At 43.2% G+C, this 129,955-nt stretch overlaps 8 protein-coding genes across 8 annotated transcripts; 2 read left to right on the top strand and 6 right to left on the bottom strand.

Annotated features, from left to right (window-relative positions):
- Positions 1–351: 351 nt before the first annotated feature.
- On the bottom strand, positions 352–3,437 carry LOC128716260 (putative lysozyme-like protein). The gene is made up of 4 exons (XM_053811181.1): positions 3,414–3,437; positions 2,581–2,783; positions 1,189–1,349; positions 352–1,100 (listed from the first exon to the last, which is right to left on the bottom strand). Exons 1-4 carry the CDS (start codon positions 3,435–3,437, stop codon positions 352–354), a joined length of 1,137 nt encoding a protein of 378 aa, XP_053667156.1.
- Positions 3,438–3,822: 385 nt separating this feature from the next.
- On the bottom strand, positions 3,823–36,301 carry LOC128715598 (uncharacterized). Its single transcript, XM_053810506.1, has 15 exons — positions 36,184–36,301; positions 36,059–36,105; positions 15,385–15,744; positions 15,168–15,310; positions 14,918–15,092; positions 14,506–14,840; positions 12,589–12,618; positions 12,007–12,099; positions 11,786–11,918; positions 11,624–11,711; positions 10,345–10,407; positions 8,595–8,675; positions 6,698–6,796; positions 6,009–6,356; positions 3,823–5,213 (listed from the first exon to the last, which is right to left on the bottom strand). Exons 1-15 carry the CDS (start codon positions 36,299–36,301, stop codon positions 3,823–3,825), a joined length of 3,504 nt encoding a protein of 1,167 aa, XP_053666481.1.
- Positions 36,302–40,634: 4,333 nt separating this feature from the next.
- LOC128712055 (uncharacterized) lies at positions 40,635–50,319 on the bottom strand. Its single transcript, XM_053806949.1, has 9 exons — positions 50,262–50,319; positions 49,020–49,183; positions 46,921–47,110; positions 46,679–46,782; positions 46,444–46,607; positions 45,861–46,003; positions 44,496–45,399; positions 41,008–44,419; positions 40,635–40,940 (listed from the first exon to the last, which is right to left on the bottom strand). The coding sequence occupies exons 1-9, from the start codon at positions 50,317–50,319 to the stop codon at positions 40,635–40,637; spliced, it is 5,445 nt and encodes a 1,814-aa protein (XP_053662924.1).
- A 1,796-nt stretch (positions 50,320–52,115) lies between these two features.
- On the top strand, positions 52,116–55,052 carry LOC128711796 (inhibitor of nuclear factor kappa-B kinase subunit beta). Its single transcript, XM_053806683.1, has 6 exons — positions 52,116–52,236; positions 52,323–52,720; positions 52,781–53,875; positions 53,948–54,300; positions 54,525–54,941; positions 55,010–55,052. The coding sequence occupies exons 1-6, from the start codon at positions 52,116–52,118 to the stop codon at positions 55,050–55,052; spliced, it is 2,427 nt and encodes an 808-aa protein (XP_053662658.1).
- Positions 55,053–55,385: 333 nt separating this feature from the next.
- LOC128714470 (transmembrane protein 242) lies at positions 55,386–56,203 on the bottom strand. Its single transcript, XM_053809343.1, has 5 exons — positions 56,130–56,203; positions 56,085–56,097; positions 55,957–56,041; positions 55,626–55,864; positions 55,386–55,559 (listed from the first exon to the last, which is right to left on the bottom strand). The coding sequence occupies exons 1-5, from the start codon at positions 56,201–56,203 to the stop codon at positions 55,386–55,388; spliced, it is 585 nt and encodes a 194-aa protein (XP_053665318.1).
- An 8,235-nt stretch (positions 56,204–64,438) lies between these two features.
- On the top strand, positions 64,439–99,311 carry LOC128716042 (protein vestigial). The gene is made up of 7 exons (XM_053810965.1): positions 64,439–64,534; positions 76,326–76,602; positions 77,631–77,948; positions 92,645–92,733; positions 92,814–92,992; positions 93,136–93,209; positions 99,262–99,311. Exons 1-7 carry the CDS (start codon positions 64,439–64,441, stop codon positions 99,309–99,311), a joined length of 1,083 nt encoding a protein of 360 aa, XP_053666940.1.
- On the bottom strand, positions 69,325–71,502 carry LOC128716040 (uncharacterized). The gene has a single exon (XM_053810964.1). It carries the CDS (start codon positions 71,500–71,502, stop codon positions 69,325–69,327), a length of 2,178 nt encoding a protein of 725 aa, XP_053666939.1.
- Positions 99,312–103,206: 3,895 nt separating the features above from the next.
- On the bottom strand, positions 103,207–104,745 carry LOC128716266 (uncharacterized). Its single transcript, XM_053811187.1, has 2 exons — positions 104,667–104,745; positions 103,207–104,585 (listed from the first exon to the last, which is right to left on the bottom strand). The coding sequence occupies exons 1-2, from the start codon at positions 104,743–104,745 to the stop codon at positions 103,207–103,209; spliced, it is 1,458 nt and encodes a 485-aa protein (XP_053667162.1).
- Positions 104,746–129,955: the final 25,210 nt, after the last annotated feature.

Here is a 129,955-nt window from a genome sequence, read left to right on the forward strand (position 1 = left end):
TGTTCGGTTTGGCGTTGAATATAAATAATAAATACATAAACTAAATCACATTGTCAATAACTATCTACACAGCAAATGTACATCGCCAACAAATGACGAGACGCCGAGAGGATTCAATATTGGCGGAAAATTCTTTTGCGCTCCCTTAACATCACGCTATATCCCGGTATTGAAAGTTTGTCTTTTCCTAGAGCTTATTATGTGTACTAGTGCCTCTACCCAAAGAGACCTAGTGAAAATGATACAACAAACTATCCACAAAAACTATCATATTTTCCCGAAGGAAATAAAAAACAGTACCCACAATTGCAACTGCGCTTGTGTGTGAGTTATGTGCTTAAGAAGGGAAAATCATTCTTCGCGCGTTTGGCGCAGTGCATTGCGATCGGTTTCAGTCAGCGAACCATTGCTGCTGCCCTCGCTACCATGTCCCGAGGTGGAAGACATGCTCATTCCATTCGTGTCTCCATCAGCACCGTCATCGTTTTGGCGCAGCTGGGTTTGATGGTGATGGTGGTTGTGATCGGAACTTATCGACAATTGGAGGGAAGTAGCAGAAGCAGGACCCAAACGACCTGCTGGGCCAACATCGCTCGGCCTGGTATCATCTTCAGCCGCACCGGAAGAATTAAGCGACGTTGTACTTTCGCTAATCTTGGTCGACGTAACGCGACGGACCATCACCAGCGGGCTGCTGCGGCCACTGCTAATGCCACCACCCACTCCTAAAACGGTGGTACTACCTATCAGACCCCCAACACCACCACCTCCAACGCCGCCGCCGCCGCCACCCCCACCGAGAAGGTGAACCGATTGGTCTATGCTTGAACAACTGCTGTTCTTTACATAGATCACTTGCTTGTGAAGCTGATGCTGCTGCTGCTGTTGCTTTCGTTGGTTATGCCCCGAAGCGGACGATACCGATGAGGTGGAGGAGGAGTGGTACTGGTACTGGTGTTGGTGATGATGGTGGTGATGATGAAGCTGGTGGAACTTGTTCGAAAAGCTTACCATTTCCGATGTGAGCGAATTAAGCGCCTTCTCGACCGTGGGCTTGTGGCGATCCCGATCCGACATCGGAGAGGAATGGCCTGAGAATGCTAAAAACATGAGAAAAAACGATCGTTAATGCTACCTGATAAGCAAAGTTAAGGGCCAGCTGCTTAGCAACACGTCTCACACACTTACTTCCAATATCACCGCTCGAGCTCGAATCCGTAAAGCTGGGCGTTCCTTCAGTCCACGTTGGGGTCGACCCTTCGACCGACGCTAGGGCCCCCCGCGAGCCGTAATTGCTATTGGATGATGATTCGACTGCTAAATGACTTTCTAATCTTATTTCTGATATACTGTTTGTCGCACGTTGGTTGTGTACATTGACGGATACATCATTCCGTTGTGCAGGTTTGAGGCGAGTGTTTTAGTAGCGCATTCAAATGAAATGTGCAGGGGATGATTTTTGGTATGAACACATCCCACGAGTGGTGGAAGTAGCGATAGAAAATAAGTTCAATGGTGGGCGCATGTGATGGTGTGGTGGACATCATCATCATCATTGTCCGGTTTGTTGCAGCAAGCACATTCCACAATAGTCCAACGGGAATAGAGAGCGTGCACAGATTCGAACATTTTTCGGTTTTTGGTGATTTCAGGAGTACATTGTTGCAGGCACGGGAAGTAGAAGCATCATTCGGAATGATGAAGTAATGCAGGCAAAACATAGACGAGAACCGAGACGAATATAGAAAGAGAGAAAACAAAGAAAGAATAAATAAACAATAAATTAATTTTCACTATCAAAAACATTTTTTATAACAAAACAAGAGAAAAAGAAATGATTTTAAACCAGAGCACCCGGATATAAGGATATGTGGGCGAGAAGAAAGATGAGGCGCGATCGCAAATAAATCGACATACAATTCATCCCAAAGTAATTTTGGTTTTGTAATTCTACAAACGAACGCACCGGTCAGATATGAAGAGATAAATCAAAACAAAGGCATGACACGCAGCGAAAAGGGTTAGTTTCAATTGATTAGTAACAGTAAACATAAATGTAGATAAAACAATAACGAATAAAAGTACATGCCTTGCAAATACAATATTCTCATGCAGATAAAACAATGTTTGGATGTGAGTAGGAATACTTTTTTCCCCTATTTTTACTGAATAGAACCGAAAATTCCAAGCCATGCTATACGATTTAGTTTTTGGTTCACATTTCAAATGATTTAACGTCTGTGAAAAGACACTGCAATTAAACAATTCGTACCCCTCCAAGCCTACACATAACTCCGAAGGGATAATAGAAAAGGAAGAAAACCCATAACACAAATGCACACGGTTACGAAAGGATTACGAGAATTTTGAGAGTGCATCGAGCTAAGACGGGGGGAGACACTCTATACGACAAGATAACAAAAGGAAACGTTGGATAGAAAGCACAAATTATCGTCGGTAGAAGGAGACGTCCACCATAAAACATAAACACACACAGAAGAAGGAAACCGGAAGTGGAGGGAGAGACCAAACGGACATTCCCACACCCTTTGCTTAAAAAGCCATACGACGGGGACATACCTTATTGAGTCTTCTTTGTAGTTATCACTGCGACAGGAAGTGCTCCGCCTATCGACGGAACCGTCACCGCCGCCGATACCGTCGCCCCCGTGGCCACCGTTGCCGTGACCGTTGCCTCCGATGCCACTGGCGCCGGCACTCCCAATTCCGCTGCTGCTGCCCGTTTTATCATCCGACGAGTGTCGATGGCTACTGCTACCGTGCTCGGAGATGTCGTCAAAAGCGGGAGGAGGAGTGGAAGAACAGGAAGGAGATGTGCCTAGCCAGATACGAGATACGAAGCGTCTAAGTTTGGTATTGTTTTTTTTCGTTTGTTTTTCAATTTCAATTTGCTTTAAATAGTCATAGAAAGCTTAAGTTGGTTTGCCACGTTTGTCAAACTAAACAACAAACAAAATGAAATCTTCTTAAAAACTACGAACGGAAAAAATAAAAAACTGAAGTAGCAGTGAGAATCGTTCTTATCCTGCTGCCTTACAACGACTTCATCAAAAATATGTACAGATCAATTATTGGGAGTTTAACGGCCTTCGAGACGTTTAATGGCGGATTAGAAGAGTCAAATGCAACAGATTTATTTTTCGACCCAAACAGAATTATAATGTAGTAGTAGTTGATAGTTCAGTGTATCACTTTCTTTACTTCAATATATTGATTATAAAATAAGGAACCCTAATACATCCTGAAAAAACGCCTCGAATTTAGTTACAGATAATCAAAAGATATAAAAGGGGAGAACAATATTTATTCAAAAAGATTAACTAGCTTATATCTAATGCACCCAATTAAAAATTCACTCGAAGGTTAAGTTTAATGTGAAAAAATAAATATACTGAGCCCGAAAGAATACGAAACATAGTATACGAAACAAAATTACTAAGATACTACAAGGAGAATAACAAAACACACGAAAATAACCAAAAGCTCAAGCGGATCATGTTGACGTAAGAGTCTCGGCAGTTTATCGTCCTTATATTTGGGAAATAAAGTTAACCTCAACCGAAAAAATACCAGCGAACCGAAACTAAAATCACAACCAAGCTGATAAGCAACATACGTTCGGAAAAGCTTGAAATTCAAGAGAGAAGAGAAAGATCAAGAGAGACAGACAGAGAGCGAGCGAAAGTGGGGAAATTTGGAGCATGTTTGAAATGACGGTTGAAAACGATCAAGCGAATCTACAGAACAGAAGTGGGAACATGGGCAGGATCGGATATAGTGGACCACTGAGGGTCGTCGAGTTTAAACGAACTCTCCTTCCAGACTGAACTGCTCTAGATAGCTTTCCAGGTTGTGGTTTTCGTCCAAGGGTAATCCGATCCGTCGAATAATGGACACTTTTTCCTCCTGTCGCAGAAACCGAACGTGATTGTTAGTCGTAGCTTCCATGTCGTAGTTTCCGATACCATCCACCAACCCGTTGACTAAAGTAAGGTGGTGCGTTTTAGGTTTTAAACGTGAAAGGAAGCTTTCATTACGGCAAGGACCAACTGTACGTTCAGTCGTTAGTGTTGGTTTGCTTGCTACGTTCACGCTCTCCTGGCGGGTGAATCTAATAGACGGTATTCGGTTAAGGCGCTCCTCGTTTTGACGTATTTCAGCTTCGATTTCTTGAATCTTTCTATGAATTTCATCCTGCTCTATGCGGGATGTTGCAGGATGACGTTTTTCTTGCGTAATCGAGCTTGTTAGGTTTACTTTTGATGCACCGGATTCATGTAGTTTTTGTGTTTTATATTTAGCAACGGGGTCGGTTCTGTGCATAATGTCACCATTTGGTTGATGCATTCGCTTGATTGTTCGTGGTTTTCTTTCCAACGTTGATTCGGGCGAGGTATTAAAAATTTCTCGCCGTGCTTTCACTACATTTTTTAAGTTTGCTAACACTAACTGGTCATTTTCGTGTGCGGTAAGATCGTTGTCCTGTTCCAATCGTTCGGCCATAGATACAAATGCCGAACAGTTATGATCTTGTACTGTAACCAATCGATTATTGTTATTTTCATCTTCAAGAAGCGTCTCTTTGATTATTGGTATTGTTAATGGCAGCGTTCTTGTAGTACGACGCACCAATGGAAAGCCAACTACAGGTTCTTTGGATGTGCAGTGACTAGGAACTCTGGAGTACATAGATTCCGACCTTACAACTGTCGTTGCCGCTGTTCGTTCAAAGTTTCTGATCATTTGTTGCACCGAGGAACCGCTTCGAATCGACAGCCGTTCGAAAGCTTTCGTCGCGTCCTTCACATTAGATGGTGCTATTGAACTGGCCGCCGGTTGCTTTCGCTTAACAGCAATAACCTTGGGCACCAATGGTGGGACAGAAACTTCCTGATCGTCAACATGCTGCGTATTGTCCGATGTTTGTACTTCATTTGCAAGTTCATCCGACAGAATGTCCCCGTTTTCCGACACGCGGAAATCATTGCTGCTCAGCCAACTGAGCACTTTGTTAGGCGATGGTAGCAGCTGTAACTCTCCTGCTTCTTGCTCCTGCAGCGGATCGAGTGCCGTCGATCGAACCGAACGGGGCTGAGTTGAACCATCCTTGGTATCCTTGTTCCGCTCGGATGCTCCTGAGATTGGGCCTCGACTGCCACCACCACCACGTGGAGACGAGCGTTGCCTCTTACCTGCACGGATTGTGTTCGATTGTTTGTCAGAAGCACGGTGTAATATCGCTAACGAGCACATATGCTCACGATTTAGACGGAGACCAACGAGAACAGATCAATTTCACCATAATTCCGAATACTTATAAAACTCAAGTGACGTAGAAGAGGGAAAGTATACATAATGATTTGGATAAATTAACCTATTTAAGGTTTTTATATTCCATGTTGCTTCTCGTTCGCCTCCTTCTAGTGAGATAAGTTAACTGCTTTTTACGGAAGCTCTTTTTTCGTACTTTGCTACATGAACCAATTCAAAAGAGGCAATGGAAAACAAATGCACTATCTTCAACGAATTAATGGTTATAATGCTATGAACGATAAAGAAATTCATCAACATAAACAAGTAAAGGATAGAAGTAGAAAATAAAACACTTAAAACGTTTCATTGCGAAATCAATCAGAATCATGTACTGAATCGAAACACACGATAGAAGCAAAATAAATGGATTGTCAACAGTCAAGAAGATCGGTAAATTGATTTACATGCGAATGTAGGTGGAAATTGTTAAAGTTTAAATTGCAATATTTGTAACAACATTTATGAGTACTTTCCATTAAAGAAAAAAAAATGATTGCAGAGGTATATCACAACAACAAAATGGTAATCAAAATAACCATGTACTATAATACAACCAGGGAGAAGTTCATACCAACAATCTACGACATAATGGCACACGCAACAAAACGACAACGGAAAAGAACTGAAGACAAAATGAGCAACATTCACACACAACACACTCTTCCGGCACACACCTGCACTAGACCGTCCCCGGTGGCCACTGGACTGACTGGGTAGCGAACCGGATGTACCACCGGGCCGGCCCGACCCTGCACCGCTCGTCTTGTGGAATTTGGGCGAACCGCGTGGTGGAACCGGTGGCGGAACGCTTTGCTTTACAACAGTCGTTTTCTTTTTGAGCGGTGGCATATTAGTCGGTGTGACGGATGCACTTCCACCGCCCGGTGCTCTGTTCGAGCCGGTAGCAAGACCACCACCGCCAACCGTTTTACCATTGCCGCCAACACCGCCCGCACCGGCACTGCTACTGGACGTGGTCGTGATAGTTGTCGCGGTATGCACACTCGAGGAAGTATCTACATCTGCGCGAGTGCCAGCGAGATTGGACAACCCAAAACACAACACATTTAAAACGATCGTTAAGCAGAAGTTAGTGATTTTAATCCAAGCCGCAGAAAAAGGGAAAACAGACAAACAGAGAAAATAGTGTTATATTAGCACAGCGATTAGGTTTGTAATGGCAAAACAGTAGTAATATTATAAATTGTACATTAGGTAACTGTTAGGATTAGGCGACAAATAAATCGTAATATTATTATTATTTTTATCAAGCGACTCGCAGCTCCACTTTCTAGAAGGAGTTTAGTTGAGCAGCGAGAAAGGATAAATATTATTAAACGATTTATTAGTACATGTCAGTTACCTGATTTGGGAGTCCCCGTAGTCTGTTGATTGAAATGCGTTTGTGTGGGGTTGAACTGCTGATTTTGGTGATGATGCTGATGGGAGCTTCCGGCTACGGCTGTACATTCGTGGTGTCCACAGGAGAAGAACAAACAAATAGCACAATTAATTATCTACAATAAACAAAACGCTCTGCTAAAGGGGCACTACAAGGGACTTTGGCACTACTTTTCAGTGCAGTACTTATATTGGAAGAACGCTCCTCGCGAAACGTCCATAGAGAGTGTACCGAATATATTAAGAATATAAGATTTAAAAAAACAGATGACAGTATCATTAGAAGAGAAAGGAAACAAAAGACGATAGTACAGAGTACACGGACATGATAGTAGATAGTAAACCGTGACATATCGATACACTGAGAAATGAGTGTGTGAGAGTAGGTAAAGAGCCGGACAGAACATTTAACATTACCGGGACGGCGAAGCGTCCAAGAATAAGAGAAGAACATACGGGAATATAGATTCGGGACAGAGATTCGAATGTGAAAAGATAGTTTTGCACGAAGACATTGAGCACGGGAAATAGAACGATAGGTGGCGCATAATGTAAAACACGGTGAAACGAGTAGCGTATTTAAGTTAGCGAATTCCTGCATTTCGGTCATGCGTTAAAATTTCAAACCATTAAACAAATAAACCAAACTGCTTAATCGCTTTTTACTATGCGACAGGGACGCAGGCGCTAGGCTTATGCTCTTCTGTACTTAATGGAAGGGATATTAGTAAATGCTTCGATTTGATCAGCAATGAAAGGTTAGGCGTTTTGATGAGGGAAAAGATAATGGACTAAAAAGTAGCTATGGTGAGGGGTGATACAGTGGTTTACATGTCTGAATAGGCATTTCAACATAGTACACTTCTTTAATCCCAAGATTCATTGCAACACTAAAAATTTTCAATATTTTATTTAAGATAATAAATGCGGCTCTCAGTTACCTGAATGACGTGCTTATTGCAAACGGAAAAGTCTCAAATAAATCTTCGTCAAACGTAATGTAAAAGACATTAACTAGTCTAACTAGAATTTTGATGATATAGTTAATAATTTCTGAACAAATGAAGACAGGTGTAATCAATATATAACACAAAATTCAAAGAAAAAATCAAAATCTAAAAACAAAGTTATGTGCTTCAGACATCAGAGATTTCCAAACGAAAGTAATGGGTCTGGTTAGAATAGCAATGAGTTCAGCTAGCAGCCAAAGCAATTCTTAATATCACTTAAAAGCTTTCGTTAAATTTGAATTATAAAAGACAAATGCAAAGCCAAACAGGTATCGTAATACCGATTTCACATTTGCGTTGGGCTAGGTCCCTTAATTTTTTTGGAAGCAGCAGTGAATCTTGAGGAAGTGACGGAGAAATGAGGAACGTTGACATTTTATTTTGACCACCAACAATGTAGTCATAGGTCAGAGATTAGCACAGGTCCCGGGGAAACACAGGGCAAACATACACAGGGAAAACGGTGTCGAACACAATGTTCATAACACGAATAAGAAAAATACACAGTAAATGATTAGGTTTCTGAATCTTTTCATAAACGAAACACACAAGAAGGGAACACGCAAGGTTTACGCGGAGTTTACAGCAAACTGGACGATAAATAACGAAGTATCGACAACATGGACGGATACTAATGAACGATTGCTACAAACCAAACTAGGATAGGAGGTTAAATGGAAAATAAATGCATTAAAATGGCAAACAAAATCACAACTTTAAACTATACTATAAAGCAAAATAAAATGTAGTATAACATAAAAAGGGAGGAAAACGGATAACCCAGAAAAATCCCTTCTAAAACGTTATGGTAAAACTTAAAAGTAAATTCAAACAAAGGTAAACACTTACGTTGACTATCTGTTTCTTCATTTTTTGCTCTCTGTGCGGCTTTCGATAAACTTTTTCTCTTGGATGGTGAATGTTTTAGCGCTTTACATATGGAAGGGTTGAATGTTTTTCCATTGTATATTTTTAAGAATGTAATTTGTTTTCATTTTTTAATCGTTTCAATTTGAGCCCAAAATAGAACCGATAAAAAGCGCAACAAACAGAGCCGAACGTTGATTCGATTTTGGATGGAGAAGTAGTAGAAGATGGCGTAGGGTAGTGGTGATGGTGGTCGAAAGGTGGTTGGTAGTTGCCACGATCACGTATTGGATTGAAGGTGGTTGTAGTGGTGGTTGAGGTTGAGAAGAACACACGGATTCGATTGAGATTGGAGGTAAAAAAACCAAAAAGAAAAAAAGTAGAAAGAAAAAGAGAAAAAACAATATGATCAAATAATTGTTAATCTTCGATACAATATGCTTAGATTAGGAGCCACGCTTCTTCGTCTCTTCTGCTGGCAGTGGTAATAATGGTTGAGACTGAGTTAAGTAACGGTAGCACTAAAGTAAGTTTAGCAGCAGTTATATAATCCCAAAGCAACACAAACAAATTCACTCCTGAGCTATTGTCAAAATCATTTCAAACAATATTTATTGCCAAGAAAACTATAATTGTTGATAATGTAAGAAAGACCACTAGGGGGAGGATATACTTCATGGTACAAAACAATAGGAATTAAAAACATGAAAGCTGTACATATCTAGAAATGATTTGGGTAAGAAGAATGTGTAATTTTCATATGGTGTGCACAAACTACAGCAAAAAGGGTATGAAAATTTATTTATAGATGCATCTTCTAAATGATTGCAACGCAAGATATAAAAAATCGCTGCTACTCAACGAAGAGTTGCTAACGAAAACAAGAGCGAATATATAAAAAAACAATAAAAGTGAATGGTTTTGCAAGGGTAACAAAGGAACTGGAAAAGGTATTTATCAAAGAGCTAAAGCTAATGACTTTTTGCTTGTTTTATTAATGAAACACATTAAGCGATAGAACCAGCCAATTTAATTGATCCATATGATTTATGAGTAAAACGATAATTGCAAGAAAAAGTTGGCCGGTTTGTTATAGAAGTCTTGTTGAAAATTACCTAAGTTAGCAAGCATACTATATCAATTTAAGTAAGTTTTATTTACGTAATGCCACAGCCAGGTAGCATAGCAAAGATTGGTTTAGTAAGTGTTTCCACAAAAAAAAATTAGTAAAATTATTCAGTTTAGACTAGCCTAAACTGCCTCGACGCAAAAAATGAGAGAAACAATACAAAAAAGCATCAGAAACACACACAAACACATCAAATTTGCAAACAGCGATATAAAGAAATATTGTAGAAATTGGTTAAGTATAACGAAACGTGTACTTTCACATTCCCATTCACATTCATTCCTGTTGGTTCGAACACTACCGGAAAACATTAGCTAATTTGAAGAAAGGATATATTAGAAGTAACATTCCCAAGGAAATGAAAATAAGAGAAAGAAAGAAACAAGAAAAGCTTTACAGATTTAAGGTAGAGCAAACACAGTAACATTGCAAAGTCAAAAAAAACGAGAATATATAGTCAGTATAGCTGACCGTTTTCCTTGAACTACGGAAGCAAAAGAGCATAGCGATCGAAAGAAACTCGGTTACAGGAATAGCGGAAAGTTCAGTACAAAAACAAATATTAAACACGTAACAAACAACAGGAGAATGATGTTAGATTACCTATGTAGCTGGTGACCAACGTGCGAAATTTTCTATGATTGCCCTTGATCTCGGGCAGATCCACTGGTGTGTTTATATTTTGCGTTAATAGTATTGAAGGTTGATTTGTTGGCAAGATATTATTGTTTGAGATTTTTTTTAAGATTCATTTAACACAAGTCGTGATCAGTTTCAGAAATTTGCGGTTGGTTTGGTGTTGTTACACGCCATAGGCCGTTGATTTGTACAGTTACCAATAACGTAGTGTGTCAGTATTTTCGGATTTTGGTAATTTGTTGGAACAATTTTTGCGTTGTGTGAAATTTCATGTTTTGCATTACATAATATGTAAGAAAAGAGAGAAAGAGAGATAAGAGAACAAGAAGCAAGAAGAGAAATATAGATCAGAGATTTGATATACCTCATCGCAGTGATAACGTAGGCAATAACGATAAAATAATGCATTTTTTTTCTCTGTTACTTCTGAACCGGAGTATTGGGTGTGTTTGTGTGAGTGCGTGTAGGTGTGCGATTCTGTATTTAGTTTCGTTAGTAACCGCTCCACAGTACAGAGGATGGCAACATATAGGAAATACCCGCAAACCACAACCTAAACCCTTCAACAGAGAATAAATAACGACAGATTTTCTCTACCTTTCCAGACGGTGCGGTATAAATTAACGACAGACGGTTTTACATATCTAAATATTAAATGAATGAGAGTTCGAATACAAGAAACGTAGACACGCAAAAAACACAATTAACATTGAACCAGGAAAAAGAGCGTTAGCATTGTACAGGCTAATTCAGCTAATGATTTCACTTTCTGTTGAAGAACGATGACAGGATTAAAAAGTTACCAATGATGGTCGGTAATTATGTTACATTCCATACTGCAGCCGCTCTACTGAGGTACAGGTGGTTTAAAAAGTTTTAAAATTAGATGGACATTCACAGAAGATAAAAAAAAACTATTAGATTGCCAAATGCAGAATGTAGTTTTGGTTGCTGCTTTTCGAAAGAGGAGTAGGGATTAGTAAATGTTGTATAGTTCCTTTTTCGGAACACTGTATATGCTACAACGTTAACAAAATAACCACATTAGCGTATTATCAGGCGCATGGAATGTTTGGAAATGTGTTTTTTTTTCGTTTTTGTTGTTGTTGGTTGGTTTGGGCATAAAAAGAGCACAGCAGTTTTCTCTTCTTCAGTTGAATGATATCAATTCTTTTAGCACCTAATAGAAACATGTATTCGTATTGCCTTTCGATACGGATCGATAATGGAAGGTGTTACTTACGCGAGGGAATTTTCTTAAATACAGTTTTGGCCATGAATTCCTGAAAGCGTTGCGCATAGAAGGAAGGCCGATGCACCGACACGGTATCCTGAAATGAAAAGTAAACCAAAAACAAAATTTTAAATTGTGATTCAACTCGCCTAATCCCGCTATAATACTTACACCATCGTGAATAATACTTTTCCACGTGTGCTCAAGCTTTTTCCTTAACCTATACGACTGCAAAATATCGATGATACCGATGAAAAGTAATAGTCGTTCGCCTTTTTCACTGCGTGCAGGGATTCCTCCGGGACTGTAAGGGAGCAAAACAGAAACAAAAACAATGGTTCACAGTTAATCATACCTGTCTGATGGATGAAATGATAGCATTGAATACTCACGGGACATCATCCTCTTCATCGATAGGTTCGCTTTCAGCTTGAATACTTTCCATTGCTGTCGAATGCGCAACAAGCCTTTGCCGGTTGATAGACCTGTGGGATCCATGAAGGTGATGTGGAACGCTATATTAGTAAACTTTATTGACATTTGGAACGTTTCAACCAAACCCACGTTGTGGATATGTGAAACATATGCGATGAAATACGTTAAATAAAAATTTCTCTACACTTCCGGCTGTTTGATACAGCTTTGAAACTTTAGTTGAAACACTTTACACGATTCCGTTGTTCCTGTATTTATCAACACTGGTGTACTCGGGATGCCTAGGTAAACTGTACTCCGTTATGAATTTTATTCCAACATACTGTTAATGTAGCGAAATTATATTATCTTTAATGGAAGATAGTTCCGATTCCAACCCCTTTTTTGTACCAAACAAATAAAAAAAAACACCAGGCGTCTCCATTAGATTTTACATCCGGGCACGAAAAATGTACGAAATGGAATTGATACGGAAAATGTGAATGATTAACTCTAACACTAAACGTTTACTGTCCACACATCGAGACGGGTCATCATACCTAATTAGCATCTTTCCGTAGGTTGTGTGCCTGTGTACCGATAAAAAAATCCATTATACCGTCAGGAAGATGGAAATTGGGAGAAGAATAAAAACGAACAAGGTGCACCCGTCAGTAAGTTTTCTCTTTACGTTAATATTTGCATCTTTTTTACAATCTAACCGACCATTGTGATACAAACACTGTCCCAGATTCGTGCTACATCTAACAGAAAAGTTTAATTGAAACAGCTAGTATAACAATCGCTCTATGGACGAAAAGAATGGGAATGAATCGGCAAAGTAATGTAATTTTATTTTTTTGTTCAAGATGCATTCGAATTGACTTCTGTGTATCTGAAGAACATAAGGACAATCCCTTGAAATGGACATACAAGTAACGAAATTAAGACGCACAAACAAAGGCAGTAACGATGGAGGCAGGGCATACAAGGGTTTGTTCATAAATAAACGATAGGTTTATACATTGGAGTCGATCATAATGAAAAAAAAGGTTTGGGAAATTAAACAAAGCCAAACAGGCGACAGAAATGGACATGGCACATGGGGTATTAGATGCGATGCAAATATCCTGGGAAATCAAGACATCAAGTGCAGGTGGTTGTTTGGTAGATTGCTTGTAAGTGTAGTATGCACAGTGTTTTGCGAAGAATTCCCCTCTTTCTTTTTTTCGTAGAAAACATTATAATACCAGTTCTATAACTCAAGGGTCATCACTTTTACTGTATGCTATTGTGAAATGATGTGACGCCATTCTCCCCTCACCCCATAATGTACACATTTCGTCTTTAGCATTCATCAGACGAGCGCGTCCCAAGGTTCAATTATAAGTGTAAATTTAAATATCAAGTCTTATATTGACCAACTGCTTTCCAACTTTCACAATTTTTCCATGGAAAATCAACACTTAAACAAAAAGAAAAATTTATAAATGGATCAGCAAATAGAGGCGGTTAATTAAATAACTAACATTTTGAGGGGTTTCAACACTCCCTTTTGCTATTCCTGATAATCGGTAACATTTTAAATAAAAGAGCCCTTACTTCTCAACATGTTCTCCTAATAGTTTGCATGTTTTGAAGTAGATTTGGGAAGCTGGGCTAATTATTTGTGTTCATCGATCACGGTATCGTAGTATTCCTGTTATGTGTTCCTTTGGAAGTGTAGGTGCAAAAAATTCTACTATTCTATACACTTATGGCAAAATATATTTGACTATTTAATAAACACAAGTTTAATAAAACATGATATACATCAAAATCAAGAGTTTGTATAGCTATTAAATATTCGCTTTCTTAAATCGTATCCGCGTTGTATTGTATTACAAAAAATGAAAATAACAATATTTGAAGCCGAATGTTCAGCTTCAAATATCGTTTCTTTTCTTGGGTTTTTAACACAGTAAACACATGGGAACTTGGAATAAAATTAAATTGCACTTATAACAGTCAAATCATGTCAATAGCTAGTATTAACGCGATAAAAAAGAATAACCAAATAAAAATAAATATCTTTAATGAACTTTACTAATTATTACTTTACTTTACTTTAAGATTAGCTGAAGAAAATAGAAAAACTTTCAAATATTGGAAATTTTCTATATTCATTCAACATTATCCTAAAGGCTTCTGTATTGTAACGAAAAATCACTGTATGCAAAATAGATAATGCTTTTTAATAAATCACCGCCAGCAAACTTGTCGAAAAGCTATGCAATTTTAAAATGTAGTTAATTTGTACAAAAAACTATCTGAATAGCAGTGCAAAAACCGAAACCAAATCATAGCGACATCAGCTGGTAGCGAAACCATAATACAGCCACACGCTAAATTTTCGCGACAAACCATATCTGCTCTTTCGCAAGCAAATATACATGCACATATATAGGTTTCTAGGGTGGCCAGTTACACAGTCTTACCTGCTCCTGTTTAGGGCTGTCGTTCGCTGTTCCTCCCGCTCCTGTACCATGTACTGGTCCGCTTCTGGTGCGTCTTCGTAGTCCGATTCACCTTCAGATCGTGCCTTAGCCGCCGCTTCCTGTTTCTCCTTTACCGCTAGATCTAGATTGTGGATGCCGACGAGCAGCGAGTAATCCATAATTTTAAAAGACTCTAGCACCCGACAATCTCGCTGGATCGTTTTGATCAGCGCACTGTAAGTTTCCGCCTCAAGAAACAGTCCGTTTGGGTGATGCTCCATAAAGTCTAGATCCTTGTACGTGGGTGACGATTTCGATCGCTCCGCTTTGTTGGCCTGTAAAAAAGGAGTTTAAATTAAATGTAGCGCAATGATTCTTTGCCTACATTTCTATCGAGCAGTCAAAACACTACCTTTCGTTTGTACGTAGAACCCTTGAGATCGTATTTGAGGTGCATCTTCACGTAAGAGGGAAGCAAATTGTTCATAGCAACTAATCGAACGTTTTTACTATTGCACTGGTAGCAGTACAGACCGAAAAACTTCGGTAAAAGCGTGCGGGGATTTTGATTTAGATTCATATAGTACCTGAGAAGAAGAAAATAACAAAATATTAGATCATTTTGCGTGCATAGCGTTACATCTTTCGCTAATGATGCCTACCCTGGTAACAATTTTTGCAAAAATTCTCCCTCTTTGTGTTGCACAGTTTTAATGATAAACTCATCGTCATCCGTTAAATAGAAGATCGAACCAGAAGCACCCGGATTCGACAGTTCCCGCAACGGGGCTGAACACATAGACATCTGTAACGAAAAAAAAAAACATTAGTTTGACACAATGATTTGGAGCCGTTCCAAATGGCGGACGGGAAACTTACCATAAAATCGTCCGGCTGAATGCCGAACAGGTCGCGAAAGTACCGAAACGCAATCGGAGCGTAGATTTTAAACTTAAACTCGCTGTAGTGGTGCGCGGGTGTCATACTGGAGCCTTCCGGTGGAAAGGATATCGTTTCCAGCTCCCAGAAGTCCATCATCAGCAGATCACGCCGTGGTTTCGATGCGAGGCTGCCAACCGTATGTTGTATACCGAGCTGAATCGAGCCCATAATTGTGGTGGTTTGGATTTTCTTGTACGTAATTTCGCCACCCTCACCAACTCTCCGATGGCCGATTTTGCGCTCCTTGTCCGACTTTGGCCGATGAGGCCGCGGGGCCAAAGACTGTTCACCCGACATCTGTGCATAGGAGAAAATGGGGAAAAAATCAGTATGACATAATTCAAGTGAGCATAATTTGTTTAAATCCGCAAAATAAAAAAAGGTTTTATGGTTAAACTTTCATGGGATTTCCCTAGTAATTATTAAATCTCAACCAAGCCAATCTTGTCGTTTCGATAACGATTTTGAGAATTATTATAGCTGTATGAGGAATCTCGTAAAACAAACGTTAAAATCGTTGCATATCAACTAGATAATTATGTTTTTTTAATTATCCACAAGGCCCTGTTCTTGATCCTCAACTACTGGGCGTCTCCTTGAGAAAAGTACACAGTAGTGTATAGCGACGCCCCCAAGAAGATGTATGCTTCTTTAAATTGCGTAATAAAATCACTTTTCTTGGATTATAAACAAAAGATATTATAGCACATATTTTTAAACACGAATACAAATCTTGAACTCTCTCTTTAATGGTATTATAATTTAAGCATATTTTAATTGCTTACCTACTATACAATGAGTAAGTTTACCACATGAGAAAATGCACCAAAAATAGAGTGTATGGGTTATTCTCTATATCTAAGTACCTCTGCGAACCTAGCGAGCCTATCCACAACATGTGTCGTCGCTTGCTAACAAAGTATGGCGACATCTGGCGCTTTTCAAACTGTCCTTGAAAGACCCCCAGAACCCTCTAAGCATGCATAACGAGCGTCTTACAATCGTTCCAATCGAGAAGAACGCAAAAGAAAGCACAGTGTTTAATGAATTTAAGGCAAACTGTGCAAACGAGACGACAATCTCGATCGTTAAACTTTTCCTTTTAGGGGGGCGCTCTCACGTTTTTCCTAACCAAATGCGCAACGCTTCCTGAACGCAAACGATGCCACCAGTGGGAAAGACTGTACAGGATTACCGTTTTTATCGTAAGCGAATCTTGCTGTTACACAAACTAATATCTACTCGAGGACAGTGGGAAACCGGGAAACCGGCAGTGATGCTTAATGATGCTGGCGATGGTATGCAATTGTAGATGTAGTAATACAATTATTCGGTACGTCCCCATCTATTCGTTGGTTTTTTTTTGTATTCAAAACGTTGGGATTAACACGCCAACAACAAGCAATCGTTTTAGGCAAACGTTTTTCCTTCTACAATTTACGAATGAAAGCGAAAGGTGACGCTTATGTAAAATTAGGTCTCATTTGGCAACCTGCTGGAGTGTAAAATGCTTCATTATCTTTCGTAACATTGCTGACATAGATTTGTACCAGTGTAGCTGACTCTAGAAATTCAAATGCATATTCACCTATCTAACTATAAGATACTTTCAATTGTTTGATCGATGCTACTTTAGCGAAAGATAAACGAATATTGAATCGTGAGCCAAGCATCTTGCAACCAACACACAGTATTGCACGTGAAATTGGCATGCGATAGGCTATCTTTTAATTTGAGCTTTTTTATGGCAATGAATTTAGATTCATCACGTTGTCTTTTTTTACATCAGTGTGTCCACTTTTTTCCAACACTCCCCGGCACCAATCACCATCATCACGACAACGACGACGCTAGCAGCGTACTGATAAGTTAGCTTCAATTCACTTTATCGAAATGCAGATTACGTTAATTGAGCTCGATCGAGAGCAGCAGCACGAGCGGAGCAGCGTTCGGATACACCGGAACGGGAGGAACGCTGGAAGAGCCCGGACCGGTCGGCCAACAAACAATTGTGCGTTATGAATAGGCAATTTATGCTGCAACTCTAGCTGCTACATAGCAACTGCTCTGCATCGGCCCTTTTCTTTGCTGGCTGTTGATGCTATTTAAGAAAACTGGAAGCTACCTATATCAATGCTCCGCTATCGCATGCGAAGTACGGGTATGTGTATGTGTGTACGTCTATGCATGACTGCGATGGTGTGGTAAATTTAAACATCAAAGCCACTGATGAATAATGCAAAGGAAGCAGCCGGTGTGCACACGTGCACGCGACTCGCCTACAATGTATGTCAGTATGTGAGACGACACGAGGATGCAATTTTTTGTTTGCAGGTTTCAGTACTGTTTGATGTTTCGATAGGCATAATTGCTGGACATTTATGTATACCAAACCTTTTCGAAAAAAATTGTAATAAAGGTTGCGTGACATTTTACTGCATAATTTATTTCATAATTTTTTTTTATTTATTTCATAATTTTATTGCATAATTTCTCTTAAATTTTTCCTCTATTTTTACATGATTTTTTATGGCATCATTTACCGCTAGTTCGTCAAATCAGGATACATCGGAAAAACAACCGATCGGATCGGTACGGATTTCCGACTACGAGCAAAATAAACTGCACATCGAATCAAAAGCCAACAAACACACCCACACAGACACATAGTAAAATCATGATGTTATGACTACTCTCGTACTAAGCTGCGATTATTTTATCGATATTACGTGTCCCGTATCGAACGAATCTTGCCAACAACTATTCTCCCCCGGGGCCTGTTCGAAAATCAGTTGATAAAACACGTCCATCCCGTTTGACAGTGGCATAATAATAGTTGGCTAACAGCCTACCATCGTCCTGCCGACTTTGCCACTGCTGCACTGCTAAAGCAAAGTAAACGAGTTTATGTCAGTTTCAGTGGTGCCCGTTAGTGGTCAGAGTACCACACTAAGCCCATAATGCCGTTCCATCATCTCATCCGCCCCCGGGATCCCGTGTGTAGTAGCGGAGAGCAAATAGCAAAACTGGCCGGAGCATCATAATCGATTCAACAATCCACTTCGCCATCGAATTGGGAATCAACAGGAGCAGCACGACACCCTGCAAGCTGTATCCCTATCCATCGGACCGTGTTCCGTACGTTTGTCTTCGTGGAGGGGGCAGGGCTGTGCGCATGCAAACAGATTCTGGTCCAGAAAAACGCAAAAGGTGTATGGCATAGAGGCTCCCGAAAAGCAAAAAAAAGCAACAACAACACCCCAGACCTAAATAAATATTGCATGACCATCGACTAGCAGCAGCATAAATGAAATTCGCCATCACCCAACCATGCGCCATGTGCGCCTTTCTGTCCGTTCAAAATAGCATAAACCAACAAGTGGTTTACAATGAGGCAAATGCTGAATGCACGTTGGGTTTTCGGCATTCGGTCTGGGTGCTCTGGTTGAAGATGAAATATTGCACCGGGCACAACTGTCGTCGGGTTCGAGTGTCCTCGGAGATTAAATTGAAAATTCATTTGGGTTAATTTCTAGTACACTTCAATGGATTCCCCATTATTGTCTTTACATTTCCTATCCGCTTGCGATGGGTTGAAGCGAGTAGGCGTACATAATTAATGTATTTTTGGCTCCCAACGGTATGGCAGCAATATTGAAAGGTGATGTGACGGTTTCCTTCTTATTTTGGTATAAAAATAATACCTACCGTTGCCCACATTCACAAAACAGTACAAATCTCAAACAGGCATCTGTATTTTCCAAGATGGATTGCCACCATAATTTCCCACGCAGTTTCGGGACAACAAAAAAAAACGATCCTCTTACAACTGCGGAACCAAAAATACAGCACAGAGAAATCGTCAGGTGTGCACAGGGGCCAGCAAGCAATCCCCTGTAAACAACCTTCAATGCCGGCAATCAACAACAGCAATCTTCTAATCTTCCCTTTATTTCGATGTGTATTGGACGTTTATAAAAGGGCGAGATTCGATGATGGAGGTTCAATGCACGTTGGGCAAATATTGAATGTGATGGTTGGCTCCAATTTGGTGTGAGTAGCTACGGCATACAATATGGGAAATACGTTAGTAGCACGTACCACATACCATCTTCAAACCACAGCGACAAGATACGATACGGTACAGCTGATAACAAAATTTTGTACGTTTCTGTATCGTTTGCCGACAAGAGGCAAAAAAGGTTCTTACACTTCTTGAGGATCGGAAACGAGGTTTATAGAAGGTGTTTTCTTTAAGGTACCAGGATTATGCACTTTTTCTATGCATGATTTTCATTTTTACGGTGTTTACGAGCTTATAGACGTTTCGGGATTCTGCCTGGGAATAGAATTAGCATGTGTAGCGATAGATTTGGAATTCTACTAAGCCTTCGCAGAACTTTGCAATTAGTGGAGAAAGTTTAGGACAGACTCAGCTTTCCTACGAGTAAGATTCAGAAAAGATAAATCTATCTTAGGACATTGTACTTCAAATTCTAGAAATCCTGAGTTTTTCTCCAGACAATACCCGAATGGTTCTAGAGAATATATATTTTAATAGCAAAACATAAAACAAACAAGATCTTCAAAATGAATATACCCCAATAGTTAAGGCGCATTGCATACTATAACAATTCTGTTGATAGGCGAGCAGCACCGGCATGATGGGTGCTTACCAAACAACAGATATTGGATTTATTTATTGGAAAGGGCACACATAACCATGGTCACGTTTGCTGTGACTAGTAAAAGCCGTTGAACCGGTGGTGACCTATCACAATAACCTCACATGAAAGTTTGACCATACCCCCGTAACGTTTGCTCTACGTCCAGTAACGTACAGATGATCAAGCGATGTACCGAACAAATAGTTTAAGACAGTAAACAATTACTGCCACGAGTGAACGTATATGATATTTTATGTGCACTGCGAAAATTTATCACCTTTTCGGCCATTTTTTTATACTTAAAGCAGTCATAAAAATATCACTCCTGCGAAGAAACACGCGCCGGTCACGTTTGCCATGCGTAACCTTGCGTAATAAGCAATGTCACACCTTGCCTTTCATACACCTTTATCCTCTAGGCATTACTTGAAACAGCAATTGGGTATAGTGGCTTCACATCTAACTACTAAACATGTTTCCTCTCTGCAAAAAGAAACACTACTTGACCAGAACCCATTTATTAGGCGATGTGCCGTAACGCGACAAGACTCGGGGTTAACTCCATACCGCAGCATAGGAGAACATAAATTTTATGCAACCTTCTCGGCTGTGTGTCTGTCTTTCAGCTATTTCACTTTCGAGCACTGATTTGAAAACCCTCGCATTGCAATGGATGGCATCAATTCCGGTCACGATCTTTCACATCCGCAAAAAAAGGGGGAAAACAAAACCGCTCTAAGTAAAGACGCTCCGCCGGCTGAATTTTGGAGCGCCATCGATAGAAAAGGAGACGAGAAAAAAAAAAACAAGAGAAAAAACAGTATCCGATCATGCACAGCGATTCCATAAAACGCCTCGCCATGTATATATTCGTCAGCAGCGGAATGAGGAATAAAATGGTAAATAAAATTGTGCATGCAATTGGAACCTGCCAAAAGGGACTGAAACGGGGTATATGTAATGAGCAAACAAAACTAAAAAAAAAAAACCTGCACACTCACTGCTTCTATTTGGATAAACATTTTACAACCAATGGTTTCGGGTCCCCCAACCCATCCACACCAAATGCGATTATGTCCATAAAACGCTGGGGATGATAAATATTTTTGGATCACAAAATACGGTAAATACGGCGAGAGACGTGCGAAGTGATGAGGGATGTTGTTGCCAACTGGCCTCGAGAGTGACTTGAACTGCTCATCGCCAATCGTCGGCTGCTGCCGGTTGTGCCGATGATATGGTAACGATCGTTACGTAGTGTAGCGTGATTATTGTTAAAATAGTAAGAGTTCATTATTTGCCAAACCCAGTTACGGGGCAGCGATTGAGGCGTTGAGGGTGACGATTGGAATCAACAAAAACAAATGCGATGAGAATTGAAGTGCTGCACATCGCGAGAAGTAGTTTCTTTTTTAATTATGCAAACGTGACGTCAACGTTTGCCCTGCATGACATGAACTTCTCACAAATGGACATTGAATGAAATAGTAATTGAAAATCACAAGATCCTTATTAAAATAATATTATTACAAACACACACCAAATATAGCAGCAAACAGTTGCGCTGAGTGTTTGAATTCCAGGCAGTCTTGCATCGTTGGAATTCCATCCCGCGCTGCTGCCAGCGCACACGGGCTTTCGCAAAACCAGCATTCATTAAATCTTTATCCACGTGCAGCAAGTATTTTTTCACATTGCAAATAAGCTTCCCTGCAAAAAGCTGATGCTCAGAGTCGCGAGCTACCTAAACATGGCAAAACACACGGGGAAGCGCACGAGGAAATGAGTTATTTATCTTTACCACCGGTTGATTGCATCTCGCCACCCTGATCCATTCCCGCGCTGTGATGCATCGATTAAAGGTGTGCAAACAGTACAAATCGTCTTCTGGTGCGAAGCACAGCGAGCGCACAAGCCACTGATTTCCTTGAAGATAATTTTATCAATTATTCATGAATAATCACACAACCGGGCGTATACCAGCTCCCAACTCCCAATGGGGGGGGGGGGGGAGGAGAATTAAAAAATCTCTCGACTGAGTACTCGATTGATTACAATTAGACGAAGCTGATGGAGTACAGGGTGCTGTATTTGGTGGACTAATCACTGTAGCCCGTAACTTTCTGGCTAATCGCTTATGAGCGTGGAGTTGGAAAGCTTCACGTCGTTATCCGAATGTAACGCCACATTGCTGGACGACAACTCAGCAGATGTCGGTTGGCGCGATAACAGCCGAATCCACCCCGGAATGTGGTGTTGTGGATGACTTTGGAAATACAGCTGATGACATTCAATCAACTCCTTCACAAACGTGCGGCTTGTATTGAGCAATTTCAACGGTAGGGGCGTCGAATGCAATTCTTCATTTGTTGGTCTGTCAATATGCGAGACATACGTGCACATTGGATGCATCCACATTGCAAGATGCCTCTCGCTTCACGGTGCGAAATGTTTTTGTTGGCACAACCTATGCGTTATTCGTCGTGTCCTCTACCGGCTGATTGAACAGTGTTCACAGCTAATGTATAGCTCAACCGGTGGAGGACACTTGATACGTACAGTGTGGAATGTATGTTTGCTGATCGTTATAACCTTATTTTAGATTTATTTAAGTTATACACTAAAATGCACACTTCATTCGTGCTGTTTTTTGCTCTATTCGAGGAGAGTATTAGAGGGTCTTCTGGATTACACTATGTCGATATATCAAGCTTATTATCTCAACATCTTTAGAGGTTTAATAATTTGTTTGAAAATCCACGAAAGCAAACCTCTTTATATTTGTCATTGATTGTCTGATAAAGAACATTGTTTGAAGTCGACCTTGCAGTTAGAATAGCAGCATTGGCGGAAAAATTGAATGTTTATCATATTATAGCAGATATACCTTGGACGCTATGAAAGTCTTCTTTTTTTTAAAGTAAATACACCTTCGTACCACACTGTCACCCCATATTGGCCACCTTCGGTAAACGCACCCGACCCAACCGGGAACACTGGTACGCTTCAGCGAAAAGGCAACACTACACACAGAGCATGACCATGGAGGTGATGATGACTGCCTTGGAGACAAGTGACAGACAAGCAGTTTGTGCGCGCTGTTCGTTGGGCCGACGGTATGCATAAACCATGCCAAGGTATGGCACCGATCCGAGTGTTGCGCCTTTACTACTTGCTGAGCTTGCCGGTGCGACAGCGCTCCGCACGGCATAACTTCCACTCCTCTCTACCATCCGACCCATCATAGATGCTTTAAATGGACAACGTTTGTGCAATAATCGTGACCCTCTCTCACGGTGTGTGTGTTGGGGTTTTTTTGCAATAAAAACTTGCGGGTGCGCATTTGGAGATTAGAGAATTGATAGATGTATGGAGAGAGACTTGTGGCTGAACATGTTCACATCAAGACATCTGCACTCATTACCAAAGGGACACTGAGATTCCGAGCACTAAACGGTGAACTATGCTCGCAGATTAGTTCACCACAAACACTAGGCGGCAGTATTTTATCAGTTCGGAAAGTACACACGTGGAATACTCACAAAGTCGAGCGCCAACATCAGCTCTCCTGCTAAATGCATGTTGTGTCCTTGATTACTGCAATTATCACACTTTAGAATTTCATTGGCTCATTGGCATATAGCATTTCACTGTTAAATTATTTAGTTCTGCAACTTTTTGGTGCCAGAAAATACACTTCCCAAATGTTAAGTTACCGACATCCAACGACCACCGAGCTACTGAATGACGGGAACGAATCAAGCTCCAAAATGTGAGGTCATCCTTTTATCGTGCATTATTGGCCTTGTTCAAACATGGACACACCAGCAGCGTGGCACCACTACCGCAGCAAATCAACAAGTAGCACGAGAACCCAACTCCCATCTGTCCCCGGGGCTTTATGAGGTGGGGACGAATCGTGAGCCGATTCTCCATCACAAATCTACGGACATTATATCTCACGCGCGTATGTTTGGCCAACCTGATAAGGGCAGCTCGTGACGTCGTGCCGTGTTGTTGTGCCAGCACGCAACACCGATTCCGCCGCTTTGGCCAACTTTCGTGCATCGCTTTCGTCTGAGTGTAGGTGGCGATATATGCGTCAGGAAGTGGTTCAGTCGCTCCCTCGTGCTAACACACCCAAAAAAAAAAAACGCTACATCTTATCGCAAGTAAGCGACAGTTGTACCAGGTGGTGCTAATTATGATGTCAATTATGGTGACAATTTATACACAAACACACACCCATCGCTTCGGTGTGCTGGGCAAGCGGCGATAGAACATACATCTCTCATGAAAAATGCCTCTGGATGTTACTCAGCAAAACAACTAGAACTCATTTGTGGTTGACCACATGATGCTATTACAGTTAACAAATTATAGCGTTGGTTGAGCGAGACAAAACCACCACGTCACTCCTTATTCGATCATACTACATAAAGGAAAAACCTAATGTGCTCTGGAAATTACTGCCCCAGTCGCTGGACTAGGCTGGTGCGCTCCGTTTAACCCAAAGACTAAACGCTCTGCCGCTATAAATAGTCAGTTTCAACTAATAAAACATTCACACAAGGTTCAGTTGGTATATTGCCACCATGTATTGAACATTCTCCATTTGATCGAACAATCGGCCGTTGTTTTAAAAATGGAAATCAGTTTCCTTTTTTGTTTTTGAAACCACAGAACAAAGCCGGCCACCACCAGCGCAAAAGGACGACCCATTGGCTGGACAGAGCGTTTCGAAGGGTGGCGACCGATGTCCTTCGGATGGAAATTTCATTTTCGTCCTTGCGCGCTTCCAACCACCAAGCCGCCGTTGTGGACAAAGAATTAAAAATAAATCTGTCACGTATGCACACACGAACACCCTGGACCGGACAGCACAAAGACTCGCGGAGGACAAGAAACCCTCTTTATTACCGTTCCAATATCCAAACCGAGAGAAAAGTTTAGATTGTACATAGTTACACGATTTTAGAACATGTTCTGCGGAATAGCAAAGCGAATCCAACTCGTGCAAGATCTTCGTCGGGATGAAATCCCAACTGGAGTTGGTACCTCCACTATGACACGAACATTGATCGGAACAGCGCTTTCACCATTCATATCATTAGTCATCACTGTTTGACGTTGGTTAACGCACAGGTGTGATGAGATTGAAGATGAATTGTGGTTTTTCTGCTCCGTCGACCTTCATGCACAAACTTGGAAAAGCATGACAAAATCTGATCCAAGTTTTATTGCCGGTGAATCACACGGATTGTTTGTCTGTCGTATGCTGTTTTCCGACAACTAGCAACTATAATTGTGGACTTGTATAGTAATATACAGTTCAAATACTGTAATATATAGTGATGTTCGCACGTCATAGGATTAATGTAAAATTATATTTTATATCGAAAGTATTTTAATCAATAGTATTAAATCAAATAAAAAATTGAAACGGATTCTACACATTTTTATATAACTTCTGTTCGTGTGTATGACAGAATCCATTCGATATTCAGCGGTTATCAACGGCATATCTCGTCCTTCATCTTTCCAGAACACAAACGCAGTGACAGTTCATTTTGCTGCCCTTCCGCTCAAAGTACATCCGGCCATTCGGTCCCTAGTTCTGCGATGCTGCGGTGCTGTTATGACAGGTCCAGAGAGGAAACAGCAGCACTCCTAAGCATTCTTAATATTAACCACTGGCGGCAAGGGACGATGACCGAAATAATGACTTTTCCGGACAAATGCTCTGAAACGGCAGTATCATCATCATCATCATCATCCTGCTGCTGCTGCTGATGGTGCGTCTCTCGACCGGATTTGGTTGCGGATCGATGGATGTCACGGGTACCGGAACAAAATCTTTGCTCTGTTGGCGCCGATCCTACATGCGGTATAAGGTTTGCGTTTCATTTCTAGCAGAAGCCCAACATCATGTGGAACAAGGAAACCCGGGCAGTACAACAGAAGGGGAATGGTTTGAATGGAATTTTTCGACCGTACGCTGCTCATGAGGAGAGAAAAACAATAAATTTATGTTGTACCATGCCGTCGAGAACTGTCGAGATACGCAGATATGGGTAAAAAAGTTATAAAAAACGAGCTGATGCACTGCAGTAAACAACATTTAACTTGTGCCTCATTATACAGAATAATAATGAATGGCTGCTTTTTAAACAAATTAGCACTATTTTATCGATTGGGGTTTTTTTCTGTGTAAACCGTATAAGATGTTGTAATTTGCTCCGTACAATGGTTTATTCAGCGATAGGGAACTCGTTTCGGGACATTTTTATCGTAAATATTTTGGAAATGAACCAATTTAGCATTATTTTTACAATCGAAGTAAAGAAGATAATGTAAGAACATTTAAAATATTCATTATCCTAACCACCTCTCTGAACAAATGGAATCAAATTCTCCAAATCCCAATCTATCACTTTGGAATCTTCATCTCAAATGCTCCAATAGGAATGACATCAGGTTTGTGGAGTGAACTTCAATATTCTATCCAATAAATCATGTTTATTTATGCAAAACCAAACAATGACGCATTTAGGGTGTCCCCACAGTGGTAGTAAGCAGTCTGATTCACGAAAGATCATAAAAATATATCCTGTAGACTATGCAGTAGAGTATCTTAAGGCGGCTCGGTGGTGTGTTGTTAGCGGCGCCGATCTTCACACGAACGGATCGGACCAAAATCCCATCCGGACCAATCCCCCGTACGCAGGACTTACTATCCAGGTGCGGGTAAAAAAAGTAAATGAAAGCCAGAAAGCCTAGACCTGTTGAGGTTGTTGTGCCTATAAAGAAAAAGACTTTACACCAACAGGGCATTCCCTAAGCGCACAACTTAAAAAACAACGTTTTGGAACGTTGGAACATCATTTGAAATTCTACTTGCCTAAATTCCAACCCTTATACAGAACTGAATATTTAATTGCCATCAAAGATACGTCACCGAATAATACAATAACAACATTACTTTTAAATAACCTTCAATTGTTAAAACTACCTAACTGAATGATCGAACACTTGCGAAATAATTTAAAACTGGTTTTAGGTATACCATTGATTTAAGTACTATTAAACTATAACCGCATCAGAGCAAAGTCCCTAATGATTCACGCGTTTGAAAAATGTTGCTTTGTTGAATCATACGCATATGTATGTGGCATTTGTGGTTGCCGCTGTGACATGTACGTATTTATCAATCCCGGTTTATGGCAGATTGGTTATTAATTGACGGATGAAACTAATTATTTCTTCATCTGGACGATGAAGCAAGCCACTTTTTTATTTCATTTCATTCTACAAACATATCATATTCGGGAATAATTTAAACCGATGAATTACGGTTTCAATTAATTTTTATATGTTAGTAGATCTATTATTCAGTCAGCAATGTTTCAACAAAATGATCAAGCTAAATACACCAATCGAAAGTGTAGTAAAACATAAACTCTTTTAAGGCATAACCAACCGAAACATGTGGAGGGATCGAGTTTTCGAGACGATTTGCTTCATTCCTTTCAGACCGAAAGAGTTTCCAACTCGAACCATCAACCGGTAAGCCAAGCGTTAACATCTCAACGTCAACAAGTGCCGGTGCAGAACATCAAAAGACCGGCATGGTCGGTAAAAGCAAACGCTATTCGTTCGTTTAATTGAACGTTTGAACATAAAGCGAAAAATATGCACAAATAAAAATAATTTCCGCGCAAAGTACCACCCATGCATGGGTTTAATTTGTTTAGCTAAATGTTTGAAACATTTTCGGTGCACTCTCATGCGCGAAGGCAATTGAACCGGACGTATCTTTTGGACGGTTTATCGCTCGTACATTTATTCTTTGTCTGCGGGGCTTCAGCTAGGAGCATAGGAAAAGCAACACGCAGACATCGACTTTTGCGGTGGTAAACACGGCAACGAAGCAAAATCTACCTCAAGAACGTGGTACAGTGGGACTCCGCACTTGAGCGGCAGCAGTCGGAAGAAGGAACAAGAAGCGAACCGTTTCGAAACGGAACCACAGAATGGAACCAGCGTCTGACTGACAGCAGCTATCCGGAACAGCCACTGCGGGTAAGCTACCGTTACAAAGCAAACGACCAGCCCTCCCGCTCTTCACTTCACCGTTCTTCACCACTCGCCATTCGGCTGAATGGCCGGAGGTAACCTGTGCGGTCATGTTGATGATATTTTTTCGACGTCAGTGTTTTGAAGCGGTGGAAGATTCTGTCCGACCCACGGCAGTGGAAAGCTCAATGCTCGCAAAATCGCTCCATAATCAGGTGGTATAGTGCCGAAATGAACGCGAAATACCTACTGACCCGTGAGGCGTACGGGGTAAGCAGCATTTTAATTGAGCGAAGCTTTTCCGAATTAATAGCAATAGATTTTGATTTGTTCTTCTTAATGCGAAGAAAATATGTACTGTGGTCACGCAATCCAACCACTTTCGAAACTGCTTCTATTTTTACATTCGCAATAAAGCAATAAAAGTGGGAATGATTTCATTCTTACGTGATCGTTTGTCCGGTCAATGCCAATTGTAAACCACCCCGGGTATCGTGTTTCCCAGATCAAATGAATGTACAGCCCATGGGTACTTGCGCCATGTCTGTGATCTTTACCGGATCTGTCCCGCAGTGGGTAGCAGCGCGTTCCGGTAACCAGATCAAACCGAATCATGCATGACGGTTGAGAATATCGTAACAATATCTGACCGCTAGCCGAGACCGCTGCTTGAAGGAAACGACTAGAAACGATGCACGATGATAAGCGCCCATCCGTCTTGTTGCATATGGAATATGACGCCGTCCGTGAATGAAATCCGCGGGGCAAGGAAACAACAAACGCGTCTTTTTGCACTCACAGCATACTTTAACCAGTGATACGGCAACTAGTGGGACAGTGATAATAAGTGCCCCCCCTTGCCGCTACGGAGCAACCCTTTAAGAACACGCAGTTGTACGCTCCTTTGGCCCATTTCATTGGAATGAGGCGAATTTTGATAAAGATAGGGCTAGAGGGGGAAATGGACAATCACGCACTGAATGTCTTCCTGATTGCGGAATGAATGTTGAACTATCTCTCTTGAAAGACGTTAATAGAATCACTGTGCAACACACTACGCGTTTAAACACGATAACCCTGTTGACCGTTTCGACACCACAAAGAATTTACATCACCCCAAAAGTTAGTTGTACATAAAATGGTGGCATAGTAAAGCACGGCTTAACAACTCGTCCTTCGTGAACTTAAATGTTGATAGGCAATTTACGTCTAAACTCAGAATCTTTAACTGTCATTGGCCGGTATCATACTCTAAGCGAGTTTTTTTGTATGCGTTTTGACGTTACAAATCCCCATACAAATGACAAATCAAGTTTTTATTCTTCTTCTTTGGTTGATAGTGCTTGAAATGTAAACAAACATTTTTAATGAAATCAACAAAAAAAAGAATTATTTTACCAGAAATTACCAGATTTATATATCGTTGTAAATAAATGGAATTAAAATTTCTAAACTTTATTCGATTTTTCTCAAATTGTAGTTCCGCATTTCTTATGTCATGTTTTATATCAAAATGCTACGTCCTTTACGAATCTGTACAGAATGAAACACCACGGTACCTGGATTGTCCGACAGATACATGCGGAAAGCTTAAGCTTTCCAACTTATGGTATGATCTGTCCCATTGGTACACATGTTCTTGGTCTAGTTCTCAACAACGATTGAAGTATTAAAAGCTATTTCTAGTATCTTATTTAATGCCTTAAAGTGTCTTCAAAGTATCTTTTTTAGAGTAAAAGACAGAGGAGGAACTTTATAAAAAAAACTGATATAGAAAACTAATTGGACTTTGAGAAGAACCACGTCGGACCTTGTGCAAAGCTGGAAAAAACTTCCAGTTCAAAGAAAGACCCCATACAAAACTGCCAAAGACCCGCAGTTCGATTTCGAGAAGTACCTTAGACCTATGAACCATGAAGAATGCGTGCAGAACAAAGTTCATTTAGAAAATTATGAATAGTTCGTTTGCGTTTGTCAAACGCGTCATCGCCACTTTTCCGAATGTGTTGGCACAAATGGCTTTTCGTAGAATTGCACGTTTTGCAGCAACATTCCATTGCTACGTTATCATAACTACAGCTGTCCATTATCGTGGGCGTATAGCTGCTAAATCACACATACAAAATCCACCCCTCACTGTGGCCGCATTACGATTTGCAAGATCACACACCCAACCAAACAGTATGCGCCTGTGACCACCGCTGCTAGAAACAATCTGTGCTTCATGCTTTATCAAAGCTCGCACTGGGACCGATACAATCCACACGGAATGTGTGAGCAAGTGTAGTGGCCAGTACGCGGATGAAGGAATGGAACGCGAATTGGGCAACACTTTTACCAGGAGGGTGTGCTAGGATGTGTAGCGAATTCTAGCACAACACCATCACCACCACCATCAACCGAACTACTTTAATCATTCCATTCCATTGACCGCGTCGAATGCTGAGAAACGCAAACAACCGAGATTATGTCATGTGACGGAAATCGGTAGTGGTGCCGGGGACGTTTGTTGCTTACCATTTTGGTGTGCGAATATGTTTCGTCTTTTATTACTCCGTGCCTTCAAACAACAACGTTTGACTCACACGGAAATAAACTGCGTCTTGTCCTGCCATTTTTTAGAATGTTCACCTTTTCGGACACTTGGAAACTGAGGTCTATGAAGATGAAGAAGTCAGGGGACTTAAAATAAAAATACATACACCCTCAAGCTTTTATTACAACCGATACCATCTCGCGCACGAGACGGCGGACCCACGAAATTGGACACTCAGTTTTTTGGGGCTGCCGCATCATTATCGCGGACCCGCTATCTGGTTTATCGTGGTTTATGTGCACAATTTCCAGTTGCTTTTTTACAACTGACCAATTTCAGTAACACACCCGGCACGCACACTCGCTTACGTGCGGGGAGTTTCATTGCAATGACGCGCGAGGGAAGGAGATGTTTTTATTCGACTGTATCTACCCTGAAGCCAACATATTGGACGGATTTAGACCTCCACCGAGGGGTGAGCCGTACATTTTATAATGGAGCAATTAGAAGATGTAAGTTTAAAGATAAAACTAGTCCATCCCAACAAGTACTGATACTATTACTTTGCAAAGAGTAAAAAAGAAATCATCTAAACAAACAACGTTGCGTTTGGAATCTTGAAAGAAAATGTAGTTACCGAAGGTTTCATAATGGCTCAACTTAAGACCCACCAGGAAAGTAAACCTCTCGAACTCATTCTGAATAATTTAATCACCTTTCAGCAACTTCCGTGTTCACCACCACCGCACGCACACCACAGTGCACAAATATTGCTCATTTCCCAAATATTGTCCCTAAAACATTGTCCTTCTGCCAAGCGAAGGGTTCTCAATAAATCTTTCACAGCACCTTTTACGGGAGAGAAAATGGATATGAAAAGGCGGATGATCTTGATTTTATCTGGCAAACCAACGCCCCCACCCCCTTTTTAAAAAAAAGAGCGCTTCATACAGCCAAGCACTTGTCGCAATTCCGTTTTTTTTGGTCATATAATAAAAAGGAAGTTCCGTCACCATAACGCTCTGGGCAAATATTTAGCCGCTTTATGGGGTGCCTTTCTCGTTAAATCTTTGGGTCTTTGAAAGTATTATCACGAAGAAGAAACAAATGGAAGAAAAATTTGTGCAAATGATGGATTTTCCCCCCTAAGCAAAAGGAATAATAAATGGAAGTACACAAGAGAAGATAGTAAAACAAGTATACATTTTTTTATGATTCTAGGCTTCTTTAAAGCATTGTTTTGAATGGCAATAATGTATGCCATAAAGTACGGTGGTAAAAATATCTCTCCACAGCGCTGTTTTACTGTGCCGGTTCAGGTTAGTTAAGGACCAACACGTTGCCGTCATTTGTGGTAAATCCCGTTTGGATACGGCTGTACAGGCGACCCAACATAAAACAACCATTAGAGCAGCGTGGTACGAACTACATTCGTTAGGATGCATTTTTTTTCTGTGCAGCAGCTACCCTTTTTCACCTCACACTCGAGTATGCCAGAAGAAACTGTTTGCACTAATGAGCACAGAAGCACACTTCTCTGAAGCTGTGCAGCGGTCAAGACCCCTTGACGGCTACGGGCGGGCGCTACACTGCTGCTGGAAGGGTGGCAAGACGTTTCGCGAGTGAAGGCAATACAAGATACATAAATTAGGATGTTTGCTAAATGTGCTAGATTTTGTGAAGTAACCAACTATTTGAAAATTAAAGCTATCGTTGAAACACTCCAACAGTTTTTTTTTCTATGTGGGTCAAGAAACTATTTAAATCATTCCTTCAGACCAAGTTCACATTCGCTGTGTATTGCCGGTCCGATGGCACAAACGTACGGCTTTCTAATCTATCGATTATGGTTTTAAAAAAACTCGTTTGGAACTTTGCACTTTCCTCCCCCATGCACAAAGTTTGTGTGACTCTTCAGATGCATACATACGTCCGTGAAAACAAGAAGAACAAAATTAATAACAACTTGTTCGCGCAATTAAGGTTCGAATATCAGCAGCCTCTTCAAAGATTATAACCTTCCCCCGTGATCAATTAGAGGTGATGAAATCGTGACTATTAAGCGATCAATTCATTCCATTTATCTCATTCGTACACCAAACTGTTCTTGATGGGACACTCAATCTTATATAAGGGTGTCATTTGCCTCCAATTAACGCCAAGTGTAGGGTGCGCGCTCTTGCCGGCACATTATCAAACATCCCATCACAACAAAACAGATTGGAAGATTCTTTTGCATACCTAGAGCTGATATTTGTTTTGAAGCGCTTTAACACGATTATGATAATTTCATCAGCTGACATTTTTCCTTTGGTTTTTTTTTGTTCCTGTTAGTCCGTATCACTGTGATCGTGGTTTTCACCACGACTCAGAAAACCCCTATTGTTTCTATAATTTCCACACATTTTCTGCTCAATCGGTGTACAAAACAGTAACAAAGTGAAACAAACGCATTGCGCTTTGCGTTCCCACACACACAATGGTAAAGGTATCAATGTGGCTCTGTTGGTAGTTACGGGTTGGAGTTGTGTTATAAGTTGAAAACCATGATCTCAAATCCAGCTGTCCAACAACGGTGCACTATTCTTAATAGAATTGTGACGCGGAACACAACGGTATGTCGCCGTACCTGGACAACTACCCTGGTCCGGTATGGTGCAGAGGCTTGGCAAACTAAAATTTCAGGTTCTCTGAAGACAGACCCCAGTTGCTCTAACTTCCAGCCTCCAATCTTGATCGAAGGTCAGTCAGCGTTGAATATACTAATAGACCATAGCCACTAACGAATTCATTGACTTCATTCGCGGCGATGGCCGGTCGTTTGTTATGTTTAGATAACAGAATGATTAACCTTTGTTGTGCGTTGCACTACTTCTAGCTACTTGAGCGTTATGAGAACCGTGGACGTGATACAATCATCTGTGAGACAAAACGCTAATAGATTCTTCATCGGACCTGCAGCACACAATTTGATGTGCTATCCCCATATTAATTGCATACCATTTTTTACCATTGGTTACCACAATCTTTTTGAAGCTGCTTTGTTTTGTAGGATCCAAGTGTTAGCCGCTATTCTAAAGTGCTGTTTTGTGCTGTACAAAATACAAAACCAACCGGTCGAACGGCGCGAGCAACTGGTAGCAATGATCTGCCCGCTATGCTCCCACTATTGTTCACACTAACTGGCCACATACCATTCCATAAATAGCTGTAACACAAAACTCCCCAGCTTCGCCACACCACAATGCCCCAACCAACACCGATGGCGTCCGTTCATACTGCGGCAGTTCAAAAGTTCGCTACGAGCATAAAACGCGCTATTTGGAAGATTTTGCTTACCTCGGTAGGCTCGTTCGTTTCGGGCCTTCGGGTGATACGAAAGCGATAGTGAGTGCGCGTGTTTCGTGCCGTGGCATGACCCACACACGCGACACGTGGGAAATCTAAGGGCGAATGACGAAAGAGTGCCCCCCTAAAAAAGGAAGGGTCCACACACCGCGAGCGCTAGACCTGCTTCCCTTCCAGCTTAGAGTTGCCGCGAGGGGATATGTATATCCCGCTCGGGGGCAAACATTCGTTAGCATGTTTTCCGTCGAATCAGCCAACCTTTAAGGTATTGGGGACTGCGGGGCGCTTAACAGTAGTGGTTGTTCGGGAGTAGAGCAAATTGTGGCAAAGGGGAATCCCATGGAAAATAGGGTCATCGTGCTGGCGGTTTCCCGTAACACGACCTTGTCTGATATTTTGCATAAGCAAAACTTATCAAACTTGGCACTGTTCTCTCAAGTGAAAAGTAAATTCCCACAGGTAAGCCCCTTTCTGCCCTCATATAATGAGTTCCAAAAATTCTGCTTCTCTTCCAATTGGTAAAAACAAAGACTGTGAGCGGAAAGGTCAACGTCCTAAAACGGTAGTCAATATGTCTGAAGGGATGTTGATTAACTTCCCACCTCTGTAGGGAATACTAAAACCAATTCCAATTTGTTTAATTGTAGCAATACATTTACAAAATTAAACCAAACGCTATGTCTCCGGTAACGTGCGTAGCTTTTCAGCCTGTCTTGCATTTTTCGTTGACCTTTGTAGGGGGTTTCCTATTTTAAAGGAGACTTCAACAACTTGACAAAGATATATCCGGCATTTTTGCCGAAAAGATCAGCATACTAAAGATGTAAAGATGTAAGGTAAGGTAATGATTGCTTCTGTTCCTGTTGGGGCTTTTTGTCCTCTAGCTAATTAAAGGTGAGTTGAGATGAGGTGAGCAAACGGTTCATTGATTTGTAATGAGCTGTGGTGCATATTGTAAAATATTCCAATGAAACCTATGAAATGCCCCTATCCAATGAAATCTAAATGAAACCAGGAAAAAAGTGATACAAATTTTATAACTTAAAAGGAGAAGTGAATCTGATTCTAGTTAGCATTTCAACCATCAACCATGTTAAACTACAAGACGCTCGATCTACGCTAAACGAATATTTCACTTGAAACAAGTTTAATTTTATCTTCCCACACGTCACAGTTCGTGCAAGGACAGGCGCGGGATGGTATGAACTTCTGAATGGGTTGGTTGCAGTTGGATTTTTCAATCCAACATCCTTGGGCCAAGAGGACACCAGAACCATTAACCTTCTTCTTGTCCCCGTCGTGTAGCAAATTGCTTTACAAATATTTAGTAGCAACTAAATTATGCATCCAACGTACAACATCATCCGCAGTACCGAACCGAAACTCCATAAACAACAAGCTTTCCTGTAAAGTTTGCACACAGACGCAACTGGTTCGGGTCAGCGGGGAGAAACGAAATCGAAATCTTATGTCCAGTGATTTTATATATCTACCATCGTACGCCTCCACCGCGGGTTGGCATTAAGAAAACGAAAGTGATGTGCGATGAAGGTGTACGAAATATGGGTCAATCAATATGTTCTCCAGTACGTTTTTGGGTTAGAGAGGGTATGTGTCTTTTCGGGACGTTTATTTAACTCGCCAGCAGGAACAAAAGGGCAAACCCCCTATGTTCCAGCTCGTAGGCGCCGCATAAACGCTGTATAACATTTTTAAAACCGGGCAGTTCACGTTCGCTTGCCTCGTGAGCATGCATGGGGTATGGTTCCTTCCAGAGCGTGGCATGAATATATTCCACATAACACGCAAATAGCAAGCATAAATTTTGCATACAGGCGAAGGTGTTGAAATGGTATACGTTGAAGGTACTCTCTAATATGTTGGATTCGTCCATTTGTAGGAATGATTAGAAATTTGGACTCTCGTTTCGTCTGGATGCTATCATGCCTATTTCTTGTTAAACTATAAATCGCGCACAACTTACCCCGTCTGCCATGATGAATTTTCCCGGTGTATCTTTGATGAATTTTCCTGAAAGAGCGAAGGAAAGCAAGATTAATCTTAATCTGCGGAAAAAAAAACATTTACAACAATCTCAATCACACTTACCATATTCATCTAGTTCCAGTTGCTGATCCTTGCTGCTGCTGGTAAATTCGGAGTTTTTCGTAGATAGGGCCGACTCGACGTCGATCGTATCGATGGCAGCCGTATCTCCGGAAGCCATCGCCCTTGCTTACTGCAACCCTTAGTCGCGCACACGAAAATATTCTTGATGCTCTGGGTGTGTGTGTGTTCTGACGTATAGAGACGCGTTTTTTTTATATAATACACACCTGTTCAGCCTTCGACCGAAACCGGAAGCGATAGCTTCCTTTACTTCAAGCGACAGACGATTCGATCAGTCGCTAGGGGAGGGCTTTTGCTGGTATTTTTATTCAGCACACACCGACGCACTCACACACACTCGTATATATATGGAGAAAATATTCTTGTCGCAGTGATATCATGAAATTCACACTAGAGTATTGCCAATTTTACCTTCCCTACGGCGGAACTACTGGATGATTTTTTGTTGCTAGGTTACATTCATTGAACTAAGAACACTATAGAATTGTGTGGACATAAACACTCGTTTCGTTTTAACTTTTTTTCAACACTTTTTACACTTTCTAACGATTGGTGATTTACGGTAGAAATTTTAATACACTTTGTGGACGCCTAGTTTCGCTACAGCTAACTCCCCCAGGATTTGATGTATTGTGCCCCCTTTTTACTGTACACGAAAGAAACACGTTATGCTACACAATCGTACCACTCTGCAAATTAAAAGTAATCACAATAATATAATAATAAAAAAATGTATTTAGAAGTTTTCGTGTCGTGTCCTTCTTGTGAGAATTATAGAATTGAATGCTAATGGGAATTTAAAAAAAACTTCATTCCATTAAAAAAAAAGCTGAATTGTGCCTTTAAACAAGGTCAAACATTCCATGCCGTCTCTTAGTGGCAAAAAGTGGAGGTTTGCCCACCATGTTCCACCTTTCCCTTCGATAAGAACTGAATAGGAAACGTCACTTTCAATCCTATGGCAGGTGATTCTTCCCTTGACAAGGGAACTGTCGTTGAAAACCCAACTGCAATGGACAACACTACCTGTGAGAAAATGGGAATTGATTTCCCTTACACGCCGCATACACACACAACACCACAGGTACACGTGTTGTAATACAAATTTTCACGGCTGTATTTCAACCCGCCTCCTACTGGGCACCCTACTCCGGAAAAACCCACCCGTGTACAGTGGAATATTGTAAGCAAATGTAACTTTCTGCTGGCTACCACCACTTGCTGAGTTTTGCATCGACCGACCGAGGATTTTCCTACACGCTCCAGTGGATCGCTTTTCCTCGTTCCCAAAACAGCGCCCGCTGGACCGGCAGCCCTGGGGCCGCGTTATCACCGACTGGGGCTTGGCCCACAAACGCTTTTTTCCACCTTCCCCACATACACGCCCTGTGCCGGGAAAAGCGAAAACTTTACCAACCGTGGGGTGTTTTTTTTTCCTCGTACATTACGTTTGCAGTGGCTGTCCCATCTGTACCGCTTGTGTTTGGTTTCTTATGCGAATTAGTAAGCAGCACGGCAAGTTGGCCACAACCCATGCTCTAACTCGGTAGCCGGCAGCATGTTCCCTTTCTTTTCCCTCGTAAGAAACGCGAAGGGAAATCAATAAGTTTTCCGCTCGATATTTTCCACCTTCACCGGACGGACCATCCGTCCGTGCGCGAGTGTGTGTTACATGAAACGCGGCGACAAGTGGACGTGTGAGGAGCGCACACAAACACGGCGACAAATGTACTACCGCTCCCTTCAGTACATTGGTCAGCTTGGCGTACCAGACACACCTTAGCCTTTCCCGTACCGATTGCAAGAGTATTTCCTTTTCACTGTTGGTGCATAACCAATGGGTGCTGCGATTTTATATGGGGAAATTTTCCTGCTCATGGGTCATTGTGTGATTGGGACACAAGACATTCCTATGTGTACGTTGCAAACCACTTCTTCCCTCCATGCATCCAGAAGTCGGAGAGTGCCGAAAGTGATGGCAAGTTGCAAATTATGTTGGCCCCGATTCACGGCCGTACGATGCTTTTTCTTCCATGCTATCCTATTGCTCACACACACATACACGCACGCACACGAAATGATACACGCACAATTTTTGAATGAATCACGACGGATCGGCTGGTAGCAACACAAACCCGAGACTGTGCTATACTGCTAGATATGGAACGCGACCGAGCGCCAGGTAAGTGACGAATTTGGCTAGCTGCGACTGCAATTTTCCCATTTGTCATCACCGAACTCGCGGTGGTGGTGGAATGGTTTTGCGTTTTCTCACAATCACGGACGATGTTATGGACGGCCCCAGGCACCCTTCAGAGTTGACATTGTAGACACACTCGGACGCACTGCACAATTCCTTCCACTTGCAGCTCGCAATCGAATATTAGATGCTTGCGATACTCGCTATCAGGCACCAAGTTACACACCGCACTGGCTACGGCTGACTCGCGGAATGAAAAATCCGATCGCGACGACGACGACGACCCAGCCCCGTCTCGCACCAAAACTGCACTTAATTCCCGGAATCAATTCCACGGAGGAAGGGATGTCGTGTCAGATTTTTCCATCCGCAGCGTAGCACATTCAGGAATTACTTTCACACGGGTATCACATTCGAAAAAGTACACACACACCCTAAATACTACGTTGGTGATGCTGGGCGAACATTGTGAAAATAGGACCGTCCGCGAAAAAAGTCTCCTTCCCAGCGGATTGAAATTTGCTATCGAATTTCTGTACGCTGGAACAAAGTGTTTGAAGGAAAGGTGATCGTGCTGGTTTGACAAACAGCGTTGCTCGAGGTTTGTAGATAAATGACAGCTCGGATCGACGGCACACTTTGACACATCTCTGGCAAATACTTGTGTTTCAAAAATACGTATTTTTGCAAATTAATACCAAAAGAAAGCAGACAAAAAAAGTCTTAATTTATTTCCCAGATAAAATTCCAGTTCCATTTAAACAAATAATTTCATTGTAACCAATTTTTGCTCTTAATATTTCCATACCAAAGCATATCACACTGGAAGAAGGAAGTTATATTTTTCGGTCTAAATTTCAACTTAGCCTATTTGTTTTCGAATTATTTATCCGTTGCAAACCAATGCGACAAACGGCATGGCAATAAAACACAAACTAAACCAAAATTCTTAATCGTAAGGCACTATTTATTATGTGTATCAGTTTCATGTGCAGAAAACAAAGCTCAACAATGCATTGCAAATTAGGCCACTCACTCATGGCTTGCGGTTTTTTGCTACTTTTTCACACATCAATATTCAATATTTCAATCAATATTCTAGCGGTCTACATATTGGCCTGTGAGGGAGGAACTAATGGTATGGTACTGCAACATATTTCCTGCTGCTCAAATTTTCATCATTTTGCACAACACAGGAATAGGAATGTGTACGGATACATGTATTATAATTGGGGGTTTTTCATCAATGTTATTTGAGGAGGGTCCATATATATTCGGTTGTTGTCCATATTGCATTGTTACATTTAACTACTATGTAACTAACAATGTAATATCTGGCTTTTGCAAACAGTTTCAATTTTGGTGTCTTCTGTTCATATAACAACCTCTAATACGATGCAAGAAACAGCTTTTGTTATAATACTAATACTACTACTTGCTATACGTTTCCTCTTCACCACGAGCAACATTCACATGCTGATTTGATTTATCGTTTGTTGTAACACACGAACGATGAATGCTTCATAAGTTAAATAATACGCTCTGCATCGGTACAGTAACTGCAGTAAATAGTAAAGTTTGTTTAAATAGAGATATCTTTTTCTGTTTCATTTCGACTACTGCTACTGCTGCTAAACACCAGCATGCACGAGTGTTCGGCACCTAATTAGGAGTAACGGAGACTTCTTTTGTGTATTTCTAGACACTCTAAAAGGCTATGCATCAACATCGAAAATATACCTAGATAGGTTCTAAAATCACATTTCAACAATATTGTTGCTGTTTTGTTGTTCTTGTTTTTTCTATCATCTTTCCTTTTCCTCGTTTTCAATCTAATTTTACACGCGAAAAAAACTAACTTTCGCCTCCTCTTACTCTCGCTCAGTGCTATCATTTATCGTACAATATCAATGTTTTTTAAATATTTGTTTGTTCGTAATAATGGCCTTGCCTTGTTGTGTGGGCTACATGGAAATCCTAAATAAAAGCGGACAAAGTATCAGCACTCCGCTTTACAACCTCTCCTTCCCCTCCGTCTAACTTTACGCACCGAGTGGAGTTTGTGGTTTCGAACCAACAGAAATGGCAGAACGGTGTGTACTATTCTACACTAAACAACTAGCATAATACAAATAAATCTTCACTTTCCTACAAGCGGCAACCAAGAAGGAACCCAGAAACTTTATCCCGTTTCATGTTCTCGTACCGTTGCGAGCCGTTTTTCACGTCGTCATTTCTGATGATGATGATGATGATGGTGGTGGTGATGGTGATGATTTTGACGACGCTTTAGCAGCGTTAGACTCGCGTTCGGATCACTCAAAGAGTACGTTTCCGGTTCAAACACCGGTGGATATTCCATGTTTGGGTAGTCTGGAGAATTTCGTGCAACGGCCACTAGATTTGGACCAAAGTTTGGCACCAACACGGCCGCAGAAGAAGCGCTGGATATAGCTGGATGAACTGGTTGTCCAGATCCGGTTCCGGCGGTCGTGTTATTTGTAGTTGCGCTATCCATTGGTAGAGGCGCTGGTACCTGTAAAAGAGACAAAATATTAAATAATTCAAACTTTAAACACTTCTCGTAACGCAGGATGCCCTACCTTAGGAAAGGTAATAGGTGAAAACACCTCATGATCGATCACAGTCGGCTGGCTATTATCGTTGCCATGGTTGTGATGATTCTTGCCAAAGATCGCACGATGCAAACCAGGCGAACCGAGCAATTTTTTCTCCTTCGTAGTTTTCGTCGAAACGAAGCTAAGTTTCGTAAAGTACGAAGTGGCCCCATTGCTGCCGGCCCCCGTTCCACCACCTCCATTAGCGCCATTCCCATTAGCACCTCCTACGCCTCCTCCACTAGCACCTCTTTCTGGGGCTGAATTTTTACGCATATTTTGTAGCTTACTGGAGTTTTCCTTGAAATCCGACGAACTATTGCACGTGTTGGATTTTTTTAATCCACCAATAAACGCACCACTTGTCGATCCCGTACCACCACCACCATTATTGCTCACTGACACAGCCGTTTGTTGGAATAGCATCGCGGAATGTTGTTCAAGGGCCGCATTTAGCTCGTTATTGTTCTTCTTCCCGCCAAGTCCTCCTACAATGTTTGCAAACGGCGTTAATGGATGGGACTGCGGTTGATGTTTCAGGTTCACGTTCACCATCGTGCCCGGGGCGGCCGGTTTGTCGAGTTGTTTCGTTTTGAGCGATTCCTTATCGTTATTATTGCTACTCGCACCCGTACCGGAGGAGCTTGATTGCTTGAATTGGAAGAGTTTTTCACTGCTAGCCTTAATGTTATCGAGCCGTGCAATGACCGCTTTGTTCTTGCTGCGCTTAAAGCTGTCCCGCAGCGATAGTGACGTCGACAAACCGCCACCCGTTCGGTGCTGTTCCGGCACAGCGCCCGATCCAGCGAACAGGGAGGAGGAACTCGTTGCAGCTCCGATCGCAACCAATCCGTCCGCGTGTGCACTATCTCCACCCGCTTGTTTGCGATCGGAATTGATCCAGTTGAATGTTTTTTTCTTAATCGAGCCACCGCCACCACCACTACTACCACTTGTTCCAGCAGTGGTTCCACCGGTCCCATTTGTTCCATTGCTTGCGATTCCGCCAGCACCGTTCACACCCGAACTGGCCGTTCCCACGGTCGACCGGGTTGATTTATTACGCTGATCAAACGCATCATCACCGGATATCATTTCGTAGCCAAAGTCACGCAACTTTTGGCCCTCCTTGCTACGCGTGTACAAAATGTCCTCATCGTCCAGCTTGAAGCTTTGCGCATAGTCCGGCGTTATCGGTAACTGACGTCGTTGAATCTTGTTAACTGATTCCGGTATGGCGGGTGCGGCGCTTACCGATACAATCTGTTCCGTTCCACCGGTGCTGATCAACCGTGCCTTCCGATCATCCAGCTTCTCCACACCAAGGCAAACGCGCTTATTGTACATATCTTGCGCTTCTTCTGCCTGCTTTTGCAACATCAGATCCTTCAGCGTGATCATCGACTGCAGGTTGCTGTGCGAGTGTGTGCTAGTGTCCCACGTATTCGCCGAATGTATCTTTGGCACCGAAAAGTCCATCGCTTTCGATGTTTGAAAATCAAACTCCACCAAATTCGGGTTTGACGCGTGGATATAGTTGTGCGGCGAGATACGTTTGCTTTTCTTTGCCTGGATAAGTAGTTCCTCGGCATCGGACAGTGTGGGGGTGACCGGTTCACGAATGATAACCGGTGGCGGTGTTGGTGTGGCCGTTCTTGGTGGTGGTTTTGGTGCGGCGAGGACCGTTTTTTCACCCGCCCCAGAGGCAAGGGAAAGATTACTGGCACTAAAATTTCCTCCATCGGCTGCATTGGCCATCGAGGAACCGGCACTACCGATCGGAACCGTGCTCGGTAGTGGAAAAACTTCCGTAGAAACAGAAGCCGTTCCTATCTGTAATCCACCAGCTCCCGGTACCTTGCGATAGCTTTTGAACTGTGACGTCGGAACTGGCATTTCACTTGAATTGCTTTTCTCCACGTTACGGTGGGAGGAAAAGAAGCCGAAAAATTTGCTTCCTTCACCGGTAGAACCGCTGGTAGTATTAGCGGCCTGGGACGACGTATTGCCACTTCCCGTCCCACTACTAGTTTTACCACTGCCCGCACCATGGTTCGCATCCGAACCGATTTTAGTGAACTTTTTCAACGATCCAAAGTTAAGGTGGTACCGGTCCTGTTTGGATGAGGTTGGCGTTCCATCGGTACCAGACGATCCATGGGACGATCCCGCTCCCGGTGTCATCTGGGGTGAAGGTGTGCAGAGCAAGTTTAGCTTCAGTGTGCTATCCATCAGTGCAAGCTCATCGTCCGAACTATCCGTTTCGGTAAACAGTTCTCGCGAGCTATTGTGATCAGCTGTCTCAGTTGATATCAAACTAGCACCCTTCAGAGTGGCCTGCTTAATGTACTCCATCCACTGTACCAGTGCTTCCTGCGTTTCGGCCGCGAAATAGAACGTTTTGTTCGGATGGTACACCTTGAAGGCGTGCGGACGCGAATGGACCTCCTTGGCGAGCGAGATCGTAAACCCGGACAGGAATATCATACAGTTCGCCTTCACCGATTCTTTGCGATTAAACCCATACAGCGTCGTTTCGATCAGTACGAAGTAATACTTCGCCCAGTACGACATGCCGCTTCGATCCTTGGTACGCCGATACAAATGGCCCTGAATGTCACTCACGCAGAGCGTTTTCAGTGACACATTGCGACGCTTCGACAGTAATGAGTTCTTTTTCTTCAGCGTGAGACTTTTCGTTTTGTTCGGTGTCAGCAGCTCCGAGCTGGTATCCGTGGGAATGCTTGGAACGGTGGCCGTCGGAGCGTTGGGAGACGCAGACAGATGTTCGCTTACAGGAGTTGGTTTAGCTGGCGGTACTACTGCTGCTGGTCGGGAAGCCGGAATAGGTGGAATTGCTGTACGTTCGGCCGGTTTCGGTGGTGTGACCGTACCGGGTACAATCGTAGCGAGTGGTTGTGTGCGGTTTTGTTTCAGATCGATCACATTTGCTAGTTTCGATTTATTCGGACTATCTTCACGGCTATCGAGGGTGTTGCTGAGCGAGGAAACGAATCCGGGTGCCGTGTCGGGAAATTGTAAAATTGCCGCTACCTTTGGTATTGATGGCACGGAAGCCGGAGTTAAGGGTGATTTTTCCGGAGCGGGTATAGCAATCGTTTCGAGTGTACGTTTAGGTCGTGGTGGTGGTACCGGTGGTGCTTTCAGAAGATGCTCCTTGCGTGGTTCAATGGCCGGTGGGACATCGGAAAGCTCGTCGTCGTACGCCGGTGTGCTGTAACTCTTATCCAATCGACCTCGTTTCACCATTTCCCTATTAACCACAACCATATTGATTGCTTCTGCTACTTCTGGATCTTTTGCAAGTTGCCGCTGCATTGGGATTGGTTTCGTAGAGGTTGCTGAGCAAGAATTTACTCCAACACCCATCGTGCTGCTGTTAGTAAGAACACAACAAGAGACATCATTGTTAGAGTAAAATTCATAAATTCCCGCAGTTACAAATTGCTTACCTTCCCGCTTGTTGACCATTAGTAAGGGTAGATGCCGTGATCGTTCGATTCGCAAACGATTCAAACCGTTTGACGCGCTCGGTAACGGTCGGTGGAATAATGACGGCCGGTGGATCTTCATCGACGTACGGTATCGGTTCGAACGTTTCTAGCACCGTGCTGTCCACCTTGCAGGTGTACTTCGTATCCACATGGCACTGGTCCGCTTTGGAGCTCGATTCAAATCGGACCACTTTCGATACACCCGCCTTGTACGCCTCATTGTCGGCCAGCTCCCTGCTACTGCCCGGGTTAGCTCCTATGATCGAAAGATCGTTCGGTGGTGCGACGGCAATCTCTTGTGGAACAATGTCGGGCAGGGAACTTTTAAGTCCACCGAAGCTGCTACACTTAGCCGGCACACCACCACTGTCAGTGCCCCCCACCAGCCCGAGACAAGTGGTCGTAGGACGGGGGGACATTTCAAGCCCAAACCCAAACGAAACTGACTTATCGCGCAGGCTTTGCAGATCGCTTGACAGCAACGGTTTCCCTTTGCGCTCGTGCCACGAAGTGACACCGACTAAATCTTTGAAGCTGGACAGAGTGTGCCGACGCTGCAGTACGGCCCTCGGTTTGGGTAAATAAAGTCGGATCTCTTTTTCCTTCTCCTTCACGTCTGTCGGCGTAAGGATGTCACTACCGTCCGATTCGGAGTCGGATGGGACGTGCTTTTCCGGGACACGATCGAGCGGTAGCGAAAAGTCCTGCAGTGCGAAAGTGTCCGTTGTGCGCGGGCTTGGCACACTTTCATCCCAGCGATAGGCAAGTAATCGTTTTTTGCTCGGTAGTCGAAACGGTTTGATGTAGATTTGTCCGTAGATTTTTATATGCTTCGGGCGCTTTTTCAGTGTCAACAGGACATCTGCAATATGAAGAAGTAATCATGGTATTATATGAATAAAAGCGGTCTGCAAATGTTGAGGAATGTATTTAAGGAAGAAGCTTTCTTATTAGGCGAGAAGCCTATTGTCGGTTATTGTACAACATTATCGAAACCACAGCACACTCAGATGCAGATAGAATGTAATAGGAAAAATATGTAATAATCATCCCAACAGAAGTGGGTTCATCCGATCTGATCCTCTTATTGCTTCCCTTTGCCTTTCATTCTCGCATATTTACGATCTATTGGTTTCATGATCGAACGCACCGCATGCATGATGGACCGCACAGCGGCACAAGGCAAGGATAATAAACAAAAAAAAAAAAAAACCAGAAACCCGTCAAGAGCCATCGACAAAAAGGACATCCAACGTTTCGAAACAAAAAGGGAAAACCAACAACTGGAAAAGAATAAAGCAAAACAAGACTGCTTCCACCTACCTGGCGGTGATTCCTGTAGCTGCTGCAGGACCTTCTTGTACTCCCAGCCGACCACCGTCTGGTAGTTGATTTGCACTATTTCATCACCATCCTCGACCTTGCCAGAGTTGTGGGCGGGTGAGTTGAATTTTATTTCAGTAATACTGACGAATCGTCGCCGTTGTGTCGCGTGAAGCAGGAATGGTGAGATTGTTGCATACAGGAGGAAGCCAATGTAGCCACCATCGCCGCAGGCAGCATCGGAAGGTGACATGAAAACAAAAACCCAAAGAATGATTAGCAACGGATGATGTTTTCACCAGAGTTTTACTGATCTTTTTGCGATGATTAGAAGAAGATACAAGGGTGGCATGTTTGCTGCCGTGCGTTTTGTTTGAAGTGATCAGTCAAAATAACTTTCCACAAAGAGCAAACCGAAAGAATTTCGGCAAGAAACACACAAAAGAGGAAGCGATTACATTGGATGAATTTCTAATTGCTGCTGCGGCAAGGCTTTTCTTTTATTGCCGCGTCAAGCAATAATTCCAGCAAAAATAAAACTTGAAAGAAAAGTATAATTATCACTTGTACGGTGTGTACTTACCGGTGTACACCGTGGAAGCTTTGCATTATCAGAAAGCCGAGATCTGATTCACGCTTCTTAAGCGTCACAAGATCCAGCGAGGCTGGTTGCAGTATGATCGGATCCATAATATCTTTAATGATGTACTCTCCAATATTTTCTAGCTTTTTGGCGTTTTGACGAATCTGTAACGAAAGGTCAGCTAGTTATAGTTCGTTTCGGTTGGTAAATTTATGTGCTGCCGGTTGTGTTTTACCGCCTGTACTGGCATGAGTGAAAAGCGATCGCGCATCGCAACGGTAGCCACTTCCAACCCGAACCGCATGCACTGTTTACGCAACTCGTCGAATTTCTTTTGACCTGTTCGGGAAGGACCAATGATAACGATTAGTGTATGAGTGTATATCGGTAGGTAAAGTAAACACGAAACGGAAAGTGAGCATAAAACAATCGTAATGTTCGTTTCGCACCCCCGCTTGATAGGAACAATCTTCCTACCTCTAAATGGCGCTCGATCGAGCCATTCGATTAAAGCCTTCAGGTGCGTGATCGTACGCGTAATATCCTTCAGTACTGTAGTTTCGAGCTTCTCCTGGTCGGAAAATTCTAACTGCTTCGATAGCGAATGGGCCGCAGTTGCTACATGCAGCGCCAGGAACTGAAGATTCTCCTTATCCAGGTTGTAGTTCTACAATGAAAAGAAAAAGAAAACATGCATGAGGATCAAGTTTGTTTGCGACAGCGTAAACGTGATTTGTCATTGTTTGGTGTTCGTGTGGTGGGAAAACGATCGGTAAACGATTTGTTGTTTGCCTTGATGGAGTGCCGCTTCATCGAAGGGGCCAGCGACATGCACGACCAAGCCGAGCCCCATTTCCGGGGATCCCTGATAAGCAATCGCGCATTTTGCCGCACAAATTCCGCCGGACCGGACCAACTGGACAAACAATCTAAAACCTCACGAACCACGTACGCTTAACGCGGAAAAGAGAGTTTCTGTTGTTGTTATGCTGCTGCTTGTGCCGCTGTATACATAAGAATGTTCTCCTTTTTTATCTTTCGTTGCGCAACTGGAAACCCACCGGAATTAAGCACACCAGTAGCTCAAAGCCTCCGTATAATGTGTGTGAGTGTGTGTGGTCGGAACTCCTCGACTGTACCCAGGGCTTGTACAGCACATGTTTGTATTTCTAAAGTCCCGCACAACTCCTCGGGACAAAACTTGTTGCTGACTAATGCCGATGCAAAACTGCACACACAGAGAGACATAACAAAGTGAAGTGATGCATGCGCATTGCCATACAAACGCAAACGCAAGATAAAACATGATGCAACATGATGCAGAGGATGCAAGCGTAAACATACACAAAGCAGTGCGGGATGCATCCAAGCGCACAGTATAACGTGCAAAGAGAACAGGGCAAAAAAGGTTTCCCACCCGAAACCGGTGGCTTAACAATCGTGTTCCGTGTGGCCTATGGAAGTAATGGTCTTTTAACTGAAATGAACAGATGAGCCAACCGAGGGAGAGGTCAGCGGATGAGAGTTCTTTTGGCAAATGAGAATTAGTGGGTTACATGTGCTAATTGGAAGTAGCCTCATATATGCCACCAGTGAAAGGCATTGAAAACTTTGTTTTACAAGCATTGTCCTAATGAAGAAGCATCAATCTTTACAATCGTTTGTGACGAAAAAAGAGCGGCAAAATGTACTCAATATGAAGAAATTTCGTACAAGCTTCCCCACCAATGTACGGGTTATTGGATCTCTTTGGAGGTTGTAAGGCCGTGTAGGTAGACACTCGTGCTGGACAAGTGAGCTGTTTTAACAATCAAAGGGAATAATGTTTGCGCTAATTTCCATGTTAATTAATGTCTCGGATCGGTAGAAGAATTTTGTTTGAATCTGGCGTCTAGGAAAAAGGGGATATTGAACTTTAGTCACGTGTGACGTCTACTAATGAGAATATTGGTTTAATAAGCTGAGAAATCTTCAGTACAAGTACGACTCCAATGCTGAAAAATCGAATTCGCCTCCAGACACTAATCAAACTTGTCAGTATGTTTGTAACATTTTAAAAATATCACTAGACGACTCAAACTGTATTGAGGAAATAAGCCCAGATTGAATGATTTTTACGACAAGTGTCAGTAATCTTCTCCCCATGTTAGTCTACAATTCTTGCTGATCTAGTTCTGCTTCCTGACTTGATGAGACAGCCGCTAGTGTTTCAATTATGCACAGCAACGGTGTATCACTTACAAATGTGTTTCAACAACCGCAGTATCAGGCATCAAGTCTGAACAATAAACAAGTCTTACAAATCTTTATTTACGTTCATCGGTCAGTTTGTGTTGTCGTTTTAAAAATTCGAAACCATAAGTATAATTGTTTACATGGCAAGATGGTTCCAAAACATACTTTTTATTATAAACAGAGCTGTTTAAAGTTTGTACGTAACAACTCTACAACAGTGTCAAAAACGCAGTACAATAAGTTTCAAATTTTGTGTTTGTTCGGTTGCAATTATTTTGTGTCCCGGTTTACGCAAAACGGTTCCCCAGGCAAGCAATTTTTGAAACAAACAGTATACTTACAAAGTTTTTTAAATTTTCCACCGCTTCCAGTACGATTTCTTGATGGCCGATCACGTGCATGCCGAGCTGTTCGAGCTCGTACGGTCGTATATTGAGCAGCTGCTTACCACCGACCCCATTGTTGGTGAACGACTGTACATAGTGGTACATGGAGTTGTCCAGACCTGTGGGAAGTGGGAAAAGAAAAGGGATTGAAGATCATCATAATCATGCGAATTTTTTGAATGCGTTTCAGCACACAACCAAGAGCAGCAAAAATAGGATGAGTTGCATAAATCATTAATTGACGACAGAATTGGGTGCTTCGTATCCCGCGGTCGCGTTGAACGCTGCGTTGACAGGTTTTTTTTCTCCACTAATTAGAGAACATTTTGCTTCCGTTTGTTCGGTGGCACACCCTCTCCAGTGCGGGGTATTCGCACTGCGTTTGTTGTAAAGGTCACTGGAGGATTGTCAGCTTGTTAGAGAATGAACGAAAGTCCCACCAGTGCTCTCTTATCATCCGTGCGCCAATCCCAAAAAAGTTCCCCCACACACATGGTGGATCGCTTTAAACGCGGGCCCAGCTGCACCCAGCTCAATCGTGCTATGGACGAGGGTAAATCCTCCGTTGACCTTATTACTTTATGAGGGACTGGCTTGTCGTGTACGAAAATTCGATGATGGTACATGCACGCGCATGAAAGAATGTGCTAGTAGACATTGCTGAATTGCACTTTCGTGCACCAACTGAGGTGTGCCACTTCCGATCGCAGCTCGTTCTGCGGTCGATTCGATACTCATTCCGATCATCGATGATTAGTGTCAGTCACCTCTTGGTACTTAGTTGGAATAATTCTTGTTGTTAGGGCATCTAGTGTGTCATAATTTTGGCCGGCTGCAACATCCTTATAGCCCAACGTCTTAGTAGTCTATGAAGCTGGAATTATTAGTTCATCTCGGGACACGATCTTTGTCAACCCTTAACCTAAGGATGTTTCTATTTTCCACTGTGTATTCTTCGCGCAATAATTCTCCACTACCCTACGATTGTGTTGAATTGCTGGCTAGACTACGCTACACCTGTAAGTTTCCAGTTAATTTCGATAGGTTTCGTCACTTTTTGACCAAGATCAAATCGAGCAATTGGCAATAGAAACATGACATTCCTTCAGGAATTCCTCAAGCCAATCATCTGAACCACTGATTCATTTACACTCTTAATTTTAGCTTATCGTTTGTGTGCAGTGCGTGTTGTCTTACCTTTCAACCAGTCCGTAACCATGTCCGGGCTCCATTCGGCAACGTTTATGTAAGCCATCGCTGGAATGTATATGGCGACTGCTTCGGTGAATGATTGAAGAATCGGAAATCTAATATCCTGGTATTGGTATGAAATCTAATCCGCAAGCACAACACAATTTGTTTCTCCCGTTTGGTTCCTGCTGGGGTGCTCGAACCAAACACTCACACACGCGATATTGCGACGCGGTCAAAGTATACTTTGCGCGGGTCGTCTTCTCTCTCTCGGTTTCCTCCTATTCGGCCATTCTATTAGTCACCAAAGCCGTACAGCTTCCAAACAACATTCACCACCCCATTCCAGCATTAAATTCTTCAATCGAAACGATGATGATGATGCTAATGAATCCCTCCCCGGATGATACCGTGCGCTGTTGCTCTTTTACTTTTACTTGCTGTCTAAACCATTCGTTGCACCTCGCACTTCACACAGAAATCGTAGTTAAATAAGAACCTTTTCCGGACGAGTGTAACGAATCGAATCGTTTGCTGCTGTTGCTGCTATGGCTACATTCTCCTGCCCGTGCTTCTTCTCGTTTTGGGGAAAATGTTGAAACGGCTTGTGTGCCTCCAAGAATGCGATGGCCGTATAGATAAATGTATCACACAAAAAACAGTACACTTGCTTTCAGCAACACTTGGAGAAACTTCAACACGACACTATTTGGTCACGGTTGGCACTTCTGATTCCGCCCAACGGCGGACAATTCGGGATTGACCAGCTTTTCGGTCGGGAGTACGGATTCTTTCTTCGCCGTGTGATGCTTGCGTTCCTTCGCTTCTTTGCTCGGATGCCACCATAACACGGGGATAGACATTCCATCATTGTAGTGGGTGTAGAAAAGTGTTGCACTCGTGCTTCGGAGCTTCGAAGTCTTAACCATATGCTAACGAAATATCTTTGGAAATACATAAAAAAGCAAGAAAAAAATAGACAAATTTCCTCTTTAACCATTTTTTGATGAGAAACACCAATGAAATTGAACAATTTCTAGATAAACATGTAGTGATTCAGAAATTATAGCTCAACAGAACCGCTAGGTGGATAAGGCCAGCAATTCGATGTAAATCTGTCATTATATTGCTATAATTATAGCTGTTTGACAGTTGACATCCATATTACGATTCCCACATAACAAAAATGTCGGTCGATTGGAAATTATAAAAATCTCAAAACTATAATTTATTGCATAAACACCTTTCACCGTGTCAACGCCGTGAGGAATGTGTAGCTTGTTGGTTGGTAAACGATAGGCGAGTCTTCTGATTTTATAGAAAGTGCATTACTTTCAACATTTAGGTGTGAATAAAGATTGTTTTCCAACCGTTCTGAACAGAAAAAAACTGTTTTGTTCACCTCTAGGTAGCTGAAACAATAGATCCGTACCTTATTGACCGTGAAATCAAATAAATAATAGTCCCTTCAATAATCATTGCATTATTTATGAAATTGCATTTTTATTGCACTTTCCTAAACAGCTGTTTTGCTGCACACAACGATCCGTATAATCATTGCTTAACAACTGTCAACAGTGTAATCGTTGTTTGTTGTTATTTTTCTTTCGTAGCGAAGGAAAAAAAACTTTTCTCTTTATTTATAGAACGCAATAAAGTTTTCTAGCCTGTGTTTTAGTTCGCGCAGCATCAGCAGCCAGATATTCCTACACCGGCGTCTGGGAATGTAAGGTAGATAGGTTAAATATAGCTAATCCGGCTGCATTCCTCCGGTAAATTAGAACACGACTGTGTGTCCTATTGTTCTGCGGGAGAGTTCTTTCGTTCCGGTTTCACTGGACAACACTGCTTGCAAAAACAATGATTAAACCATTTGAAGATCCACCACTCATTGGGGACTGGTGCCGTGAGAAACGTTTGGGCAATGGAGGTTTCGGTGTGGTTACCCTCTGGAGGAACAAACAAACACAGCAGACAGTGGGTAAGTAGTTGCAGAATGGAACGGGCACCATTATCCCTTATATCACGCTTAATCAATTCCTCACTCTGTTTATTGTTTCTCTGTAGCAATAAAGAAGTTTCACATTCTGCTAGATCGCAGTGAAATCACCGAAAAGCACTGTGAACGATGGCGCAACGAGGTCAAGCTGATGACAGAAACCGTCCAGAATGAAAACATCGTACGGACGGTGGGTGTCCAACCGGTCACCTTTATTCAGGAGTTGCTGCGTAGCTCGGCCAATGCACTGCCGGTGCTGTGTATGGAGTACTGTGAGGGCGGTGATTTGAGGCGCGTCCTCAACCGGGTAGAGAATTGTTCCGGCTTACGAGAACAGGATGTCCGGGATGTATTGCGCTCGCTGCGTAATGCTGTTGCGTATCTGCACAGTCTAAAAATAACGCACCGGGACATAAAGCCGGAAAATTTGGTGCTAAAACAGCACGGGGATCGGTTCATCTATAAGGTAAGTTTTGCGTGAATAGTGCCGCACGGCAGCTAATTGTGGTTAATTGTTTTTCTTCAGCTCACAGATCTAGGTTATGCGAAGGCATTGGATAAGCAGAGTCTGAACGCAAGCTTGGTCGGAACGGTAGAGTATATTGCGCCGGATCTGATTTACTGTGATCGGTACAACTGTTCCGTGGACTATTGGTCTATGGGTGTGATTGGGTTTGAGATTATTACTGGCGTGCGTCCTTTTATACCGCACGCCCCAATCACCCGCTGGATGATGCACGTACAGCAGAAGAAATCGGCCGACATTGCAATCACGGAAGATAATCGTGAAAACTACACATATCATACGGAAATATTTGCCGAAAATCATGTTTCCGACTGTCTGCGAAAGCAGCTGGAAAGGTGGTTTACGTTGGCGCTTGAGTGGAATCCAAAACAGCGCGGCTATGTGCCGTACACCGCTCCCGGCAAAGGAGAACCCTCTTCGAGTGGAGAAAATGGTGCTAAAGCTGTTAAAATTGTCGACGACAAACAAAGTGCTTCGACGGTACTGAAGATATTTTCCCTGCTCGATCAAATACTGGAAAAGCGTGTTTTAGTACTATTCTCACTCTACGATTGTCGTTGGATTGATCTCGAAGTAACGCCTGAAACGAGTTTGGCAACGTTACGCGACTACGTGTATCAAGCAACCGGCATCCCGGTGGATGAGATCGATTTCATACTTCCACTGGAACAGAAGCGCGAACCGCGCGTTGAAAATGATACACGTCCCTACGATCTGTATCTCCCTGACTTTTACGGTAAACCGATGGTATACGTCGTACATCGGGGCGCCCGTGAAAGTATCGTCCAGCGTGATCTCAAACCGCGCATACCGAACAGTATTACGGACGTATTTCAGAACATAAAAATTAAACTGAAACCGCACATGTTACGTCAGTTTATTGCCAACTCGTACTACTTTGTCGCCCGCGAGCAGCGGCTGTATGTGCTGGTGCTAGATGGCGTACGGAACTATGGTCTGACGCTGAATGATAATATTGCGCGTCGAAAGGATGAAATTGGCCGGATGAACAAGGTGGTGTACGCGATACTGGGTGGTGTGGAGTATCATAAGCTTACCGTACACCATGCACGTGATGCACTCAACGCTGCAAAGGTAAGATAACGCTTTGTGTGAGTGAGTGTGTTAAAAATTATGGTTTAAATTGTATTTGTTTGATTTTTCCAGCGAATACCGTCCGCTTCGTTCGTGTCCGCCACTGAGCAGTGGACAGAAAAGTGTACTCGCATTGAATCAAACGTGCGCAAGCTCTCCGAAATGGCTGACAAGATCAGTAGGCGGTACGAATCGGTATTGAAGCGCAGCAGGGATGCGCTACGCCACACGCTGCTCCACGAGTATGCGCAGCAGGATTACTTTGGGCTTAAAAACGTCGAAGGACGGTACGAACAGACGCGGGCAAGGATATTGGAAAAAATTACGAACGAAAGAACGCACATGGACATGTCGCAGGCCGTGTATGAGTGTCTCAAGCGTCGGGATGTGCTGTTACGTGATCCAGGATTTCAGGAGTTGCAACGGTAAGCGAAGCTGGACATGATTTGTTCAAGAGTTTTGAGAACACTCATCCATATGAATCACGATACATAAAATGTTCCAAGTATTGATAGTCTTCAATAACACCGATTCAGTTGAGATAGATTATTAGTGATGCTCGAAAGATTAATTCATTTGGTTGAAAGATTCATCTGCATCTGAATCAGTTTCACCTATCGTTAAATCATAATTTGTCCTCCCTTTGCAGTCAACTGCTTGACATTCGCCATGAGATGCAAGAGATTGAGAAAGTGATGGAAAAAGTAGTTGAGCTAACGGAAAAGTATAAGCGAGAACTGGTACGGCTAACATTGGAACATCAGGATGAAGTGTGGAAGCTGCTGTTTAGTATCGACCATTCTCACCAACCCGCGACTAGTAACGGAGAGCTATCGAATGGGACGAATGGTGCTCCTTGCTTTGTCGACTTTGACGATATGATGCCTGTGTTTGCTTCTAACCGGACGCGACCCAACACCAGCAAACCAATGTTTCTGGTCGGTGGTCCAATGACCCCAATGCAATCGTCCGTTTCGAATGAAAGCTTCGAGGGCAATCGGGCTTGCGTGGATGATGGTCCTGATGTCGATGATTTAATTGCTGCAAACGAGACGTTGATTAATACGTAAGTTTTAAATCGCGTCGTTTGTTTAGCTATGCTAAAACTTTTTCCTGTTTCATTCCCATTTCCAGAACGAACGATCTGCTGAGCAATAGCTTGTTGATGTTGAAGTAAACTTGGACCAAAGAATGGTAACAGTGTTACGAATCTAAACAATTCAGATGTGAATTCTTCCTTCCCAACAACTGCGAGTGTGCCTGATGAAGGAAGAGAGACGAATTGGTGCTATGTTTGAAGTGGCCATTAATGTTTTTTGCGTTACCAGAAATTATTATTGAATTTTTAAAAATTCTCGTATTGCACAAATAAATATCTCATTACTTGAATTACTATATACGTTAGATGGTGCTCTCTATTTACATTTAATTCCGCGATACCACAGATTGGCGTACTACAACTAAGCTTTTCGGTTTGATCTGCGATCCCCAATTTACATTAAACCATTTCCTACGGACTAGACTGTTTGTTCGGTAAGGAAGACACGTTTTTCTCATCCTTTCCCCACGTCGTAAGGTACTGCATGAGATCGGTTAATCCTTCAAACTCCGTACGGCTCGTTGGTGGATCGTTGCGAGGGACTCGGGGCAATGCTTTACCGACTGCTTCACGAAACTCTTCCATCTGTTAGAAAATTTTATTCCAAAACCATTACCAATCGGAATCATCTTGCAATGCAGCAGTACTTACATTGTTCGCACCGCTTAGCTTCCATATTCCGTAGCAAAGTGTTCCCGTTCCAAGGACTGCATACAGCGTACCCCAGCCGAGTGCTCGCAAGGCCAAACTCGTACCGGCCTCATGCAGCGCTAAGCTTCCGTGCAGGCCTTTATCGAAATACTTCGGGTCCGATTTCTTCGCCGACATGATTGCTTTACTAAATCCTGCTACGGCTGCCGTTGAACCGACTGCTGCCAAAAACGCACCCGCTAGATTTGGTATGATCCGAAGAAGCGAAATGAACAATAGGTTAACCACTGGTTACTATAATTTGTTCTAGTTATCTTTCCCTCATGGTTACCTCGATATCGAAATTTCCGTTTTTCTTCCGCCAGCTCTTCTAAAGTAGGATTTATCCGGTTAGGCTGTTCCACTGTGGACACCATCTAAACAAAATTACAATCCAACAGAAAAGGATATAAATTATACAACTTTAGCCCAAATGAGCAATATTAGCAACAACTATTATTACCTTATTCAATGCTTCCGGCTGAACGAAGATTAGATGTAAACAAAGCTACAAAAAGTACAGAACATTTGTTTGACATTTGCTATGCCGCGATTACACGGTCAAATTTCTGGAATGACAGTAGCGTTATTTAACGTCAGATAAGAGCAACGGTCGTTATTGCAGTTTCATGCCGACATAGTCGATTTTTAGTATTTAGTATTTTAGTGGCAAGAGACAATAGAAACTGAAATCAAAATACGCTGGATTATCCAGATGCGTTCTATCGGCCTTATACTGTATTGCAATACTTTGTCCCGTAGATTCAACGAATAGTTTAACCATTTCGTTTCCGGTTGGGGTAAGAAAAGGCATTAAGACAATTTACATTTCTTCTCCGAACGAATCAGCTATCAGAAAGAAATTATGCGTGACGCAAAACTTACCGTCTGTTCCACAATTTAATAGGAATCACAAAGTCGTTTCGAGATTGAGATTCAAAGAATAAATTTAATGATAAGATTGTGTTCGAATAAATGATTAATATTACATACTCAATATTATGGAGACGCCTAGTTGAACAAATCATAATTATTTTTATAATTTCAGTTAATAAAGTTGATGTTTACTGTTTACCATACGCTGAGAACGATTGTTGTGTACTCCTAAACAAAATGTCTTCTCTTATGCTTATTACTAATAAGCCAGAACTCTTTAAAGCTTGCCCCGAACATCGATATCATCTTTCTCACACCTTCTATTTTCTATTAAATTCTTTACTAGATAGGTTTGGTTGAGGTTTAGTTCTATCGTTTCCTAGAACACAACTAAAACTCTGCTGTTTCCGAAATTGCTTCCATCCTTGTCCCCTCTGCCCTTTCTAGATAACACTCAATTTGCATTTAATTTCATTCCAACGAAGGAAGAACGGTCGGACCAACATAGGATGATCATAATTTCCACCAAACGTTGGACAACACGAAGGAAATGCGAAGGGGAACAGACGAACACTATTATATTGACGAAATGATGACATACCTATGATGAAGTGTTGGTGCCCTTCGAGTGATGACGAATGAGCACCACCTCCATCCATAAATACGCACGCCACAGAGTTTTTCCATGGAAATGTCATTATAATGTCACTTTATTGTTTTATGCAAATGAGTGTAATAATGCGCTTGTTAAGTCAGCATGGTGAGTGGGCATGGGTGTGGAGTTGTGGGTTCATTTAGTGCTCCATTGCATAAGAGAGCTTGTGTCGGGGTAAATGATGTATGATGATAAATTGAGTTCGCGAAGGTTTTTATCATATGTTCAGTGCATCGATCTCAAGTATGGGCAAGCCGCCGTAATAAAACAAGCGAATAAGAGTCACATGTTCATACGACGACTTCATTCATCGATTGCGATACGTTCGTCCATCCATGTGTGTGTTTGTTTGTGTGCTCTAATTTTGAGAACATCCTCCAAATTTGAAATTCGCAAACCAGTTCCGATCCCCAGTTCGGACGACTTCACAACAAGGAATGTCGGGAAAATCATTCATACTTCATTTTGTTTCTGTTTCTGCGCGCGTACCCGGACCATCGTATCAATCCGGTTTTCGTTGAGAATGAGGGGGGAGGGGGATTCAGAACGTTGCCGGTTTTGCTGCTCGAATGAAGAGCTATGCCGTATCAGCATTCCGTACATTCGCACTGTTAAGTTCCACGGAGCGATTTATCGATTCCCAATTGTAGCGGAAGAATACTTCTCGCCAACGGCTATCAAAGTTCGATAGGCAAATGAAGACCAAACGGGAATTTGAAGTTTATCTGCCAATTGTAACCCTGATTGTAACTGGTGTTACTAAGTCAAATAAAAGAAATGCATTTGGTCATCCAATAGGTTCCACCATGCTTCTACTAAAACCCTAGAAATATCTTCCCACAAATCGCTACAGGATACAATTACAGCCAAGAGCATTTCTGCCGTACGACATACTACGACTGTATCATCATAACTTCATCAAAAAATCAACCTACGGGCTGCGCTTGATTTGCGAAATGCGTAAAGCGAATTGAGGGAAGAAAAATAACGACTGTACTAACACACATTACGCACCCTAGCAGGTTTCGCTGTGTGCGGGCCTGAATGCATCCATACACTGAAAAATGAACGCAATCTGTTGTTGGGGCATGCACACACGTTGAATGGCGTTTTCCGATCATGCGCACCCACACACATGCAAGCGCGCGCATTCATTGTTTTGCCCCGAAAGCACAACAATTGCACTTTTTGTGCAACGACCGCCGAGCGAGACGAACGACGCGATGAGACGTGCGAGAAAGAGAAGGGATGCGAAGCAGTTGCGAAGAAGTGGGCGTAACTGGTAGGGAAATGTTGCACAGGGCCGCCCCTTCGTAAACCATTCGCCGGCAGCGATTGGATGCGGGTTTTGTGCGTTTTTGGCGACGCGACGGCCTTCAAAATGGAGGAGCGGGTGAACAGCAAAAAAGGGAAAACTGGTTCTACGAAACACGCGTGCTCTCGCTCTCACTCTCTCTATTTCTCTTTCTCTGTTCGACGCACACGCACACACTCATGGGGCCCGCGGGATTGATGCGTTTCGAACCGCGAACGTGCCTTTGGGTCGCGTTGTTTCGGTTTGAACAACGTGCGATGCAGACGGACCGCGTCGTGTGCTCCTTCCCAAACTCCGGTGTCGTTAGAGATCAGCAGCGGCAACCAAACTAGGCAGCATTGATGAAAATACTGTTTTGTGTGTTTTCCCTTCACGCTGTGCGAAATCGTGCGTTCGAAAACATAGTAAGCGTGTGTTGAGCGTGGTGTCTGTGTTTCTGCTTGACGTTTTGTGCTTGTCTGCGGCTGTGGCAGAATTGCCCAGTTTGTCAAATAATCGATCGCAGTGAGTGAGTGATTTTACGCGGTATGTGTTGCTGCTATGATGGTGGGGTTGTCGATTGGTTCCCGTGCTAACACACGTGCGTAAAACATGAAACAAAAAAGCGTGAAGTAGTGGCGCATGTCACTTATGTACATCGTATGTGTGTATTCTTCAAATTGACGTAAACAAAAGAAAAACAAGATCGATTTTGACAGAAACACAATAGTGCGTTGTTTGGTGTGGATGAAGGATTATCAGTTTTTAGCGTGAACGAAATATCTGCAGAGGGTGTGCATTGAAAGAATTTCCGGCTCAAACTGATACTAAACAACCGCGGCCCACCAAGTGTCATGAAAGTCTGCGACCGCGTATCTTAAGTAAGTGAAACGTTTGACATTTCAATTCCGTGCGTGGTGACATTTTCAAAACAAAACTACTAAAGGATGTTACTAGGTGTCGATCAAACCGACTCCTTGCTGTCTCACTTGTTCCCTCACACATTATCGCCCTGTCTTTCTCGCACGTCTCTACAAAAATCGATTATTTGCAATTTGGCCTTTGACTTTGAGCAGGGGTAGTGGACAAGGCAAGCGGCTTGCACTGTTGCCGCTTTTTTCTACCGCTGCAGGACATTCTTTTGTCGCGGGATTGTCTAGATTCTTTAGTTTGCCGCCGACAAGCACCACTAGTTGTGGTGATGACCTTTCCTAAGTACCATGTGTGTATTTCGGGGGGGGTGGTGTTCATGTGTGTGGGTGAATGTTTAAATTGGGCAAATTTGAAAACCGCGGGTGGATTTCTAGGTGACAGCGCGCTGATCCTCGATAGTGGGAAAGTTATTTCAAACTCGGCTATTCGATGCGCGGCGCAAATATGTGCCAGATTATTTCGGTCATTTCGTGTGTGAGATGATTTAGTTGAACTATTGGTACGCATATGTGGAGTATCCTCTCGCACTGTGGTCTGACAGGGTAAAGAGTTGATGATGTTTTGAGCGATGTTATATTGAATGAGGCCCACTTGTGATCAGTTTCTGGACAATTTAACTGAGGGTGTAATAAATAATGAACGCTGGAAATAAGAGAACAGTTCATTGTGTGTTTCATTATAGCAATTTTATGTGAACTTCAGACTTTTCTCTAATGAATTGGCGCAGAACAATGATTTGTTAAATTATTTACAATTGGTGTACCTGTAATACAAGTTTAATAACGTTCATACTTAAATGTTATAAGACAAGTTTCCCTTATCTGCTCACAATGTAGGCCTATTCAATATGCAGGTCTCGCAATTGGAATAACAATGACAAATAAGATGACTGTTAGGTGTTCGGAACTTTTACAAGGCGTCCTGTTTCTGTGTGAGGACTCCTATCCACAGTACATGTAGTTCCTAAAATCCTAGGAAATTTTATAATTTTTAAGTGAAGAATCAGTCAATTCGCTTACAGGGAGCAATATTATTTCCATTTTCTACTCCAAAGTTTTGTTTGTTTTACGAATAATATAAAAGCAAAAACAGATTTGTAAAACATTTGAGGAACTGCATTTGAAATCCGTTTTGTTTTTTAGATACTCCACTATTCGATGCACCTGACCCGAGAACTCACCTACTACATAAAACGAGATATGTAACACCACCAGCGTTACACAAAGTGCGTCGATCGATACCCAGTTCGTGTGTTTCTTCCCTGCACGCGTAGTTGGCCATTTTTGACAACAATTGCAACCACCGCGGGCTAGCGAAGGCCACACCGAAGGCGCCCACCATACCGTGCGCAAGATTTGGAATTCCAAAATGGCTCGTTTACTGCATGCCTGTTGTTCTTCTTCAACTCGCTAACGAAGTACTGCACGCCCCGGGCCAGGCCGGCCGGGTGTGTAGTGTATCCATTACACATAACCGAGCTGTATACACGATGGTAGTGGTATGTGCGAAATATAACGCGTTCAGTGTAGCGTTACGGCCCGAAACGAACCGTCAAGGATAGGATATAGAGGCACCGATGAAGGCTGCGTTTGTTTGAAACGTGCACAAACTGCTACCTACCCGTGCTTCGGGGGCTAATGTAATGTTGGAAGAATTATTGCGTCTTACCCTACCAACTGCTTTCGCGCACGATGTTGATTCCCACTAAAGGGTTGAAGGGCTGATCTAGCTATTTTTTTTTGTAATACAAACCACACACGTCAGGGATGACGGTGCCAAACGGAAACCGATGAACGCAACTGCAGCTGGGCGTAGTGAGCGATATGCAACGTGAAGGTAGCGTATCGTTTTCCCGATGCGACCCACTTTGGGACGACTGCTCGGTGCATTGCTGGGTTGTCCATCAAATCAAGCATGCATTTTTACGAATGCATAAACTATCATTGCACCAGCGGATTGCGAAACATTGCTTTCCTGTCATGTTTACCGCCCCTAAGCAGGCTACGTCGATCGAAGCTGCTTGCAAAAGAGGCACATCACCAGAGTGAGAGGGTGAGACACTTGCTGGTACTTTCCTCGGCAAAATGGGATTTTGCAGTTGATTCTAGCTGATACAGCTTACTTCCTTGTTTTCTCACAATACGACCTGCAATGAAACACAGTCGCATCGATTCGCGTATATTATGGATGTATGCTATGCTGCTTCCTGACACTCTGCCCATATACATAGCCACCACCACTGTACACCTCCCGTATATTATGCTTACGCACATGTTAATGAGCCCACAGCTTTGGTAATGATACCGCAGGTGTATCATCCATGGGAGGTTTTTCGCAAGGGCGAAAGTTCCGGTACTACCATGAATGGCGAAAGAAAAGCTCGCAGCCTAACGTTTCTCCTTCGCGGGAATCAGATCATTGCATTGACAGACCACTTAGCAGGAGCTGTAATTATAAAAATATACAGTGTGTTTTGCATGATTATTTCCCTCAAGAGAAAAAAGTAAAACAAAATCCCAAAACACACTTGCTTGGAAATGTCTTTGTTTGCCATTTTCTTCCCAGTCATCACTCCCGTTTTTTTCCATTATGGCGCTACACAACAGCACCGGTGCGCTAGTGCTCTTTGCATACTAATTACCTTTTTTCGCTCCCGTGTTGCTTTTCCATTTCCGTTCGGTTGCTAAGAGGACTTTTTTGCTTTGCCAGCATTCAAACAAAGACAAATCAAAGAAACCACTGAAATATTACGTTCTGTAGGATGGTGTAGGAAGGAAGGAACTTTAATTGTGGCACTGCTTTAGTTGGAGAACAATTTAAAAAACCACCAAATTACGTTTCCAAAGCAATTTCATTTGCGGGTTTCTGCAATTCGTGCTTGATTTTTTTTTGTAAACATGTAAAAGAATAATTGTCCATTCATTTACGAATTAGATTAACTCAAAGAAACACATAAGCAATTGCAAGTTAATGAAAAATGTACACATCGAACAATTGAATTTCTTCTGAACATTCCCCAAAATGCTGGAGCAGAAGACACAGAAGACAGTCTTAGCTGGTTATTTCTAGCTCTGTTTTTTAACTTGATAACTGAACAACAATGTAGACCTGCAAAGAGGACCACAATCAGGATGAGATTTGCTACCGATGCACAGGGTCATCTCAAGATATTGAGCTCACGATTGAAATAAAAATATTCAGCACCACAATCTTCTGAACGTTTAATTACTTGTTCAAAATATTTTCACTTGTCTGAAGCTTTTAAGCCATTGTTTTTGCATACCAGCACGAACGAAACCATCCTTAAATCTTTGTTTCCACCCGTAGTATACACACTGTACAATGCTCCGTTAAGTACTATCAATCAAACTCTTATCGCGCGAAAGCTTACCCGACAGATCACTTATTCGTCACACGAAATGTGTGAGAGCGTGAACATAATTTATGGTCACATGAATATCTTCAACTGCAAATCATTTTCTTTCCCAACAATCGTCTAACCCTTTCTCCCCGCCATCTGTTGCCCATGGATAACGTTGCTGGCAATAAATAAAAGCGGCATTTTAATTTTTCGTCAACCACCGATGCCACCGTCGCGCTTACACCTCGCCCTGAATTACAGATTTCCCGACGGTAAAATTTGTCACCAATCTCTCAGACGCTCTTACAGACGGAGGACCACAACAGTGAACCAGAGCAGCAAATAATGGTAATAATAATAACGAGTAGCTTACCGGGGTTTTCGTGACACCATATGGACATGCAGCGAACTCCCGTGTTTGTTTTGCTGCATAAATTTGCAACCATTTTGTCACCGCGCACGTCGTTGCACCGGGTGACTGACGGTGCAACTTATTGCTTTTTGCTGCACCTAATAACCGCAGATAGGACGAGACGATCCGTTGGACATTGTTAATCGTTTCGGGCTTTTTTTTCTCTCTCTCTATTTGCTTCCGTCTAAACGATCGATCGAACGGTGGGGATCGTGAGTGAGGCAAGCGTTTGCCGGGTCGTGGTCTGTCAATGAAACGCTCCGTACGATGCATTTTGTTCGTGAGGAAAAATTCATATCTACCTTTCTAATCGATGCGAGGCTACACCAGTTTTTATCATCTTCCTATTCTCTCTTTCTCTTTCTTACTGCTTTGCTTTCAGTGCTTCAAAGACTCAAGGGTTTCCTTCGGGGATATCTGCGGACGGAACTTAGAAGAGAACGGCTGCTTGCTTGTGTACAACGTCTAGTAATTGATACGTTTGAAAGTGGTTTCATTTAGGTAATTACAACGTAGGCAATATAAAATCAATTTAATAAAAAAAACGTACAGAATATAATGGAGTGTTACTTGGAATAAACTAAAAGTGATAAGCGTATTAAAAAGCAACGTGCGAATAGTGAACAAATCGAAGCATTAGAAGCAATAAAAAGTAATACATCAAACAGTGACGGTGTGATGATCGACTGCATTTGTGCATTGTGACGTGATGATGTGTACGGGTGCGAGTGTCTAACAGCCTCGCTCAGGTGAAGGGCGCTTGGTTTGGTCTTCGACATCACTTCAGCTAAGCAACACAGACAGCGCTGGCTTCACGTGGAACCGTGACACCGTGGGCTAATTGGTAGTGCAATTGTGCAATCACCTACAATCGTGTTGGGCAGTTGGAAGTGCAAGTGTTCACCTGAATCTGTCGCCGCCGAGAATGTTACAGGCGAGGAGAAGCCGTCGGCCTTAGCCAACTCAAGATCAGTCCGACTCTCTGTGTGTGAGTTTGTGTGTGTGTGTGTATTTGTGTGTGTGCGTTAGGCCACCACTAAGCTCCAGCTCTATCGATGAACTTCTAGAAGACCCTTCAAAGGTCCACCCAGGAAAATCCCAAGCCGCAGTGAGTTGATGTGTCTCGGTGTCTGTGCGTGCCTGTGCTTGTGACAGTGTCCGTAATCTATTCTGCCCGCGCTCGGTGCTTGACCATCTGTGGTGGAAGCGGCTGTGTTCAGTGCAGTTGGCCGGTTCGAGCGCAATGGCAGTATCCTGCCCGGAAGTTATGTACGGTGCATACTATCCTTATTTGTACGGCCGTGCCGGACCGAGTCGACCATTTTATCAGTATGAAAGGGTAAGTGCATCTCCAAGTCACTTTTTTATAAGGGGGAAAGGCCTTTATGAGCCACTGCTTTTGTTGTTCTACAAAATTATTAATGTTATCACAATTAGATACGGAGAAATACACATCGCAAACAGTTCAAATTTGACAGCTGTCAAATACGTTAAGTAGTGGGGTAATAGTGCCGAACCAACTGGTTTTGTTGCTCTACTGGTAATGTTCTGTCCTATTGAAAACCATGAAACTGCATTACCAAGAATGTCGACATACGCTTAAAGTGCTTAAAACAGTTAGTAACAATAACCATTATAACTTCACAGATACGACTAATGAAGTCATAAAACCGGTTCTTGATAAAGCAATAGTACTTTCAATAATGATTTATTGTTACGAGCGTTCAATGTGGGCAGGCACCATCGAATGGGGCAAGATTAGAAACTAATTAATCACTTGCGCCATTTAAAGATAGACACTAATTTCACCTCACCGGAGGCTAGCACACCATTTGCTGCCAGTGTTTCGCTAGGCGTTTTCTTTTTTTCCATCCGTAAAGTTGTTTCTTAAAACTTCCCTGTACCCGATGCCGGTTGGGTCGATTTATTTGCTTCTGTAATGTTGGCTATTGGCCGCCTCGCGCTTACACCCAGCCACGGTGAAGCAGGTTTTGTTCGTCCAGTGCTGCTTGTGAACCAGTTCCGGCAGCGACGGCTGCATGCGGTGCCAGTAGCGATATGGAGATGTTCAAGCGATGCTGCGTAAAGATGCTACCGGAGCGATTAGTCGCGACAATGTTGCTAACCCGTTTCCACTACCGGTTATCCGCAGGTTGGCGGAAAGGGGTAGATAAAGGGGTAGTGCGTCATGCCGTGGGGTCACAGTACGTCCAGTACGCGGTGGTGCACATCGTTCGGTGAAGAGTCCAAAACAAAGTTGAAGGTCTTCATGCAGTTTATGGCGGGTTGCATTTCATAAATCACACAGTGCTACCGAGCTTCAATGTTACAATTACTCCACAGCAGCTATTCATCGGAATGATTGCATGCGAGTGTTTTAGCTACCAATGTACGAGACGCCGCATAAATCTTGTAGAACGATTCTAGCAATTTATGGCACAACTTGACAATTTTGCACAAACTGCTTGCCGGCGATGATGACGCGTATCTTAGAAGGCAGGTGATAGATGATAATATAAAAATTAATTGCTATTTGTTTCACTCCCATTTGGATCCCATTTATGTCCTCCCAATGGAAATGGAGTGGCATGGGTTTTCGATTGTACTGAGACGAGATTGTGGATATACGTCGCGAATAACGTTAATATGTTGCAAAAGTTAATAAGTTTAAATCTCCACGGGACAGTCGTATCTTACCCGTTGAGTATCACGCAAAACTCGTATTTCTCTAATGCATGCCTGTTAGACCTTGAGCGTGCCGATTACTCGCAGTCTCTCTGTCTACACAACATAAACCGATTCAAGCATTGCAAATATATAAAAAAAAACACCATTCCCATACAACTTTTCCTGCAGTCCCCAAAGGCATAATGCAATGGTGCAGGTGCATTTATCGCTTTTTTGTTCAGCGTATCTCGTCGCTCGGCCACTCGATGCGTATAATAACAAACCTGCATTCGTTACGCACCTAAGCTGCCACGTTGGCTCACGCACCCGCCAGAAGGCACGCCTGAGAGCGATCCAGCCTTGCCCCCAAACGGCGATAGGGGCCTCGTTCGAGCTTGCAGAAAGTAATGAGCAAACAACGGATGGTTGGGTTGGTTCAGTGCATAAAGTGTATATGGGGGTGGGAGGGGGGGGGGGGTTTGCTCTCTCCCTGTCCCAATCTCACCCTAGATCGATGCACTACGGCTATTTATCAGTGCGCTCAACAATTCCACTAATGTTGTTTGTTTTTCACTACACCCGGGAGTGCGATTGGTGCCGCCGAGGTAGGAGAAGCGTTTGCGGGGATTATTTTTTTTTCCATTAGCTAACGATTTCGGACCGATCATGCCACCGGGCGGTGTATGTGTACGGATCGGTTTCGATAACCGAATGCGCTGGAATGTCTTGTGTGCATTTGGCTAATGAATGATTGGGCGTCTCCATAACACCATGTGCGTATTGCATTTTAATTTAAATGAATTTATATTCTGCCCTTCGTTGAACGATAAACCATGATGAAGCGGGCGTGCAGCGAAGGCACGAGAGATTTATCAAAAAAAAAAAAATAGAGTAACAATAAATGCATCCTCAGCGTTTGTACAAAAACAAAGCAAAACAAAATATCAAACAATTTGTTGCACCTGAGAGGTTTGTTTTGGAAAGGGCCATGAAATATACCGACAATTATGTATTTTAATTTATCAAATTTACTGCCTCATTTGGTCGGCCAACGGTAGCGTTTGGCTCAATTGATACAATTTATGACGGCGCATAAAGCGGGAAGAAAAATCGGTACCGGTTGCCGGTGGGTTAATTTTACAGAATTGATCACGAGAGCTCGTTGATTAAATTGGAACGCGCTGGTTGGTTGTGGTTAATTGTGCCTGATGAAGGTAGCGCGCTGCCCGAGGTGTAGCTTACACATATTTTTATGCGCTGTGTCAACAGTCCGTCCGGCTTGCAACAAACAGCCATGATTTACTCAGATTACCATCGCACGGTTCGTTCGTCTCGTCTAGGAATTGATTAAATAAATCTACCTTTTAAATGGTTGCACAAGCGCTGAACGACCAGAAGCATAATTCTAGCTGCCTGTCATTAGCTTTGCACGACATCCCCCGTAAGTCGTGAGATTTGATTGATGTTGCGAGCAACGGCCCTCCAACATGAACCCTCTTTGACCGCTGTGAAGTTGCAAAACTTCACACGCCTTCACTTCAAACGTTAAAGCGAAGCAGCGACCGGCGAAGACGTTGGTTTAGTCCCCGTGATCCTTTGCGTACGGGAAGCGCTCCCCGAACCACGGCTCAACATTCGCCATCTCGCGGTGTTTGCTGCTGGTCGGAACCGGCCACCGAGATGGTATTAATATTTAATGAGAAAATTAATTATTAATTTCACCCAGAACCCAGCACAGGAAAACGGCCATTTTGATGTAAGCGCACCACGACTCGTAACATCATATTGGAACAACCCACCGACCGACCGTCCGTACCCTTGTTGGGGAATATAATTGCACTTGACTTCTCGGTAGCTCAACCCATCGGGACCGGTGCGGAAGGGAATTAATTATGCTCTAATTACGGACCACCGTAATTTCCACGAAACGTGCGGCGTGGAGGAGCAACACTGGTCAGGAGGAAGCCATCTTCGTGCGGCGCTGTGAATAGAGTTTTCAGCTCGGGGCTCGGAGCGGATGGTTCCCGACACTCCCGACTATCGCTATATCGCTGCCACGCACACGCACTAGCCATTGTTTGCTAATTTGTCCTAGAACTGCGGGCAGCGGTTAAGTTTTGCGGGTTACAGGAAGAAACACAGCGAGAACAGGAGTGTATGTGTGTGTGTGTGGCTGTGATAAACATACAAACGGTCCTTTGGGGTTTGTGGTTAGTAGCTAGACAACTTACCAATCAACGGATTTAACAACGGTTGATAAGACTACCGGGAAATGCGTCTGATCTGAGTCATAGCTGAACTCATTGAGCAGGGCAAGAAACCGGAATGTTGATGAACGATCGACACACAGCCGGCAACCGTGAAACTAGTGCGGGAAAATGTGCATTTTGCTGAGGCCACACACGTGGAAACTACCGAGAGGTAAACAGTCAACCCAGAGCGAAGAGGAAAAAACCGTGTGTGTTTAAAAAACGATTAAATTATTCATTCATTGACAGGAAGCTCGAAGCACAGACGTGCGGTCGCTGAACACGGAATACGGGAGGAAATAATTACAAAAGCTAAACATGACATGGGTGGGTAGCATGGGAGAAGCGCTACTATTTCTGAGCACCGTGATGGTTTGGATTATAAGTAACGTTGTTGTTGGCTGTGTCTTTGCTGGGAAATATTAGAGTGCTTACGCTGAATTACACAATACGGGTGCAGTCGAGATATGATCGGGAACTGTGGAAAGATGGTGATGTGAAAAACATGTTAAAACTTTGCTTACATTGTAGTTTTCCCTGGACCAATGACTTCAGCGGATCTCTTCAAGTCTAGCCTAGCAAAACACCGCAAGTTTGCTTACCAAATACTAGAATTACTGCTTTATATTAAATTAACTTTGAACCAAAACCGATAGTACGGCACTTCTTCCAGCGCATTTCGGCGAAGATGATGTTTACATTCGGTGTACTGTCTCTACTTGCCAAGGTGTCTATATATTGAAACAACTACTTATTTTTTATTTCACGGAATTTCATCAGAATCCAATTGTTCTTTAATTAGTCAAAGTCGTTACTAAATTTCTATAATTTTAATTGTACAGTGCAATGAAAGATGATATCAAATTAATTTTACCACCATTGGGGTGTTGAATACAATTGTCACTTATTGTAAACATTCTTGATGAGGTTATACCACCTACTCGAATAGTTACACGCGTGGAAGATGCCATCCAAATTTTATTACGCAAAAATACTCGGGGAAATTGTTTCTTACAAGCTAAAAAAAACAGAATGTGCGTATTGTATTGTGAAATTGTGCAGAAAGATATTTCCCTATTGTGTTGTTTGTGATGGCATTTGATTCAATAGGTAGGCAGATATTTATTACAAACTCAATTTGATATGTTTTTCGCAAGCAATCCCGAAAATTGTAGCTGCACAAGACCGAAATCGCATTGAAGAACGCAACACGTTAACTGCGAACGGTTTGCAATTCCGCGGACATTCTTTCGAACAATCGATTGCGCAACATCTGCTGCATATGTTGCCACTGGTGCAGTTTGTTCATCACTCTAGGAAGTAACTCCTTGCGCTTGAAGAAGTTCTCTTCCGGTCCGTCACGTTGCTGCACCCGACTTACCACATCGTAATCCGGCTCGTAACCGATCATACGCAGGAAGTGATCGAACTGTACCGAGCAATAGTTCTGATAGATCATATCGATCTCAAAGTTACGTCGCTCCTCGTGCGTCATCGTGGCATCGTCGCCAAACGCCGTGCGGAATATCTCGTCCAATTTGGAGATGTGTGGTTTCACCACCTCAACCGGCGGTTCCTTGCGGCGGAGCCGTGAGCGCGGTGGTTTAACTTTGTGATCCGGCTTCTTGTAGGGCGGTGCAAGTCCACGGCGTAGCTGTACCGCCAGCTGGTTGATTCGATGTTCCTCTTCCGCCGCTCGGACCGCTTGAATCGTGCGCCTTCGTCGACGGAAACGCACCTTATGTTCGATGGAGTGTACTAAAGCGGCGGGCATCTGATCAAAGTCAGCCAACAGTTGCAAGACCATTTCGAAAATGAACGCAAAGCATGTGACACCGGACAGCTGAACTGTCGAACCATCGTCACGTTCTTGCGCGGGTCTAAGCTTACTATAGACGACCGTAACCAAACTTTCTATCTCCCGGTTTTGCACATTGTGGATGGCTTCTTTAAGCGGCCCTTGCACCAACTCATCGAACAGTAGTTTTAGCTCCACGGTACGCTTCTCATAGAATTTGCGCCTTTCATCCATGTCCCGTATGAAGCGACGTATGGCTTGAATTTGGTTCGCAAAGTTTCGTTGCACTTTTTCCGATTCCGTTTCAGCATTCGACTTTACCCAGTTCATGAGGTCTAGTCGCGACAGCAGCGTCATGGAGTTGGCATTCAACTCCTCCACGCCGTGCAACAAATCTGCCGCACTTGCAAAGGCTTCGTGTACGGGTTTATTCTTCGCAAGGTATTGGTGCTCAAAGAATCTCTTCACCGCCCAGATATCGTTACCATCGTCAATGTTACGAATATTAACCACATCGCGGCGACTTATCGAAACCGGGTAACTCTCGAGTTGCCCGTGATCGTCCTGATGTATCCAGTCGTTGCGTTCGCGCCATTCCTTGGGCATGATGAGGTAGAGGAAGTTTTGCAGCTTCAGTCGCTGTACCCAGATGCTTTCCAGCCGCACCACCTGATTCCACAGACTGGTCATACGGTTTTGCAGCGCTTTCAGCTGTGTTTCCATCTGGGCAGAAGTTTCAAAGTATGGTTTCACCGTGTCCAACACTCTCATGGTTGCACTGAACCGCTCTTGCCGAATTGTGCGGACAGCTTCCCTGAGCTCGGTGCAACGTTCCGCTAGCTGCTGGTAGCAATCGTTCTCGATGCGCTGTTTGCGCGTCTGTCCAACAATATACTCCTGCCGATAGTACGTCTCGAACAGTCGGCGTCCCGATTCGCGTAGATTATGGATGGCGTCGATACGCAAAAAGTTTCGTATGCGGGGCCGGTATGTTAGTTCGTTGCGATAGTGTGCATCGAGCTGGGTAGCCAACCGGGATGGGAACTTTGTTGATTTGTTCGGTCCTAGCATTTCCTCATCGAAAGGAAGCTCTTCAACGTGCAATCGTTGCTTTACGTCCTGACAGCCCCGGGAGCGTGCCGTGTGAAATCTACTTTTTTTCGCATTTCGCCGTGCAATATGTTTCGGTGTTGGGACCACATAAGGATTGTTATAATCGTCCTGTTCTAGCAGCTCGTTTTCCTTGCAGCTGCTAAGTGCAACCGATTCTTTCGGGGAGAGTTCTACAGTCTCTGGTGAAATGTCTCGGAAGAATTCTAGTGGAAATTTTCTCCCATTCAACATTATAAAGCTTCCGCACGCATCACTTACACACTCGAGCGTGGAGGCGTCCGATGGTGTTGCCTGGGTCAAGTTAGGTTCGGCCGCTTCCTGATGTAGCCAATCATGTTGTAAATTTCGAAAGAATCCTTCTTGTAGAATATCTTGATATTTTGCTCGCAAATTTTCTATCCTTTGCTGAATCGAATCGACAGACGGTGTTTTTGATGTGCCCGATCCTTCCGAATCATCGGACCCTTCGGAGGAGGACATTTTGCCGCACTTTGGACTTGTCACGACTCTGTCAAGCTTGACCCGCGGATTGCTTTTCTTGTTTAGAGGAATAATCGCTTTCGGTGCCAGCTTCATGGCATGCTCTGTTTGAGTCGTATTGCGCAGCGTTTCCTTGGAAATAGCGGAAAACACGACAGAACAATATTCTACGGATGACGTTCGTAAATTAGTAACCACAAGTCTCCCAAAGCTTGTGTACTGCAGAACTGGTTCCTGTCTTTTTGCTCAGTTCACGCTAATAAGAGCAGCCGTGCTAATGATATAACATTTTCTTCACAGTACATACCAGTGTAAGCATGCCATTCGACAAGCGCGAAAATAATTGATCACTCATATCGTATAAACTTCTCCCGCTACAGGAAGGGAACAGCCGTATAGCGAATCGAATGTTAGCAAATAAATACTTTGTTGCTTCCCGCTATAAGGTTGAGGAATTTCAACATTAATTTCCAGTTTCGGTGAGCAAGATTGGGAAGTGCCGTTCACTCTGTTTTAAAGCTATATTTTTCTTAACTCTCGGGAAGCCTTACGCCGGTTGTCAATCGTGTCCAGCTTGAGTTTGATGAATTACACCTTTTTAGGATACGTATCGAAGGTGGCATAACTGGCGGTTTATAAACTGAACCCTTCACGGTGCATAAAGCCGAGTGGAATTTATGCAAAAACTTAGTACACTCGTCAAACATCAGAACACACGAACACGTACTGTGGAGTGCTGTAGTAAAATCGAACGAAAGGAATATTCCACCGGCCCAAACAGTGCACATATGTGCAGACATTTTCACTTCACCGTCTCGAGCGAGTAAGTCTCCAGGCAGGTCTGCAGACGAGCGCAGTGCATGACCACGTTTGGATGGTTGGGCTTAATTAATTAATCAAAATTCTTGATGCCAGGTTGCTGCTGGATGGATAGTACGAAGTTCCTATGGAACGTATCCATGCTATTCGTAGAGCGTGGACTGTGAAATTTATATATTTTTTATTACTCTTTCTCGTACGATATTGCCCAGGTGTCGTGTAGTGATCTCCATTTTTGTAGCACTATTGAGATGAACCGCCGCCGGGGTGCAAGCGAGTGCTAGCGTATCACCTGCTGGACAAGCTTAGAATTCCATCTTCGAGGGACAAGATTCAGTTGCCAAGTGTTGGAAAGCTAGCCGTTGCGTGGTAATTCAGCGTCACGTTCTTCGCGATATCTCCTTCAAGAGATCTGCGGTGGTAAACGAAGGTAGCGCATGAAGGAAGAGGTCGGATGTAGTAGAGGTATAGAGAAGTTTGATCGTTTCATCAATTCAAGGATTGGCACCTGAGTCTTATGTTTATGGTGTCGGGGTCTCTTGCGATGCAGACTGGCAAGCAGATTCGATGCACAAGATCGATCGCCGCCACCATACAATACGCACCCAGCTCCATATATGAATTGCAGATCGCCGCCTTCCGCCGTTGTCGTTGTCCGTCTATCAAGTGGGTCTTGGAGGTGTTTGTGGCCGTGTCACTGTACCTCGTTTTGGGTGGGGAGATTGCTTTTCGGTAGCCAATGGTGGCGGTGAGTGACAGTCCGCACGTCAGGACCATTCTCCCGGTGACAAGTGGTCTTGGTTGTAGGAATGGTCCCTATCGGCAGATTTAATATGTAACATCGTACCTTCCTAGAGCACCTAATACAATTGTGGGAAATGAAATACTCATTTATTTCCTCTCGAATGGTTTCAAAATATCGAAATTATAGCTCTTTGATTTTCAGCGAAGGGTCTTTTAAGAGCAGCCATTGCATGCATTTAAATGTCTTATTCGTCATTGCCTTGTTGGTGCGTGATGCGAAAACATATGGATAATTTGTTCTACGGAGCACAAACCCAAGAAAATGTACTTGTTAACTGTTAATTGCTGTTTTATATGTTCTAGCTTTGAACTCTATTTACGCCAGCAAAGGGATGTCCATGAAAGATATACCTAGAAACATGAAGAAGAATTCCCCGTGTCTCCAAGATTCCGAGAACCGTGAAGCAATTCCTGTCCGTGAATGAAAGCACCAGCACGAAGAAATCAGTCAAACGATATGGTTTGTGGATAGACTGTTGTACGGGTAACTCCATCCGTGGCACAACCTGTACCAGCCGGCAGAAAACCAGTCCTAAGGGAATTCAGTTGATATCACTTCTCTTTTCCGTGCTGGACCTAAACGATACGAGCCAACAAGATCTCGTGGCTAGCGTATTACTGCAGTCGGTAGTTATGTCTGATCAGTCAATCAAAAGTGATTCATCGTAACGTTATTGTGTGCATTTATTGCTTAGTTTCGTGCGAGTGCTTAACTTACTAATACATTCTTTTTCATATAGTTTTATAAAAATTATTCAGAAGGGAACAGGTAAATTAATTCTCGACGAAAAGACCACCTTCAGGTCACTGTGTTACTGGTGACGCGAGAAATGTGCCATCGTCTAAACTTTGCAGAAACCCCAATCAATCGATCAAGTGATTCGTTATCACTTCCATCGAACCTTTCATCGCCAGACATTGGGCTCCTTTTTGTGGATATTATGCCGCTTTGGGATCCGTTGCAACGCGTTCGGTGATGTTGCATCCGTGCGGTTGGTCATACGCGTCATCTCGTTCGGGTGCTCCGTCGATGGCCCGGTTCGATGGAATAATCAATTCAGCTCAGCCACCGAGACGCACCAGATGCGGGATGACCAGTTTTTCCTGCGCTTCCCGCGACGGGTGCTTTTCGCGAACGGTGCGTTCTTCGGGCCGGCGGGCAGCTTGAAGCGATTGTCATCGTTTAATCAAGATAATTGACTAATTGACTGGGTTATCGCAAGATGCGAATCTAATTGAAGAACGCGACACACGGCGTCCCAGTGGCGTTCGCCGGGTGCACCTACACGTCGCGTACCTGCCAAGCGCGGGAACACGAACATGCGGATGACATGCTTTAGCACGCAGCATTCTCACCCAAACAAAAAAGCGATCGACCCAGCGGTTACCGCGGACGGTGGACGGTGTTTGTGATTAATGGGTTTTGCTGGGTGCAGCGAGAAAAACTAGACACCCTGGTTGGTGGATGGTCCGATATGGCTAGACTGGTGAAAGTCGCATCTCTTTGTCCGCGTGGAATCGAGTGTAAATGCTTCACTAAATTAACAATCCAACCCGATTGGTCCCTCACGGCCACACAGACCACAGGTCTCGTTCGGTGTCGCTCGGGTCCGTGTCGCTTATGCGTATCGAATTAATTGCAGCGTGGTTGTGCTGATTGTTGATTTGATTAGTCTACTAACTGCCAAAGACCACCACGTCTCGGGGGATTATTTTTGAAGCAAGCAGTACAACACATCACAACCGCAACAGTAAGTTACCCATCAAGCCGTCTTGTGCCTTCCGCAGTGTGGTATTATTCTCGTTTGTGCATCTTACGTTCGGGTCGTGATGGAAATACTAATTTAATCGAAACGCAAGTGCGTTTTGTTCTTGTTTGTGAAAGTGGTTTCTTTCTTCCAACTATTCAATTGACTATTTGCAACTTTCTCCAGATATTTTTGTATAATTTTTGCTCAGCAGTTCAAATGTTTCGTAAGTGCAATAAATCAAATATCAAAGCATTATTGATTCGGGAGCATAAACCATTTTTGGTTTTGGTTCGGCTTCCCGCCGTGTTAGGAATGCTGTCGGTGGGCAGTCAATATAAGGAATGAAGGCGTTTGGTTCAATATCAGAACTCATGCTGCTTTTAAACAAACACCTGCAGAGTCTCCGAATTGTGTTACCTGTGTAAAGGATGATTGATACTGAACGATAGATAAAGAAGAATGATTTATGAATTCTAATCTGTATATAGTTCAATCCATTTAATGGGTATGGTTTTGTTGGAAACTGTTAAAAAATTAATTACGCAACATTTATTATCATAAAAAAAGATGTAACTAACTTAATTCTCTGCAGTGATCGATCGACAAAAAAGAGGTTTTATCATCGTTGATCGAAATGCGATCGGGATGCGCATCGAGTTTCGCATCGATGACGCACTCCACACATGCATCACGGGGGTGCATCGGTATGTGGCATGGAATGCGATTCATAAGATGCTGCTCCGTGTGACCAGGCGGGTAAGGAAAGCCGAGCAACAACAATAAAAAGTGTAACAAACCTGCCTTTGTCGTCGTCATCGTCGTCGTCGTCATCACATCCGTCCGGAACCTCCAAAGTGTCTCAAGTCCGCATAAATCCACACAACTCTCCGGGGCTTGTGACGGTGACGAGATACACCTTGAGCGTGTGTGAGAATGGAGTGCGTTTCAGTTATTGATGGTTTTGTCGCTGGTTCCACCTTCCGCGGGCGAGACACTGCTGGAATGCGGTAAAGGTGCCAATGTTCGAGCGCGATTCACGATACGCGAGTGAACGCAGGAACGTTTGTGGCATCTTAAACTTCCGTTTTTGCGATCGTCGGGTGGTTGGCTACCACCCGGTGTTCCGCGTTGGGGTCCACTCCGTGGGGGATGCGGGTTTTATGTACGTTGGCATTTAGAAAATACACCCTCATTATGTTGTCATGCGAGTAAGGATATTCATGGCCGGTCCGTCCATTGCAAGACGCTTGTATTTCGGCCCTTTTAGCCACGTCACAGCTGATTGGAAGCGGAGTTCTAGAAATGAAACGATAAAATTACTTTAGACAAGAAACTGTACCGTGAAACAAGGGCAATGAAATCGTCCTTAAGTAGTTTAGTTGGGGGTTTTTGTCCATGTAAGAATAGTATTTAATAATAATTATGGTTTTGTTTGTTTTTCATTCGCAGTTCAACCAAGATCTTTACTCGTCGTCTGGTGTGCCGTTGGCTGCGTCATCTAGCACCTCGGCCGGCTCACATTCACCCTGCAGTCCGTTGCTACCTCCGTCGCTACCTTCCAACGTAGCGGCCGCGGCAGCCGCTGCACAGTCCAGTTCGGCCCTTACCTCCTCGGCGACGGTAACCTCCGTCAACCAGACCGCCATACCGACCATCCCGCTAGGTGCACTGCAGAGGCACATTACCAAAGAGGAAGACATCAGTACGGCCCGAAGTGACACGGAAGGTACGTTTCCCCTGTCCGTCACCCGTCCTTGGGGACAGTCAAATTTAGAACGGTGCAGCCATTCAGACGCACGACGATCGGAACAAAACGAAATCGGAGAAAGGAAAAGCCACAAACTCCTTAGAGGACGGGATTGTGACCCCCATCGTGAACCGGGTGCATCATATATTATTTATGATTCGATGATTGATAATGGTCGAAGGACAATTTATTTATTGGTCTGCCGATCCGGTTCGATGCAGCGCAACCACCACGGTACCGGGAAACACACAGCAGAAAGCAAACGCTGTGCATCTTTATGCGCCTCTGTTGGACGGTTGGTTTTTTTTTGCTGCCTCCATTTGAAAGGGCAGGTGACGACAAGCATGCATGTCGGTGGGTTTTCCGTTTTTCTTGCGCTAAATATGAATTGTTATGATCCACTCGTCACCGGTACGGTTTGCTAGTTGTGCAGGATCACAGGAGATAAATTATGAACCTGAAGGAACAATAAAGCTGCACGGCCATGGTCGACGTGTGCGTAAATATGCGATTGCAATCGTTTGCCACCTATCGAGCTTCTGTTCGTTTGGCAACGTACGCAGCACATGGCACGGGAAGGCAATAAAATAATCGATAGTATAATCAAACTCGGCAAAAAATGCATCCGCCGCATGTCGAAACTGAAAGTGAGTTCGATGGGGACAAATGTTAAGTTTTTTGCAATTTATGCAAGAAAGTGATACTTGCCAGGACGGTGGTTTTGGGCAGATGACAACATGTTGGTTTAGTTGATTTAAAAGAGAAGAATACCAAGACACGCGATGATAAAGAACTGGTACATCTTCAAGCACACCTTTAATTAAACGATTTGCAAACCTTAAACAAGTTAATGGCAATGGTTCGAACCAAATTAATGGCAGATATCACTCTTGCTTTATTATTCCTCCCCATTTGAAATCCATTTAGCTGGAAGATTTTAAAGCACCTCACTTTGGCTAATTAATTGACGTTTAATTATTCTCTCCATCTTATTCGACCCACTGCAGGAACCATTTCCGGTGCACACAACGATAGCTCGTGCTCTTCCGGGCCTGACTCACCGCACAATCTCAACCAGCAGCAGACGGATGCGAGTGGGTTGGCGGCGGCCGCAGCTGCAGCGGCAGCAGCCGTGGCCGGCGGTGGTGGCAGCGGTGAATCGTCCGGCGGTGGTGGAGGATTGATGGCCGGTGGTAGCGGAAATGGTCGGGCACAGTACGTGTCGGCGACGTGTGTCGTGTTCACGCACTACTCGGGCGATGCTGCCAGCGTCGTGGACGAACACTTTTCTAGGGCGTTAAATTTTAGCGATAAGAATAATAAAGGTAAGTAGACGAGATTTGCAGCACGTTCTCGATAGTGGTGCAACCATTTTTTTTTCTGTTGCACCATCTGTTCCGGTAATGTGGCAAACTGCACAATGAAAATGATCTACACGTGGGACTGTGGAGGCGCCTGCAGGAGAATAAGTGAAGACACGAGAAAACACCCATTAAACTAACGATGCGATCCCCCCCAAACGGTGCTTAATTAGCTGTTTATGAGTTTTTATGAGCGCCCTCCGGTGTTTGTTGTACGTAGCTGTCGTAAATATTGTGCGTGTGAGAGGTTAGCGAGTGTGGGCTGCGCTGAGGGCAAAAGGCGTCAGAAGGTCGTAAATATAAATCACAGCACCAGCCCATAAAAGCCGACACTGCGTGCATAAACGCGATGGGGATCGCGTCAACTTATGGCTGAAGATGTTTAGTTTCCATCTTTCGGGGAATGTGATCGTGCCTAGGCGGATGGGAGAAGGCAAAACTCCGTTTGGTGGGCACAAGAACAACCATCCCTTTCGGAAATTGTCGCAACTGTCGGTGAAGATAACATGGTGATGGGAGCTTCTGTTTTGTTTCGTTTTACGGTTTGCGTTTGGTGTGCGATAGCGGATTCAGTTGGTGGGGTTATGTCACCTTGTGTGACGTTAGGCGTTATACAGCCCTTTTAGTGACATTCCCAGCTTCAATCGGGCGCGGGTTTTACGGGACCGTATGTTGAAGATGATGTTCCATAAGGTGTTTTCTTGGGGTGATTCGAACAGAAGGGAGTATCAGCAGAAAGAATTCAAACACGAGCAAGATGTTGCGTTTGAATTGTGGTTTTACTTTATGTGACGTCTTTATGGTTTGGCGGTTTTTATACAAGCCACACGACGATTGGGATTGTGCTGTGTTGAAGAGGAATATAACGTGTTACGGGGGCTTATTGAAACCGGTTCATTGTGTTCAATTGTCGTTAGGATGAAAAAATGTGTTTTAATTTTTGTCACAAAGACATTTTTTACGGTGTAATAATCACATGATGTGTTTGCTATAAAATAAAGTCTCATTAATGTAATGCATAGATTTGTGGGCTGCGATTCAATAAACAAACATGATCGATTTAATAGTTAGTGGGTGATTCACACTTTGAAGAATTTTATATCTGACGATCCTATCTGCATCGCTTTGAAGTTTTTCGCTGTTGTCTCAACTGTTCGAGAAATGCTTGCTGACTAATCAATAACCTGGGCATTTCCTGATCAAGACTATTGTCTTTTTGTCAGCAACCATCTCAAGGGGAGAGGGATATAAAAGATTTTTTGCTTCAAAGGGTCAAAGGTGGAATTGTAGGATCAGACGGAGAAACAAAAACCGGAATAATATTCCTGGAAAACCGAACCTTACAATGCACGAAGGAATCTCCAAAACGGAACCACATTTTTATGACCACGAAACTGCTTCCGAACGTCTACGTCCACAGACAGATAGGGGTGTTCTTGCTCTGCGGGAAGTTCGTTTTGGGACCCATGACGATGTAATGGACGAGTTTATTTGTGCTATTGTTCACAACATCTTTGGCCAGATCACAACACACCGGCACAGGTAGGGGACCAGAAAGGGTCAATGATTTATTAACGTACAAATGGGACAATTATGAGTGTACTGTGATATGCTCAATATTTATCACGAACAATCAAGAGTCCCGCGGTGCAGCTGGAGGCTGCCTTAATTATCTAATGTAATTTCATGGCGACATGATGTTTGGCCTTTTCACGATCGTTTGTGGAGCTTGTGTTGGACAACAATTTGACACAGTTTACAATAATTAAGTGACAACTTTTTATTTTAAATCAGATATTCTGTAAGTCCCTACTGTCCTCACTTATTTTTATAATATCTTCATAGGTATCTAAACTTTCTACTGTTCAAACAAATCTTCAGACTAATTACTCCATAAAATTTCCCTAACAACTTTATTAGCAAATAAAGAAAGTCGGTTTAGTACGAAAGGTTCTCCAATAGCGTCATAAAATTTAGTCTGATTTTTACGATGATCCCCGAAAGGCTTCACTTTGTCCATTTGTGCGTCCATTGAGAAAAATGGGAATTAAACGAGAACCTTGCACACTTTCTTTGATGGCCATTTCTCACGAAGCTGTTTGTAAACAGGTGTGAAACGATAGCCGTCAGTTTAAACGAAGTGCAAACCATAAAATTTAACACTGCCTCGAGTTTTATGAAGGTAGCGATACCTCGGGAGCATTAAATTCTTCGGTGCACTAGTCTTGGAAGTGCGCACGGTAGGGTTGGGGATGTTGTAACGATAAAATTGTAACAATTTTTATAGCACACCTTCGCTATTGTTTGTTGCGCGCGAGTTGCAAATGCAGCTGAAACGCATCCGGTTTGCAGATTGGTACAGTAAAACCGTTGGTGGGGCACAACGGACGGACGCATTTTAATTTGAAGTTGTTGACTCAATGCTTTATCGCTGTGTTTCAAAGGCAATGGGTTAATTTTTCCACGGCCAATTTACGGCCGGGGGCTTTTCCGACTCGCCACCGAGGTGAGTGATGCGTAGGAAATATTTTAATGGTTGTTGTTACACATGCAAAAACGGGCGTATTCTTCACAGGTAGATAGACGTTTGTGCGAAGTAGCGAGTTTGTGTGGAGTGGTAATAAAAATTAAAATTCTCCATTACTTCGCTCAGTAACCTTACGGGCAATTGAGGGTAATGGCATTTGGGGGGGAAAAGAGGGCTGTACAGCGCATGCTTAATTGTGCAACTATTTTAATGTGGCCATTTTGATTTGTTGGACTTCGGTGCGGACATCTTTGGCTAGGGGGGAAACTCTTCTGCAATGGGTTGTGCGCTAGCAACAGTTAATCTACTTGTAGTCCACCGAAACGCAGGACTTTGCTCTAGTTCGGTGTAATAAATGGAGGAAAAATCGAAGGAAATCTGTCCCATCCTTTCACATCCAGGTGAGCGATGTAGAGATTTGCAGGAGCTATCTAAAGAAGGTTGCTCAGCTCTTCTACCGCAGACAGCGAAGGAGATTAAATGGCGTCATTTAAATTTAAATTAAGATGATTAATGTCTCAGTTGGGGAGTCGCCGGAACGATGTGTCGCGACCGTGTATGTGACAGGGTAGAAAGTGTGTGTTCACTCGTGTATTACCCCACCTTGGAGGAACTTGTTGCAAAGAGGGAAGATTATGTGTAGACGGGAAGATTTAAATGGTTGCATGATAAATGGCGGCAGCCGAGTAAGCATCAAAGCATCAAAACATATGTCCACAACACCACAGCACCACGGTACGGCGGGTAGGTGGCAGTGCGTTGTTTTGGCTACACTTTTGCTTGTTTTGATTCTGGTCCGTGCGGCTTTGGTGTGGTGGTCGCCCACCACCGAACCGGGATGCAATAAATGCTTGCAGGACCAACAACGCGGCAATGCATAACGTCGTACGGATGAGGAAGCGAAATAAAATGCGCGACTTATTACGCAGCTCACATCGCACAGCCCGTAAATTATCTCTAATGATGCAAATTAAACTGATGATAATTATTTGTAGTCGGATTTGTTTTGTTTCTGGCTGCTGAAGATTTGATGCTAGTGGAGGGATCCTTTTGCCGGGGATTTGTGAGCCACTAGCGGATAGGATACTTTATGAATAATGTGTTTCTTTTCTGGATAATATCCTTTGCAGCTGAAACTTTCCAGACAGAGGGCGTCCAGTGGCTGACGCTGTCGCATATTTTGTTTTAACTTACTTAAAAAATCCCCCAAAAACCATCACCGCGTGAGTCAGCGGGTTTTATCTGTTGTCTCACTTACTATTTTTTTTTTACTACGGATTGCCATTAGCACTATTTTTGAGCGCTCATCTTCCACACCCGAACTCTTCGAGCACCAGCGTCCTCTCGACACCCGGGGAATAAGAATTATTTCGTTTGCCCAAACGAACTCGTTATGAGATAATTAATTCATTGCGTTCGGTTTTGCTTCCGATTGCGCCACTCGTGGCTGGTTGGCTGGTGTCCCACGGCCCGAAGCCGGACGTCTAATATGCGTTGGAATGTCGTCTTACTGCAAGCCGGTGCGGCGTGTCCCGTTTGGATCTGGCGAAGCATCGCGTGATTCGTCAAAAAATACGCGTGCAAAGTCTCGAGTCCACCCGACGCAGGGCGACACATCTTCGCACCAACACGGTTGTGGTATCGGCCGGCAAAGGCTGAGCAGGATGGCAAGTGTATGTGTGAATATTTGAGTGTAGCAGGTTAAAATCCCTTTAAAATTCTCTAGGCGTTAAAGACAACATAATGTGAACAGAAATAAAGGGAAAAGATGTTAATGGAATTCGGTTGCAACATACAGTGCGTGATAAAAGATTGATGCAGGTTCTGGGCTGAATCTCAGACAGAGTTTGGCGAGGGTTTAAGTAGCGCGCAGTTTACTCTTTAATGTATTCTTTTTTCATACAATTAATTTAGGCTTCATTTAATTGTTTTGTTATCAATCAAATCGACGATGAAAGGAATAATGTCTTCACGAAATGCGATGTGCAAAATGTCTGTAGTTTTACAGACGTCAATCGATTACGTTGAAGCATTGTTAATCCATGCTCATTCAAAGTCGATCGTGGCCATGTAAGTGGATGAAAGATACATCTGCTTTCGTTGATGCATGTTAGTATATGCTAATTGAGGTCTGTTCCTGTTTATTTTACCTAGTAATTAGTGATTTTTTGCAAAGGTTTTTGCATCGCAGAGTATTTACTAAAACGTGTCGCTTTACTTTTTTCACAATGATTTAATGATGCAAAGTTTTCGAAAATTTCTTAGACCTCGTTGATATATAACTGGCAGTAAATTGAAAATTAACTCAACAGTACCAATGCTAGGAAACTTCACATGGCCTTCCCCGAATTGTGGGCGAATTTACGATGCATCTTACATACAACAATCACCTTGAAGACAACAAAGATGTAATCATAAAGTAGATAAAATAGTCGATCTACGCCGTCGGACGTCACCGATTGTTCGTCCGTTACCGTTGACGAAAACAGTATTGCAACGGTGCTACTAGGCGTGCTCATTACCTTCCTCGTTCAAAGTTCAATCTTCATTCATTCGCGAGCAAGCGAGAGTTGTTTAAGCGACGCGTGACTGATGCAAATTCCTCAGATCGTTGGGCGTTTTGTAAAAATTCACCCAAAATTGCATCGTAAATTTTGCGGTTGGCAAAGCGAAAAACAAACAAATCTTCGCAACCCTTTCCGTTCTGGGCGAGTTTTTGGGGAGCGATGTTATTCGGTTTGCCACGCTAGATATGCAACGGTAAGTGGCAAGCGAAGAGGCGATGACGCACAGCGGGACGAAATTATGTCTGGCGAACTTAATTTAGTCGTTTGCTCTTTGATCGAAGATAATAAATTTAATTTCTTAGCTACCAATTTTACGCTAAAATAAGTACTGTGCACACACGCCCTGACGGTTTTCGCCGTCGAGCGACGGGTTTTTCTGGTTGGAATTCGTCTAAGTATTGGTACGGTAAACCGGTGAACAATGCAGCACGGCTTGGGCCAAATTTCATAAGATCGGGGAGTTTTCTCCCTCAGGGGAGAAAGCATTCACCCGTGAAAGAAGAGCACGGTGTGGCCACTACTCATGGTGCGAGTGTACACCGCCCCGAACTGTCGGGAGCATTTTTCCGCAGGAGCTGTTCTTGCTGCTGCTGTCGCGCATCTTTTCTCCAGCGCACACATCGTTACAGGCAACCAATTTCTCCCGTCGGGCATCAAAAAGTTTTCCAACCGTCTTGTGGCCGGCGTTGTGTTCCCGAAGTAACTCTTTTAATTATGGCATACAAAATAAAACGAAACAAAATTAAAACTGTAAACCCCGTGTCTGCCACTGCTATCGCTCTTCACATCAAGCGCTAACTTCATTGTTGTTAACCCTGCCGAAGAAAAACGTTTTAATGAAGGAAGGATTTTCCACCGGCCTGGCCACCAAAAGGGAGGTAGTACAGCTTACAGGGAAGATGTTACCTTTGTTGCCTTGTAACCGGTGTTAGGTCTCGTGTTTCTTCGTGGCCATGGAGCATTAATGCTCTTTAAGTAACTACTTTGAAGGGAAGATCGTACGGGGAAATTGTTCTAACTTCATTCTAGCCCCAGCCATTCAACGGAATAGCTCGAATTCCATATCGATCAAACGGAGTAAGACGCATTGCTGTTTCGTTTCTGTTTGTTGTGTATTTTTTGTTTTTCGGGAAATTGCTTTCCCAACAGCAATGAAGGAGGGAGTACCTTCGAATGGATTACCGGGCGGGCCAATAGCATCTGTGATCTTTATGGTTTCGTTTTCCCGTGGTAGTTTCATTACTACAAGATCGTCCGAACAGTCTGTCCCAGCCAAAACTCGTCAGCTTTTTCCCGACCTGATACACAAGCTGATGTTGTTAATTTAATTTAAAGTCCCGGCATGGACATGTACTCCATTCGGGCGCTTAGAAGCGAAGCCTTCGACCCTTCCTGGCGCACTCTCGCAGATCGGAGAATGTGTTTACGCACACATTCATTGTTCATCGGTTTCGGCGCACTGTTAGAGATGGTTTCTTTTTTGTCTGCGTCAAATGCGCACGCGAAAGTAACGAGAGAACATTAATTAAAATTTCATTGAAAACTAGACCAGCAGTTGGGACAACGAGATGTGAGTGGTTTATTTTGGGGTCCGTTCAGTGCCGTATTCGTGCCGCGTGTGTTTGCAACCGTTTTTCGATCAGTTTTAAATTTAGCTAAGGTTGTTAAGAATGGGTTGAAAGCGATGTAAATCATTGTGCATGGTGACAAGATGACGGCGGTTTCGTAGTGATAAACCCGAGTGGAATGTTCTGGGTTTTTTCAGATCGTTTTTGTTTTAGTTTGCTTTGAAAGAGCTGATGCTTTGTACTTGTACCGAATAATTGAGCATTTATTTCGTGGACTACCTTTATATCTTATTTGTAAAGATCTTCTGATCCTTTTACCAGAAATGATATCGATTCCATATTGACCTTGTTTTCTCTAATTACCTAGGAAGTATATCTTTTTTTCGTTTCATCTGTTTTTTCTTCAATATCCGCAAAACAATAACATTCAATCGACGAAATCAGCAAATAATTCCTAGTGCTTTATCATTAGCCACTTTACAGTTCCAACTGGATGAATTTCCATTCTTGAAATTGCAAAAAATGTAAAATTTGCTATGTTTTGTTTCATAACTTTCCGTTCCGGAGGCACAATTTGACCGAGAAAGCGTATAGGGAAAAGGCAAATTTTCCCGACGGTGAGTTTGATCATTTCTTTTTGCTCCCCTTGGTTCGACAACGGGCGAGCGAGGTTCAAAAATCTCCGTCCGTGTCGGCATGGCAAAAAGAGTATTTGTTTTCGACCCCGCGTAACCATTCCACCCCCGGGGTGGCCATTCTTTTATGGCAATCCTTTTAGTTGGTGGACCGAGCGCGAAGGATAAAGCACAAAAGCGAGACGATGGAGAAACTGAACAGAGGTATTAAGTAAATCACCCGATCAAGAGCGATTACATTGGAGCGATTGAACGTGGATTGAACCGTTGAACATGCCTGCCACGATTAAGCTGCAACACACTGGCCCTTTTGGCTTCGTGTGTCCTTTGTTTGGGCGTTCTGCTTTTTTTCCCCATCTACATCACCTTTACTTCGCGGTTCTGCAATGGTGCGTGGACTGATCGCGATCATCTCGGTTCGATAACCGGGCACATCGTAAAGCGGTGAGCTGATGCTCATCGATTGGGATATTCCTATACACCAAAAAGGCGGTACAGGCAACAAAATGTTGTGAAATAATTTGTTTCCATTTGGTCAGTTTCGCATCAGGTCGCGAAAGCGTGTGACGGAGAATGCCGGCAAGGGGCAAACTCGATTGTTTGTTTTTCCACTACCATCGGACGGGTTTTAACTTCTGGATTTAAGGTTTGTGGGAGTTTTAAAGCTTTGCAAAAAGGGTCTTCAAACATGGGTGGAAAATCCCGTTTTACCGTTGCGAAGAAGTGAAGGTCGTTGCAAGAAAGCATCCTTTATGGAGCGAAAAAGATTTATTCATTGGTTCTTCTCTGTCGGGGTTCTATTACCGGCCAGGAAACGAAAGTAAATTTAGGAGTAAACTGAGTTTGATTATAGTTTGGATATTTCTGGTTCATCAACAAGACATTAAGTTTATTGTTTATATATGAAGTTAACCGTCCCGAAATAACATCTCAACTGAACCTTCCTTACTAGTGAGTGGAAAGTATTTATCTGGCCATGGTTTGATGGAGGTACACTTTCACGTAAGAAGGAATTATTCAATAGGGAAATGTGCTTTATTCTCCTTGAAATTAAAATTATTTAACTCTAGAAGGGACAACGTAAACTGACGACATAATTAATATAGTGTTGTGGCGTCTTTAAGACACGGATGTGACATTCCTTTTTCGTTTCAAAAAACAGGATCAAATGAAAATACGAAAACACGTGTCGTAACTCGTTGCCTAACCTTTCATTTATGGTACGCACCCTTTAACATAGGTAGCGAAAGCTCGATGGGACCTTTTTTATGTCATAATACACATCCTGATATACCCATCCATTTTTTTGTTGTGTTTTCTAATAAACTCCTAATCGAAAGCGACAACCATTTCTACCATCTGCATTTTCTAGCTCTGTCTTCACGCGCTATGCATTACCACCGGTGTGTTAATGGTGAACCCTTTCCACAAACAAACACGTGGGACGCGTATCTCTTCATCCATCTTGTGTTTCGTGCGTGGCCAGTATGATGGAGATGCGTTCCTTTTCCCCCCGGCTTGCACATTCGACTCTGTACCGGAACCATTTATCTTTGCCCGGTCGCCTAATATTTCTTCTAGTCTTCCAACTCCGTCCTTGCAGGCGATCACTTCGGCAAGGCTCGGTATCAAATTAATTTCTACGGATATTTAACGCATGTTTTACACCAGAACACGCGGGAGCGTGCGCGTACACACTACCTCACTGTTTTGGCTGCGTATTTCACCAAACTGTGCAGGAGTAAAAGAAGCGGCCTTTTCGGTTTTCGGAAAGGGTAGCGACGGGTTTCTTGGTTGGTTTTGGTTGGTTGCCTAGAACCGCGCCTCGCTGCCATCAAACGTGCGATAATTTATGATTTCTGTACGCATTTTCATTAACTCGTTTAACTCGTGGTTCAGAAGTTGCTTGTTTTTTTCGTTTGTTGGTTGGCGTGCAACTACAGCAGTGCGTTTGTCTCTCGTACCATTGGGACCAGGCTGCAAAGGCAGAGCTGAACAGTGTTGGGTATGAGCGAGGAACCCTGCTAGCGAAGCGTAACCTCGTGATGATTGTGGAGGACTATTAAAATCATGCTTCATCAGTACAACACGGTGTGTGTGTGTGCACCCTCCTAACACCCAAGACACTTAGTTACCGGGGATGTTGCATCTTGTACTTGAGACGCCGTCTAAGCGAGACAATTTATAGGGACTACCCACATGGAAGCAACATCCTTTTCTTCTTGCGTGATTTTGGGAGATTTTACTCGAAATACTTCCATCAGAATACGAAGTTGCCTTAAGCACTGGTCCACAGAGACTGGCACGAATGATTTATACGAAGCCAAAGGTATGATTCATCATTCCAAAGGGTAACAAGATGGATATCTCCATGCTTACGGTGAGTTTTATGTGCAAATAAAATAAATTTACCATGTTAAAACTTAGTACCACACTGTACAAAACAGTGTATGCAGTTGGCATTCGTTCGGTTCAACTATTTTTGACCTCAAAGCTATTCGTTCCCGCCGTACCACGACACCATGACTTGCCTGGCGGAAGAGTGCAAAAGTGTGCTCCTCCAATGTACTCCCCTTGGGGGGAGCATTTGGTAGCCGCTCTCGTCAAGTAGCTTCCTCCCATTAACACACAACTCATTACTCATTAATGTCATCATAATCGAGTTTAATTAGTGTGGAGCTGCATTTAGCGCGAGTGGCACACTGCAACAGGAAGGGATTGGTTGTACACGTCAAATTGTGGTAATTAAAATATTAATTAACATAATAAGCCACACCTGACTGAAGGGGCGTTGCGACTTGAGTGACATTAGATGCTTCTTAAGCCCTCGAACGGATCAATGTCACAGCACCGGAAAGTGACTTCGCGAGCCACACCTAAAAATGATGGGGCGAAGGGATGGTGTTTGCCCGGTAAAAGAAGCCATCAACCGTCTGTCATGTCGCATTTTGTCACCCTGTCAAGAAGGTACAAATTAACCCGTTCTTGTTATTTTTGTTTTCGGTGGGATTGGTCTCGTTGTTGTCGTCGGGTAATCTCCGGGAAATTGTTTGAGTTGCTCCAAAAAGTGACACCATTATGACAGATAATCGAAACAAGAAGGTTTTATGTGTTCGAGTGAAGCTCCGATTTATAGGCGTTGAAAGGATGGATTGAAGATATCAATTAGCATGTTTGAAAAGTGTCCTCACCGCCCGAGTTTCGAGTTGCTTCGGTGGTGGTGGCGAAAAGTATACATTTCATTTCCAATGCTTCAAGGAAGGCTGACGGAAAATTTGGCCAAATTCATACGAGTCATCGAGAAATGCGAATAATGCTCTTTCCTCTCTCTCTTTCGGGGTGGCGCGTGTTGGATGGGAGGCAAATATTTCCTCCTTTAACCTTTCGGGCTGCGCAAATATGCAAAACAACAAATAGTCTAGTGGCGTGAACCGAGATGAAGGAGGGAGTGTGTGTTCAGCGGCTGCTACTGCTGCTGCTCGATATCGTTTCCCGCTTCGGGACCCGTTCGCGATCGACGATCCCGAACAGATAAATTATACCCCGTTGTAATCTCATCAATTTGGGTGTTATACAGATCGTTTAAATTAGAGCAGTACCGTTTCTTGGAGTGTATCGTACCGCCACCGCGACCGGGACCCGAATTGTGTGTGTGTGTGTGTTTGAACCCGAAAATAATTTCCGCACACGAGAAGAATGCCACCAATTCGGTGGAAAAATGTTTGAGGGCATGCTTTGCTGATATCCGCGAACGCCCGGCATGCAAACTGCCTAGGAGAGGTGAAAAGCATCGTCGCTGTCGTATGGTGTGAGGCCAACTCACCCCTCCCCCCCTCCCTTACCCATCCTGTTCTATTTTATTTGTTTCATCTTTTTGCTGCGCGTGCTTAAAACACCACAACATCGTTGTCACTATTAGCGTTTGCAATACGCACACGCAGGATATACGCAACAGGACTGAGCGGCCGCTGCCTCGGTTCGGGTATTTACCAATGTCAACAAAAATGTGAAACGCCACAAACAAACACAAAAATAGTCAAAAGAATAAACAACACATTCAAGTGAAGAGGGGCATGCTTTAAAAGCATTAGCCGCATAGGTTAAAGAGCCAAAATGGAGCAAGGAAAAAAGTGAAAGATTAAATGAATTTTAGCGTTCAGGCGAAAAATGCCTCACTGGCAACGAAGCGAACGGAACGGATCCGCGCGACAAAATTCTGGGTCCGAAATGCTAATACCGCCCCAACGAGAACTCCTTTTAAGTTTCGTTTGTTTTTTTTTTTTTGAAAATATGATACATTTAATTTTCCACATCACGGATGGATGGATTTAGATTTTTTATTGTTTTTCTTTTTAGTTTTACAGTTAAGAACCCGCTATGCTTCATAATGAATCATTCGTGGTACATTTTTACCATTATACTGGGTGTACGACCTTTGTCGTAGCGGTTTAAAGGTGCCTGGCCAAACGGCTTTCTATTATATTTAAATGTCTAAGTAGACCATTCTCTTAGTTGCTAAGTAAACAAACGTGTCCAGCACTATAAATTAAAAATCGCTACTTGTTTCTCTTTCGTATCAGTTCAAACCCCGTGCCTATGTTATGGTTCGATTGATTTAGCGTCGCAGATCGTGCGGTCAAATTGAATCACGCACGTGAATCACGACGCCTTGCTGGCTGTCATCGGTGTGGACACACGAACAAAACACACACGCACACTTGCACACAATTTGCTACATAATGGTGTGGTTGCCCTATTTGATAATGCTATTCAAAATATTTGCACCGTTCGAATGCATGAAATAGTCGAAATATTTGTCTACTGTTTACCATCCATCTTGGGGATGTTATGTTATAAGGGTAGAGGACGGCAAGAACGGTTGCGGGGGTGACGGGAAAAGGGGTGGGTGGGTTTGCGTAGAGGAAAGAGAGGATAGATGCCCGAGCGCTTCGAGACCGTCACATGCGCACGAACGGTGCTGTTAGCACCGAGTGTAGTACGAACACCGACCGACAGATGGCGGCATCAGCTTAGTCGTGGTGCGAGAGCGATTCGGTTTAAATTATGCATGTAAACTATTTGAAAAATGTCCACTACTGAAGTGTTGCTAGGGTGGGGAAGCAAACGATGAGAAACTTGCTAAATGTCTCTATTTTGTGGTTGATGCTAATTTGTTTTCGAAGGGAGATGCGTTACAAAAAAAAACCTTTTCGGTAGTTATGTAGAAGGAAAAAAACACATCTTTCGACCAAGGTCGGAGAGATGCTGCTAGAGGGGGATGTTATAACACGATCCGAATTTTGATCGAGTCGATCTAATGTGTTTAAATTATTTATTTTATTTTAACAGCACCTTGAAGAACGTGCGAAACATAGCGATGGTACATTTTGCTGTCTGCCAGTAGATAAATTTGTCGCCGAGTGGATTCAACCGAGTGCGAGCAGGGATTGTTCTAGCATAGGAAAGAAAATGAAACTGTTGTTGCCTAAAAATTGTGCGCTCCACCTCAGCCTGACATTCCTTTGCCCTGTGGGGTTTGTTGCGGGAGCGAAAGAAACAGGAAAGTAAAGCTATTCAAGGAAAGCAACGTGTAAAAATTCGACAATACTACCAACCCCTTCCCGGGGGCGGGAAAGAATCGTACAGTGTGGGGCAATACTGTTCTCGGGTGGGTTCGTTTGTTGAAATTTCAATTATTGTCAGCACAATTTCGTCGTACGCCCCCACGGAAGTCGCACAGTTTAATGGTGCTGTTTGCTATGTATAAACGGACTCATATGAATGTACGTAAATTAATTTACGCATCATCAGTAGGATACCTTGCACAATGAAGGCATCATCCGATCGTCCGAGAGACCGTTTATATTATAACGTAATGGTCAAAAAGTGCCTGTTTTTAATTTTTCTATAATCGTTCTTATTAACGTCACTTAGTAATCATTAGTATATCTATGAGAGCTAGAAGAAATTGGCGACTTTTGATTAGAGTTTTTTTTCCTTTCATTTTTATAGCTAAGGACATCTGAAAAGAAAAGAGTGTTACTCCTTTTCGACATGATCAGTTCCAATAGGGGGGACGGTTAATTTTTCCCGTGGAGACATGCAAACCCCCTTTTTACAATGCGTGACGGTTGCCATTTTAAACTTTCGCTGTTCGCACTCCTGCACCGCTACCCGATCCTCCGATGGGGTCCCCAATCAAAGATCCGATCGCTCTGATGGGTTTCCAGTTTGAAATTCCTTCGGTCGACTTCGATGACTGCGCTGCTGGGATAAAGTAAAAACTCAATTGCCGCACCGGTGCCGACAGTCGTTATGTTTTGTTTTGCTTTTCCCGCGTCCAGAAAGATCGTTCGCGGGAGATTCGTTTGGCGAAAACGCTGAAACCAATCGCACACTGTGCGACGAACGGAACCACCGAATGGTCATCTTTGCCGGAAGGAATAAAGGCTTCTCGCCGCCTTTTCTCCCTTTGGTAGTGAAGTGTTCCATCGGTCCCCCGTCGGTATGTGCCCCGTTTGCCCCGTGAGCGTCTTGTAAAGTGAGGAACAAAAAAAAACTTTGAAATCGTTTTGCTTGTTGGCAACTTAAGAGTTCTCGAGCGCGAGCGGGAAAAATGAGAAGGAGATGCACAGAGATGTTGGGAATTTTCGCGTGATGTTTTTTTTTTGCTCTTTGCCGTCCTCCGGTTTTTGTTTTGTTGCGGCTTTTCTCTCTATCTCACTTGATCGAGGGCTAGCTTTTCTTGGTGTGCTGTGCCTTCCACCTGCGAAGAATGCGCGCGACCCTTCCACCCATCCAACCCCGAGGCGGTTCGGGAGGGAAATTATCGAAAGCTGGAATGTCGATGCTTGTTTAATTAGATTTTTCCAACAATTTTCGGCTGAAACCATCGCGCTTGTGTGAACGATTTGTGTGCGAGGGGAGAGGAAATGCAATGCATAGAAGAGTGGAAAGGAAAGGAAGGGTGGAATCGGTGGTTGGGAGACTTCCCGAGAGAACGTCCGTTGGTTTGGTCCCGGATGTGAAGTTGTTTAACAGGTTGTGTATGTGCACTGTCGAGAACCAACTGTTTCTGTGGGATATTTGATTGAAGTTATGCTGTGCATGTGGAGTTGCATACAAAGTGCATTGCGGGATTTATGTTTGCTATACGGAGTAATTGGTATTGTTAGTTAAAATGCAACTAACCAATGCGATGATAATCAGTATGAGTTTATTAAAAGATGATAGAGGTCAAATATTTCATGGTACTTGAAAAATTTCAAACTATTACTAACATCGTTGAAATATTTCACTTGATTGCAAAAAAGTTTCAATCGACTAATACTCTCGTGCGTTATGGTCTCGTTTGTTTCTGCAGGATACAGTTCGATGTCGAGTAGAAATTTCCCTCCTTCATTCTGGAACAGCAACTACGTTCCACCAACACCTGCCCCAACGCATCACCAGGTAAGAGGACGCAGTCTTTTCACTCTGATTTCCCTGACTGCTGATGTAACGTGAAATGTTCTCGCCCTCGCTTTTCGCAGGTTTCCGACCTTTACTCCACCGACGGTGGTTATTCGGCGGATCCGTGGCATGCGGCACACTACGGTTCGTACGCACACGCTGCCCATGCGCATGCCGCACACGCCCACGCGTACCACCACAATATGGCCCAATATGGCAGCTTACTGAGGTTACCCCAGCAGTACGGACACACGTCCAGGTGAGTAGCGTGGCGATTGAATAGATGTTGAACAATCCATCCACTTATAGGTTCTCTTAATTTGGAAGAATTAAATATACATTATTATGCTGTTTCGATATTGGAACATTGTTTGATTTTTGAACATTTCTTTGCATTTTTAGGTTACACCACGACCAACAGACGGCACACGCATTAGAAAGTGCAGCGGCGTACACGAGCTATCCAACGATGGCAGGTTAGTACAAAGTCGACTTTCTACAATGTTGAGTTATTTAGTTGTGCTTCGACACGAAGGAATTAAGGTCCCAAAGACTTTATTCAGAATGGGGAATCCAGCCGTGATGCACAGTCCATTCCAGCTAACTCTTCTAGGAGATGCACCGTTGGTTATGAGCGAAACATTTAATCGGTTCATTTCTAACATCGCCATTTGATGTCCATGCCGTTGGAATCTCCGTACCTTTTTTTTGGGACGCACTCCATCATTTGTTTTCTCGTCTTTTCATCACTTTTTCGAATTCGTTTTCTCGCTCAACATTCCGACGGCAATTTATGCTTTGTTCTCTGTTCGTCAGGTTTGTGGGCTGCATCCATCGGGCCATTCGGTTGGACACTCTCGTTGCATAGCCTCCACAGGAGATGGTGTTCATGGTGGGAGAATACAGTTGATTTACATGGGAAAGAGATGCAATCCATGGCGCGCTTGTATTTGGGTGCATTTGGTTTTTATTTTTGTTGCGGTTGTCCAGCCATATCGTGCCATGTATCTCTGGACGGTAATCGTGAAGTGTTTCAACAGCAAAATGATAAAGCAAGAGCATTGCCGTCGGTACTTTTTGTTGTGAACCGCTTGAACCCCTTTCGATTATTAACAAAGGTACAAATGATGTACTTACAAGCTAGCGAGATCTATTGATTTGATTAGTATCAGATTTAGAAGGTTTGGAGATTATCGTAATTGTGTTCATCAAACAGCATTTATGAAGTCTTTGATCGTACCGCATACGGACATATTTTCCCCAATGACTTAATGACTTTCGTCGATTAAAGATCTTTCATATGTATGTACTTTACAGATTTAGTGAGTTGCTTAATCATAGAAGTCGAATCTGAACTGTATTTTTTTAACTTCCAGTCGAGTAGGCTCAAGTGCCTCAATTTTTTGCTTTCATCCTCCTGTGTCGCAGTGAGTGGAAAAATTTGTTAAATTGAACCATCCGAATTCTTATTCTAATGCACTCGGAACATTACCCACAAATCCCCACAGCGAGAGCAGTGGGAGCAGTGTATTTTAGCTCGCTGTTTCGGTAGCGCAATATCACACAACAGACCACGGTTCTTCTTATTTTCGATGTCCACCACCCGCCACCACACGGTGTAGCTTCCGACGATACGCAGTGCCGAATCTGGCAGTGGAATGTGTGGAATGCGATTTGAAACAAGCGGCGCGACTACGATGAAGCTAAAAAAAAGCATCCGTCCAAGCAGCGAGTTTTAAAAGTGGTGCAAAAGAGATCGAAGTAGTCAGAGAGAAGGGTTTTTTTTTCTGTTGTTGTATGGCTGGCCGTTGTGCCCGTTGCTAGTAGTGTGTTTTTGGCGGTGGAGGCAACGCGCGAACCTTGCGCCGAAAAGTGCGCGAGCAAACATACCCGTCGAATCGGACGCAGCAATCGAAAGAATGTCACCGGGAGTCATCGCTGTCGTTGTCGTCGTCGTCGTCAGGTTCGGCCGTGTTGTCGATCGCGACAGATTTTCCGATGACATCTCTACGCTACTGGGTTTTTTTTTGGGTTATTGCTGTTGCTGGTGTGTTCTTACGCGAGGTTAGAATGGAAGCAAGGTATAGGCGGACATTTCGCGAGTTTCAACGCGTGTACCGTGTGTGGTGTGTATGTGCGTATGCTACACACCCGTCGGTCATGCCGAGCAGTACCAGCGGTGCGAGCGAAATTGGGCTTTGGAATGCATTTGGTTTGCCGTTTTCGTCACCGCGCAGAACATTAGCTCTATATCTAGCTAACTAATCGATAACGATGGGACAAACAAAAAACAGCACCAAATAAAACATAAACACATTCAGGATTGCGATGAAATGAGAACCTCGGTTGGTGCCGCCGGGGGATGTCGACGTTTCCATCATAAATTATCATAAATGCTTCCGAATGGACATTGCGGCATGATTAGAAACTATCGCACAACCGGGCGGGTAGAATTCAAGGCGAACACGAATTTACCGACGCTCTTTTGGCTTTTGTTTGCGGCGGCGGCTTTCTTTGACTGGACGTTGTGCTTGTGCTTTCGCTTGTTTCGGGATCGTTTTTAGTGAGCGTGGTGTGCTTTGCCGCCTGTGGGTTTCTGGCACCGGTCGGATATGAGATTGGCCGTCATTATGATGGATGGCATGTGGTCCGTGTTAACTTGTAAACCCGCATCGGTGCGTTGTCAATCCGATCGGTTGCCATGACAACGAACCGACCGCAGAAAGATGAAGTGACAGGTAATCGCCTGTTGACAGCAGATAAAACTGTTAAACTGTCAAGTAGGTAGTTCCAACAAAAAATAAGTTAGTAATCAGATTGACAGCTGGGTTTAGTAAGGTTTAGAAAGATATTAGTTAATGATTTAGAAACATACATCTTATCGCTTTAGTGTGAATCAATATTTTGCGGGAAGAGTGTTAAAGTTGCTCAAACAAAAAAAACAGGCCCCAACAAAGTTTGTTCTCCGAGCAAACGAATGCTGTTTCTGACGTTATGGAACATACCATCAGCAAGAGCAGTACAAAACACGTGTATGCGAGAGAGTACGATCTGACACACACGCATGAACTCACCTTCAAGTCATGGATTTGAATCTAATAGCACTCAAGCAACGACATCGTCACCGTTTCCTGTTTGATCTAAACTTTGTCCTTTTAGGTTGTGTCGCAAAGACCGTCCGAAGAACCCGACCGGTGACTGACGGCGGTGTGTTTGGGTGTAGGGGGTGGAGTGCTGAGAGCACTGGGGACATAAATAATTGCATTTTCCTTTCCCGTCATGAATAAACTTTGACCCGAGATGCAAAGTAAAAACCCCCCGGACACCGCGTACTCTTCGGAAGCTACTTCCCAAGCCTTTTAGCGTTCATGGGACGTTCCTTCCGATGGTTCTTCGGTTCGTAGAAAAGCGGTTCCAGATTAGACAGTGGAAACTAATATATCCTGGACACAACACTGACAACATGGTGTCGCTTTCGTGTGCGTCTCCTTGCTGCCCGGTGTGCGGTGCCCGTGTTTCGCCACTTGACAGACCAACAACTTTCCCGTATGTGTACGAACGAACGCAATACTTGTTTTGCCTTCGGTATACGGAATGGGAAAATTTATGTGACACATGAAAGAAAAGTTCTTCTTCGTTTGCAACCGCTTTTGGATCGGGATCCATTTTCCTGGTTCCCTGGTTCGGATCTATACGACCGGTGGAAACGTGTGTGTACATCGTAGACATTGTTGGAGGACAGTCACAGGACGAAGGACCGATCCCAGGAACCCTTCTTTTTCGAGTGGGCGCTATACTATGAATTTTCTCGTACGCTTTGAAACAGGACATTATGCTTTGTATCGTCACCCGGGGGGTTCGGTGTTGGTACAAGAACTTGAAACGTTGAGCCAAGTGAAGGATATGGTTCTATGCGTATCCGATACGAGGGGCGTTATCCTTTGGACCTAGTTTTTGTAGATGCTTGTATGTGTGTAGGATGATTTGTAAGCTATTCACACACTCAGTTCCGGGTTAAACATGCACGGCAAGCGTCTCCATTACACTCTCCTTGCATGTGTTAAAGAAGTCACTCTTCTCCATGGCCGCTCGGTATCGGTTTGTGCGATGAGAAAGCATGCATACAACCTTCCATGATGGTATCGATTGTTGTGTACGGTCGAAAATATATTACTTGTCGTTTTGCTTCTAAGCTTTTACAAAGGAAGCGCTCTAAATCATTGTATTTTAAATGGTCCAAAAATCACAATAATCGAAAGGCCATAAATAACGAAAATCAAAAGAAAACATCTTACGGGCTAACCACCATGCAAAACTGTTTGGTGCCGTACATGATAAAGTGTTGGTATGTTTAATTTATGACCACCGGGAGCATCTTTCCCTACTGCGGCGTTGCCGAGTATTGAAATTAGAAATCTGACCACTTTGCCGAACGTGAAGAGACATAAGACTCAGGCAATTAATTACAGAAAAAAAACAGCACATGAATTTAGTACATTCCAAATATGAAGTAATGAATATTTTTTCCCATGCTAAATGGTTCCACACTTTTTCATTTTAGGCGCAAGGCGGGCCGTGAACAAAATGGCATCATCAAAAGCATTTGTGAATTTGGGGTGGAAATGAAACCACATTTATCAAACGGAAAGGAAAATGCGTGAAAACTTTATGCCAAAGGGGAAAAAATACTTCGAAACAGCTTCATGCGCATCCTCTTATGCGTCTTTGATATTTGCCGCCCTTCCCCTTAAGCGGAACCGGTGGGGTGCCAGTGTCCATCAAAATAATTTTCCTGTCCATCATTTCAAACGGGCGATGATGAAAGCGGATGATAAAGTGAAGAAAAGCGAATCTCATTTCGGAACGCGGAGAAGAATTGGGAAAAATTCTTCATTGAGTTGGTGGGGGTTTGCTTTTTGGCTTTTCATTCGCACACGAAATTAAGCAATAGTGTGTGCAAGTGTGTGTGTGTGTGGGGGGTGACTCCACTGGCAGTTTAATTTAATGTGCATCATTTCCCTTCATTCATAAGTCCGTAAGTTTTTACCAAAGAAAAATGGGCAGGAAAAGGAGGGTAAAAAGTGTGTGTAATTTGATGGCGGACCAAAATTCGTTTCAAGGCGCTTATTATTTGGTTTCGAAATTGCAGCAATTATTCATTCGGTTCGTGGGCACACACTAGCTTAAAAGTTTTACACAACCTACAGATACTCTCATGCGCACAGGACACGGAAGGGAGCCCATTTCGAACTTCCTACTCACGCAAAGGCGAAGGGTAATTAATTTAGTAAATGGTTAATATTTGCCGCTAGAACTAGCCGTCTGGCCTTTGTGTGTTCGAAGGCGAACGGGATTAAGACAGATGGTTTTTTTATATAGACCTAAACTTTACTATAATGTTTAAACGCAAACACGTTTTGCATGAAACATCTTTTCGGTGGATGTATGGTCACTTTTGACTTCAAAGTTCAAAAACCACAAAATCACCAACTACCGGTCTATTTTATATAACGTCCCTCTTGAAACAGCTTTGCGTCCTGAAGGCAAAGTTGGTTCCGTTCTTTTATGGCTTCTTCTTTGGTGTGTCCTTTTTCGGTGACCGCCGGTCAGTCCGAAAGAAGCCAGAAGAATCAGATGGGGAGGAAATAAATAATTTACTGCTCTCTCTCCCCCGGGTTCGACCAATTGCAATGGACGAACCGCCACCGTGGGGACCGATTACATTTGCTCTTTTGCCGAGGACACGCCCTTCGATGGTGGTGTGTTGTTGTTGTGTTGTGGCCACCGCATTATGTTGGCGCACACAATATATTTGCGGCGGCGGTGGTGGCAGCACGCTGGGCCAACGGTTCGATGGAAAGGGTACTGCCATAAAGCCCATACTCTTTTTCTGGAGTCGATGTAGCCCTTACATTGACTGTGTGTAGCGGGCTGTAATATTACATTCGGTGCATGGGCAATGAGGCATTTTATTTCGAGGCCATTCCGGTTGGTAGTATGATAAAATATAATGTTATTGATTGTAATTGAGGTGTTTTATTGATGGTATAAATCTTATGGATATCATTACTACTCTCCTAATGGTAAGAGACTGAAATAAATGCATATTTATTTAAGTTGAAAATTTGTAATTTTGCATTTTGTCGAACCTTATTGGCAATATTCTTTTTACCGATTATATGCGAGGAAATGCGTTATTAATCTCATTAAAAAGTGGTAAAAGGATATCAACACTAAATTTAAATATGACTTATTAAAAAAAACACGTAAATGTAATATCTCTCAAACGATTTACACGAAATGCCATTATTTTAGCAACTGTGAGTGGCGCCATCTATTGACCGGAATCATTACTACGCAAACTGCCAATAATTTTTGCTCATGCGGTTCTTGCCGAACGGTATCACTCACAAATGATTTTTAAGCATTAATACATGAATACATCAATTTATACTCCGTGAATAAATGTGTTTAATGTAAATATTCGTGTGGATTAACGTTGTTATTTGTTTTATCTTTTCGTTCCAGGATTAGAAGCACAAGTACAGGAATCGTCGAAGGATTTGTACTGGTTCTAGATAGTCAAAACTGTTGCAAAACGATATTTGCGTCAGGTAAATCAGCATGACGAAGCGAACGTTCGTTAGTTATAAAACTCTGCTCTAGCAAAGGCACAGAAAGAAGAAAAAAAAAGAAACAATATATACAAAGATGCAACCTTATACATTTGTAAGTGCGCAAGATTGGCGGTTCTTTTTTCGGTACAAAGCAAAGCTAATACGCACGATATGGACAAAAAGGGAACCGAAAGCATTGAAATGACATTGAAACTCTGTGCAAAACGTTGGGAAAATCTTATCGACTGAAGAAAGACAACACGCGCGGCAGCGACGTTTTGTGCTTATTTTGTACAACTTCACACACACCTCCTTCATCCACATATGCGAATCGTTTTGCCTATCCCCTTAGCCCCTGTGTATAGTAGTGTAATAATATTAAACTAGAATTCCGGAGCCTACGATCGTTTCAAGGAAGGAAGGTGCAAGTTCGTGTTTTTTCCGCTGGTGAGATTAAGCCCAGTCTGGAGAAAAGATGATGTTTGACAGGAAGAATACACAAGAAACAGTCTTTTACGCTGTGTATAACGAAACAGGCATGTTAGTAGCGTAAGGATAAAAGGAAAAGGGAGTAAAAGTGGAAATGTATAATCAAAATCGAATGAGCTCACGGTCCCAAGACAGTTGATGAAAAGACAGATAGAAAAAAACCGAACGTTAGTTATAGAACAGTGGTTAACAACTCGGTAAGACACAACACAAACCAAAACCGTGTGTGTAAATGTGCATATTTTTAAAAGTGTGGTGCGTCACGGATATTAATTGTATTTTTGTTGTTTTTGCGAGCACTTTTGTTTGATCCAGCAAGTCTTCTATCCTATGTTGAAATGTTCTTTTAGTGTTCGGTTTGAAGCAGAGAAATACAACCGCAACCGAGAAGGACATTATTAACACGGCGATGTAAAATAAAGGTACGAGAAAACTATGTAAAATGCAGCAGAAAGCGTTGCGTGCGAAGATAAACAAAGACAAATTTGTTAATTTCATGCTATTTTTCTACCACAATGTAACCAATATAGTGAAGCGATCGTAAATAATATGGCGAGAGGGAGAAATAGAGAGAATCGACCGAAAAGGCAAACTACTGTTCGTACGTTAACTTTTGTGAATAATTACAACACGCCATGGTTAGCTATTTGGGATTGAAACTTTAAATTTGTCTAATGAAGCGCGCCTCACGAAGCATCATACACTTTTGGGAGGGAAATGTACGTTTGTCTAAAATTGTCTCACTTTCATATAAAAGCAAAACACACAACTCAACATTATCACACAAATGCACACGGATTTATAAGCCACAAGTCGGGAAAGAAGGTGGTGCCGATCAGGCGTTTAGTTATTTTAATTGTATAAAAATACAACTAACGAAATCAAAATCACCAACCAATCCTTCTTATACAATAGTAAGACCACTTATGAAATATCCTACAGAGCCGTGTATTCGTTGAGACAGACAGGAGCAGCGAAATTTTCTATCTATGACGGAAAAGATTTAAGAAGGACACGAAAAGAAATAGAATTAAAAAAAACGTGTAAACTGATGATATTAGCATGGCGAAAGAAGCACTCTCGAACTTAAACTGTCACACAACACAAAACTATACATATATTATATATACACACAAATTATCACTCATCCAAAATGTGCAAGTATATGAGATCGAGAAATAAATGAAAACAAGAAAAAAAAACAAACACGTTCGGAAATGAAAATTATTATTAAGTTTGCAATTTTGATTGAAATGTCCGAAAGAGGAAGCATTGCATTTTAATGCCCATAAGATTTGTTCGCCTGTCCCTATGCCGTATGCACTCGTGTGTTTCTCTCTCCATCTGGTCGTACAGCGCAGCAGTGTTTTGTCACGCTTAGCGCCAGTACGATCTGTATGAGTCGCTGACGATCCCACAACGGTTCCAATTAAACGGAGAAGAAGCAGCACACACCGAAAGGACAACCATTCCCATTCGATACGCCAGGCGACCTTTCATCCGCTCATTAATCATTCTCTACTGTTCCCGGTGGCAGGTTGGTGTCCCTAGTTGTTGTTTTTTTTTCTTTGTTACGACCCTAGATCCTGACATCGTTGTACCGATCTCATCTGCGTTCCCATCGAAAATCGATCCCGAAAAACAAAAAAAAAAAGAGGAAACAAAACTAAACTCCGCAGCAGCAGCAGGATGCACACAACGTCCCGAAAAACCGCCTCGCATTCCCGTATAAATTAATACACGTTTAATTGATAAAGTGTAATGCGTTGTCAAATGTCAGAAAAACTGATTTATTGCCCAAAACATGTTAATTATGGTCTGGCGAACCGTTCACCCCGCGGTTGATACACATGCATGCGCGTAGAAACCGCGGCACGTCCGGTGGGTTTCGTCAACGATGTTGCGCACTGGTGTGTACTGTACTGGCTAAAGTTCGTGTCGTGTTGTTGCTACAGGAAACAGGAAACAGACGATGCAGCGCAACAGGACAGATGAAACTCAAGAAGTAACAAAAAAGGCCGATTGCAGCCAGAGGACATCTCTGTTACAAAGTCACACTAAGCTTATAAGCATTAGTGATGTCCCGCAATTATTCTGATACTGATGCACGAGCGTCATGACCTTAGAGGTGCGCTAATTCTCCCACATTCTCACCATTCAGCAGTGAATAATGATCTGTTCATCAAACATCAACAGTTTGCATTTTACATTCAGACCGCAAAATGAAACATTCCACGATAAAAAGGGCGTTAATGCGTGGAGATATTATCGCCTCACGGTAACATGGGCAACCGTACATGGTTGGTATATGAATTCTTCTATAATATTCACAATTAACCAAAAACGAAATCATCTTGTGAAACAGTTGTGTGACAGGTTTTCTTGAAGATATCGTTTATGCAACATTCCTGAAGTTCCTTGCCTCTTAGGACAAACCGTACATGTACAACCGTCGACTTGCCTGGTTAAATCAAAGGACGCAAGCTATGATTGTAAAAAAAACAAAGAAACGTTAGAGTGTTTAACATTAAAATCTTCTCCGCTTGTAGACAACATGTGTGTATCCGAACCGGCCCGTGGAGGCCATTTATTATAAATTATGATGGAACAAAGTGAAACAGGGTTCTGGGGAAAAAAAGGTTCTGTGGCCTAATGGAGATACGCAAGAATATATCATTTGCAGCTTCTTTTTTTGTTGCTGGAGACAGTTGTCTAAGATGCATTCTTTGCAAATAAATTCCATTCCTCGTGTTATTAACGCATTACGCGGCTAATGTGTCTGTTGGTGAAAATGATATCGCAAACTTTGAGCACTCTTGTGAACTGATTAGAATGCTATTAAGAATGACTACGATGTATCTCAGTAAGCATTGAAAATGTATGCTACGACGACCCTACCGACCCTTTAATATACTACACACTGCAGGATAGACAGTGCGAGTGTGTTTTATGAGAATGATTTTTTCTCACGGTACCGTAGCAGACATGGCGACTCCAAAAACAAACTTGGTGAATAATGGAATTTATTCTGTTAACAAAAGTGACAAAGCTTACAAATTGCTTCGTTTGAGGTTAAGAAAATCGAATAAAAACAATCTTTATTATTATTTTAACCAGTTTTGTTACAATTTACGAATGATTAATTAAACAATTAAGAAAAAAAAACATTGGAAAGTTCACCTTGCATCGTTCGGAAAGTAACTCGCGCGTAGTTCGTTAAGTTAATTTTCGTTACTGGCGACTGTTACAAATAGAGCATCTTCTTTAATAATAATATTTAGAAATTAAGCATAGAAACCCATTCGGAGTTATTTCATCAACTTTTCCTGATGCTTCTTGGCACTAGAACAGAGTCGATAGAACAAGGTTAATCACTACTGAAATGTGTCATACCAATATGACATGTCCATGCACTACCGTATCGTTTGTCAGCATTTTTGTTTGATGTATTCATCCTCAATAGGTCTATCGGTTCGTAGCGTATCGGCTCATTCGGTGGTATTGAATATTTGATAATGCAAACACTCGGTTTTACACCGGGAGCAATAGCAGGCAACGGAAGTGTTGGCCCGGGATTGTATGAAGTATTAGTTGGACGCTGGAAACCATCGATACCGAAACGTTCCGTTGGATAGTTTCTACCTCTGATCACAGTAGACTGCTGTGGATTTTTCATATTAGTCGGTACGTTTGGGCGCAACTCAATTTTCCTTTTCTTCCTTTCTTGTTCCACACGCATCGCTTCAATGGCTTTCTTACGGCGTGCTTCCTTATATCTTTCGTAGAGTTGAATTTCCTCAGTCCGATCATCCAACTCACGCAGAATATCATTAGCCGCAACTTGATGGCCCCTTTCAAACGGTGTACACTTTTTTCCGACAATTTTTCTACCGATTGATTGGGTAGTACTCGGAAAATTACGATTGATTCCGGTAGCATCTGTGTACTGATTAGGTAGATTTGTTTCAACATTGAATGCGTCAAAATTCCAAGGCGTTGATATTTGTTGTACACCCACATTAGATGAAAAAGAATCTTTAGAATTGCCATGATCATAGAGTTTTTCCTTCGTGGTGTTCCATTCTTCAGCCATAACATTCCATTTGAATATTGGCAACTGGCTAGTATTGTTAAACTTGGTAGAATTAGCTGTATCCGAGACAACTTTTCTTATTGCACCTGTATCGTTGGTTGATGGTTCTGGTTCTTTTGCTTTTCCTGCGCATACGTTATCTTCATATTGCTTAGCACTTCGGGCCAAGTTATCAATTTCATTGATATTAGGAATTACAGTAGAGACAGTATTTTTAACACCTACACCACATGAATTAGTTACAAGTATCTGGGGTTTGCTCGATGTTTCTTTGACTTGAAGCATAGCAAGCTGTTTTTCAAGCCAGTTCATATTAGCAACCTTTGCACTAGTTGCCGAAATGGTGTGATCAGAAAGGGAATTATCTTTAAAGACACCGCAGTTGGCCCGGAAACCGACATCAACCTGTTCCACACTTATCGGACCAGTGTCTTTAGTAATCAATTTTTTACTACATGTCCCATTGATCGTTTGGAACGGCTTTTTGGCACCAAATACCTGTTTTTCGCCATCCGCAGATACCTTCACCGGTATCTTCACATTAGTTTCGCCATCTGCAAACACCCGGAACCCGGAAGAAATGGTTGCCTTCCCTATGTTTCGTCCATCTTTAGACGGTATATTAAGTTGGTGGCTTCGATTTACATCGATATCTGCACATTAAACGAGAGAAGCAATTATAATTTGATTGATCGAAGTAAAAAGGAGACTAAACGCTATGGCACAGTACTTACCTTTTAGCGGTCTCCGTTCTTTTGTCGTAAATTCACTAACCACCGGCTTATTGGTTTCCAGAGCCTGTATTCCAATCATTCTCGTTGATTTTCAATACTTTTTCGTTTTCAATAAATTTCCTCTACACAAGCGGAACACAAGCAGTATGAAGCGAAACACTTGCCGTTCTGACTAAGAATGGCTTGTGAAAATTTAATGCTAGGAGTTGGTCAGTTTGGCGCGAACTCTTGGATGGTTGCTATGGAAACGGACAATTCTGACCGCATACGCACAAGATGCAGAACACACACAGCTAAAGTGTGTGACACCTGTCATATGTCAAGGGAAATATCTTATCAGGGGTGTGCAATCAATATATGCGTGTGGCTAGCAGAAATGATCGGAATGAATGAGTTGCATCCGATGAAGCATTATCTGGAACTGTCCCAGACACTTTTGCCGCAAACCAAGACTTCAAAGCAGATGTAATACCCGGGTACATAACCTTTCCCAGCTTAAACCGTAATTGAATTTTGTGGAAAAGCTTGATGTGATGCAATTAATATAACTCTCAGCATTAATTTTAACAATCTTCCATGTGATTGCTGTATCAAAAGCATTGGGTAAAATTCGCATCCCATCTCCTTATCGTGGGAAACACATTCTCGAAGCAGATTGTTGACATCCTTGCGTACGGGTCGACATCGAAGAGCTGTTAATATCTATTCGCTCGACACGAGTTTTTAAAATCGTCGCAATATTTCAGCCATTAATTGACATCATTAAGAAAGACGCGAACGGACGACGGGTTCAAAAGCGGTTAACCATATGGCTACTTCGCGCGTACAGCTGGCAGATAAGTTTGGTCACTGACTAACGTTGTCCGAATGAAGGAGGTAGAATATTTGAAACATCATCCGCTGCGCTGTAACTTCAGGTTTACTTGCGAGCCTTCGCACGTTCTGCGCTTTTCCACTCATATTTATCATGGTGGCGCAAGATTAAGAGATGCCGCCCGAAATCTTTGAATTATCATGCCAAATATCAATCCTTCGAGGCGGTGGAATCGCCATTCGCACAGTCAGCCGGCACGGTATCCGCGTGCCGTGACACGGAATGCCCGAATGTGATCGCTGCTAAAACGACCGGTGTTTGTAAAATCGGATTATGGAATGTGGAACGGTACGCGTTTGCAAGGGTATGCCGAACGAGGGGCGCGGCGCGATTGGGTGTTGAAGAACTGAACAGGTTTTGCGCGTACCATTTGTGCTTTGCCGTTCCGGCGCCGTTTTCGAAACAAAACTTGGTGTGCTAATCGTTGGCCATTAGTTTTATGGGGGAGGCTCGATCCAATTATCGATTATGCTTATTAATCGAACCCGATTTGGGGTATGGAATTGGAAGTGCCAACAGTAAGGCTCGAGCGGTAAAGAATTTCATCCTCGGCTAGAAAAGAATGGCGACTGGTATGTCCAGAACGCTTTCTTTTCCATTCGCGTTTTTTCTCGAACAGTTGACGATCTCAGAACGATCGTATTCGAGATCTCAATTTTTTCGGTAGAATTTAAGAGCAGCCAAGCTCAGCCATCACGACGCGTTCCTGCGCGTTCGGGTGTATGCTGGTTTGTAGATCTTTAGCCGCACGGATACACGGCTCTACCGGCGCTCCGTGACAACATTAGATTAATCATTGTGGCAACCTGACCAGCAACGGCCAGAGATGATATTGATTGATCGTAGCCATCGTTTTCCCAAACGTGTAGAGTGCGTTTGCATGGCTCACAGTACCGCCATCCGACTGTCTTCGTCTTCGGGATCGCGACAAGGCGCTTGTAAATATCAATAATCGTGACGTGTACGATGAGTGGAAAAAACGCAGCAGGATAACATTTTTCGAATGCCTTCATCATCGTGCGCGCGCGCTGCCTTTGAGATTTCGGTGCTCGGTAGAACTGTCTGTCGATGGTGGTTACCGTACCATCCGTACGGTTCTTCATGCGGCTTCGACTTCATTGGTGGAAGTTATTTAAAACGCTTAAGCTTTGCGCAACGGGTAAGTACTTATTTATCAACACTCTGTCGATTCTTTCATACCCAATTAAGGTGTTTTTTTTGCCAAGCGCTTGTTCTGAGTGGTGTGTAGCTGAAAGTAAAATTTATACGGGCATTAAAACATTCATCAAATAGTAAGGTTACGTTGAACGTAATACCTACCCCCTCGAAGATCACATCTTCCAAATCCAACCCGTAACTACATTTCACACCTGATCTGGCACTTACCCTTCTCGGCGTTTGTATCAATTAAAATTTTACATATTTTAATTAATACCTAACCGTTCGCGGTGCATTGCTTCCTTCCGTGGGTCCACGTTGAGTTTGGCGTACCCATTAAAAATGGTTCCCGTTTCGTAGTTGCAGCGCGGCATACTCTTTCAACTTGCATCACGACGACGCGTTAAATAGGAACCGCGGTTCAGTTTGGGAAGCGAGAATCTCCGTACGACCACTAGGCAGCAAGCACGACAAGGTCAACAAGACAAGGGCACTCCCGGTGACACAATGGGACACCGCTGCCCGAACGATGTACTTTTCTTTTGGACGTTCCGCCGGGCGTCTTGGTACCGTTTCCAGCGTCGGAGATGGGGGATTCGTTCTCTTTCGTTCGGTGTGTGCTTGCGAATTGACCAAATCCGTACCACTCTACCGCCATACCGTAACCATGTTCCGCGAGTTCTATCTCCTTCACTATCTATTTATCTGCGATTCTGTGTGTATGTTTCTGGGTTTTCGCGAATCATCGAAGGAACGGCGTTACTCAAAGTGTCCCGAAATGCGGACCCTCTCGTTCGCTCCTGCGTTCCGTGCTTTTCTTCCTCTTTTTGTGCTCCATCATCCAATGCACAAATGTCCAACATGCGCGCATACTGGAGAGGCAAGAGTGTGGGAAAAGTCGCAGCCTTTTTGAGACCGATGCCGCCAGTCGTCACCATACGGAACCGTGTTCCGGCCGATTCGACAAACTCGCAATCGATGAACGTGTACAGGCAGGGCTACGGAAGATACAAATGAACGAAGGACTTCTTTAGGTGGAAGGTTTGTTTGAAGTGTGTGTTTTTTGTGGGTTTACACTTCTTATCCTTCCTTCCCGATTCTTTCCCATTCCCAAGTGCCATACAAACCTCGTTGGCTTTTCGCCTTTTCACGCTTGCTCGAATGGGTCGGGACACACTCGCTTGCTGCAGCACGGAAATGGTTTTGCTCCGTGTGTCCCATTTAATTGACCGTGCGAAAACGAGAAAAATTACTACGAAAAATGCCGAAAATATAATTCCCGCCCGTCGATTTGCAATAAATAACAACGTGACGACGATAAGTATCGATTCGAACGGTTGTTTGGTGGGGCAGTGGTTTCTTCGCGCATCTTTTTTTCTAGCGTCACCATGGTTTCTTTGGGTAGATACGGTGCCGATTCGATGCTGCTGTAATGTGTAGCGTGTGTAGCGTTGGGCCAATTTCTAATGCAGCAGCAATGCTTCTCTATGCGATTCGCACGGTATGGATTTCTATTGTCTGAGGCAGATATTGAATTTCTGGAAGGACAGTTGCTTTTTTGGGGATCTAAGGAAGATATTGAAACATATTGAACTTTAATACACCGGTTACGATCCACCTAAAGTAGCTAAAAGAATCGCCCCTTGAACAATAATTTGATAATTTAAAAAAGTGATCTCTACACGAATGTAAACAAACATCAGAGCCTCTTGACAACATCTTTCAAGAATGTGCATGTCGTGGCATTTGGCTACCGGGTGACATCGTCCAACTGTCAGGCTGACCGTTACAATTTAAGTGCCGATTTTTATAATCGACCCTAATCGGAAAACCGCTATCTTTTGCGTACAAATTTATCGTGCTCATGTTTTCCCAAGAAGCAGCGGCCGAAAAGCTCATAAATAACGCCACATCCTTTCCAATCCCATTCCCGTTTAATGTCCCAATCGTGTTGATCAATGCTCGAGATGATCGTTGGAGCCTACTCTGCCGACCTGCTCATTAGAATAAACGATACACCAACGATGGTCCCATATCCCACCGACACTCGGAAGGAACTGGAACTGCGTTGCTTTATCTTTGGTGCACTGTCTGAACACCAGCACCAGACAACGAGATTTAAAGCCTCGAAGGACGGTAACATTTATTTGTGTGGTACAGATTTAAAATGCGTCCTGATCGAAACTCGATCGATAAGTCTTTCCCCGAGGGGGCAGAGACTCAGTGACTTATTGATTTCATCGATTAGTTCATTGCTATAAACTTGACGAGGGGGTTTCGTATTTTCGGGTGTCCTGATACTTATAGACAGACGGTTGGGAAGATTTCAGTCATCATGCATGGCTTGTATTTCCACTTGGATTGATCATGTTGGCGTTCTGGTAACTGAGTCAATATAAAATATAAACATGAACGGGTCTGATGTTCCATTGTGATGCATATTAACATTTGGCCCTAATTAAAAGTCGCAGGCTTAAATAAACAGTGGTTATTTTACTTCGTATCGGTATCAAAACGGAAACTTTAGGAAATAAATCACAAAATTTTGGATCCCTTAACAATCACGAATTGCCCTTCTAGATGCGAGTGGTGCAAGCTTATTTTTAGCCGTTCTTCCAAGATACTATACACTGCGTGTAATATTAATTCTGGGAGGCCTCTGTTTGTCGGCCGGCTTAAGAAGTGTGCAATAGGCAGTTCGTCTTTGTCTGGAGGCGCCAAAAGAAACTCTGCTTTGTTCAGTTTGTGGGAAGACAAATATCGTCACATATGTTGTACGATGTGCCCTATCTCGTTGGGTACTCACTCGCTCACTCGTCCTATTTCTCGCTTTGCTTTTATGTCGTTTAATTATCGGCGCAATATTTCACAAGACATAAAGGCACTTTCCTGGTGGGAAGCACTTTCAATGGTTCCAATTGCCAGCTTCGAAATCAGTTGTTCGAAGCGCCAAATAAATCACGCGTAGGGTGTACGTTTTTCCAGGAGAGAATCAACGAGCAGTCAAGAAAACCAAGGGTTTTCTTCCCGATATTTTGGCTACCCGCTGAGTTCCCCACCCGCAGCAAATCAATAAATTCTTGGTAAATTGTCAATAAATTCATAAACATCATTAATTACATAATTTAAATATTTGGTTCGTGTCCACCCGGTTGCGGGTACGTTGAAGCGATCGACAGTCAAATCGACACAGGTATGGACAATCCGATCCCGCTTCTAGTGAGACGATTTCGAAGAATTCTAGCACAACTTCTTTCCTAGCTCAACCCGCTCAATTCCAATAGCCAGTGGCGTTATCTACGAAATAGATCACCGTCGGCGTCCGATCTGGAATCTGTAGATCAATGGACCGATCGGGCGTTTTTTTGGACTTTGGATTAGGGAGACGCTTGCCCTTGGAACCTAGGGTAGGAGAACAACACAGGAAGATGAACGAGTTAAGCTAAGATAAATGATGTCGCCACCGCTATTTACCAGGAAAAATCGATCGATATGCTGCGCTTACGGTTCCTTCACGTCGCTAGATTCACTATGTCGATCAAACTTTTTGCTCTCTTTACTAAAGTACAACTACGAAGACATTGTGGTTCTCTTGTGGCATTATGATTATACTAGGATTTAAGTTTAACTAAAAAAAAATCACGTGATCTCATCGTTATTAAAATCGATTGTATCGATCATGTCTAATTTAGAGACATGTGTCTCTAATAAGTTTCGATTGCCATTATCATAAACACGCCTCGACTTTCCTGAGAAACCTGCTCGTTCGGAGCTAGTCCCCGAGGTGGAGCCGGGGGCTAAAAACAAACAAAACTCACCAAACAAACGATACACCATCTGAGGGCTAGAACATTCAGGAAACTGAGAAGGCGCAACGTGACGGCATGGTGTCTTGATCTAATAAATCATCCACCGTGGAAAAGATGCGGTCTGCCAGGGAACGAAGAGCCAAAAGAGAAAAAAAAGGAGCCACTGAGGCTGTTCTAAACTGCTTCAATATAAAAATACAACCTTCTTCACACGGGCTCTTCAGGGGCTTGTTGTGGTTTGGGTCAGAGGTTCCTAGAGATGATAGGAAGGAGGAAAGACACCACGAAAAAACAACAGCGGATCTGATTCAGAAAAAGAATACAAGAATTTACGAAAAAAGACATCGCACCCGTGTGGTAGCTTCGATCGGTGGACCGTGTGACTAAATGAGGACATGAATCGACTGCAAATGGGTCATAAATTTGAGAGTGTTGTTCCCCAACCCGACAATCCCGCCAAATCCGCCGAGGTATATTGTGGCTGAGCGTCGGCAGGACCCGGAAGGTTATCGTCCAAAAAAAAAAAAAAAACGTAAACCAACGTACAGAAACACACACAAAGCGATCGATCGGTTATTAATTGATATTTATGCGATTCGATATCAAGTAGCTGACCGACGAGTTTCTCTGGAACTATCTTCGGTTACTTGTGGGGTGTGTGTGTGTGTGTGTAGATGTTGGGGTCGTTGTGGAGCTAGCTCACATAAATCACCCAACAATTCCCAGGGCCTCCGGGGTTCGGGCAAGTTTGTTCTTCCAGGCATTTCTAAATCCAAGTTAGATCTAAAGCGATGAAAATGTGTTTCTTTTTTCCCGTGGGGACGTCTTTTGTGCGAATTTTGTTTGCAAAACACTTAAATATAGATGTAATGGCGGAGATAGAGAAATGGTTTACGCGCGAATAAATCTCCTAGCAATTGGAGTGTTCGTAGCGTGGCTTCGGAACCATCGTGAAGGTGCATCTTTCATCTCCGGACGCACCACGCATGACGAGGGTTTGTGGAATGGGCCTGAACTAATTACATCGCAGCTCCTTACTGACTGGCCTTACTTCGCCGTGGGCTTTCCGCTTGCGTTCACTCTCCAGACGGAGCGTTTTCCGGATCGTATCCACCCAGTGGCGTTTTCTTCAATGGCGCAGGGATGGTTGATTGTTTTCTCAAGACATTCGACAGCTCGGTGTCGGTAGAAATCAAAGGCTTTCCAGCGGCTGCTTCCCGCTCGTTCGAGTTTGGGGTCGCGTTCGTTATCGACGTGCGCGGGGTTTGTTACTGACGGTTTGCCGGTAGTGATTGCGTAATTAAATCGATTGCATTGCCCCACTCTCCCCCATCTCCTGCCAGCGGGTAATGAGTGATCCTGAGCTGCACGGTGCCTATGCCTTTCGGTTGACCAGCATCGAAACGGATGCTTCCATCCAAGTCGAAGATCCAAGCGCGTTGAGTTAAGTGTCCGAGTGCCGACGTCGTGTTCCAGTTTCATCAAAAGTCCAGCCGACCGAACAAAGTGTATTTGACTTTAATCGTTAATTAATCAAAACACAATTAATTACCGCAATTACTTCCGTTTTGGTCCGGCGCTAGCAGGGCACTACGGGAAACTCACTATTCGGTCTGGTAATCTTGTGCGATGGTGAAACAGCATAGTTTTGCGAACTTACGCGTTGAATGTAATGCTTCAAGCTTGATGGTGATGTGGACGCTGGAAGTCGTGTTGTTAGATTTTCTGGACATTTATATTCTATAGTCCCTTTAATGTCTAATCATAAATGAGCTTTTGAAATATTATTGTACGGTCAATTTAAAAGTACTCCTACCTAAACAACAACCTTGTGAAGTTTATTTTATGTGGCAGTCGGAACAAATATTTACTGGTAGTTTAAAACCCACGTTCATGATCATGACACACTATTTCCCTGGAGAATTGGAAGGGTATCCGGAGGTATTTTGGTCACACTGTGGTTCATAATCAATTCAGCTGGAAATGTTCACGTCTGTACAGCCAATTAAACCATCTGCATTATTGTTTCGCTGAATGCATGAATTAACCCCGCACGAGATTAAATCGGACAGAACAGATTTGTGTTCTCGCGGTGTGTAATGTGCTTTCCTTCATATTTGCCATCAAATTTACGATGTTCATTAGCGGTTTGGAGCTGAAATCATTACTCAAGCTGTGTTTTGTTCCACCATTTCCGTACCGTGCATCATGGTTTGTAAATTTGTCACAGTATTACCCAACCAGTGCCGGAGACAACAGCTCCAGAGACGCGTGTGAACAACGGCACAACGTCGAGAAACATCACGTCACAGATCAATTACACGTTCTGACACCGGGACGGGCGATGGAATGGGGTAGAAGGTGGCGCTGGTAGTTGACAAAAATAAACCAACATGACATGAAGCGTTGACTGGCGAGATTAAGCATACTTTACTGATCCTCCCCGTACTGGTGTTGTTGTGCTTGTGCCGACTATTAAATAATGATGCCACTGAAGCAGCAGCAGCCGAACCGGCAAGCACAGAATGGGTGTGAGTTTGAGCGATGAACAACGTGGCACGGAACGGACAGCACGCACGCGATCGTGCTCATTAAACATCTGTGAAGATTTCTTCAACGCAGAAGAGTGTCTATGTTCCAAGGGTGGTCGTCTCCGCAAGGGTCGTACCGGTGGTCACACGACACGAGCCGCCAACAAGGTGTCAAAGATTGAACAGCAGCGATATGATCGCAGCAAACTGCTGCCCATGTGTGGAGCGTTTGAGCGGTCTCCCGGTAGCTTTCACCAAAGGTGTTTGAGTAAGTGATGTACATCAATTTCGATTAGAATTAACAAGCTACACGTACATTGGCTGTGAAAAACCCCGAAGGGGGAATGGCAAATGAGGCTCATTTGTTTTTGGTTTCCGAAACAGCACGCGATTATCCCCACGGTTGGTTGAGCCGGCTTGACGGCGTCTTAAGACGATCGGATTAATGGCGTTATCCCTCCCCGATGTCTTCTTTAGACCCTTTATAAGGGAAGCGAGGAGAGTAATGGGTTCCCGGCAACGCTTCGAGTGCGTTGTTTTCGGTCAAGCTGTCGGTGTGACTTATCTTTTCATCATACACGAACAAATCTTAATTGCTGTTAAACATGGAGCTCAGTAATCGAGCAGAAAAGAGGGCATTTTCCCTAGAAATGTTTATTCCGAAGTTCCATCAACAACATCGAAAATGGGAAGCAAAATTATGTATCCAGCGAGGGTATTTTAAACGATCGATTGAAGTTATTCTTTTGTGCAACGATCATTGCGCGTTACGGACAAAATGCAGAAAACTTGGCATATGAAACAAGTGGCCGACCCAAAGACGACTAAATCGCGACGATTCCGAGAGTTGTTCAAAGACAACGGAAAAGAAAAACAAATTAAAAATCGCACCGCATCGTACCGGATTGCGAAACAAACGGATTCCTTTTGAACTTCAAGCGGCCAATGGTACCGATTTCCGTGAAACGGTTCCCTGTTGTTTCGCCCTTGCTGCCTTGGTTGTTTTACCACCTTCACCGGACCTTGCCGAGTTTGGAGATTTCTATTTTACGCCACAGAATACCATCCACCCGTACGCAACAGCTGAGGATGTGCGCCGAATGTCGTCCGTGCGTTGTGCCGTATTGAAGCTGAACGTCCTGAAAGGCAAAGGATCGCTCGGCCATTGGAGATGTTAATGATAAGCGTACTGGATCTTGGATGGTAGTGGCGGTAGAAAACAACAACAAAAAACAAACTCTACGTTGTGTATAAACCTCCCGAAGACGGTTCATTTGAGCCTTTTCTCTGCCTTTACGGTCGATGAAGAATCGATTTTTTGTTGTTGCTGCTACGGTTGCATCGCCTTTCGCCGGCCATCGAGATCCGCATCCGATGAGATCCCTCAGCCGTGGAAGGACAGAAAAATGGCCGACCAAATTTAGCAGCATGGAACTTTCAAACCAGGACCAGGGCGAGTGCGGTAGAAACCGTGCAAGCGAAGCGGAAGATTTGGCGTACTTTAGGAGCTACTCCAAAAGCAGCGCACTAGAGCTGGTCGGGGATGACGAGAAGCTGCCCCGAGACGTGGAAGTAAACTCATTAAACGGTGCGTCCAGTTGGTCAATGAGGGCTGTGTACTGTGGCTGCGTGTTTTTTTTTTCAGTTGGCTCGTTCTGTATTTCTCCGACACGATTGTATCCACCGCTATTGGTTGGGGCAATTTCGAACGATCGCTATTCGATCGGTATACACTCTCCCAGGGCAGCAGGGAACGCCGCGCAAGGAACGCGTCACGAAGCGTTTGCCCCCGGGGGTCGGGTTCGGGCTTTGTGCCGTCCTGTGTTCGACCGAATCGACCGTTTGAAGTTTGGCCGCCGTGTACCGTCTGAATCGCATTAGATGTAATGCTGCAGGTTCTTGGCTTTTCCTTTAGCTCGCCAGCCTGTTTTCTCACAGGAACCGTGGACAGAATTTTTCGCGTGGAATGTTTTGCGGACGCACGGTCCGCATGGGAAAGTGTGGAGCTGTGGTGTTTTGCTCGCTTTTTGGGGGTTTCAATTTGTACACCGTTCAATCATTTTTTTGATCATTCAAAATGGAGTTAAACACCGTAATTGTGTGATATTTTTGTTCGTGTTTTAACCTTTGGTATAATGTTTTGGGCAACAGTGTTTAGTATAACAAGAAAGAACTAAATGATATCAATGCTTATCAATGTATGAAGGACTTCATAAAAACTAGTTCTGTTCTCATCTTCGTTTTCGAATGCTAAGCTTACTGCATACTTTAAGGCTCTTTATGAGAATTAAAGAGATATCAATAGCGATTCAATACAGTGAAATGATAACGTTTTCAAGGAGTAAAATAATTTGAAAAACAGTAATAACGCCTTTTCATTAAATACTGGACATTTTTAAAAGGTAATATAAAGAAAGTAATGATTTTTTATTGGCTTGGTTACATTTTTAAATTGATCCTGTCCTGTAATCCTCAACCAGATACAAAAAAAAAACGTTTACCTCGTCCGGGATAAAGGATAAAGCTCAAAAAGTGACAGCTTCCAATCTCGCGACAGTATTCCGAAAAGCACAAATGCCACCACCTGGACCGGAGATGCACGCAATTATGCACCAACGCAGTGCGAAGTCGAGCTGATTTCAGCACTGACAGACAGGCTTCCGGGCTTCCACCGTAAGCGAACCTTCGTGCTTCGTGCTAAGGTGTTACCGTGACAAAAGCACTCGAGCGCTAATATTTCAGCTATTTGCAAAGGATCCGATTGACCGGTGTCGGGATTGGATCGGCACCTCGGTTTGACGGGTCTCGCTATTTATAATGTCGCCGAAGCATGCAGCGTCGGACGTGAACCGAACGATGATGATGGTGGCGACTGAACGATAATCAATTTATTTGATTGCAAGCTTCAATTAGAGTGCGGTGAGGCGTCTGTGAACCGCAGGATTGCAAAGAGGGTGGGATAGAAACTCGGTGCCCCAGGTTCCAAAACACACACACCACCATCAACCACTTGGCGCATGGATCCCAAGGTATAGCGAACGGTATCGAAGCATTCAATAAATTTGTGTTATTACATTTTGATTGATACATTAATTGATTGCAGGCGAATACCGAAAGCCGGAAAGCCGAAAGGTACCTTCGGCGATCTCCCGCTGGGTAGAGATCGCAGGCAACGCTAATGCAGCGTACACAATCATCGCCGACAATCAACTCAATCGTGGAACGTGCGGCGGACGCGTTTGTTATGGCTAGAAGATGGAGTCGTTTGGTTGCTGAAATGGGAATGGCTTTGGGATCGCTTTCCCAGCAATGGTTCTATTAGCTAGCGAGAGTGAACCATTTACGATTATCTTGCGAATTACCAGTGCGAAGAAGGGTGTACTGAATAATGGGAAGAAACATATTTTGGAACTTGGAGCCGACACAGGAACTTTCGAAAAATTTGAGCTAAAACAAGCCCTTTTTTCATAGTCTTAAACTAATATCAAAATGTAATAATCAATACTCAATTCACATTAATATTAACTCTAATCACGTCAGCAGCTTCTCCAGCTGGCTAATTAAATTACACAAAGCCCCAATCATCTAATGAACGCCGCACTGGGACTGCCTGGAGCGAATTAAACAAAACAACAAAAAAAAAAAAACAAAGTTGACGAAATGCCTATCCGTATTTTACTTTGCAAAACCTGCAAAGCCTCTCAACAAAGTGAGGCCGATTTTCAATTAAAACCTAGCATATCTGCAGCACCTGAGGCATGCGTTTGATGTTGATGTACTGTGCAGCAAAACTGCATCCGGAACTGCATCAAACCCCCACCTCCAGCCCGGAGCGGTAGTGGGTAGTGGTGGGGATGGCAAAATGGCAACCGACATAACCCCAATCTGCAATTCGCTTTTCGCCCAGAATCGGATGGGTTGCCGCGCTTTGCAGCACAAATTCACCGGCAGCAGGCTGTATCTGCAGTGGTCGGTTTGCGCTGCGGGTGCAGCAAGAACCACACCATCACACCCGATGTTCGGTGCTCGTAGTGCGCTGCAGACAGACCGGAGTCTATAAATTAAAACATTGACTTCATACGCCTGCATTCAGTGTACCCGGCCGGTATCGTGCCACTGCCCGCACACAATCGTTGGTGGCTTTGATGAATGTGAGGAAAGCTCTGGTTGCGGGTGCCAGAGGAGGGACAATCGGCGAGGACGCTCCTAGGCTTGAGAAATCTTTAGCATTTATCCGTTTCTAAGGCCCACTCGTTGGTAGGACCCCAGGAGGATGAGGCAAATAATTTACACACAATTTCAATAAAGATTTCTTCGGTTCGGTAGCAGTGGTTCGAGAGCTGGCCTTAGGTTGCATTAGACGTCCGACGGACTGTTCGACGGAGAAAGATCTTTACACGGAGAAGTACGAACTCAGCTCGGGTAGGCTTGGTAGCAAATGCCAATGGTTCTTATAGTAGCATCTTATCGACACCACACGATCCACCGCATGTACCGAAGGTCTTCCGTTTGCTCTAGCTGCCAAGTACAGTCGGTAAAGGTACAAAAGGATTTTTGGACCAGTATGGACCAAAGGAAAGCAGGACTCGTTTCCGAAAACATTCCCCACGCCTGTAGCAACCCGCGATAATAGCAAACATGATAATCTTAGTCCGAAGTTCTCTGCTGAATCTGGGCAGATTCCCTAACCAAACTCGATATCTTCGCGATAAGCCAAAGACTAGTGCTGTACGTCTCCGTACGTAGGCCTAGGATTTTATGAGACTGGGGGAGAAATAGTTGAAGATAATTACAAAATACTAACCAAAGCCACTGAACAACAGGAAGATGGTACGACGTGTGCCTTTCGGTGGGTTTCTCTTATTAAAATATTTACTCCTCTACCGGTGTTTGCATTTATTCTACGAGCGCTGCTTCCAGCAGAACACCATTAATGCACTGGATATGGTAAAGAGTTCTCCTTGGAAGGTACCCTCATCCGTAAGACGAATGTACGCGCGTTACAACGCTGTTAACTAAACCAGTTTTATAACGATTCCAACGTTGCAGCTTTTGCAAAAGGCTTTGTGGTTTTTGTGTGCAGCTTCCAAGCCCGGGGCGGAGTTTTCGTAAACGGGTTGACAAAAACCTTACCTTTTGCTGCACGCGCAGTCTCGGTACCGAAGGTGTGCAGTAATATTTCAGATCTAACACGATCATCTCTTATCTGATTCAATTGTTCTCCCTTTCGACACGGTCAGCAGAAGGTAGCGATGGAGACACACTGACACACGGCCTTGATAACTCTCTTTGACACCGCAAAGGCACACTGGCTGAGGTGGCCCTTTTAGCAGCAGCAATATACTTGCGTTTCGGAGAATTTGTTCATGTGCTGTAAGCGCTTCAAAAGGATAGGACGCAGCAAGCAATCCGGCGAACAGAATGGTCCAATAAACGCGATACACACCCGCGAAACTGCATCTTGCTAATCGCCAAGGCCCTTCGACAAGACCTCTGCCACAGGGCGTGTGTTGTGTTGTATCGGGCAGGATCATCAATTAAGATGTTTCACGTTGCTAAATTCCACCGAATCGTGGGCTAACATCTGGATTAATAATTGTCCATAAAGTGTACGAAGAAGGTTTAAAGTTGTGTGTTCACTGTAATACTCCGACCACCGGACACTGGTGATCGAAGATATTCCATGAACGAATGGGTATACTTAATGTAAGTAAAATTAAGTTGATAGTACTATAACTAGCATCATAAGGTTTGAGTTTAAACAAAATGGAGTATCTTATCACACGATTTAATATTTCAGTGATTTTTTTTTATTATTCATATATAGTGTTACGTATCAAAATTCAAAATAATCAGTTTAGACTATTAACGAGAAATAACATAGCATCGAATGTAGCCATAATCTTAAGAATTAGAAAAATGTTTTAATATTCCTTTAAGTTTAGTATATATCAAGAACAAATGCAGTATGTAAATATCGTTATACAATAGATTTCTAAGAATTTGATAATACTACGAAGAAATAATAATACACGTGTTCGTCTAAATAGTGAAGTCACTCCAATCACTCAAAACGTCCCTTTCACATTAACATGTAATCGTTTGTGGGCACCAAATTCTAAGATACTGTTTACCTACAGCCGAAAACCTTACAGTTGACGCCCAACAATGTAAAAGACCAATTATAAAATGAAGCCTCAAATTCTCTGTCTACGATACAAGCACCCGAACTCGTTGTAACTACGTCATCAGGAGCAACTTTTTCGGGGCGACATGAAAATGAGAGTGCCGATCCGAGGATGTGGTGCATTGGTAGCAATAAAATTCAAACAAGCTCACCAAGAATGTCGGCAATTTTCCAAACACTTTCCCACGCTCTGTCGTGCGATAAGAGACAAAAAAGCAGAAGTAAAACACTTTGAAATCCCCTTCCTGCAACGACCCTGATCGGTTGTTTCTGTGTGCGTATTGTTGTTTGTTTGATCATCCTGCTTGTTTGCTTCACGGCCCCAAGTGAAGTGCATCGATCGATTTTAGGTGAAGATCCATCCGATTCTGGGGATAAGAATTCCACCAGTAACCCTGTTACGGTGACGAAGAACGCAGCTTCGCTGGAAATGCCGCACAGTAAACGGTGTTAGCGCTTGGTTCTCATCGAATGGTTGCAGATATTTGGGGTAAAGGGGAGCGTATACCAACCAGACTAACCTAAAGTTCGGAACAGACGAACAACCGATCGAATCGGGGTAAATTATGTGCAAAAACCATTGTTCTAACCGGCTCAACAAGGACAAGCACCCGTTACCATGGGAACGGGAAAAAATCTATCTTTATGGAGATGTGTGATGCAGGCAAAAAAAAACGTGCACACTTTGATGGATGAATCATTAAGCTTTGACGATTAATTGAAGATAATCGAAGATGAGTCTTTGGGGATAAGCTTGATCACGTCGATAGGTTCCCCCCGTGCAACATTGTCCTTTCCTGCCAGCACCAAACCACGCGCTCTAACGGGTTTCGCGTATCGGTCTCGTTGTACTTTCCGGTTCGGCGAAACTATCGATGATACTGGAGCGTAATCTACGGGCAGTTCCGTAATTACTTTATTGATCCCGGTGGATGCCGATACGCATTCGTAACGTTGCTCAAAGGGTTTCTTCGCGAGCCAGCTAGCCAGCATGGCCGTTGGGTTGGCAAGATAATCGGTCGCGAATGTCACTCCCCTTTCCGTCGGAGATCCACCCGGGAGACGGAACCATTCTAGGAATCGATGTCAAATGAAATGATTCGCGCGCATTAGTGGCGGTTGCGGTGGTTAGGTGTACGGCGGCACCCGATGGCGGCAACCATCAATCAGATATTTGCGAGCGGGGCTGTTTGTTCCACCCGGCACGATGAGAGCAAGGAAAGCGATTTTCCTATCCGGTTTAAAGGGTCCGACGCGAAGGATCGATTGATCGGTCGTTTTTTTCCTCCTGCAACAATGCGTCCACAAGTCCCTGCACAGTTATGGCTGCGTGTCTGTGTGAGTGCCGCTGAGGAGATTTATTTTTTCGTCATTTCTGGTCGTAGGGATAGTTATGAAAAATATGCTGCCATGCCTTTGTACGCTCGGTTGGTAAGGCAAGAATGTCACATCTGGTTCCGTTCGCAACTAGCAGATCTACAAAGCCAGACACAGAACTATGGGATAGTAACTTTGGAAATGGAACAAATTGTAGGATATATTTGTATTAAATTCAGGAAAATATTGGTGAACAAACTTAAACATTTTCGAAGAACCATTAAGAATTTTGATGAACAAATAATCGGGAGTTCGAGAGAGAGATCCCCGAACGTAGATCGGTGGCTCTTTTAGAAAAAACTGATTTTTTTAGATCTTTACTATTGATTATTTTCACATGACTATTCGCGTTGAAATGGTCCCGCTGTGCACAACTATGTATTTGATTCATCTGGTGCTGGCATAGTTTTTTTTAGCTTCATAGACCACTTTCCCGGCGTTTCAGTTACTTTTTTCTTGCAAGTCGTACACTTCTGTCATATTATTTAATTTGATTAATTACGCCTAGTTGTTCTGATTATTTCCTGTGATCTTGCCTCCAGCCTGTGATTTTGTAAAGATGTTTTTGGAATCTTTTATCACATTCAAATAATGAGCTCGTTATTTTTTTCGACGAAATGTTGAAACAGAGTTTAATTTCAATGAAAAATTGTTGCTGTTGGTGGCTAAGCAATTATCAAACGTAAATAGCATGCACGAGTGTCTATTTTAGTACAACTGCCGCGAAGTGTATTTCCAGCCTTGCAGCGTGGAAAAAAGGAAAAGCATTAACTTGGCATTCTTCTCTGCGGTACAATATACTCGGAGAAAAATAGCTATTCCTTTCCCAGACACAATAGCAACGGATGCATTTCAGTTCATCGTGCGTTCGGTTCACTTTCACCACTTGGCGGCGAAAGTGACACACGTCCAATTTGATTTGGAACGTGTGTGTGTGAATGTTTTTTTTCTCTTCTTTTTGTCCGTTTATAGTATCTACTGCTTAGTAGATTTAGTTTCGTTCCTAAATTTTCGCTATATTTAGTTGTTCGATTCCTTTGGTCGCTGCATCCGTTAGATGCACCGTATTGACCTCCTTCGGAGTATGTTTGAATGCTTACAGTGAAGCAAAAATTAAACAAGTTCCCCAACGAGAAGCCACTGCGAAGAGCGAAACGTCTGTGCCGTAGCTTGATTCGTATGCCGCAAATGTGTCGGTGGATGAGAATTGGAGTAAAATTAGAAATTCATCGATCGGTTTCTGTGCTTAGCCGACGCTACGAACAACCGCGCGGATTGTCACCGATGTCACGTGGATCGCCCGGCACGCCGAGTGCAGCCTTTGACGATGCGAAGAATTCTGATCGGAACGCTTTGGGTCCCCGCTGGTCTAGTACTATCGCTACGGTCACTATGGCTTGCCTGTCTTGCTCCACACGAGCGAAAGACAACGTGCCGTGATTCTTGACATTCTCGAAGCACGTTTCTAGCGGGCGAATTAGGACGGGCAAGTTAAGAACACCAGCACCTAATACACTACCAAATTTGTGAGGTGTAAAGAAAAAGTGGATTAAAGTAAAAATATTATACCATCTAGGATGTCCGCGCGGCATGAGACAAGTGTTGAATTTCGGAAGGCCCTTCAATAGCTGTGCCTATCAAACATAGCTATTTTACTGATGTACTGAAGTTGATGACTGCAAATGTGACTGCAAAATCATGACTGCATGGATAATTGCATCAAACGAAATTTTTATTTCATATTCCCCAAGAACTTTCTGTTTCCCAAGAAAATGATAGGTGTCTCGATATTTTTTTATAAAACCAAGCCGATATGATCCAATAAGTAGCAAATGGAGATATTTAGTCTAACATTTGTATTCATTTTATTCTTTTTCTTTTTATGAGCAATAGCAAGTTTTGTTTCTTGTTCCCTTGTTTCACATCAAACATATCCTGGCGTCCATGGAACTATGCGAAACTATGAATTTTGTTCCTTTAGCACCAACACTTGCGGAGTCTTTCTAATTTTGGCGATAATTTCACCTGTATATTTTACCTGTATATTAATTCTCATAAAAATAGTGCAATAAAAACGAGAATCGAACTAGTTGATTAAAAAGTTCCAAATTCTCCACAAGATAATTACACATATCATATGATGTAAATGTAACAATTCTCAAGCAAGTTGTTCAATCATCTCCCACCGACCTTCTGTAAACGCCGCTATTCATTACGCTAAAAGCTTCCCGTAAAGTCACACCGTTTGTCACAACATTTAATTGTGTTTTAATTTTGTGATTTCCCTCGTGAATCGTGCCAGAAGTGCAAGGAGCTCAATTTTCCCGTGGACACCTTTTCTCCGGTGTCAACATAATTCAGTGTTAAGCGAGCCGTTTATCTTCATCACCCGGTTGGTTTGCCGTAGCCGGACGAACCACGGACGTACCACACCGTAAGCCACTGCAACCCTCGCGTGTGCGCAAACCGTTCATTCATGGTAAGAGTGATTTTAGGCCCGCTTCCATCCTTCACTCGCTCCCTAAAAAGGCCGAGCTGTCGACAGTCGGGAAATAGCTACAAATGCAGCTGGCAATCGCTGGCGGGGCCCGTTCTGCTAAGCACGGCCTTACGGAGATGGCACTTTCACCTCCCCGAATTTCCCCCCCGGGATCGAAAAGCGGATGAATATTATCCAACAATCAATCCCCCGTTGGTGCTGCATCCGAACGGATGCACCCATCGCGACCGATGCAGTTCGCGCATTCATTTGTTGCTCTAGCTGTTTGTTGCCCCGCACGTAGTGACTGCAGCGTCAGCTGACTTTCACCGCGGCATAAATTGCGGCCGCGAGACGTTGTCGTTGTTTTTCCGGCGGCTTTTGGGAGACGCTGCGGACCCTGTCTGCTCTGCAGACATTTGCCACCGCGACCGTGTGTCTCGACGCGAGGTATTGTTTTTCCAATGCAGCAGCATCGCTTTCACATTGCAGTAGGGAAAACTAGGGCCACTGGTAAGTCCCGTGCGCCAGCGAGAACGATACGTTTGGGCTAGTTTTATGTTCTTACCAATGCTGTACAGTGCCCGCAGCCGCTCCCGGACAACTCCACCGTTCGCTTGTAATTGTTCGGGGTTTTCACTATTTTTAAGTCTGATGACAATTACCTTCTCCTGCTATGGGGAGAAAGATGTATAGGGGGTTGGAGTTCTCGATCTGGTAATCGAAAATAGAACTCGGGTGTTTGTGTGTGATGAGGTCACGTGGCGGCAGTGAAAAGAAAAACAAAACCAACACTTTATACACGTGCAAACAACAACAAACTTCATGTCGAGTTAGTGCCGTCCATAGCCACAAAAAAGGAAGGACCCGTACTAGAGTTTCCATGCATGTAGTTGAACCAAAGTCTAAGCTAGTACAATGTTATTTTGTCAGCGAGACAGCAAAACAACGTATCAACAACAAGGTGGTGGGTTATAAATCAAGAAGCTAGAAATTATTATTATGCAGGAAGAAAAAAATGGGGAAAACCACTAAAAACCACTCGATGCAAACGATCACGAAATTTACGACTTTCAGCAGCAAGACTCGAAACTTTTCTCGGTCTCACCGTAGACGTAGTTTACGAGTTTTCCGATAATCTTACGATCCCTTGGGACCGCTAAAGTGGGGGATCCGAACTTTTGACATAGGCCACCGAGGTTTTTGGTTCGGTTGTTGACTTTTCCGGGTGATAATTGGTCTAGTTTACGGTTGGGATCTCCGGTTTCGAAGAATCGATCAGAATGATACCGTCGTAAACAACCGAATCCGGATGGCTCCCAACGGTTTGTGCGCCTTAAACGATCGCTCGGAACCCAAACTTTGGAGACATCTAGAACAGATGGGGAGGAGCAAAACATTTCCTTGAGAGCTCGTATTAAAACAATAATTTTCATGTTTGACCATACCGGTGTCCGTACAAAAAAGAGGTCCCAATTATTGACCGTTAAAACTGCACTTCATCATTTAGAATATTTATCGTTTTGACAGCAACTGTTTGGAGCTAAAAACAGATGTCTTTAAAACAAAACAACCAGCACAAGCAGCAGTACAAATGCAGGTTGATCCTTTGCGAAACAATGATGCAATCCTTTGATGGTCAACAAAAAAGGACAGGCGACAGGAGTATAACGTGTGCTGGTTGCCACCTGGTACTACTGATGTTCGTTTTTGTATCGTCGGTGCTGAAACTCCCAACTCCCGGCATTTAGTACGAACAGGATCGTGTGCTGCGCCGTACGAGTCGGAAGTCGTCCGGTACACTTTCCATTGCGATTAAACAAAAACGAGAAACAGCTAACCCGTATTGAATTGCAAAGCAGATTGGCCACGCGCAACGATACGTCATTCGTGCGGAGCTGCTGCGAAATGTGAATGTCACAACAATTGAACCAACCGGGCACCTCTTCGGGCTCGATTGAGAATTCATTGTCGTTGCACACTTTTTAGTCCGCAAACTTTTAAAGTTACGGGAAACAAAAAAGGGGTTTTTTTCCTCCTGTCGTTGCTGTTTGTGATGCTTTCCAATTGCGTTTTTCCGCTGCGGCATGAGTCTAGCTGCTTGGTGCACGGTACCCGGTGCATGATGACAGCGCTACATGATCATATCATGTGTCCGTACATAAATAAGTGTGTCATTATACTCATAGAAACGGCAGAATCAATTATTTATGAGCGTCCGTGCAAACGACACACGAATGCTTATTCGGTGCAAATAAAAATGGAAATACATTCTGGTGGTGGTTGATCAACGGGCGCTGTAAGGATCCCTTCGGAAGAGTGTGATCTGCGAAGGAAGATAGGTTTCGTTTTATGGTTTGACACCAATAGAGACGGTCTATGGTATCAGCTTACGAAAAATAGAATGTTATTTTTAGTTTATTTGTATAAATTAATATTATATAAACAGAACATTGGAGACCATCGATATTAATTGATGTTTGACGCAGTTTGCCTAATGAGAACGAAATATTTAGTAGTTTCATAATATATTTACACATTCAATCGAGGTGTATGCTAAGACATGTTCTCATGTGTACTTAGAGGAACAACGCTGTAATTTGTGTTAAAATCTAAAAAATGTTCCAGAAAAAATAATTAACTTTCATGCTTATGAGGGCCCAACAACTCGATCGCTCCTAGATGCTATAATATGTCGCATATTTTGAAGTTGCCTGGTGAATCTCCATAAAAACCAACAAATATTAACGAACTAGAACAGGAACATTATGCTATGAATTGCTTTCTGGACGAAGAAGGATTTAGAAGAATTTATTCTTATTCCCTTACCCCTTCATTAGCAGAGTGTGAAATATTCCAGACACCGTACGTTTAGAACTTTCAAACTAACTAATCAACCACGGGTAAAAAATCTCTACGTCCAAAGACTCGCCCAAAAATGGTAATGGATGGCAAAAAAAGGGAAAACAGAAAATGTTTTTAAATGTGTTAGCTAACAGTCATCCCAAGACCACATTCGTTTCCGTATCCCGGATAAACATGAGAGAGTAATGATGAATGTCGGTACGTTGTGAATTATGTCTATAATTAATTTATGATGTCCCAAAGCTGTGCGTGCAGCATAGCGGAGTTTGTGTGTTTTATCTCCTAGCGGGAAAAATGCAGCTGTGTGACAAACAGCATCAGAAACGATGAAAGAAGCGAAAGCAATGGAGCGGCACCCAAAAAAAAAAAGGAATATGACACAAATATGTAATGAAAACAATTTTCCACGATGCACAGCCATGCCAGGTTGCCTGCTTTCCACCAAAGTTTTCCACGGCAATGAACGCGCTCCGGTGCCTTCTTCAGCCCGTGCCATACCTTGCCACATCCATCACCACAAGGACACTCTCACAGGACGACAAACGAGATCCAACAAACAAACTGTTTCACTCAATCACAGAACAGGAAAGACACATACACAAATGGATACGCAGCTCCCCGAAAATAATACTGCTGCGCTGTGGTATGTTTGGTTGGTATTTTTAATGAAACTTATCAAATATTCGAGAGTTAGTAATATTTTCTCACCGCTGTTCCGCTTCCCATCTTCACCCGCTGACACACCGCAATGTGCCGCATCCTGCCCGTATTCCGGCCCACAATATATCTGGCTGTATGTATACACGTACACCTTTCACGCAAACAAGGATAATGCTGCCGGGGGACAGTGAAATGAGATGGTAACATTATATCCCCCCTGCCAACTTCCTCCCATTTATCCTGAACGGAGATGGCAAGACTTTCGTCGACCCGTGCCGAACGAGATGGCGCCAATGCTGCGTGCCAAAGTGTGCGCATATTCTTATGCATCTTTATCATTGCTCGCTCCGTTTCGGTGGGTGTTTTCCATGTTTCGCTTTCGCCATCCGGACCACCAGCTCCCCCCGTGGTGGAGTTCCCGTGGGGGACGTCATAGGCGTTGTACGTGCATCAACCGTAGCGAATAGAGTGATGTGGTGGCGAAGAGATGGATATGTTTAAAGAAGGAACATAAGAGAGAAAAAAAAAACAATGGACAAATATTTTAATTCACTGTGCAAGTATACCAGGTGGATGGAATGTCGCGTGCAGTATTTTTCGTGTTAAAAAATAAACATTTTAATAAGCATATACTGTTTATTGCTGCTTGTTACAAACACAGCTTTGCTTGTAAATGACCAGTATCGGAATATACTCTCATTGCTTTGTTCAACATTTCTTACCAATCTGCTTAACGTGTTGAGCATTCTTATATGCTTTGTTTTTAAAATCTGTTTAGTAGGCTTTTTCACATTCTTTACGACTTATATATTTACATACAACATAAAACAATAGGTCTCATACAATTCTTAGCTCAAAGAATAACCGGAGATGTTTATTAAAGCTATTAAATTATCAAATTATCAGTGTAGCACTATAATAGTCAAAGGTATTGTTCTCAATATTAGATAGTAATCAATTATTTTTTTAACAAAATGTCATTTCACAACATATGCTAAATCTCAAGCGATAAATAAAAACTGCAGTGGAGCAAACTACCCATGCGGGTACCTTTTAATTTCCATAAGAATTTGATACAGTACTGCTTCGACAGTATGTTATACTTAATTAGTGTAGAGTTTTACCAAGAATTCACTTTTATTAAGAGCAACTATACTCGTCTTCCCTGCACAAGGGCATCTTGCAGGTGTATCACCTTACTTCGTTGCGCGTGTATCCCAGCTAAACGGTGAGACGATACCTTCAATAGCATTGCTTCCTGCTGCCCATATACAATAAAACAGGAAGGAGAGAGTACGACGGAAAGGAGTAGAATTTCGCGCATACATTTGCAGACAAATTAGCTAGCACACCGTGTCCTCCTACTAGGGCTAAAGCCAACCCAAAACCAGCCACCCATAGCCGTGGAAGCAGCAGAAGCGTGAAGCTGTACAACACCATACCCACCGTACGTACCAAAGCAAGACAAATTCCTAATATTCCTAATTGATCGATCAACTGCAAAACAAGGTGCATGATGCGGTGCAGCAGTACAGTCGTTGCCAGTTTGTGCGAAATGGTGCAACATGCGGGCAGATTTGGTTGCGCTATGTGAACCATCCCAAATGAGTTCCATATTCGGGTGGTGAAATTTTAATTAAAACTACATTTTCCCTACACATGTGGGGTTCATTAGATGGACCGAAGTGAGTAGTGCATCCATTTCGCTTTTTCCGATGGATCGAGTCGAAGAAGGGGACACTACACACTTATCAGCAACTGTTAAGTGTATCACCCATACAGCTTTGGTTTGAAAATTATTTATACTTCCGAACGATGTTGAAATGTGACCTGCCCCGTGTACACAGACAGTAGACAAATCAATTCAAAGCAAATGGCGGAACAATGGTATTAGCAAATTTCAAATCCAATGCAAATTCCACTCGGGAAGCATGTGCGTACCATTGACAATTGATCGATCAGCCTCGCACGGGATGCATTTATAGAAGCCACATCAACATTCTAAAGAGCCGTTTGCTAGTGCTGTCACGTATAATTGTCTCTGCGTCTAAGACATTAATGAAAATCCGAAACCGTAACCGAAACCTTGATCGAAATCGATTGAAATACCTGAATGCAAGGATGCATCACCTCGTTTTGGCGGATGCAATTCGGTGCATTTAGTGGGTGTTTCAAGCGTAAGATAGGTTAAATTGTTCGACCGTGCCGACAGGCTTGCAATGTGGAGTATACTAAAACCAACTGTCAACACTACCATTTTCCATTGTCTTGACGTTTCGACAGCCGCTTGTCATAAAGGCTGGAACACGCTGACGTAATGACCCACCAGCTGGTTCATAAAAGTTTATACTTATCCACGTGCCGCGTATCGCATTCTTACGATCGCGGGTGGTTTGTTACACGTTCGTCTAGTTCCGTTCTATGTTCACCCTTTGCTTGTACGTGAGCTTCTAATAAACATCTTCGTTTTTTACTTCGCTACAAACAATCCATTAGCGCTCCATTGCCTTTCGTACAATGGTTTTATTCTTTTACTGTATCCCTGTATATTGCTTTTTTCTCGTCTCTCGCCTGCTGTCGCACAGGCAGGCAACCAAATCTCCATAGAATGTCAAACATCGCTGCACCACATTGGGGTAGCAGGATAATTAAACCGAGCGCCCCGAGTGATAAGGAATCTTAACCATTGCACCCACGGTTAGTAATAAGAGGTAGCGAACATCATAGAGCAGCAATTAAAGAAAGGACGCAAAACAAAAGAAAAACTCAAGGAACAAAAAAAAAGTTCAACAAGACTCATAACTCCGGCGTCACAGCAAGATAATTAAATAAAATCAACCCTTCCAGTACTGGTGAACGGTGGATCGGAGATGGGGTTGGGTTTTTGGTCGTTGCCATAAATTCTCTACCTCCAACGGCACCACCGAACACACAACACACGCCATCGTCGGAGGTACAAGGACCTTTTTGTCCTAGCTGAAGAAATTGACGACACAAAACATGGCCGAAGCACACCGGCGGCTAGCTATAAAAATGTTGGCGTTTGAGGTACCTTAGCTCGTAAAAGCTTCGTAAAGGATGTCAATCTTAGCCTCTCTTGTCGTCTGTGGTGTGGTGTGGCGCTGTGTGTTTTATTTGAGTGACTTTTAATTATATTCTAATTCAAGGAGCACGTTCACGATGGGCTTATGCTAATGGCGACCGTCCCATTGTTAAGGACACTGTTAAGGTGGACCTCGCTTCTTAAGCGTCCTATGATTGATGGACTGCTGCTGCTATTACTACCGCTTTACCACCAGACAAGCAGTAGTTAAAAATTTCATTATCTCGTTGAGATTATGTCGGAGAG

Source organism: Anopheles marshallii, chromosome 3 (genome assembly GCF_943734725.1).
Source record: "Anopheles marshallii chromosome 3, idAnoMarsDA_429_01, whole genome shotgun sequence".
Lineage (NCBI taxonomy): Eukaryota > Metazoa > Arthropoda > Insecta > Diptera > Culicidae > Anopheles > Anopheles marshallii.

Excerpts from the sequence above, each read along its gene's own strand:
- LOC128716260 (XM_053811181.1), bottom strand. The coding sequence starts at position 3,437 with ATGTTTCGTATTCTTTCGGGCTCA. Across the intron at positions 2,784-3,413 it reads TTCGTATTCTTTCGGGCTCA|CACGGTAGCAGTAGCCATCG; the intron begins GTATATTTATTT and ends GACATCTCCGAG. Across the intron at positions 1,101-1,188 it reads CTCGAGCGGTGATATTGGAA|CATTCTCAGGCCATTCCTCT; the intron begins GTAAGTGTGTGA and ends TCATGTTTTTAG.
- LOC128715598 (XM_053810506.1), bottom strand. The coding sequence starts at position 36,301 with ATGGCTTCCGGAGATACGGCTGCCATCGATACGATCGACGTCGAGTCG. Across the intron at positions 15,745-36,058 it reads AATTCATCATGGCAGACGGG|ATGTCGGGTGAACAGTCTTT; the intron begins GTAAGTTGTGCG and ends TCCTATGCACAG. Across the intron at positions 12,100-12,588 it reads TACGGAAAGATGCTAATTAG|GTCTATCAACCGGCAAAGGC; the intron begins GTATGATGACCC and ends TGGATCCCACAG.
- LOC128712055 (XM_053806949.1), bottom strand. The coding sequence starts at position 50,319 with ATGGCTTACATAAACGTTGCCGAATGGAGCCCGGACATGGTTACGGAC. Across the intron at positions 49,184-50,261 it reads GGTTACGGACTGGTTGAAAG|GTCTGGACAACTCCATGTAC; the intron begins GTAAGACAACAC and ends CACTTCCCACAG. Across the intron at positions 40,941-41,007 it reads CACCTATTACCTTTCCTAAG|GTACCAGCGCCTCTACCAAT; the intron begins GTAGGGCATCCT and ends TCTCTTTTACAG.
- LOC128711796 (XM_053806683.1), top strand. The coding sequence starts at position 52,116 with ATGATTAAACCATTTGAAGATCCACCACTCATTGGGGACTGGTGCCGT. Across the intron at positions 52,237-52,322 it reads ACAAACACAGCAGACAGTGG|CAATAAAGAAGTTTCACATT; the intron begins GTAAGTAGTTGC and ends GTTTCTCTGTAG. Across the intron at positions 53,876-53,947 it reads ATGCACTCAACGCTGCAAAG|CGAATACCGTCCGCTTCGTT; the intron begins GTAAGATAACGC and ends TGATTTTTCCAG.
- LOC128714470 (XM_053809343.1), bottom strand. The coding sequence starts at position 56,203 with ATGTCAAACAAATGTTCTGTACTTTTTGTAGCTTTGTTTACATCTAAT. Across the intron at positions 55,865-55,956 it reads ACGGAAATTTCGATATCGAG|CGGGTGCGTTTTTGGCAGCA; the intron begins GTAACCATGAGG and ends TACCAAATCTAG. Across the intron at positions 55,560-55,625 it reads AGCTAAGCGGTGCGAACAAT|ATGGAAGAGTTTCGTGAAGC; the intron begins GTAAGTACTGCT and ends ATTTTCTAACAG.
- LOC128716042 (XM_053810965.1), top strand. The coding sequence starts at position 64,439 with ATGGCAGTATCCTGCCCGGAAGTTATGTACGGTGCATACTATCCTTAT. Across the intron at positions 64,535-76,325 it reads CATTTTATCAGTATGAAAGG|TTCAACCAAGATCTTTACTC; the intron begins GTAAGTGCATCT and ends TTTCATTCGCAG. Across the intron at positions 93,210-99,261 it reads GAGCTATCCAACGATGGCAG|GATTAGAAGCACAAGTACAG; the intron begins GTTAGTACAAAG and ends TTTTCGTTCCAG.
- LOC128716040 (XM_053810964.1), bottom strand. The coding sequence starts at position 71,502 with ATGTCCTCCTCCGAAGGGTCCGATGATTCGGAAGGATCGGGCACATCA.
- LOC128716266 (XM_053811187.1), bottom strand. The coding sequence starts at position 104,745 with ATGATTGGAATACAGGCTCTGGAAACCAATAAGCCGGTGGTTAGTGAA. Across the intron at positions 104,586-104,666 it reads AGAACGGAGACCGCTAAAAG|ATATCGATGTAAATCGAAGC; the intron begins GTAAGTACTGTG and ends TTTAATGTGCAG.